The sequence below is a fragment of the Eubalaena glacialis genome, chromosome 4 (assembly GCF_028564815.1).
Source record: "Eubalaena glacialis isolate mEubGla1 chromosome 4, mEubGla1.1.hap2.+ XY, whole genome shotgun sequence".
Classification (NCBI taxonomy): domain Eukaryota; kingdom Metazoa; phylum Chordata; class Mammalia; order Artiodactyla; family Balaenidae; genus Eubalaena; species Eubalaena glacialis.
The window spans coordinates 173,508,213-173,647,263 of NC_083719.1; the positions used below are offsets into that span (position 1 = coordinate 173,508,213).

The window sequence follows — 139,051 nt, forward strand, 5'->3', positions numbered from 1 at the left end:
TTTGAGAAGCGGGGATCCAGAGTTCCACAATCCCCCTGCTGGGGTCCCCAAGATGTGACTAGGAGGCTGAGTCCTAGTTGTCCCCACTACACTTATCACACTTGCCAACATTTTGGGAGGTGGGAGGGTCCCCGTGTGTCCCTCTGCTCTTGGGCATGCCCCTTCCCTCTCTCAGACTCAGTTTCTCCAGCTGTAAAAGGTGTCCACGAAAGCTCCCAACTGGGACCAGCTTCTAAGTTTACTGCTCTGATGTCACAGTCTTAAAGATCTGAATAATTTTTTGACAAGGGGCCCTGCATTTTCCTTCCACGCTGGGTCCTGTAAATCACGCAGGCTACGCTGCTCCCACTGCATCAATCAACAAGCATTTATGCTACGCCAGGTGAATGCAAGCAAAGCCAAGCCATGATTGCCCTCTCTGGAAGTGTGTGGCTGCTACTCTCAGGCCTCCTGGCTAGAATAACACGGAGCAGGATTCGAACCCAGGCCTTTGATTGCAGCCTGGAGGTAGTCTCCCCTGTGTATGCGGTTGGTGTCCAATGTGTGACCCTTTCTCTGTCCCTTAGTGGGCCCCCTCCTCCAATCCAGCCCAGGGCAAAGCAGGCTCCTCTGTGACCTCCCTTGGGGCTACAGGATCCACGTGTTCCGGAAACCAGATGTTTCCATCCTGTTGGAGGCCTGGGATTTCAGTGATAAGACCAGGGGCCAGCATCAAGAGTTTTTGAGAGAGAGAAAGAGGAAGGCCAGACAAAGCAGAAAGAGGGTTACTGAGATAAGCTTTCTCCCGGAAGCCCTGGGAGGGATACGGCTTAGAGCCTGTGACCGTCCCCAAAGATATAATGATAGCGCTAATAACAATGTCATTTGTATATCAAGCACAGAGTAGGATAACCTCTGTTTCGTGATAAACGAAGAGGAAAGTATTAGAATCACCCTCCTCAGTCCATTTGCCATGTGGTGTGCTGGCGAATCTTATCACAACATGTAAAAGCAAATCCTGTCCCTCTCCTGCTCAAAAGCCTCCCATGGCTCCCCAGTTCACATTCTTCACTGGGGCCCAGAAGACCCCTTCTGACCCAGTCTATGAAGCTCTCTGCCCACACGGCCCCCAACTGTGCCCCCCACTCACCCTGCTCCAGCCACACCTGCCTCCTCGATGCCGCTCCAAGGGGCTGAGTGTGTTCCCACCTCAGGGCCTTTGCACATGCTATTCCCCTGAATCACCACCTCCTCAGAGCAGCCTTTGCCAACCACCTGTCTTTGCCTGTTGCTCTGCTTGGTTTTCTTTCCTTCGCATAATGCTGTCAGGAGCCAGCCTACTCTGTCCTCTGTCATCCATTTTGTCCACCAGATAGCTGTGAGCGCCCAGAGGGCAGAGCCTCCCACAGTGCTGGCATGTAGTAGGTACTCAATAAACATGAGTTAACAAATGAAGAGCCCCATCTTAAAGAGGAGGAAACAGGGGATTCCCTGGCAGTCCAGTGGTTAGGACTCCGTGCTCTCGCTGTTGAGGGCCTGGGTTCAATCCCTGGTTGCAGAATGAAGATCCCACAAGCCGCGCGGCACGACAAAAAACAAAAAAAGAGGAGGAAACAGAGGCCTCCCGTGCATCCATGGAGATGGGCCGTTGGAACATTTGAGTCTGAGCCCAGATTGTATCAAATCTACCTGCAGGGAAGTGAATGCCCCCCCACCCCCTCCAATGGGTAAATAAGGCTCCAAAGGCTGCACAGAGCAGGGCCTGGCCTGTCAGATCCAGGTTCGAGGCCAAGCTTTTCCACTTGGCCATTTTTTAATTTGGGGAAGTGGCCTAATTCTCCTGAGCCTCAGTTTCCTCTTCTATAAAAATGAAGTCAGAGGTCAGATCAAGGAGGCAGCCTGTGGGGTCCTGCCATGGGCTGCCATAGCAGGCATCTCCCTCCCTCTTTGTGCCCTCCCACACTGCACGACGATGGGGCCCCTGAGAGGCCTTTGCCCAAGTCAGGACTCTGAGGAACTCCCAGTCTGGGGTGGTGGCAGAGCCAGACAGAGATACCCCCTCATCATATAGGGTCAGGGTTGGGGTAGTGGAAGGAGCCTGGGAAGGCTTCCTGGAAGAGGAAGTGTTGGAGCTGGCATTCCAGGCCATAGGTGGGGTCAAGTGCAAAGGTTCAGAAATGAGGCCGAATGCATAGGTTCAGAAATGGGGTTCAGCAGCTTGGCTGATGGAAATGAGGCTCTTGATTCTCCCTCTGAAACCTAACAAGAGAGCCATAGAAGGTGCTGGAGTAGGAAAGTGAGCAATGCCACCAGTTAAGGGGTCCCGGGGGTGGGGATGCTGGTTTAGGGGCCGGCCAGAGGGGTGAATCCTGACTCTAGCCTGTGCCTGGGGACCAGCAACAACCTCCCCTGGCAGACTGAGGGAGGAGGATGCAGCATCTGAGTCACCCGGTTCCTGCAAGAACATTCGGCACCCAGCGGCCCCACGTGGGCTGTCACGAAGCAGGAACACTGCCCCCAGAGCCCCTCCATGCAGACTTCCCCGAGGCCTCCTGCTCTCTGTTCCCACAGCTGTTCCTTCAAGGCCACAGAAGGAGAGTAGGAGGAGAGGGCAGGTGAAGGGGAGGCCATGTAGGCTGCTTGGCCAGAATTTGGGGGCTTGGGGGAAGGGAAGATTCCCTGGCTGAGGGTCCTGAGTGTCCAGGGGCTGCCAAAGCCTCTGGATTCTGTCTGGGATTGGGAAACTGAGGCTCAGAGAAAGTCAAGGTCTGCCCCTATTCTGCGCAGTGTATAGATACCTCGTTCTCTCCTAAGAGTTGAAACCCTGGGGAATTCCATGGCGGTCCAGTGGTTAGGATGCCCCGCTCTCAATGTTGAGGGCCTGGGTTCAATCCCTGCTCAGGAAACTAAGATCCCACAAGCCGCACAGCGCCGCTGCCCCCCCGCCAAAAAAAAAGAGTTGAAACCTTGTCTGGAGCCTGCAGTGTAAATCTGATCACATCCCTCCCTCTCTGGCTCCAAACTCTCCCATGGCTCCCCGGTACCCTCAATACCTCACTGCCATCCACGAGCTCCCACCTGGCTCCCTTAGCCCTCAGCATCCCCTTAGTCTCCTCCCACTCACTCTGTTCTGACCACCCTGGCCTCCCTGCTGTTCCTCCAACACACCTAGCCCATCCCCACCTTGGGGCCTTTGCACATGCTGTGCCTCTGCCCAGAGCACTCTTTGTGACTTATTATCCCCATCTGATCCCTCAGCAAAGGTGCAGAGAGAGGGGATCATGTGCCCAGGGACACACATCAAGTTGATGTGAGTCAGGACTTACACCCAGGCCTGACTTACTACCCCCCAATCCAAGCCCTCTCCCACAGATGGTGTCACGTTCAAAACAGGCCTCCAGACCAGTCCACCATGGAGATGAATGATTCTCAGCCTCTCCAGGTTTTGCCACCCGAGGTGAGTGCCAGAGACTCTCAGTCCTTAGGCCCAAACCCGCTGCTCAGGGAGTTCCTGGGCCAACTTGACTCGCAAGTCTCCCACTGTCCCTCCTGATGTGGCCGTGATTTTTCTGCCCCACTTTCTGCCCTTCACATGAGTAGATGGTGGAGCCTTCAAGGACAACACAGCCAAAAATAATCAGGCCCTGACCTACCTCCCAAAAGTGGGGCAGCCCCGCCCAGCCACCTGGTACCGCTGAGGTAATTAGTACATGTGGCAAATGAGTGTAATTAGGTCTGTGGGAACTGAACCACGGATCCAGGTTTGGAGTTTGGAGGGGGCTCAAGGGCCGCTTCCCTCAACCCCCAACCTGCCCTGGTCCTGAGAGGTTGAGTCCATAGCCCAGTGCCAGACCCCCTGCACCAGCCCCTTCATGTCTGGGCCTGAGGGGGTCTGGTTCCATTACTTCCTGAGGGCTGTTTGTTTAATTAATTAACCTTGACCTTGGCAGAAATTGAATTGGATCTGAATTTTAGGTGGGGTCACTTTCTAGTGAAGAAAAATCACCCGTATTGAATCATCAAACTCTCCTCTGCCATGACCCCTATGCGTCCACCCCATGCTGGGAGATGCCAAGCCCAAGAGAGGCCTCAGCCCAGCCCTTGAGATACCCTCAGGCTGGGGGAATCAGCGCTGGACACAGACACCCCCTGGGGTCAGGGTTGGGCTACAAGGAGGGAGGATGTTGGGAAAGGTTCAGCAGAAGAGGAAAGAGGGCTTCTTAGAGAAGAGGGCATTGGGGGTGGGGGTTTGAGGAATGAATAGGAGTTTGCCAGGAGGATAAGGTCTAGTGGCTGGCCCAACTAGCCAGCCTGGGGCAATAGGGAGTAGGAGAAGGAGAATGGTTAGAGAGGCACATACAGGGCCCAGAGCTAAAGATTTAGAGGATATCATGCCAGGTTGGACCCATTTCTGTTCTCAAGAGCTCACGCCTGGTTGGGACCCTTCAAACCCTAAAAGAAAAAATCTTAAGAACTTGGCTCAGGGTCGAAACCACATGCCAAGAATAACTATAATGTTTATAACAGCAAGCATTTATTAAATTCCTAGGGTCATGCCCTCTTCACGCCAGGACATGTTGGAACCTTACAGGAAACCTCAGAAGTTAGCACCATTCTTATGCACATTTTATAGATGGAGAAACTAAAGTGCAGGCAAGGAAAGTGACTTCTTTAAGGTCACCCTGCTGGTAGGAGGCAGGGCTGGGATTCACTCCCTGGCTCATGTGACTCTGGAGGCCACCAAGGACCAAGGCGGGGCCTTGGGACCCCTTCCTTCTGGAAACATTTACAGAGTTCCTGCTGCAAGTCAGGCCTTGCTCTAGAGACAGAGCCATGGAAGAAGTAGACAGTAACCAAATCATGACATAAACAGATCTAAGTGGCCACTGTGACTCATGCCATGAGGTTGGGCATGTGGCTTTGGGGAAGTGTGACAGACCTCCCCTGCTCTGGTGGGACAGGAACCCTCCAGGGAGGAGAAACAATATAACTTCAGCCCAAAGCTTGGGTCAGATTTAACTAGACAGAGGCCAGATCCTGACCTCTAAGAGCCACTCTGTAAATGCGGCTGCCCTAGAGCCGAACAAGCTGTTCTATTTCCTGCTTGGTTCCTCCTGTGACAGGAAGCTCATTCCCTCATGTCCTTCCTCAGCCCCAAGAGAAAGCTGTTGTTACTAGTCAGCCACCTTGGGTTGGTGGCCTCTGTTCGCCCCTCAAGGACATTCCCAGTAAGAGAGGCCCAAGAACCAGGCAGAAGAGGGCTCAGGCTGGGGTGGTAGTGGCAGCTCAGGGCAGCCCCCTACCCATCTATACCCAGGGGACAGTGAGAAGCTGCTGGTGTTGCCTGGATCCTTCCTGCCTCCTCCCCCCACCCACAGCCCTGTAAGCATCAGCCCATTCTCCAGGCAAGAAAACTGAGGTCTACACTGACAAAATCACTCCCTCAGTTTGAACTTGATTAAAAGACAACTTCAGGTCAGGGCTGCTCAAGGCCAGCTGCATCCCTGTCCTTCCTGGAGACCTGAGAGGGGACCCCATTCTCCCTCATGCTGTTGCCTCCTGCCCTCATAAGGGGTAAAGTCTGCCCAGGCTCCTCGCCCAGCCGCCCCCACAGAACAGCCACAAGGCCCCAGCTCTACAGCCAGCCAGCACTCAGCACACACCGAGCAGCTTCCAGAAGCCTTGGCTCTGCCGGCACCTTTCCAGTTACTTTTTTTTTAATTTTAATTTTTAAATTTTCTTTTTTTTTTTCGTTAATAAGGAAAAGTCATTCTTTGCACAGAACAGACGGTATTTTCTTTGTTCCCTACAGTGTTCAAGCGTTTTGTGGCTTCGGGCCTGAGAGCGAGGCCAAATCCTTTGCTTATGCAGATGCCGTGTGAAGTTAAAGGCAACTGGGGAAACTGAGTCTGCAGCTCTGTTTTCCTAGCTGGAGTGATAGTACCTCTCATGCTGAGTGAGGCTGGGGCTCCAGGATGGGCCAGCTCTGGCCACAGTCGAACAAATAAATAGATCAGGGATCCCACAGAAAGGGATGGGGTGGTGGAACAGGGGCGGGTGATATCCCTTCCAAACCCAGGATAGTTAGAGAAGCTTCCAGGAGGCAAGGGGGCAGTGGAGCTGAGCCTGGAAGGACGAAACAGAATATATGCCTTTGGGAAGGGCATTCTAGGTAGAAGAAACAGCTTGGGCAAAGGCCTGGAGAGAGAAAAACTCAGATCTTGGCCTGGGAGTAAGTCTCCGGAAATGACATGATCTGGGATTCACCTAAAGGTAATTTGAAGGAAGCTACCAGCTCAGATATGCGATTCTTGTTGGCGGAAACAGACAGACAAGAACAGGGAAAGGAGGTAGAGGAGAGGAAAAGCAAAAACCTGGCATGTGAGTCAGAGCTTCAGGGAAGTGCAGGGCTTGGTTCTGAGGAGCCCCGGTGCCTCTGTCCATGAACCCGATGGCACTCTGTGACTTTGGAGACACTGTGTGTCTCCAGAGAAAGGGCAGATACAGGACTGAAAAGTGGGCTCCACAGGCAGGCTCAGACCAGGAGATCCTGGCTCGGCTCTAAAAGGACCCTCTCCCAGCAAGTGTAGGAAGGGGTGGACTCCCTCTGACCAGAGGTGGCAAACCTGCGCCTGTGGACCTCCAGGCAATCCACCCATTTGGTGGCAAGTGGACACTGACATTCCCTCCACCTGGATTTGGGGACCCTATAACACAGCAACGATAATCCTAATCCAGCCTCATCGGCATTGTTACAGTTGTTTTAGGGGACACAGAAGCCCCGAGGTTGACAGAAGACCCAACCTGGGGATCAGGGTGAGGTGGGAGAGCAGGCAGGAAGGATTCTGAGCAGGGGACCTGGGATTAAGCCCCATTAAGTGCCTACTGTTTGCCTCTCTCTCATCTTCCAGCCCCCTCTCTGCTGAGGTCTCTTTCATTTTCTGGATACAGCCACTGAGAGCTACTGTGTGCAGGCGCCTGAGCCCACCAAGGCAGCAGATGTGCCCTGCCCCTGGACTCCCATCGGGTGAAGAGGAACCTGATTCCCCATCACGGGCAAAAGCAGCAGAGGCCCCGAGGGTCAGGGCCCCCGTTGAAGAGAGGATGAGGCCACATTCTCCTCTGTCCACCTAGGTCTGTCTGTCTGTCTGTCTCCTGTGTCTCTGCCTCTCTCCTCCATCTCTCTGTCTCTAGGTCTGGGTCTCTGTCTCCACCCCATTCCCTGTCCCCTTCCGCACCCTTCTTAACCTCTCGTCCCCAATCCTCCCCCCTTCCTCCCTGCTCGCTCCCCTCCTTCTCCCTCTCCCCCCACCTTCGGCCGGTAGGGGGCGCTGCGGGGCGGCCTCGGCGGCCCGGGGAGGCGGGGCGGGCGGCGGCCGCGTCGGGACTCGCCGCGATGGGACCGGAGACGGCGCGGGCGGCGGCGGCGGCGGCGCAGACAAAGGCGCGGGCGGTGCGGAGGGCGGCGCGGAGGGCGCGGGCCCCGGAGCCAGCGAGCGAGCGGGGCGCCCGTCTGCGGGGAGTCGGCACCGCGGGGCCGCACCCGCTTAGCGCCCGGACACTTGCGGGGCGCCGAGCCGGCAGGGTGAGCCCGGCCAGCTGAGCCAGCGCTGGGGGCGCGGGGGGCCCCGAAGTTCCAGGGCCGGGGAGAGGGCGCTGGGGGTCCCGAAGTTCCGGATACGGAGGCTGGGGGCAGCTGGGGGAGCCCCGAAGTTCCAGGGCTTGAGAGGGCGCGGGGACCCCGAAGTTCCGGAGTCGGGGTCGGGGAGGGGACAGTGCGAGCGGTTCCCGAAGTTCCGGACCCGTCATTGGAGGAGGCTGTGAAGATGTCTCCGACGTTTCGGACCTGGGGTGGAGGGGCGACGCGAGGGAACCCCGAAATTCAGGACCCGGGGATGGAAGGGTGGCAGGGGGTTCCCCGAAGTTCAGGAGTCAGGGACAGCGCGCAGGATACTCTAAGCTCTGGACCTGCGGTTGCAGGAGGTAGATAACGTGTCCCCGAAGTTCTGGACCCGGAGTGGGGGGGGCGTCGCAGGGATCCTGGAAGTTCCAGGGTCGGGGGCGGCACTTCCCGAAGTTGGGGCGCGCATAGGGCACCCTGGTCCTGACCCTGGGAACTCGATCCTGACTGAATATCAGATCCCCTGGACTGGGGCTCCTGGGGTGGGGCTTCGCCCCCGCACGCAATTGTGGATCCCGGACACCGGGCGGAGTCGGGCTCCCCTTTGGAGCCCCGCGGTCGGCAGCGTCCGAGGCGCATGACTAGTTGGTGAGTAACTTTTCCCAATGCCGCAAGTCGCTGCAGGAACGTCCGCTGCAGGAACGTCCGGCCAGGAGGGGCCTGAGTTTCTAGGACCCCTGCGCCCCGGAACCCTGGCTCGACCCAGGACCCACCCCCAACCCCGGCCAAAGTCTCTGCCCCTCCCCCACCCAGGGGCTCCGGTTTCAGACCCTGTGACCGGGACAGCAGCTGCCCAGGACAGAGTGGGGCGCCATTCCCCCCTCTGACCACGGAGGCTACCGAGTCCGGGCCTCCCTTCCCTTAGTTTGCCTCCCCCCCTCCCCCAGGTCCCTCGTGGACCTGGATCCCGCCCAGCCCCATGATACTGGGATTGAGTGGTGATGGGTGGGCACCACGGTAGACCTGTTCAGCCACATCTTGTCTTTTTAACTAGGCTGGAGGCTCCCTGGGGATTTGGACTTTGACTCCAAGGTGTGCCTCTGCCCTACAGTGGAAGCTGAGGGGTCTCTTTGTGGGTCCAGTGGGGGACTGGTCTCCCAGTAGGCACCTGTCAATGCCCCACTTTTTGATGGAGGCCCTGCTTTGAGGAGTGATGGACGAAAGTGTCAGGAAGTACTGAACAGGAGTTGGCCACCTTGGCCTCCTCCACCGAGCCCAGAGATTGAGAAGACTTCACTGGGGGTCCAGTAACCAGGAAGATGTGAGGTTTATGCTGGGCTGTTAGATGCCACCTGGCTCCTATCAGAGGCCGTCTCCTGCCCAGGGTGTTGCAAGAGCTTCCTCCCAATGGAGAGAGTTGGGGTCTTTTTGCTGAGTGGTTCCCTCACTTTTGGATTGAAGTTCTATGAATGGTGTACTTGGAAGTGGGTCCTGGGGCTGGACATGCTTGGCCTCCCTCAGCCTGGTCTGCGGGGACACTCACAAACCTCCTGTCCCCCCAGAGGCCAAGCCAGCAGTTCCTACCATCCCCCTGGCTGTCCCTTGGAGCCCACCCAGACAAGCCTGACCAATGTCCACAGCCAGGTGAGCCCCTGCTTCTACCAAAGCTTGGCCTTGAGTCCCCTGGGGGGCCGGTGCCTGGCCCCCGCTGAACACCCTCTCCCCATGCAGGGAGCAGCCCATCTTCAGCACACGGGCACACGTGTTCCAGATCGACCCAGCCACCAAGCGGAACTGGATCCCCGCGGGCAAACACGCACTCACTGTCTCCTACTTTTACGATGCCACCCGCAATGTCTACCGAATCATCAGCCTTGGGGGTGCCAAGGTCCTGGTGGGGCTTGGGTGGGGTGGCAGATGCCAAGGATCCCAGGGACAAGCCTGGTTCAGTCGCTTCCTTGCTGTGTGCCTTGGGGGCCGGGGGAGTACCCTGAGTCTTTCTGGGTCTCAATCTTCCTCCTGAAATGGCTCAGACCAAGGACCTCTGAGGTGCTGATACAAACTATACCCCTGGGGGTTTCACATTCATTATTACCAGTCCCATCACCCGGGAACTTTTCTCCCCACCACCTTCCCCAGGCCATCATCAACAGCACTGTCACCCCCAACATGACATTTACCAAAACCTCCCAGAAGTTCGGGCAGTGGGCAGACAGTCGCGCCAACACCGTCTATGGCCTTGGCTTTGCTTCTGAGCAGCATCTGACTCAGGTGGGCCTGCAGGGATACATGGTGGGAGGAATGGGGCTGGGGCTGGGTCTTCTCTTGGGGGTGCACTGTGGGACCCTGGACAGATGCTGGGCCTCCATCTTCCCAGCTGCAGAATGGGCCTACAGAATTGGACAAGCCAGTAGCTCCTTCCCACTTCCCTGGTTCTGTTGGCCACCTGCTCTGATTTCGGACACACCCTGCCCCTCTCTGGGTGCCTAGGATGGGCTGGGTGCTTCCCCGCACCCCTGGCATTACCTTCTTTATCGCCTCCCTCCACCCTCTGCTGTTTCTAGAGTTCAGTATTGTCTTATCCATTGTTTCCCTGTATGGTTCGTGCTCTCTGAATCCTGTTGAGTTCATGATGCTTTTCTTCGCTTTTCTTCTAGAAGCATTAGTTTTCCTTTCAAATTTAGATCTTTGAATTAATTTCTACCGGAGGTTTAAAGTAGGAGTATTTTTTTCCCACATGAGTATTCAGTTGCTCTTGGGCCATTTTTTGAAAAAACCATCTACCACCCCCCGCAACTCCCAATGAATTGCACTGGCCCCTTTGCACAAATCAAGTGGCTGTATGTCTGTAAATATGTTTCTTTAAAAAATTACTTTCAAGCTAAGGAAATTTAGTTTAAAATGAAAAAAAAAAGTGTATCCTACCCTAGCTGGAAATGAAAGACAGATTAGCACCCACCTGAGGCTCTCCTTGCTGAAATAAGCCTGATTGAGAGGGAAAGGGGGTCCCTTTCTCAAGGTGGCTCAATGTGATACACCTCCATGAACATCCCACCCACCCCCCATCCTGATACCCACTCTGCTCATTGGGCATCGTTTTCCAAGCCTTCTTCCCACTCTTCCAGTTCATGAGAGGAGGGGATGCACTCAGTTCTAAAGTTCCTTCCAAAGCGACAGAGCTGGAACTGGGTGGAGCTAATGTGGTGGGAACCCGGGGGGAGGGGGCTGGGAGTTTATTGACTGTCTGTTCCTGCCCCCCATTCCTTAGTTTGCTGAGAAGTTCCAGGAAGTGAAGGAAGCAGCGAGGCTGGCACGGGAGAAATCTCAGGATGGGGGAGAGCTCACCAGTCCAGCCCTGGGGCTCACTGCCCACCAGGTCAGCACTCCCTGTCGCATGCGTGCCAGGAGCTCAACTGATATTCGGGGGTCTAGGTGCTGTGCCGGTTCCCAGGACCAAACGCGCACAGATGATGTAAAACTAGATCCATGGCAAGGACCATGGAAGAGGGCTGTGGGTGCTATGGGAGCGTGTCATAGGCTGTCCAAATGTTAGATCAAGGAAGGCCAGAAAACCAACTCACAGGGCAGAGTTGAAATGTGGAAGTTGAAATGGCTAAGTAGCGGGACAGAGTAAAAAACTGTCCCTGGGTGTTTTCCCCCACTAACTTATTCAGTATCATTTATTTATTTATTTTTAATATTTATTATTTATTTTATTGATTTATTTTGGCTGCACCGAGTCTTAGTTGCGGCTCGTGGGATCTTCGTTGCGGCATGCGGGCTTCTTAGTTGCAGCATGCAGACTTTTAGTTGTGGCATGCATGCAGGATCTATTCCTGACCAGGGATCAAACCCGGGCCCGCTGCATTGGGAGCACGGAGTCCCACCCGCTGGACCACCAGGGAAGTCCCTCAGCATCATTTATTGACCACATACTGTGTGCCAGGCCCAGGGCTGGGCACAGGGATTAAGGAGAAGAAAAAGTAGGTTGGTCCAGGCAGCAGGTGGATTCATAATGAATTTAGCCTGATGGAGTGGGTTTCCTGTAGGAATTTTAAATGGATGTTGAAATTTGGCCCCAGGGAAGGTCATTGCTCTGAGGGAACAGCATGGAGGTTTCAGATTGCTCCCCGCTTTGCAGATTATGAGTATCTCCCGGGGTTTAGGCTAGCCTGCATCAGGTTTGCTCCTGGGGGTTGGTGAGAGCCCAGCAGGCAAGGTGGGGGGCAGGGCCCAGAAAGGGGCCATCGGGAGCCCTGGGTGGTGGGTGAGGAGGGGAAAGGAGCAATCAGATCCCAGAGCTGGGAAGGACCTCCTGCCCTCAGTCACGACCCAAGTAGCATCAGCCCTTACTGTGCCCTCACTTTTGCCCATGCTCTTAGGTGCCCCCGAGCCCCCTCGTCAGCTCCAACGGCCCCGGCGACGAGAAGCTATTCCGCAGCCAGAGCGCGGACGCTCCCGGCCCCGCTGAGCGCGAACGGCTCAGAAAGATGCTGTCCGAGGGGTGAGGGGGTAGGGCGGGGCACAGGGGCGTGGCAGGACGAAGGGCGGGGGAAGAGGGGAGAGGAAGTTCTCAGAAACTGTGGGGACTTGTTCAAGCGGCGGGATCTGACACTGAACCCAAGGCCTGTGGTAGGAGAGGAGACACTCAGATTATGCCCCTTCCAGAGCCGACCCCGCTCCTGCCTCATCCATTCCTCGGGGCTAACCCCGGCCTGTCCACATCTCCCGCGGCTAATTCTACACCCACGGGTGCCTCCCCACCCACTTTGTTCTGTCCACATCCCCTGGGCTGATCCTGCTTGGCCTTCCGACTGTGTCCCACTGAACTGACACCAAAGCGCCTACTTTGACCCCACCCCCGGCAAGACTCCGCCTCCCCGGGAAGTCCCCACCCCCTGGCCCCGGGGTATCTTGACCCCGCCCATAACCCCGCCCCCAGCCCAGCACCTACCTCACCCTGCCTCAGGCCCAGTGAGGCCCCGCCCTGCCCTTTGCCGACTCCAGCGTCCCCGCAGCTCGGTGGGCGAGGTGCAGTGGGAGGCCGAGTTCTTCGCGCTGCAGGACAGTAACAACAAGTTGGCGAGCGCCCTGCGAGAGGCCAACGCCGCCGCCGCCCAGTGGAGGCAGCAGCTGGAGGCCCAGCGCGCAGAGGCCGAGAGGCTGCGACAGCGGGTGAGGAAGCCCCTCCCTCCCAGAGACCCCACCTGGCCCGGACCACTGTGAAGCCCCTGCCTCCTATCTGTCCTGGGTTCCCTGGCTGGCTGTGTGATCTCGGCAAATCACTTCCCTGAGCCTTAGTTTCTTGTTCTGTAGTATGGGTCTGAAATAATGTCAGCCTCAGAGGGTTGTCAGACCCAAAAGACCTACCTGCCAGAGGCGGGGTGGTAGCCCCAACCAGAAGGGGTTAGTGCCCAGTCATGGGCTTGGCTGGTCAGGCATATTCCCCAGGGATCAGGAGAGTACAGGCTGGGGCATCAGGGGCTGACCTTCCTGTCTGCACAGGTGGCTGAGCTGGAGGCCCAGGCTGCCACCGCCGAGCCACCCGCAGTCAGTGAGAAGGAGGGACCGGGCCAGTCGCTGGAGCAGCTGGAGGCACTAGTGCAAACTAAGGACCAGGTGTGTGAGCGTGTCTGTATGCGTTTGTGTTTCCTCGGGCCCTGCCTTCCCTGATCTCCCATGGGGGAGCCAGGACTCTCAGAACAGATTCTGGGAACTTCTCCATTAGGAGATCCAGACGCTGAAGAGCCAGACTGGTGGTCCCCGTGAGGCCCCAGACACCGCCGAGCGTGAGGAGACGCAGCAGAAGGTGCAGGTGTGTGCGGTTGCTGTGAGGCGGGGTGGGGTGACCACCCATGGCAGCCAGCCTCTGATACAGGACAGACCTGGCATCTTCCCTGCCTAGTGGGTTCTGGGCAGCTATGTGCCTCCCTGGGCTTCAGTTTCTTCACCTATAAATGGAGTCAGGAAGACATCTAAGGTTGTGAAGGATTTGGATGACCAGGTGCATGGAAGGACTGAATCACAGTGGGTGGTTTATAAAAGATGGTTATTAGTACAATGTTTCATCTCCTTCCATTCATTCAACAAGCAGTTTTTGAGTCTCTGTTGAATCTTCATTCTTGACCCCATCAAATCCTCACACATTCCCAGCCTGAGGTCAGGAGCTTGCATTTGTACCCAGTTGTGGGCTGGCCTGGCCCTCACTGAAGACTTTATCTGAGAAACCTTCAAGCATGTCCTGTGAGTCCGGCAGGAGGGAGAAGTTAAAGGAGCTGGTGCCCCCAGAGAGAAGTTGGGGGAATGCTCCCTGTTGTTTCCTGGGCAGAGTGCACAGCATATGTAAAGGTCCTGAGGTGGGGAGAAAGTATGTTCAAGGAACCACAAGGAAGCCAGCAAGCCTGGGTTGGAATGAGCGAGGAGGGGTATGGATTTCATTCCCAGCATGATGGGTGACGAGGGTCTTGAGCAGAAGAGGAATGTGGTCATTTCAATGATGTTCCAATCAGGGCACCAGGGAGTGTCTTGGGTAGAGGTGGCAGGGAGGAGGCCAGGAGACAGAGAGGACTTGGCCCAGAGTGGAGGCCGTGGGGATAGCATTCAGATGCTGGACCCTTGAGACTTGCTGGGGCCCCCAACCCTGCTTGCCCTCTCCCTGCAGGAACTGGAGACCCGAAACGCGGAGCTGGAGCACCAGCTGCGGGCAACGGAGCGCAGCCTGGAGGAGGCACGGGTAGAGCGGGAGCGGGCACGGGCCGAGGTGGGCCGGGCCGCGCAGCTGCTGGACGTCAGGCTGTTTGAGCTGAGCGAGCTGCGGGAGGGCCTGGCCCGCCTGGCCGAGGGCGCGCCCTGAGTCCGGCCTCTGGGTCTACGTGGGAGCAGGGGCCTGCGGGAGCTAGTTTTACATGAACGATTCCCGCCTGGGGCACGGGCCAGGCCGCAGGCGGCACGGTGGGCCATTCCCCCTGGCAGGGACTGGGGCCCGACTCAGCCTGGGGAGGGCCTGTCCACAGTACTTCAGCCGGCCCTGGCTGTTCACAGCTCACGGGCTGTTTTTGAGCTCATCGTGTAGAATTTCTAGACTCCCCCAGGGCACGTGCTGGTGCCCAAATTACATTTCTAAGCGTGGCTGTGTGTGTGGTGTGTGAGTACCTAAGTACCTAGTCGCCGTCACTGGACCCTCTGCCCTCAGTCTGTGTAGGGTTTGGTAAGCCACTCAGAGATGAGGGAGGCTCAGAAAGCCTCAGGGGCATGCCCAGGCCACATGGCTCTGCTGCCCCATCTTCCTGGGCTCTGCCCATGTTGTCTGGACCAGTTTGGACTAAGGTGGACCCTGCTTAAGGACACCCCCGCCCCACTTCGCTCTGGCCACAAACCCCAAATGCAAGCAGGTGGGCAGGAGGGGAAGGTCCTAGCACATGGCTGTGTTCACTGGGCATGGGAGGGATCTCACCAAAACATCTGCATTTGCAGAGTAGAGCAGTTGCTATGCCCATTTTCCAGATGAAGAAACCAAGGCCCATATAAGGGGCTTCACCAACCAAAGGTCACTCAGCTGGAATGGTCAGCACTGCAGTTCAAAGCTTTGGGCCTGGCCCGACAGGAAAGGAGACCTGGGGGGTGGGGGGCTGGTAAGTGGTGTTCTGGGAGACTTGAGAAGTACAGGCAGTCATACCCTCCTCCCTCTGCCCCTGCTCCCCGAGAGTCAGACTGGGGAAGTCAAAAGACTCATTTATTGAGCATCTCCTGCAAGCGACACACCTTCGCTCTGGGGCCCCACAGCACCCCCAGGGTGACCCTGGGCTGGGGTCACTGTACGTGGACTTGGGCCCAACCTCATAGCGTTCTTTCCTCCTCTGCAGCCTGCCTCTTGGCCAAGGTTCTGAGGAGGGGCCACCAGGGGCTGCAGGGTGGGGTGGAGGGCTGCGCACTGCACGTGGGTGTCCGTGGGCTCCGCTGAGGGGGACTGGGCAGACTGGGAGGAGGGATTATCCTGAGGGGAGGACCCTCCACCCTTCAGAGGGATGAAGGCGTCCCAGGCTGGGCAGACGGGGGCCGTGTGGAGCTCAGGCCACGCCCTGAGCGGGTGCTGGGGACAAGCAGGCCTCAGGCTGGGCCCTGGATGGACACCCCCTGCGGCCAGCCCCGCTGGCCTTCTGCCGCTGCAGTGCCTGCTCCACTTTCTCCTTGAAGCGCCGGTTCTTCTGCTTGATTTTGGCCAGCTCGGCCTTGCGCTTGGCCTCCAGGTCGGGATCCTGGCATGGGGAGGACCGGAAGGTGGCTAAGCTGATCATCTGCGGGGAAGCTTGTGCCCCACGCCCACTCCACCACCGGCTCAGCCCTCACCTTCCCCTCCAGGATCATCTGCTTCCGCTTATTAATCTCTTTCTTTTCATCAAAGTTGGCTGCCTCCAGTTTCTGGGGGGGGAGAGGGAGAGGCCGTCTTGGGGGTCACCATCTTGCAGGAAGCACCCTGGGCCCCGAGGACCAGCCCCTTCCCCGACACTCACAATCTCACACTCCCTCCGCACCACGTTGACCTGTGTGAGGATCTGTAGCACCTCAGCTTCCTCCACCGAGAACTCCTCCAGCTTCTTCTCTGTGGGGACAGCAGGGTCACAGGGGGGCAGGCACGACATGGAGAGGGATTTCAACCATGTAGCGAGTTCCCTGTGTAGTAGGGCATGCAAGGCCATCCAGGGCCATAGCAGATAAGGATTAGGTGGGCAAGATCTAAGATTTCAGACCCAAGGAAGGTATAGACTGCTCTTTTTTTTGTTGTTAGCAATACTATGAATTTGACTAGGGATTTTTTTTTTTTTTCCTGGAAACAGTGTTCTTTAAAGTCAAGACATTTCTGAATCTTAGGACAGTCTTTGCAGTGACTGGAGGTGCCCCAGAGGTTCTCGGTCTTGGCTACACATTAAACCACCCAAGGGGGTTTTTCAAACATGCCCAGGCCCCAGCCCTGGGGCTTCTGACTCATCCACAGGGACCACCCACACACTCTGGTCTGAGAAACCAAAGTCCCTTCCCACTAGATGTGGCTTTCAGCTGCTGAAGGCCATTGCAGAGCTTCTGTTTCAACAACTGGGCAAAGAAACTTCTTTGAGGGTTGCATAAGAAGGAAAGCGCAGTTTAAGCCTGCCCATGTGAGCAGGCTAGCGGGTGTCTGATAGGGCTGAGCGGCATCTCACCCAGAAGCACCCGCCTCCCCTCCCCTCCCCTCCTCTGCCCCTCCACTCACTGATCTGCTCCTCGATGGCGTGTACCAGGTGAATGTCATACTGCGTCACCAGCGTGATGGCCTGTCCCTGCCGCCCTGTGGGGACACACCCAGGCTGTGAGCTGGAGACCAGGACAAAGGGCCAGTAGAAGCAGGTCCTGACCAGCAGGCGGCTCAGGGCTTCTCTCAATCAAGGGGAACAGTACAGGAGCTCGGTGGGTGAGTGAGTGAGAGGAAATGAACAAAGCTCAGGGCGTCAGGGCTCAACCCCCTGCCTGACCTCTGCGTAGTAGGCAGGTCTGTCCCAGGGGAGCTGCAGGACTCCAGGGAGAGGCGGCTGTCCTGCCAGCTTGGCCTTATACAGGTGATGTGGCTGATTTCCCATTTCAGTGTGGCCGCCAGGGAGCCCAGGCCAAGTTCTATCAGCAATAAGCCGAGACAGGCTTCAGCTCAGATCTCTGCACACCACTTTCTCCATTCGCCGTTTCTGTGACAGTGACTAGTGCTGGAACAGCACTGGCAGCTGACCAGGCCCATGACCCTCGGAGCAGCCCCAAACAGGTGTCACCTTCTTATTACCCATTGTTGCATGAGGCAGCGGGGGCCCAGAGAGCTGATGTGACCTTCCTGAGGCCACAGGGCAGGAGAGAAGGGCCAGGCCCAGTCTGGCCCCAGAAACCATATCTCTGCCCACTCCAGGTGTGAGAAAATCTCCTGGACTCCGTGCCCCTCCGGGGTGGGGCTGGGGAGCAGACACAAGGATGCCTCCTTGGCTCCTAGCCAGAGTCACAGCGAGGGGTTGAACTTGGACGCCAAATCCCACAGGGCAGCGTCATACCCACCAGGACTCGTACATCTATTTGCTGCTGGGCATGGATTGGCAGCCCTGACAGGTAAAGGGGCCTGGGGTGAGGCAACAGGGAGTGGTGGGGATGCAGCCAGTGTGTGCCGTGTCCCCAGGGGACAGCACGTGTCGCTGTTAGTGCTGCCGGGGGTGAGAAGACAGAGCATCCCCACCTACGGTTTTGAAAGGGCGAGTCCCGCAACTTGCAAGTGCTGCCTCTAGTGTCTTTCACCTGTGGCCTGTAGCCCTCCCGTGTCCCACCACCTTGTGACTCTGACTCCTCATGGTGTGGGCAGGCAGGAGGGGTGAGTGCCCAAAGGCTGCCCTGCCCTGTCTGCTCACCTGCACGGGCTGTCCGGCCGACTCGGTGGATGTAGATCTTCGGGAGCCCGGGGGTGTTGTGGTTGATGACCACCTGCACCGTGGGAATGTCCAGGCCCCTGGAGAGAGAGGTCAGTCAGCACCTCTGTCCATGTGGGGAAACTGAGGTTGGGACTCACCCACGGTCGCTCAGCAGTGAAGCTGAGGCTGTCTGACCCATGCCTGAAGCCAGTCTCTCCCTATGGCCCTTTTGTGGGGGGCGTCATGGGGAAGGGAGTACCCTGGAGCTGCTCACCGGGAGGCCACATCTGTAGCAATCAGGATCCGGTAGATGCTGGACTTGAACTTGGCCAGGGCGGCAAAGCGTTCTTTCTGTGCCGGATTGGGGAGAGAATTGGGGGTGGGGGGGTGTGTGAGGTAGCATCTCAACAAACGTTTGAGCGCTTACTGTGTGAGGCCTGGGGACAGGGCAGAGGCCAGGACAGTCTCCGCCCTCAAGTGGCTCACAGTTCAGTGAGGGAGATGAGCTGGAGGAGGCCAGACTGGGGCAGACAGGTGGCAGGAAGAGTGTTCCAGGCAGAGGAAAGGGCCTGGGCAAAAGCCCTGAGGCTGGGAGAAGTCCCCAGGGCAAGGCTGGCAGGTGAGGGGATCTGTGGGGCCGCCCAGCGCCTCACCTGTTTCATCATGGAATGCAAAGCCACGGTGGGGAAGTTGAATTTGCGCAGCATCATGCACAGAATCTGGCAGGTCCTGGCAGGAAGGATGTGCTGTCAGCCCGTCTAGTGCTAGGGTCCTGGAAAGGCGCTCCTGGCCCTCCCACCCGCCGAGACCCCAAGTAGGTGGCCCTGCACAGCTGGGGAAGGAGAAGCCGGGGTGCAGTGTCCTGCCCACTGACCCCTCCCCTGGCCTAAGCCAACAAGAGTGGGCCCTACATCCAGACTTTTCTCTTCTGGTGGCCAAGAAATTCTTGGGGGGCAGCAGTCAGGAGGTCTCCTCCACATGCTGTGGACTGCCCTTCTACACTGGCTCAGGCTAGGCTACCCTACAGCTCCTTGATGCTCTCCCTAAACGCCTCAAAGGATTTTGAAATCCCTGGGTCTGCGGAGAGGACAGCCCCAGGTGTTGGTGCTGATGTGCTGGGCCTCACTGACATCCTGAGACCACAGCGAATAGGCTGCTCCAGGGCCTTCTCAGCTGCTGCAGGGGTCTCCTGGGGAGAGCCTGAGGCCCTCAACCCTTCCGGTTAAAGGCAGGTCTGAGGAACCCCAAATCCTGGCTCTGCCTTCAGGAGGGGTGACGTTGGCAAACCCATTCCTGAGGCCACAGGGCAGGAGAGAACCTCTCCTGTGAGGTTGCTTGACCTCTCTGAGCCCCCTTGAGTGCATCCTCCGAAACTGCCGGCCTGAGCAGAGGCCCCAGAGTGCCGGGACCGGCTGTGTGCCCCATACCTCCAACCTCGGGCCACCTCTCGGGCCTCCGTGAAGGGCTGTGGGAGGGGCGCCCGGGGGACGGGAGAGGCAGGCCTGCCCACGCTCACTTGCATGTGTTGGTGAAGATGATGATGGACCAGTCCTCGTGCTCGTCCTGGAAGTTCTGGATCAGGTGGACCAGGTAGGCATCCTTGACCTTCTCAGGCACTAGCAGGTAGCGCTGGTCCAGCTGTTCTACTGTGCGCACACTGGGGACAGGCGGGCCTGTTTCCCCTTCTGTTGAATGAGGCCAATAGCCCACCCTGCCCATGGGCAATAACCTCTGTTGGGTGTGACCCCCACTTGGCCCCCCGCCTGCCCTGCTCCCCCAGGAACGTGGCTATGGACTCACGGGGCCTGAGCCTCCCAGAAGAAGGGCTGATTGGTGGCCAGGCCCTGCAGCTCCCTCAGCGTGTCGGTCAGCGTGGCACTGAAGAGCAGCGTCTGCCTGCGGGCCGGCACAGCCGCCAGGATGGTCTCCAGGTCCACGGTGAAGTCAGTGCAGCCCTGTTCCAACAGCCGGTCCGCCTCATCCATCACCTGTAGTGCCAGCAGCAGGGGGTAGGGATCTGGGGTGAGGGCGCTGTCCGAGTCCTGACTACATGCCTGGGCTCGACCCACCTTCCCCATGTGCCTCCTTCCTGGTCTTAGACCTGGGCCCTAGAGCACTCTCCCTCTAAGTCTTGGAGGCCTGCTCCCTCACCCATCTCAGCTCCAATGTCACCTCCTCAGAGAGGCCCAGCCCCCAACTGTCTTTACTAATACAGGCCCCCTTTTGTTGGTTCCCAAGCTGTTCTTGTCACCATTCCCAACGCGGTACTGGATGGCCTGTGGGACACAAATTTCCCACATGGATGTATCAGGGCCCCAGGCTGAGTTACCAGGAAGCGAATCTTCTTTATGCTAAAGGTATTGGAGCTGCGGAGGTGGTCAGCCAGGCGCCCTGGTGTGGCGATGACCACATGTGGTTTCCGGGAGAGCTCCAAGGCCTGGGCCACCATGTCTGTGGGTGGAGGGTGAGAGGTGGGGCTGGGTGGATGGTCTGAGGCTGCAGAGGGTCCATGCCCAGAGCCTCCCTGGGCCCCCCATACCCATGCCGCCGACAATGATGCAGTCTTTCAAGCCCAGAGGCTTCCCCAGGACCCGGAACTGCTCTGCGATCTGGTAGGCCAGCTCCCTGTGGGCATGAAGGGGCCAGCCTGGGTCAGATAACAGTTTTGTGCTTGCCTCTCATTCCCATCTCCACCCTACGGCCTCCTGCCTGGACCTCTCCTGTTCACACACCCTCCGAGGCTCCCAGTCCCCTTTGGACAAAGGTTCTGATACTGAGTGTTGGAGGCCCCTTGTGGCCCCTGCCCTCTCACTAGGCTGGGTCCCCAAACAGCCCATGGCTTGTCCCCTGCCAGTCCCACCCACACTGGCCTTTCTTCTTCCCACGTCCTCAGCAATGGCCTCAACACCACAGTCATCAAAGCCTGAGACCCAAGTGTCAATCCCCCCTCCCCCAGGGCTGGTCAGTGTCCAAGTCCTCTCCTCTCTGCCCCGAGCCCCAGCTCCGCCCAGGCCTTTTCTCTGCCTGTGTCCCTACTTCCTGGCCTTCCTGCTTGCCCTGAGTCAAGCCCTGTGCTCAGAACTTTTCACTCACTGTCTTGTTAATTCTTCAGCACTTCTAAGAGGTGGGCATAATTTCTGTCCCCATCTTGCACACATGGAAAGTGCGCTCAGAGAGGTAAAGGCGCTTGCCCAAGAGAACACAGCTGGTTAACTCACCACGAGGCCTTTGGGGGGCTCACCTGGTGGGTGTCAGGACGAGGCAGAAGATGCCATAGGGATCCTCAGACAGCTTCTGCAAGATGGGCAGGACAAACGCTGCCGTCTTGCCACTGCCTGTCTTGGCACAGCCCAGGCAGTCCCGACCTGGGCAGAGGGCAAAGCAGTGTCACAGGTGTAGACAGGTGTTGTATCGGGCACAGTTTACAGCAGCTAACATTTAATGAGCAATTACTGTGTGCTCAGTACTGGCCTGTGCCCTTTCTGTTCCAGGCATTCTGACAACTTTCCATTTAGAGCAACTGACACATTTTAGAAGGGCGAGGCCATTATCATCCCCATTTAACAGAAGGGGAAACAGAGTCTCAAAGATTTGCCCAGGATACACAGACAGTGAGTATCAGGCTGGAATGGAACCCACATCCATCTGACCTGAGATGCCTGCTACTAACCACGACCTCGTTTTGACTCCTTCCGGGGTATCAGGGCTTGGGAAACCCAGAATGCCCTCCCCACAATCTGCATCCTATGCTCCCTACTGACTCCTTCATCCTTGTTTATTTAATGCCTCAATTTGTCACATCCTAGGCTTCCTGAAGGCGTCTCTTTAATGGCAAAACTTGGTTGGACCAGAGGAGTGGGGAGAAGAGCAGTCTAGGGACCAGAGCCGTGGATTTACCAGTAATCTTGACAACCTCAGTTTCCATTTCTAAAATGGAGATAGTAATCCAAGCTCTACCGAATTTTCCCAGTACTATCTATTAGTTATTCATCAAACCCTCCCAGTGCTCTGAGGCTATAAAAGTTTCAGAGATTACATCACTTGGGTGCGGACACACGGCGAGTCAGCCGTACACCCTAAACGCCAACACTGCCTAGTCTGCCTCCGGAACCCAGGATCGCCCGTAAGTCCCAAGACTGCCCTTCGCCTCACGGGGCCGGCGTGGGCAAAAGCTGCGAGAAGGCAAAGTGAGGCGACAGGAGCGGGGACGCCTCCTGGAGAAGAGGCCTAGCCACACTCACCTTCCAGGATGGCGGGAATGCAGCCGAGCTGCACGGGCGTGGGCTGCTTCAAACCCAGCTGCCGACATTGTTCCACGAGCCAGGATGACAGCCCAAGCTCCGCGAAGCCAGCCATCCTCGCAGTCAGCCCCGTGTAAGCACCCGTGTGAGCCGTGCTTCCGGCGCGTGTTGATGACGTCAGGAAAGCCTTCCAGTTTATTGGATCTGCCTCCTGCCTGGTCCCACCCTCTGCAAGCTCACTGCCATTCCTAGCCTCTACCACAGCCTTACCACTCTTCCCCGAATCCCGTTGGCTCTCAGGATCGAATCGAATTACAGATGCCCTGAGAGACGCACTTGCGTCTCCCGCCCCTTTGACTCCCGTTTAAGAGTCTCCCATTGGCTCATCTCTAGGGAGGAACGAGTAAACTACATTTCCCGGCGTGCCCCGCGGTGGCTCCCTCTTTCCGGCCGACGTGGCTCTCAGTGGGAGTAGCGGGTGAGGGAACAGCGACATGGCGCCTCCGGCTCCTTGCTCAGCCTCTGGAGGCTCCGGGGAGGTGGACGAGCTGTTCGACGTGAAGAATGCCTTCTACATTGGCAGCTACCAGCAGTGCATCAACGAGGCGCAGCGGGTGAAGGTGCGGCGGCTGCGGGGCTGGGGGACCCTGGGGGCGGAGGCGGAAGACGCTTCCTGGTGGCTGCGGGTCGCGCTCTGATTTTAAAAACTCTCCATTTTCACCTCGCGCCGTTTCATCCCCCCCTCACCCGCCCCCCCGCCACATCTCTTCAGAGCGCGGTGAAGAATTATCCTTGTTCTTTGACCAAACTCAAAGCAGTAACACTTTAACGATACTTCTTACTCTGAGCGCTCACTCAGACTGAGCCTTGGGAGGCATTTGAGTAAGAGAGGGGTTCATACCGCTATAGTAATAATAACAATGGTAATGATACTACGCTACAGTAGTAATAATAAAGACAGCAACAACAATAATAGTTTCCATCTGTTGAGCACCCACACTGTGCCGCCATGCCCTCAATACCCGTGAAGTAGGGACTGTTGTTTATCCTCATTTTACAGGTGAGAAAAGGGAGGCTCAAGAGAGAAATGGCTTCTCGCTCGTTACCCTGCCCCACTAACCAGGTTATTTCTCACCAGACTTGCTCATTCATTCATTCATTCACCCATTCCTCATTGAGCATCTGTATGGGCCAGGCACGATATTCGTGCTGGGCTCAAAGCAGTGACAAAATAGACAAAACTCCCAGCTCTCTTGGAAGCCTCAGCTCCCAAGGGAGGCAGACAGTAAACAAGTAAATAAACAAGATGTCAGGAGGTGGTGCGATGGAGAGTGGTGGGAGTGAGCCTGGCTGTTTGAGAGCTAGAAAATATAGCCCTTCAAAGCAGGACCCAGGCAGCCAGGCGTTGAGTGGGTGACAGGAGAGGGGGCAGCAGGGGCCAGTAGCAGCACCATTTGGGGAGGCACATGGAGGTACTGTCACTTTGAGAGTGAGCCATTGGAGAATTTTTAAGAGCAGTGACTATGATAGGGTCTTTGCCTGCCCTCATGGTCTAGTGTCCTGAAGAGAGTAAACAAGTAAGGAATCAAGTGAATACATAGTTTCAGCTTGAGTCCGCTAAGGGAGAGGGGAGATAAAAAAGTGCTGATCAGAAATGGGGGCGGGGGCTGCTTCACGTGGGAGTGGTCAGATCAGGCCTCTCTGACTGCCATTTTAACCTGTGACCAAGCCTTGAGAAGGCTCTAGCCCCATAAGTTGCTGCAAAGGTGCTGAGGCAGCGGTGAGCTCCATGTAGTCAAGGCATACGAGGGTGGTGTGGCAGGAGTGGGGCGAGCACAGTGGGGGAGATGAAGAATGAGGTGGGCAGAGTGAGGGGCAGGGCCTGAAGGGCCTCAGCAGGGGTTTGGATTTTATTCCGAAGGTGTGGGAGGCCATCGGAGCGCCACACAACACAAGGGAGTGGCAGACATCTTCCCAGAGGCAGCCAGAGGGTTGGGAGGAATTTGGATTCTGAAGTAGAGAAGGCTTGCTTTCCCTTCTGGCCTTTGGCAGTGAACCCCATGTCCCTGAGTGTCATCTGCGTAATGGGGGGTAAAACCTCAAACAGACTTCAGTAAGAGGTTAGGAATCGTTGAAATAACATTTGCATGACTGTATTAGTTTTCCATCGCCACTGTGACAAATTACCAAACAACAACTTAAGGCAGCACACGTTTATTATCTCGCAGCTTCTGTAGGTAGAAGTCCAACACCGCTCTCACCAGGCTAAAATCAGGGTGTTGGCCCAGCTGTGTCCTTTTTTGGAGGTTCTGGGGAAGAAGCACCTTCCTAACTTGTTCAAGTTGCTGCTTCTTGGCCAGGGGCCGCCCTTAGCTCCTGGAGGCTTCTGGATGCTTCTCTCCAGTCCTCAACCTCGCATATCACCCTTCCATCTCAGAACCAGCCACAGGGTTCTCACTTGGAGTCTCTCGAATTTCCCCTTCTCCTTCATTTCTTTTGTGTAAAAGTCTTCTGCTTTTAAGGGTTTCCGTGATTCGACTGGATCCTCCCAGATAGCCCAGCATAGGGTCTCCATTTTTAGGGTCCATAATCTTAATCACACCTGTGAAGTCCCTTTTGTGATGTAACGTAAGCTGTTCACAGGTCCCGGGGACTGGTATGGACATCTCTGGGGGACCTTATCTGTTCAGCGCCATGGTTGTTACATGCCTCCTTGCTGGGGTAGTGTAGACCACGAGAAGATTGAGACAGACCTGGGCTCAGATTCTGTCTCTTCTGTGTTCTCTCTGCAGCCAGGTCTGAGTCACTGTACCTCTCTGAGCCTCACTTTCCCCTCCTGTCAAATGGGAACGATGACATTCATCTCAGTAGGGTCCCTGTGAGGTTCAGCGTTACACTCATGATCCGCCGTCTGTCTTCTGTTGTGTGTCTGTTCTGCTTACGTTACAGCAATGTGTTCTTTCAGTCTTATTGTGTCATAATATGCAAATTTTACCTCCCTCCTGAAAGAATCAGCGTGACCTGCTATATGTAGAGAGTAATGGAAAACAAAGGAAACCAGATCAGCAGTCACTCTTTTTTTATTAATTAATTAATTAACTTATTTTTTGGCTGTGTTGGGTCTTCGTTGCAGTGCGCAGGCTTCTCATTGTGGTGGCTTCTCTTGTTGCAGAGCACGGGCTCTAGGCGTGCAGGCTTCAGTAGTTGTGGCACGCGGACTTAGCTGCTCCGTGGCATGTGGGATCTTCCCGGACCAGGGAGCGAACCCTGTGTCCTCTGCATTGGCAGGTGGATTTTTAACCACCAGGGAAGTCCCAACAGTCACTCCTTTTTTTTTTTTTTTTAAATTTATTTATTTTTATTTATATTCATCTTTGGCTGCGTTGGGTCTTCGTTGCTGCACGTAGGCTTTCTCTAGTTGCGGCGAGAGGGGGCTACTCTTCGTTGTGGTGCACGGGCTTCTCATTGCAGTGGCTTCTCTTGTTGAGGAGCATGGGCTCTAGGCACGCGGGCTTCAGTAGTTGTAGCTTGTGGGCTCAGTAGTTGTGGCTCGCGGCCTCTAGAGTGCAGGCTCAGTAGTTGTGGTGCACGGGCTTAGTTGCTCCACGGCATGTGGTGTCTTCCCGGACCAGGGGTCGAACCCATGTCCCCTGCATTGGCAGGCAGATTCTTGACCACTGCGCCACCAGGGAAGCCTGCAGCAGTCACTCTTGCTGGAGGTACACTGCAGCCCAACCTCTGAGCTGGGGGATATACACCCTCTTTAGCAACGTGGTAAAGATGCACCAGCACCAAACCAAGAGATTCTACCTGACGCATCCAGAAGAGTGGGAGTCCTATCCCTGCTGAGCCATTTGACGTGATTTAATTCTGGTCCACAGGCCACCTAAACCTTCTTAGGCAGCCTGTACTGGGTTGAATGGTGTCCCTGAAAAGATATGTCCACCCGGGACCTGTGAATGTGACTTATTTGGAAAAGAGTCTTTGCAGCTGTAATTCAGTGAAGGATCTCTAGACAAGATCAGCTGGGATAGGCCCTAAATCCAATGACTGGTGTCCTTCTAAGAGAGAGGCTTGAGGCAGACAGAAAAGATGGAGGCAGAGATGGGGGTGAGGCAGCCACAAGCCAAGGACTACCTGGAGCCACCAGAAGCCGGATGAGGCGAAGAAGGATCCTCCCAGGGAGCCTATGGAAGGCGCACGGCTCTGCCGACACCCTGATCTCGGACCTCTGGCCTCCAGAACCATGAGAGAATAAGTTTCTGTTTCTTTAAGCACACCCCCCAGCCCAGCTGGTGGTTAGTTATAGCAGCCCCAGCAACCTCAGGCACCACCAGAGGTGGCCCCAGGTAGAACACCTGGTGTGTCTCAGTGCTGGCACCGTGATGATGTTTGTTTCCCCACCTGTCAGACATTTCGCAAGTGCCCACAAGATGGCAGGCACCACACAGGTGTTAGGGACGAAGCAGCTAAGAAAGCCTCCAGGAGCTCACCGTCTAGTGTGGTCAGGGGACAGTGATGGCCAGTAAGGGGAGGGGACGTGATCCTCCTTCCCAAACCCATCACCGACTTCCCTTTACAGTACCCCTTGCTCTCAGGTCTGGCTGCACCTCTGAGCTATTTGAAGGCAGTTTGAGGCCACCCCGGGGTTGGACATCGTTGGTGGACGTAAGCCTCCTGGCTTTTCTGGTTTCTGAGCTCCCAGGTGATTCTGATGAGCTGTCAGGACTGGGGACCAGACCACTCACCTGGTGGCATGCATCACAGTCCCTGGCGTTCCCTGATCTGTACACCTGTCCTTGTTCTTACACCTCCCAGACGCTCTCCTCTCTTTGGCTGATTGAGAGGGTCCTGAGCGTCTGTGTGTGGGGTCTCGGTGACCCCCCTTGGCAGTCCTGCAGGGTCAGTGGTGGTGCCTGTTTTACAAAGGGGGCAGCTGAGGCTCAGAGTTGCCTCTGGGACCCTGGTCCCCCACAAGGCATCCCACTGTGTCCCTGCTTCAAAGATACCGACAGCCAACATTTGTCTCTTTTTTTACTGAGGGTGGTGTGGGAACCCCAGGTGGGTTGTCCTCACCAGTGTCCGCCTCTGAGGGTCATTTCAGAGTCACTTATCTGGAGGACACCGTGTTCCAAATCATGGCCGGATCCCCAGCCTGGCCACCAAGGCCAGAGCAAGCTGCTGGGACCCCGAGGCAAAGTTGGCCTGAGTCTGGCTGGGGCCAGGAGCCAGGCTTCTTGTTCGCAGTCTCCCTTGGCCTGGGAGGGGGACACGTTCAGCGCCCTCACCCCCTCAGGCTGGGAAGAAGGCCTGGGGACTAGGAGTCTGGTTCTCAGCCTCGGGGGAGAGCAGTCCTGGCGTGCTCCCACCGGCAGGGCTCCAGAACATTTGTCCCTGTGCTCTGGCAGCTGGACAGGCTGTTCATTCTCTCTGTGCTTTTCCCCAGGCCCTGTGGTTTAGAGGTTGTTGGAGTAGTGACTCCAAGGTGGCCGGGCCCCCTTCCCCAATGTCACTTTCCTCTCCCAGCCCCCAGGTGGCCTGTCCCAGCACCCGCATGCCCTCTGGGCTGAGTTGCTCTGTGCCACCCCAGGTGCCACAGGGCCTACAGGAAGTCAGCCAGCACCCTGGGGCGTGGTCCAAAGCTGTTCTCCCGAGGAAGGGTCCCTCGCCTGCCCGTAGCCTCGTGGGGGCCTCCCTCGCAGTCCCACAGTGAACCCTGTATGAGGTCACCTCACACCTGCTTCTGGGTTCTGCGTGGTGGCTGGGCTGAGGGAGTGTGGCCCGTGGGCCTCGTCCCCGAGTATAGGGCGGTCCCCAAGGTCTCACCCAGCCTGGCTAGACCCAGACATCGCTATGCTGGGGCAGCCAAGCTGAGCTCTCCCAGAAAGGTCCTCCGAGTGAGGCAGACCTTCATCTCTCCTGTTTGTCACGTTTAAAGAACGTTTTGAAACAAAAGCAGGACAGGAACAAGAGGCATGGAAGTATTCGTTACAGAAAGTAAGTCCCTTTCGCATATCTCCCGCTGGGTCCCATCCCTTCTCCAGTATCCACCATTCATGTCCGGATAGGAATCCTCCCAGGCCTGTTTGCTCGGCTTGTACAAACTTGGGCGGCTCCGCCCGAACTCCCATACCCACCCCTTGCTGTCCTCGGACCACCCATACTGTTGAGCAGCTTCTGTTTTGATCCACTGCACCCTGGGGTCCTTCCCCATTGACACAAGCAGCCACGTGTCCAGTGGTCAGAAGCGTGGGCTCTGCCCTGGGCCCCTGCCGTGTGGCTGGAGCAGTTTCAGCACTTTTGGTGCCCCCATCCCTCACCTGGATGGATGGGGGTGACGGTCGAGCCTCCTTTCCCAGGGAGATGTCAGGGTGGCCCAGAATGAGGTGCCCAGCACACCGCGTGCCCTCAGTGGAGGCTGCTCTCCTGCTGCCTAAGGTCATAGGCAGCTGAGAGCCAGGGCCGGGACTAGGACCCAGACTCCACTGGGAAAGCTGCCCACTTATGGCCTCTGAGGGCCTGTTGGGCACGTAGCCCCCAAGAGTTCTGACCCGCTTTTCCACAGCCGTCAAGCCTGGAGAGAGATGTGGAAAGGGATGTCTTCCTGTACAGAGCGTACCTGGCACAGGTGAGTGTGGGCCCTTGACCGTGACTGCCAACACCCTGGGGAAGGAGAGTAAGGAACAGAGTGTCGGCAGGGGCGGGGACCACGAGCAGCTGGTGTGGCCCCCACAAGAAGGTGGCCACGTCACTGAGGCCCTGGAGCACCAGGCCAGAGGGCCAATGTTGGGATTTCTTGCTTTTCTTTATATACTTAATCGATAGATTTCACTTGTTCAGTACAGTTCTGGGTTTACAGAATAACTGAGCAGATGGCAAAGAGAATTCCAAATGCCCATCCCCCCACACAGGCATTTTCTCTTATTAACATTTTGGATTGGCACGGTGCTTTTGTTACAATCATGCAGTGATATTGATACTGTTATTAGCCAAAGCCCACAGTTTAGACACTAGTTTTTTTTTGTTTTTTTTATTTGGGGTATAATTGATTTACAATGTTGTGTTTCAGGTGTACAGCAAAGTGAATATGTTATACAAATACATACATCCACTTTTTTTTTTTGATTCTTTTCCCATATAGGCCATTAAAGAGTATTGAGTAGAGTTCCCTGTGCTGTACAGTAGGTCCTTATTAGTTATCTATTTTGTATATAGTAGCGTGTATGTGTCAATCCCAATCTTCCAATTTATCCCTCCCCCCGGACCCCTTACCCCACCCTGGTAACCATAAGTTTATTTTCTACATTTGTAATTCTACTGCAGTTTTGTAGGTTAGTTCATTTGTAGTCTTTTTTTAGATTCCACATATAAGCACTATCTTACGATGTTTGTCTTTTTCTTTCTGACTTACTTCACTCAGTTTGAGAATCTCTAGGTCCATTCACGTTGCTGCAGATGGCATTATTTTGTTCTTTTTTATGGCTGAGTAATATTCCATTGTATATATGTACCATGTCTTCTTTATCCATTCCTTTGTTGACGGACACTTAGGTTGCTTCCACAGACACTAGGGTTTTTAAAAAGCAGCATTACCCTGATAATACAGTAAGACTGCATTCTTCTGTTCTAAAAACAATCTGGACTCTGCAGACAGGATTGAATTGTGCCCCGCCCTGTTCCCACCCCAGGCCCACCAGCCTCCCACTAACCTTGTCCCACAGCCACAGCTGTAGACTGCTCTGTTGTGGGTACATGGCTCCACAGATGCCCCCACCTCACATCAGGCCTCGGGTGGCTTCCCAGGTCTGTTTGCATCTTTCCCTCTATGGAGCGTTCTGGAGCCTGATGGAACTTCCCCCTTGTGGACCAAGCCCCCCTCACCACCCTCCCCCCACCAACCTCCAGGGTGAAGCTGGGGCCCAGACAGTGTGTGTGGTCCCCAGCAGAGTAGGGTGCCCTGGCGCGCCCCAGAATCTCCTTGGATGTGTTCATATATTCGTGTGTGTATATATATCTTTAAAAGATGAATACATGTCGGTGGCAGCGAAAATACTGAAACTACCTAGAAGGAAAGACAGTGAAAAATGGGTCCCTGATTCCAGTTCCCCTCCCTGCAGTGACCTCCCTGCTGGGTGTCTGTCGGTGGGGTGCATGTTCTGCTCAATAGAAGCCAATGCCCAGACCCCCTGCCCCTGATGACACCACCGAACCCCACTGAGCTGGCGGGGCCCTCACCCCGTCACCTCACCACCGGGGGCTGGACGGTGACCTGCCAGGGTCTCCAGCTAGAGCAGTGGGCAGTGTGGCACGACAGCTAACGGGTGATGCTGTGCTGGCTTCCACAGCGCTCTCCAGTGGGGATGGCACCCATGGGCTGAGGGGGTCCCTGGGAGCGGTGGGCACCAGCCCCTGGTATTGGGGCTCCACCAGGGCAGTGCTGGAGCCAAGAAGCCCTTGTATGTCCTGGGGTCTGAGAACATATAAACCCCACGGGGAGTTCGGGCGGAGCTGACAGCCTGCTTGTCTTGCCCACAGAGGAAGTACGGCGTGGTCCTGGATGAGATCAAGCCCTCCTCGGCCCCAGAGCTCCAGGCCGTGCGCATGTTTGCTGAGTACCTGGCTAGCGACAGCCGGCGGTGAGGTTGGGTGGGGGGCGGGCCTGGGGCACGGTGGATGGGCCCGGGTGGGCAGAGGATGTCTAGTTGGCATCCCTTCTCTGCCCTTTCACCTCTCTGAGCTTCAGTTTCCCTCACTTGCACAGTGGGAGGCAGTGATGGACCCTGCTTCAAAGGGGGCGTGGGGCTGGGGATCAGAGATGAGGCCTTGTGTACAGATACGTAGGGACTGTGAGGGCCTCATGCCAGGAGGGCCTCCCCTGGTACATAAGTGTGGGGACCCTGCAGTCAGTCTTCCAGCCATTGCTGCTCACCCACTGTGCGGGGGAGGGAATGGCAGCCACACCACGCGTCGTTCATCTCTGCCCAGATGGAGGGTGGGAGGGGACAGCAAGTCTTCGCCCTGAGCTGGGTGTGTCCACCTGTGCCACAGACCAGCAGTCATCAAACTCCCTCAGGCGATGGCCAGGAGAGGCGGGGTGGTCCGGGCTGTGGGGACCTGGAAGTGCTGAGCATCCCAGGACCAGGCCCGCCTGTTACCTGCTGCTCCGTCGGGGTCTGAGACAGCTCACGGTCCGGCCCTGCTGGCCTCAGGTGGTTCCTGCACAGGCAGGCACGTGGGCTGCTCCTTGCTGGCTGGGATGCTCGCCCAGGTGCACATGAACTCGGCCTCTGCAGGTGGGGGCCGTGTGGCCCTGCCTCACCTGTGCGTGGAGCACCAGCCTGACGCAGCAGGCCCTGTGGCCCCTCTGCACCTCGGTTTCCCCCGGCCCTCTGAATGGGCTGGTCGTGAGGCCCTCTGGGATTTCGGAGGTAAAACACTCCCCAGAGGGCGGCTGGGATGGAAGGCTGGGGCAGCACAGCCCACAACAGGGAGCCACTCTGTTCTGTGAGCCGATTCCTGCCTACCTGTCCCAGCCCCAGGGCCCTTCCACCACCCAGGCCACCCCTCACAGCACTGTGACGCCTCACAGAGGGGCCCTCCCCCTGATCTCTGCCCTGTGGAACTTCTTAGACCAGGATGTGGTCATGACCTTGTTGACACTACGCTTTCCTCGGAGGCTGCTACAGCCATGTGTGAGTCCCAAGTGTGGGTACGACTATCTGCTGTGACCCCCACCTCTGCTTCTTCCTCATGGAGGGCAGCGCCCTGTGCTCCACCTTCTGTGATCAGGCTCCTTCGTCCACAGACACTTGAAGGATTTACTCAAAGAGGCTTAAGCAGTGGCAGCTGAATGGGGACTCCCAAAAGACATGTCCATGTCCTGACCCCCAGAACCTGTGAACCTGACCTCATTGGAAATGGGGGTCTTTGCAGATGTAAGTGGTTAAGGATCTTGAGATCATCTTGTATGTAAGGTGGGCCCTAAATCCAGTGACTGGTATCTTCATAAGAGATGGAAGAGAAGACACAGACGCAGAGGCCACATGAAGATGGAGGCAGCGATTGGGGTGAAAGAGACACAAGCCAAGGACTGCCGCAGCCCCAGGAGAAAGGACCAGGACAGATCTTCCCTCGGAGGAAGGAACCAATCCTGCCAGCACTTTGATTTCAGACTGCTGGCCTCCAGAACTGGGAGAGAATAAACCCGTTGTTTTGATCCTCTCCCTGGTTCTTGGGCTTTCTGACAGCAACCCCGGGACACTAAGACAGGCAGCCTCCTGAGGCCATCACTTCACCCTCTCTGTGCACTTCTCTAGCTGGGGTGACAAACCCCATTCTCCTTTCGGAAGGGGAAGGAGCCCCAGGGCTGCTGTGAGCACTACAGAAAAGAACCCGCAGGAAGCCCACGGCGTGGAACAGGTGCTCGGGAAAGCAGAGCGGCTCTCGGTGCATCCATCCTGGCAGTACAAACCACCACCCCATGCAAACTGCCCAGCGAGCAGGTGGTGGAGAAAGTGCTGGAGCCCGTAAGGATAACCACAACGTGTTCCAGTAACAACGTACAACACTAACGTTACACGCACAAGAGCAGGCACCGTGTTCACAGCCTGTGTGCCAGGAACCAGGCAGGAAGCTTTGTGAGGTGGCCTTGGGGCTCCTCACGCCAACCCTGTGTGACCCCTGTACACAGTCCTTCTGTGCAGAGCAGGGAAGAGACTCAGATTTGAAGTCATTTGTCCATCAGGCACCTCTTTGGTGGGCGCAGAGGGAGTAATAGGCACATCCCTGCCCTCCAGGGGCCCTCAGGTACACAGGCACTTGGCCACCAGCCCCCAGCAACCCGCATGAAACGTATGCACTTGTTGAGACTGTGTGTCCCAAGCCACAGCATTTGTCCAGCGGTGACACAGGGCTGGGCCCTTGCCTCCCTTCTCTCATTAACCGCTCAGCAGCCCTTTGAAACAAGGAGTTGCAGCTCCTCGTTTCAGTTAAGCAGACCAAGGCTCTGGTGTCCTGTGGCGGGTGAGGGCGTCCGGCTGGTCCTCGGGCAAGCCTGAACTCCAGCCTGCTGCCGGCTCCCAGCCCCCAGTCCCGCACGACATCCACTTGCCGGGAGCAGCCTGCACTCCAAGCTCGGGAACCGGGGACAGCCACCCTGTCAGTGGGGTGTCGTCCTGCACAGCCGCCCTCAGGACCCAGGCCCGATGCTGACTGAGGTAGATCAGGACCCTCTGCTGAGACCACTGGCCTCCTTGGGAAGTTGGTGACGTCGCCAGTGTGAGGTTCACCTGTGTGGCCTCGTGTCCCTGTGGAGGTGTCCCCGTTGAGCTAGCCTGTCACTGTGCCTGCGGGGCGGCGTGGACACCTCAGCCCCTGAGCACTGAGGGCCAGGGGAGCTCGAGACCTGGATGGTCATTTGTGCTGCTTCGTGGGCAGAGCCAGGCGTAGCCCTTCCTGCCCGACACTCCCCATAGGGCCTGGAGCGCCCAACCCCGCTTCTCCTGGCCTTGGTTTCCCTGTTTATGTGAGGGCTGAGGAGTACCTGGTGGGGAGGTGGCGAGACCGGCACCTAGTGGGGCTTGGCAGAGACAGCTGGGCCTATCCTGCCCACGCTGCTTTGTGTCCCGGGGGGCTTGACTCGCCCTCTCTGGGCCTGTCTGTTCCCACGGGGGAGAGGCCGCCTCCCGCCCCTGCCTCGGGCTCTGAGCAGCTGTGTCTCGCAGGGATGGGATCGTGGCCGAGCTGGACCGGGAGATGAGCCGGAGCGTGGACGTGACCAACACCACCTTCCTGCTCATGGCTGCCTCCATCTACTTCCACAACCAGAACCCGGACGCAGCCCTGCGCACCCTGCACCAAGGGGACAGCCTGGAGTGGTGAGTGGTTGTCCTGCACTGGGGGAACGGCCAGCGTGAGTGGCTCCTCTGGTGTCCGGGCAGCTCAGGGCCTCGTCAGCCATCGTCATAGGAACAGCAAGGGGGGCTGCTCTGAAAGAGAGGGACTGGGGTGGGGCATGGGCCTCCCATTTAGGCTGCAGCTCTTGTTCTCCATCCAGGAGACACACTTTTCCGCATGGCTGGGCCGTTGCTCTGAGGACACAGCACCCGGGGCTGAAAACCCTCTGTTCCCAGCAGCAGAGCAGAAAGCACCTTTGTCTCTGCCTGAGAATTTCTGTACCCTCCCTTCTCCCATGAAGCCTTGTGTTTCTCTGCCCTGGGCCCTGGACTTTCCATGTCCTCCCTGGGCCCCACGGACCCTCCCCTGAGGCCGGCCTTCAGGGCACTCCAGGCCTGGGCACTGGAGCCCCGTGCAGCCTGCTGTCGGCTCCACCCCCACCCCAGGAGGTGGCTCTGGGCTGTGCTGTGTCCAGCTCCCTGCGGCCAGGGCTCCAGCCCTGCAGGGTGCAGCCATTCTCCCCCATGAGCACTCTGGTTTCTGCCTTCCCTTGGTTAGTTGGTCACCACGTATTCCTTCATATCCATTTATGTCCCACTGTGATCCAGAGGGGGCTTTGCAATAGGCATGTTACACGGCTGGTGAGGCAGTGCACCCCACGAATGTTTCTCATGCTTCTCCTTGGGCTGGTCTGGGTGCTGGGTCACGTTCTGGTGGGAGAACTCGGGAACAAGTGGCCACATCAGTGATCGGTGGTCACAGCTGTCTGGGCCCGAGGCGGGGGTGCAGTGGGTGTGGGCCCTGAAGGCAGGGAGCAGGTGCTCCCCTGCAGCACTTCATCTGGGACTCTGGAAAGGAGAGGGGGGTACAGATGGGATGGCCAGCCACGGGGCGGGCAGGGAGCGGGCCACAGGCCTGGGGACCCCATGGGAGCTCCCGGCCCAAGCACGCTCAGCAGAGACAGGCGGGAGTGCAGGGCCTGGGAAGCGACGGGGTGCTCAGCCCAGCGAGCAGCGCCCAGGTCTGAGTTCGGCCCTGCTGGGCTGACATTCAGCCTCAGTGTTCCCCTCTGTAAGGCGGGGCTGGTGGCCTGAGCACTCAAGGGGAGGTTTCTGGAAGGTGGTGCTTACACAGAGTGAGCTCCTGGTGGAAGATAAAGTGGGGTGGGAGTTCACTGACTGCCCGCCCTTCCCACAGCATGGCCATGACGGTGCAGATCCTGCTGAAGCTAGACCGCCTGGACCTCGCCCGGTAAGCCCCTCCCCCCCGGGGCTGCTGGGCTGTGGCCTGTGCATCGGGGGGTATCTTAGCAACGGCCAGGCCATGTTGGGACCCTGTGTTCTCCAGCATCCAGGCCTCTGTCTTCAAGGGCGCACGCGGCATGGGGACCACCCAGAGCCCTCCCTCTGGCTCTGATTATCAGTGACACGAGTGTTTCTCCATTTATTTTATTCTAATCTATTGGGGTGACTGCATCATTGTTTACCTGCCCTTCTCTGCAGGGTGTTGCCTGGGACAAGGGGCGTCACTGTCTGTGCCTCAGTTTCCTTCTGTGAGGCAGGCAGCGGGGCCCATCTTGCAGGGTTGGGGTGGGCTTTGCAAGCACGCAGAGGCGTGTGCAGCCGTGGATGGGGGGTGGCCGGGCCGGGGCCTGAGGTCCTGGGGCCTCGTGAGCGAGGAACTCGGGCGGGGGTGGGGCACAGTGACTGGCCACTCAGCCACCGGGCACCTTCCCGCCTCTCTCCTCTGCCCCCAGGAAGGAGCTGAAGAAAATGCAGGACCAGGACGAGGACGCCACCCTCACCCAGCTGGCCACCGCCTGGGTCAGCCTGGCTGTGGTGAGCACCCAGCTTGTGTGCGGGCATGAGAGACAGGAGTATCCGGGAGCCAGGAGGTGGCGGCGACCCCCTGTGCGCAGCGCTGGCTGCTTCTGTGGGGAGGGTGCAGGTGGGGTTCCACAGACGCACTGGACCTCCTGCTTTCTTGGGGGCAAGTCCCCTGGAGGAGCCCCAGCACGTTTTCCCCCTCTCTCGGGCTTGACCCCTTCTGGCTCCTTGCAGCCGAGTGGCTTGGCCAGAGCCAGAGTGAACAAACTGGGGGTTTATGGAACCGGACTCGGCGTACCTCTGCCTGCACGCACCCCCCCCCCGCCCCCCAGCCCGGGTGCACGGAGCCAGCCAGCTGGCAGCGCACCCTCCTCTGGGGTCTGGCCCTGGTCTTGGCTGCTGCTCAGCTTGCTCTCCGGGCTCCCGGCACAGGGTTGGTGCCCGTATCCCCCTTGTGCTTTCCCCCCTCGGGCCCAGCCCCCCGCCCCCACGTGCCTGGGCGCCCCTCTCCTGGCAGCAGCCGCATTTCTGGATTTGGACGTTTGGCTTCCTTTCTCTGAGTCACTCTTTCGTACGGGCCTTTTAAATTGTGCTCCTCGTCTGTGTGCATCTGCACATCCTTTTGCAGGGCTGAGGCCTCACCCCACGGTATCCATTCAGTTTAGTGGGACAAACCCGAACAGCTCTCTCCCATAGCCTAGCAGTCTTTCACAAACACATCTTGGTCTCAGGTTCCCCTGCAAGTGTGGCGCTGTGTCTTTACCAGGCGGACAGAACCTTCTATTCAGAATTCGGGCGGTCGGGGTCACGGCTGCTGGAGCAGAGGCCGCCCCGATGGGCCATGTGTCCCAGTGGTCCCAGCTCAGACCTTGACCCAGCTGCCCGTGCACTGATTCTCCCTCTCGAAGCCGAGGCTTTCGAGTCTGTAAACGTAGGGCTTGGGGAGCCGGGTTTGAGGGGGTCTGCGTGCCGCTTCAGCCCCTTCACAGCACTGGCTGCACAGGGGTCTCTTAGGGGAAGGGGGCGGTGTCCAAAGAGTGCCTGCCGTGGGCCGGCTGCACTGGGATTGTCTCCACAAAGTGCTGGGATCCCTCCAGGAGGGAGCAGGCGGGGTAGGGCCGGGCAGCAGGGTGACAAAGCGGTGACGTCAACTGTCCCCGCAGGGCGGTGAGAAGCTGCAGGACGCCTACTACATCTTCCAGGAGATGGCCGACAAGTGTTCGTCCACCCTGCTGCTGCTCAACGGGCAGGCAGCCTGCCACATGGCCCAGGGCCGGTGGGAGGCCGCGGAGGGCGTGCTGCAGGAGGCGCTGGACAAGGTATGGGCAGGCGCAGCCCCACCCCAGAAACAGGTGTGCCAGAGACCCCGGGGCCTGCCTGTGGCCATGTGGGGATTTTAATGCTGTATCAGTTAAAACTCGGGATTGCAAGCGACAATCCTGATTCTAACTTCTCTTGGGAAGGCGAGGATTCCGTCAGCCTGGGCCCCTATCTCTTCACTGACGCCTTGGCTTCCTGGCCCGGGGCCTTTCGCGGTGATCCCTCACCTGGGTGTGTGCTTGGGAGAGACAGCTCCCGTTTGCTGCCGAGGGGAGAGCAGGCTGCTGACGGGAGGGTGTCGCCTCTGCCCATCCTTATTGAGCAGAGGGCCTGGAGCGCTGCCCTCAGGGCTGCCGCAGTTGTCTTCTCAGTTGGCTGCCATCTGAAACGTTGTTTGATATAATGAGACCCTGACACCAATGGGAAGCTTTCTCCGTGCTCGTCTCTGCGAGGGGCCGAGCTATCGTCAGAAGGTTGTTGGCTGAGTGGGGACAGGCTGAGGGGAGTCAGTCGGGTGCTCCTGCTGGCTGGCGGCGTCAGGCTGCCCGTGTGGAGCTGCCTCGCCTGCCAGAGCGCCCCGTGCTGGTGGGGAGAATGCGGGTCTCTGCAAAGAAGGGCAGCACGGGGTGGAGCCAGATCTGTGCAGGAGGCCCGGGTCCCTGCAGCCCCTCAAGCCTGTGGCGCCCTGCATCCTGAGCGGCATGTCCCTGCCTCGCCCCAACCACGGGCTCTGGCTGGGGTTCCTGGCCAAGGCAGCGGCCGAGCTGATTCCCAGAGCTCCCTGTGCCTCAGAGCCCAATATGGGCGGGTAGGGTGAGGTCACCCACCCCCTTGGAGTTTCTGGTAATTTCCCGCAGCTTCCTGCCAATGCCCCTGGGGAGCAGGCAGGGCGGGAGGGGTCTGTCCCACGGTCTCAGGCCTCATCGTTGCAGCAGGAGGAGCAGCTAGCTGGGCTGTGATAGGTTGAGGCCGCCTTGGTCTGGACTCCATTACTTTGAGATTTGTGATAAAAACGCCCCTCCCAAATTGCGACAAGCAAGGGGGCTCTGTGTCAGCCTGGTCTGCACATGAAGCAACACGCTCACTGGGAAAGCAGCCGGTGTGGGGAGGCAGAAGGGAGGGCCCTGAGGTCACTGCCTTGTGGAGCGGCCAGTGGTGGGGGCATGCTGGGTCTTGCAATCCCAGCCCTGCTTGAGATGGCATGGAGGAGCTGACCCTGCCTGTCTGGTGTCCACTTGTGTTGCCAGGACAGCGGCCACCCTGAGACGCTGATCAACCTCATCGTCCTGTCCCAGCACCTGGGCAAGCCTCCCGAGGTAGGACCCTCCCCACCCTCAGCCAGGTGCAGGAGGGTTTTCCAGCCCTCATGGTGCCAGCCTGGGGTGGGCAGGGGTCTCTGGTGTGGCCCTGGCTCTAGAGGGAGCTTGGGGCCTCAGGGTCTGAACTTTAAGGTTGGCCTGGCCTTGGGGCAAAAACCTGTTCCCCACGAGTGGGTGCAGCTGAGATCGGCCCCGGGAAGCTGGCATTGCAGGTACTCCCCCAGGGTCCCCACCCTGGTCGGGGCTGCAGGTCAGCTGCTCTGTGGGTCCTATGGACAAGTGGGCTGAGGCTCAGGGCTCCCAGGCTGGGACTCGGCCTGTGCCACCTCAGGATTGGGGGCGGACACCAGGACAGAGAAACAGGGCTCGGGAGCAATCCTGCTGAGCCCACCTTGTCTGAGGGCGCGGAGGAGCACGCTGGGGCACTGCCCCATTTAGGTGCCTTGCCCAGCCGGCCAGGGGCCCGCCTCAGGGCTTCATGATGGTCTGTCAGCAGTTCCTCGAAGAAGAGCCTCAGGGCTGGGGTGGTGCCGGACAGATAGGACGACTCTCCCACTCACCACAGAGACATCCCCAGACTATCAGTTTTGGAGAAACAGAGCCAGACAGACACCCCTAGCCCCACATGGTCAGGGCCGAGCCTGGCGGGTAGGGCAAGGCTGGGCGCGAGGGCTCCAATCCCCAAGCCTCTGAGGTGTCTCCATACGACGTGCCCAGAACAAATCCATCTCCTTTCCCAACCCCGTCCCCCCCTGACCTGCCTTCCACTCCTGGCCCCCTGCCTCTCCCAGGGCCTGGGTCCCTGCCCAGCCCACATCCCTGAACCTGGTGCATGCTTCACCCATGTGCCAAGTGCAGGCTCTGTGCCAGGTGGTACTCCCCACCCGCCAGGGTCCTCTCTAATTCAGCATGGTTCTGGGGCGGCAGGGTGTGATGGAGAAAATGGGGGGAAACCAGGGCTCTTGCCTGGGTCTGGCCAGGTGGCCCTTGTTTCACCCCACTCCCTACCCTGCAGGTCAGAGCCACCATGGGGTCCCCATATTTAGCTAACCTTGCCTCCCCCACAGGTGACAAACCGCTACCTGTCCCAGCTGAAGGACGCCCACAGGTCCCACCCCTTCATCAAGGAGTACCAGGCCAAGGTGAGCCCGTGCAGGCGGCCCGTCTCTTGAGCCCTAGACCCCCCAGGCTCTGCCAGGCAAAGCGCAGAGCTCGGGGCCTGGTTCACAAGTTCTCCCCTTTCTCTCTCTTCCCATCCCCATTCCCCTTCCCCGCCCCCAATTCACGTTGAAGGAAAACGACTTTGACCGGCTGGTGCTGCACTACGCCCCCAGCGCCTGAGACCGGCCCCAGATGCGTTTCCGGAGCTGTGGGGATACAAGGCCAGGGCTGTGCTGCCCTCTCGACCGGGCACTTGCCGTTTGGCCAGAAGCAGAGGCTGGAAGCCCAGCCCAGCCCCCTTTTGTCAATAAATGTCTCTACTCCAGGTATCCCCACCGGATCCATGTTTGCTCTAGCCATTTTGAGGGGAGCATGTGGGAACCAAGGCTCAGATGGGAGGGGCCTGGGCACCATCACCCAGGACTGTTGCTGGGAGGGGGCCCTGGTGACCAGGGTCTGTGAGCAGCAGCTGTACAGACTCCCCTGCCCTCAAACAGCCACCTCATGTTACTGAGCTGCAGGTGGCACAGCCATGTCCCCCAAGTCCAGTTGGCATCCAGGGAAACTGCGGCACAGAGAAGTCACAGCCATCACAAGGGGCACCAGGATTTAAACGCAGGACCCCTGGGTAGTCTGCAGGTGGTGAGGGTGCCAGAAGCACTCAGGCTCAGCCAAGTGGGGAGGGTGTGTACCGGGTCCTCACAGGAGTAAACATCAGCCCCCCAGACCCCTGCTCCTTGCTGCCCTGTAGTAAGTCATGAGCCAAGACAGACCCACTGTGGTCGGGGCTGTGGGTGCCGGAATGCTGCTGTGGCCAAAGCACCGAGCTCCCTGCCCAGAGAGAGAAATGCATAGTGAGCGCCCCTCGATAAGAAGCTAAGGGCTTCCCTGGTGGCGCAGTGGTTAAGAATCCACCTGCCAATGCAGGGGACATGGGTTCGAGCCCTGGTCTGGGAGGATCCCACACGCCGCGGAGCAACTAAGCCCGTGCGCCACGACTGAGCCTGCGCTCTAGAGCCCGCGAGCCACAACTGCTGAGCCCATGTGCTGCAACTCCTTGAACCCTGCGTGCCTAGAGCCCGTGCTCTGCAACAACAGAAGCCACCGCAATGAGAAGCCAGTGCACCGCAAAGAAGAGTAGCCCCCGCTCACCGCAACTAGAGAAAGCCCGCGCGCAACAACGAAGACCCACGCAGCCAATCAATCAATTTATTTATTAAAAAAAAAAAAGCTAAACAACAGAGGGAGGGAGGGGAGTGGCCGGGGCCTCTTGGATGAGGTCACCATTGAGCTGTGTCCACCAAAACAAGAAGGATCTGCCAGGACAGGTTCTGGGGCGACGAGCATCCTGGGCAGTAGGAACAGCCTGTGCAAAGACCTTGAGGCCACACTGGACTCAGTGAGCTGGACAGGGCTCTGTCTCGGCCAGTGTCTGGGTAGGGAAAGAAAGATACTTGGGCTCCGAGAGCCTGGCCTCACTTGCCTCAGAGGTGGCCTTGGGAAGCCCTGTCCTTGATTGCCAAGACAAGACATAGAGCAAGGGACTCCCAGCATCAGGACCTGCCCCCAGCTCCTCCCTGCCTGGTGCGGATGCCCCAGGGTAGGGGCATCAGTCAGGGGCGGTGGTGTGTAGGGGGAGTGAGGGCTGAGATGAGCTGCCTGGGGAAGAGGAGGCCTGCCCTTTCAGATGGGGCAGGGTATGGGTGCCATCCTTGGGACCTCGGCAGCCCCTCACTGAGCCCCTGGTGCCTGGGAGCTCTGTTTCCCAGCTGCCAGCGCCGGGAGCCACTTTCTGTTTCCGCTCTGCACCCACACATTGGCAGCCTCCTATCTGGACCCTGCCAAAATGAAACTCGAGGCTGGGCTGGGGCTGGCGGGTGGGGGCACCTCTCCCATTACTGATGGGTGCCATAGTGACCAGATAGTGCCTGGTGGAAGGGCAGAGGTGGGTGGTTGGGACGGTACAGGGATGCCCCACAGGCCCGACTGGACCTATGAGGGCATGTCCAGCAGCCCGGGACCCCTTAGCCCCCGTCTGCTTGCCACTCTGGCTGTGGCATTAGTTATCTTGACAGATGAACCCCTGCCCACATGGAGTGCACATTCAAAAATAATGAGTAGGGCTTCCCTGGTGGCGCAGTGGTTGAGAATCTGCCTGCCAGTGCAGGGGACACGGGTTCGAGCCCTGGTCTGGGAAGATCCCACATACCGCGGAGCAACTAGGCCCGTGAGCCACAATTGCTGAGCCTGAGCGTCTGGAGCCTGTGCTCCGCAACAAGAGAGGCCGCGATAGTGAGAGGCCCGCGCACTGCGATGAAGAGTGGCCCCCGCTTGCCACAACTAGAGAAAGCCCTCGCACAGAAACGAAGACCCAACACAGCCATAAATAAATAAATAAGCCCAAAAGTTTAAAAAATAATAATAATAATGAGTAGGAGGTACAGCAGGACAGATGGTGACAAGTGCCAAGGAGAAGAGTGATGGGGGGATCAGGGAGGTGTAACAAGCAGGTGACATTTGTAGGTAAAGCCTGAAGTTGGTGAAGGAGGAGCCCTGCCAATACTGGGGGAACAGCATTCTAGGCAGAGGGAACAGCCAGTGAAAGACCCTGAGGTAGGACTGCTTGGGGTGTTGGAGAGCCACCTCCAGCTATGAGGCCAATGTGGCTGGAACGGAAGGAGAAAGATGGAGAGAGAAGGGCATGAGGATAGGTTGCGAGTCACAGTGAGGAGATGGGCTTTCACTCTGCGTGATGGGAGCCATGGAGGGCTGTGAGCAGAGGAGGGACAGGTAGGTTTCCTCTGGCCTCTGAGCGGGGTAAGGAGGAGGCCGAGACACTAGGAAGGAGGCACAAGGGTGGCTGAGGGTCGCATAAGGCTGTACAGGTGCAGAGAAGTGGCTGGATTCTGGGAACATTTGAAGGTGGAGAGAACTGGATTGCTGCAGGACAGGGGGTGAGGGAAAGGAGGCGGGATGAGGGCCCCTTTGACCCCCCCTCCCTGTTTTCACCTGTGCACCTGAAGGTCAGGTCAGGCTGGTGGCCATATGGGACCCAGCCTGGCTCCTGCAGGGCCCACACTGATTCCTGCACGCTGCACCTCGGAAGGCTGTGGGAGGACTCCTAGTTGGGGAGAAGGGAGGGGCACAGGCGTGCGGGAGTCCCGGGGGCTGGGATGAGGGCTACCAGTGGCAGGCGAGATGATGTCCCCAAGAGGTGACCAGTGCCTTCAGTGATGGCCATTGGGGGCTTTGGACACTGGGCCTGGTCGGTGTATAGTGGAAGATCATGGGGGGTGGTCCCAATGAAGTGGTGGTCTTGATCCAGCCTGAGCTCCCCCACGTGGGCACCCACTCCCTTGGCCTCCCTGAAGGCCTGTGCTAACCCGCTTCAGGGAGGCCTGCCAGGTCCTCAGGGTCACAGAGAGCAGCAGGTGGCCCTCAGGCGGGGGGGGGGATGGTGAGGGCTGAGTGTGGGACGGGGCAAGAGAAGCATGCTGGAGGGCCTGGGAAAGAGAGAATCGCTGGTCCTGGGCACGGCCTGCTGGTGCTCACCTTGCCCCATGTTGCGGACACAGCCTGGTGGGGTGAAAGAGCCCAGGATGGGCAAGGGCATCCAAGCGGGGACGAGGGATGGGGACACGGGGCCGCTCCGGCCCTACTCGGGTTCAGGTCAGGCGGGCGCCAGGCAGATACCCCCTCCACCCCCCGGTCGCCCCCTCCCCCCTCCCCCGCGCCTGGGTTTCCTCCACTGGAAAATGAGCCAGATCGCTGGCCCGCCTCCAGGACGCGGCGCGACAACGCCAGGACTTGTACGCGCGAGGTCGCCGCTGCTGCCTCCGGGGTACCCAGCTGCGCGCCCCGGCACCGCGTCCCTGAGGGGCGGAGCTAGCGCTGGCCCCGCCCCTCCGTTCCACGGGCTACGGCCAGCGCGCCCCCGGCCCAACTGCGGCGCGTGACGCGGGGCGCGCGGCTCCGGCGGCCACCGTGGGCGGGCGCAGACTGCCGGGACGGCCGGGAGCGGGCGGCATGGCGGCTGTGGGGACCGCGGCGGGGCCGGCGGGGCCTGAGCCCATGCCTAGCTACGCGCAGCTGGTGCAGCGCGGCTGGGGCAGTGCGCTGGCGGCGGCGCGGGGCTGCGCGGACTGCGGCTGGGGGTTGGCGCGCCGCGGCCTGGCCGAGCACGCGCACCTAGCGCCTCCCGAGCTGCTGCTGCTGGCGCTCTGCGCACTCGGCTGGACCGCGCTGCGCTCGGCGGCCACTTCGCGCCTCTTTCGGGTCAGTGCTGCTGGGGGTTGGGACGTGGGGGTCCCGGGCTGGGGGGCCGGGATGTTAGGGAGTCCAGGGCGGGGACCCAGGGCCGCCGCGCGCCCCTTTCTGTCTCCGCGGACCAGGGTGACTGGAACGTGGCGGGCCTCAGGCTGGAGGAGCTCGGCACGCGGAATCTTGGGCCGCCGCGTGCCCCTCTGGGTCAGGGCGGGGTGGGGTTGCGAGTGGATGTGGGGGTGTGGCCGGGCTGGGGGAAGCCTGGGACATGGGGACCCTGACAAGGGTAGGATGCTCAAGATGTGGGGGAACCGGTCCGGTCAGTGCGGGACAAGGGGGCCCCGGGCGGTGTGAGGGCCTTGGCTGCTGCGCACTCTTTCGGACCTAGCGGAGCTGGGGACAGAGGAGCGGAGGACACGGGCAGGGAAGGCTCGGCGCACAGGGGCTGCGTGTGCCTTGCGCCTCCGGGTCATGCGGGGCGCGCTCGGAACCGGATCGGTGTCCGGGGTCGGTGCGGCGGCGGGACTGGCTCGTCCGCTGCGACCGGGAAGAGGCAGGAGCTGCCCAGTCGCTGCCGCTCGTCTGTCTGGAGTCAGCGCCACCCTCCGATCAAGGGATGCAAAGGCCTGGGCTCCCTGGCCACGCCGTGTTCGCAGCCTTTGGGGGAGGTGGCACGGCCTGGGTCTGCGAAGCTGGACTGTGCGGACTCCAAGGGGTCGCCACCGAATTGCTCAGTTTCCGGCGAGCCTGGGAAGGCCACCTCCCCAGCTGGAGAGTGACTGTGGGGGTGACATTGGCGCCTGGCCTCCCTCCCATCCTTGGGGAGGGGTCGCTGCTATGGGAGCTTGTTAGAAGGCGTTTGGGCTCCAAGCTTGGCTGTGACTTCCCTGAGGACCAGCTGGGGTCACTCCGCCCGTCTGACTGGAGGTGGCAGGGGGTGCAGGGACAGAGTGCCTGGAGCCAACAAAGGGGCCTTTCTCTGCTGGCTGGGCAGAGGCTGGCCCTTGTTAAGTCAGGGATGGGGTGTTGTCTGGCTGCCATTGTCCCCACTCCCACCCCCATATGACCCACATGGGGGTTAGAGACCCCAGCCACCACGCTGCTCCATGGAGGGGGAGGCAGGCATGACTAGGGCCCCTCCGTAGGTGAGCCCTGGTCCCAATCTGGCTTTGTTGCTTCCCCCACCTTTCCAGTTTCCAGCTGGGCAGTGGGAGGTCCAGGAGGACGAGGGCCAGAGCCCAGGAGGGGGATATGGTTGCTCTGGGACTACCAGGGTGGAGCAGGCTTCCTCCCCACGTTCCTGAGGGAGCTGGGTGGGGGACAGCAAGGTCACGGGTCCCTCACTTTTAGAATCCCCGGACGTCGGGCACTCACTCCAGTTCGTGGCTCGCCCTTCCCAAGAAACGGGCGGAGGGGCTGCCTCGTCCTCCAAAGCTCATCTTCTTGGCAGTCGTGTGGTTGCCAGGGGTTACCGGAGCTGGCTCTGGCTGTCTCCATGGCGACTGTTGGTGCTCCGGCCCCCTCAGCCTCGCCTAGGGGAGGGGGGCGGGGCTTGGCCGGCAGCTCTGGAGCCCCGCCCCCAGGGAGATTGCAGCTCTGCCCGCAGGACTCCAGGGGCGCTAGGCCCCTGAAATTCCTCCATGCCTCACCGTTGCATGCTCCCACTTCTCTTGTCCCCTCCCTGCTGTCCCCTCAGGTCCCCCCATCTGCGATGTCCTTTCCTTGACCCTTTTTCTTCCTCTGCCCCATCCTCTCTTCCTTTTCTCCCCTGAGTTTCCATGTCCTCCCCCACCTACCCACCCCATCTTCCCCAGCCCCCGTTCCTCTCTGGTCTCCCCAATTCCTCCTCTGAGGCACCCCCTTCCCTCAAGTTCCTCCCCCATGGGGATTGCTAGGGTTCCAGCCCCCCATGTTCCCCCGGATGCCCCCATATTCCCCTCCATGTTCTTTTTACAGGTTCACCCCCACAGCCCCTTCCAAGTCTTCTCTTTAATTCTTCTTCCTCTCTGTCATACCTCTAGCTCCCCCTGAGACCCCCCAAGCCCCCCAGTCCCCTGGACTGACCCCACTGGTCTCCCTTGCTTTACACCCACGTGTCCCCCTCCTCCCCTCACAGCCTCCCCTCACGTTTCCTCCCAGGTCTCCCCCCATCACTCCCCTCCCCTTGCGGCTGCAGCTGGACAGCTGGGCACTAAGTTTAGCCCTTGGCAGGTACACGTGGGCTCTGGTTACATTCCAGGAGGCTGTGGGTACCGGGCCCGGCACTGCCTGGCCTGGGGAGTCCCTGGGCCTTGGTTTCCCTACCCTGGAGGAGCGGACCTTGGCTCCCAGTGCTGATGGCCGCCCGCCTTCTCACCCGTAGCCCCTAGCCAAGCGGTGCCGCCTCCAGCCTAGAGATGCCGCCAAGATGCCTGAGAGCGCCTGGAAGTTTCTCTTCTACCTGGGCGCCTGGAGCTACAGCACCTATCTGCTCTTCGGCACTGACTACCCCTTCTTTCACGACCCACCCTCCGTCTTCTATGGTAGGGGACCTGCCGGGATGGGGCAGGTTGGGGGAGGGCCCTGTTCTGAACTCAGAGAAGGGTACATGCGAGAGCTGGACACTCATCAGACATCCCATGCTGGATGTCTGCTCTGAGACAAGGGTGATGAAGGGCCCCTGGGGCCAGAAGAGGGGGCACCTGTCCCTGTCAGGACTCAGGGAAACATCCTAGAGGAGGGGACCCCTTGTGTGGGTCCAGGCAAGCAGTCCAACACGTGCAAAGGCCCTGGGGCTTGCATGAGCTTGATATGTGGGGACGAGAGGAGGATGGCAGGAGCTTGAGTTTCATCCTAAATGGGATGGGTTTGTGGATTATAAAAAACCTTCTGGCTGCCATGTGGAGACAGATGAATCTTGGGTAAGGAGGGGAGCTGGGCCCAGGGGTTAGGCAAGGGACCAATGTGGCTTGGACCGGCTTGGCAAGGAGATAAAGGTGGTGAGAAGTGGCTGCATCCATTGATTGGATTCGATGTGGGTGTCATCAAGGCCTGAGCTCTGGGTGGGATGGGCAGGAATTTGACTGCAGTGTCCTCTGTTACCAACCGGCAGGCCGATGTAGAAAACTAAGTCTGCGATGAGGGGTCAGGCTTCTCTACTCTTGTGCTGACCACCCAGACCATGTATCAGGGACACACATGGACGTGTTTCCTGCCGTGTGATATAAACATCCTGAGAGGGCTCCTGGTGGCACCGGGGAGCTGGGCATGGAACCCCTGCGCTGCACCTGTCTATCTTGTGGGACCATGCTGCCCACATGGCCACTTTTCCCGTGTAACACACGCACATTTCCCGTGTCATAAATCCCTAGAGGGGAGGTTTGAGCTGTCATTCAATTTTCCTTTATGAGAATGAACTGTAATTGAACTCTGTCTCTGTAATTGAAGTTTCGAGCATGGAGTTGCCTCTGGTTCCTGCTTATAAATTACGCTGTGATAGCACACTTGCAAGTTAGCTGCTTCTTTGCAGGCACGCTTATTGAGTACCTACTGTGTGCTGGGTGCTGTGCTGACACAACTGTAAGTAGGTCAGAGAAAGCCCCCACCCCTCTGTTTTGGGGTGACAGATCTGTTAACGTGAAATAGGAAATCTGTTAACTGTAATAAGTGCAGATGAGAAAACTTGAGTGAGGAGAGGAGAAGGGGATGTGGGGTGTCTGGGAGGTGGGGAGGAGGGCATTTTCTACAGGGATGGGGATGGTCCCACCAAAGGTGACTTTTGAGTGGGGACTGGGAGGAGCCTGGGGCAGATGGGAAATGCAAAGGCCACTGTCGGACAGACATGCTACTGGCTGATCAGAAGCAGCAAGGAGCCCAGTCAGGTGGGGTGGGAGCAGTGGGGGTCTTTACCATAGGGCCACGAGCAGAGGGGGGACGTTGACAGGACGACCTAAGGGTGGGGCTGAGGGCAGGAGCCGGTGTGCTCTGCCCAGGACAGGGCTGCAGCGGGGAGAGAAGTGGCTGATTTAAGAAATGTTTTGAAAGCAGAATTGGTAGGATTCACTGCCAAACCAGAGGTGGGTGTGAGAGAGAAGGAGGATGGAGCTGACGCCAGGGTCTAGGGGGCTGAGGGTGGGGCAGGTTTGGGGGAGACCAGGAGCTGGGTGTGGGATGCCCAGGTGGCTGATCCTGGAGGTCGGGGAGGGGGATGAGGCAGGAGCGACATGGAGAGGCCAGAGCAGCAGGCGGGGTGTGCGTGGAGAGGAGGTTGGAGGTCCACAGACAGAGCCCGGCCCACCTCACCCCACAACGTGCAAGGAGGTGCAGACGCAGCCCAGATGGGGAATTGTCTGCTCCCCTCTTCCCTCTGCCCCAGATCTGGGGCCCAAAGCTGGAGAGGGGTTGCTCCCCACTGTAGCAGTCTTGCCAGTGTGATAGGTGGAAAAGAGGGTGTCCCGTTTCCACAGAGGGTGCCTCTGCGCCCCTTCCTTCTCAAGAGGGACAGAGACACTTGGCAGGTGTGGGGAGGCCCCCCTCTGCTGACTACAGCACTGCCATGAGGCTGTGCACGGAACGTGGGGGGTGACCCAGCCAGGAGTGTGAGTTTTGCTACTGAGCCTTGGGGAGCCCTGGACGTGTTCAAGTGGAGGATGAGTGATCTGTCAGGTGTCTTTCGTTTTTTTAAATTAGGTAAAATTTAATAACATAGAATTAACCATTCTATTTTATTTATTTATTTTTGGCCGCACCGCACGGCTCGCTGGATCTTAGCTCCCCGACCAGGGATCGAACCCATGCCCCCTGCAGTGGAAGCACGGAGTCCTAGCCACTGGATCGCCAAGGAATTCCCAGAATTAACCATTTTAGCCAGTCACAGAAAGACAAATATTGTGTGATTCTACTTATGTGAGGCACCTAGGGTCGTCAAATCCATAGAGACAGAAAGTAGGTTGGTGGGTGTCAGGGGCTGGGGAAGGGGGAACAGAGAGGGAGTGTCTAATGGGAACAGAGTTTCAGTTTTACAACATGGAAAAAGTTTTAGAGATTGGTTGCACAACAGTGTGAATATACCTAGTGCTACTAAACTTAAAAATGGTTAAGATGGTAAATTTTATGTTATATATATTTTTACCACAACTTTTAAAAATTCACCATTTTAAAGTGAGCAATTCAGTGACATTTAGCACGGTCACGGTGTTGCGCAAGCACCGTGTCTATCTAGTTCCGGAACATTTCCATCATCCCCAAAAGGAGACCCGTCCCCATTAGCAGCTTGCCATCCCCCCTCTCCCAGCCCCTGGCAACCATTAATCCACTTTCTATCTCTATGGATTTGCCTGTTCTGGACATTTCATATACATAGAATCATTGGTATGTGATTGTATGTGCCCATTTGTGCCTGGCTTCTTTCACTCAGCATAATGTTTTTGAGGTTTATCCACATTGTAGTGTGTGCCAATGCTTCTTTCCTTTTTAGAGCTGCATAATATTCCACATTATGTGGACACACGAAACGTGGATTTACCACATTTTGTGTACCCAGTCACCTGCTGATGGACATTTGGGCTGTTCCCCTTTTGATGATTGTGACTAGTGCTGCTGTGGACATGAGTATACAGGGATCTCTTGAGTCCCTGTTTTCAGTTTCCTTGGGCACAGGCCAAGAGTGGACTTGCCAGATCATGGGGTCTGTGTATTCACAGCCATCGAGGCTGCTGTGGGGAGAATGGACAGTCGGGAATAGGCTCTGGAGGCCGGGAGAAGCTGGGGCAGCGCTGGGAGGAGATGGCGGTGCCTGGACCAGGGTGGGGGCACTGGGGGCAGGGCAAGTGAGTGGAGATAGGGACCGAAGAGGGACCCCAAGATAGAGGTCCAAGTGGATCTCTGTTGCAGGCAGGACCAGGGTACAGATGAAGGGCTGTCACTGAGGTGGCAGCATAGGAGGCATCTAGGGGATAGCTGGCCTCCAGGGGGACTTGAGGGTCTAGCTCCAGATCACTGAGGCTTGGAGGGGGAGGGACAGGAGACCGGGGATGGAGCCCAGGGAGGCCATTACGGGGGGTGGACAAAGAAGGAGCCGCAGACAGCAGGGCACAGTCTGGAGTTCTAGGTCGATTCGGGCAGAGTCCTTGGTGATGGACTGAGGAGGGGAGGCGGAGGTGGTGGGGGTAGCGATGTCCCCTGGGAAGGCACGAGGCCTGAGTGCGGGTGGGCGCATGTGGAGGGGCGGGGGTGGGGGCAGGAGGTGGCCGCAGGAGGAGGGGAGGCGGAGCCGGGCCCGCTCTGCGGGAGAGCCCGCACTCATGGGCATTGGAAAGTGTGTGATTTCTGCCTCAGCTGCTTGGCTGGCACAGCAAGGCAGGTGGCAGCCTCCATCGGTTTGGGGATTTGCTGGGAGGGGGGCACCCAGGACCGGGTGTCTTGAGCGCGCCTGGTAAGAGAAGACGGGAGGGGGGCCTGGGGCACAGTTGGAAATTCTGCAAAGGACCAATTTCAGGGTAGGAGCACCTTTTCCTGTAGATCTAGAACTGTTCTAAAAAGTAATGCCTATTCATAAACAATGATGGGTGGAGAATGGGTAACAGAAAACCAGTGACCAGAGCAGCTGCAGAGACGCGTGGCACGCCCAGCAAGCAGAGGACCCATGCCCGGCTTGAGGGAGTGCTCGGGGTCGCCTGTGGGTTCCGGAGGCCCTGCAGGTCCCTGACGGCACGGTCTGGCCCTCCCCAGACTGGAAGACGGGCATGGCGGTACCACGGGACATCGCAGTTGCCTACCTACTACAGGGAAGCTTCTACGGCCATTCCATCTATGCCACGCTGTACCTGGATGCCTGGCGCAAGGACTCAGTGGTCATGCTAATCCACCATGTGGTCACCTTGGTCCTCATTATCTCGTCCTACGCCTTCCGGTGAGTCCAGGAGGGGACAGGAGGGTGGAGGGCACTGGCGTGAGCAGTGGCAAGAGGCTGGCACAGGGCAGAGGCTAATGTCTGGGTGGGGGGTATGGGGGTGTCCGTGGGAGAGGTTTCTGAAGAGAGATTCTGAAGTGATGGGGCAAAACAGGTGCAGAGAGGCACCACCCTGCCCCCACCCCATCTGTCCCCCTCCAGCTCCTCCTGGATGGCAACCTTGGCCGGGTCACAAAGCAAGTGTTTACTGAACACCTGCCATGTGGCAGGTGCTGCTGGGGGCACAGCCGTGAACACAGTAGACAAAACGTGATGTTCCAGAGCCCACTGTGGCCACCACACGTGGTCATAGTGCTTCAAGGCAGAGCCTGTCCAAACCACAGCGTGCTGTATGTGTAAAAGCCACCCTGATTTCAAGGGTAAAGGAGAGTGAAAATATCTTGCAGTCCCTTTGTTATATCATTTACATGTTGAATGACGACATTTCGGATATACTGAGTCAATTGGAATATATTATTAAAATTAATTTTACCTTTTCCTATTTACTTTTTTTTTTAAACGTTGCTGATAGAAAATTTAAAACAAAATTGTGATTAGCAGATGCAAACTATTATATATAGGATGGATAAACAACAGGGTCCTACTGTATAGCACAGGGAACTATATTCAATATCCTGTGATAAACCATAATGGAAAAGAATATGAAAAAGAATATATATATATGTATAACTGAATCACTTTGCTGTACAGCAGAAACTAACACAACATTGTAAAGCAATTATACTCCAATAAAGATATTTAAAAAAATAAAAATTGAACATGGAAACTCAAAAAAAAAAGTAAAAAAAAAAGAAAATTTAAAACGACATATACAGCTCATATTCTATTCTTTCTTTTTTTAATTTATTTTTATTTATTTTATTTATTTATTTTGGCTGTGTTGGGTCTTCGTTGCTGCGCACAGGCTTTCTCTAATTGTGGCAAGTGGGGGCTACTCTTCATTGCGGTGCACAGGCTTCTCATTGCGGTGGCTTCTCTTGCTGCAGAGCACGGGCTCTAGGCGCGTGGGCTTCAGTAGCTGCAGCATGTGGGCTCAGTAGTTGTGGCTCACGGGCTCTAGAGCACAGGCTCAGTAGTTGTGGTGCACGGGCTTGGTTGCTCTGCGGCATGTGGGATCTTCCCGGACCAGGGATCGAACCCGTGTTCCCTGCACTGGCAGGCGGATTCTCAACCACTGCGCCACCAGGGAAGCCCCTCAAATTCTATTCTTGTTGGACTAGCTGTGCCCTCCAGCACAGTAGCTGCTGGCCACAGGTGGCCATGTCAACTTCAATTAAATAAATTCACACATTCTGTACCTCAGCCCAGTATGTGGCTGGTGACTCCTGTATTGGACAATGCAGATTTAGAACATTACTATCATTCTTGAAAATTCTATTAGACAGACCTGCTGTAGAGGGTAGAATAAGATAGACAACCCCCCCCCCAAAAAAAAACCATGAAAGAAAAGAACTAACAGTTTGTTTGAAGGTGATCACTATGGAAAATTCAAGTTGGAAGATAAGGACTGCAGAGGTGGTGAGGTTAGGTGGGGTGGTCAGGGGTGACAGGTGAGCCGAGACTGAAAGTCGGTGAAGGAAGGCTCCGGGAACACCAGGGATGTTAGGGGATGCGAACAGCCTGTGGCTCTCAGGAGCCTGAGCCGTCAGGAGGGCAGAGTGGGGACGAAGACGGTGACAGAGGTGCACAGCCACATCCAGGCTGAACTCAGGCACCAAGCAGCTGTGAGGCGGAAGGGTGGATAGGGACGGGGCTCCAGCCTTCTTCAGATCCTGGTGGGGGTGCGGCCTTTTCCAGGCAAGTCTGCAGTTTGCAGCAGTGTTCAGGTTAAATGTACAAACCTGGGAGCATCAGTGAGGCAGTCATGTTTAAAGTGTGGGGTATCTGGACACAGAATGACCCAGGCCTGTGAGGGTCAGGGGTCATGGAGGGTCAGAGGTCACAGAGATGAGGAAGGATCAGAGAGGGCACTTCCAGGGAGGTTCCTGAGCCTGGGTGTGGCTGCCACAGGACGGATGCAGCCTGGGTGTTACTGCTGACCTAGCCCTGTGAGGGGGGGATGGGCAGGGCAGATGGGCCAGGGAGGACAGCTCTGAACAGACCCACGGGAAGCCTGGAGGGGTGGCCAAGGGGGCCTGTGCTTGGGAGCCTCGGTGCGGGTAGGGGTCCCAGGGTAACCAGCCCTCTCTCCTCTCCCGATTTCCTCCTCAGGTACCACAAGGTGGGCATCCTTGTGCTCTTCCTGCATGACATCAGTGACGTACAGCTGGAGTTCACCAAGCTCAATGTCTACTTCAAGTCCCGCGGAGGATCCCACCACCGGCTTCACGCCCTGGCTGCAGACCTGGGCTGCCTCAGCTTCAGCCTCAGCTGGTGAGCTGGCAGGGGAGGAGGCGGGCCTAGTGGAAGAGGAGGGGACCTGGTGGAGGTAGGCGGGGCCAGGCTGGGAAGGAAGTGGGGCTTGTGAGAATGGGTGGAGCCAAGCAGGAAGGAAGTGGGTCCTAGAGAGGCAGGTGGGCAGGGAAGGGGTGGGTCCTGGTGAGGTGGGTGGGGGGGTTGGTGAGGCGGGAGGGGCCAGACAGGGCCAGGGTGACGTGGGCGGGGCCTGGTGGGACAGCAGAGGCCGCGAGTTGGGAATAAGCAAGCTGGGCAGGAAAGGACAGAACAGGAATGGAGACAGCTGGGCAGGAATGAACAAAGGTGAGGCGGATTTAGAACATTCCTATCATGTTGGACCCTGGATGACAGGAGACATGGATGGGTGGGGATGTGCAGGGGTAGATGGATGAGTCCAGACGGGACAGGACAGGGACTGGGGGGAAGGGAGGGGGCTCCCCTTCCCCTCTCCCCCACAGCCTCCTCGACCCGCCCCTCCCTCCTGCAGGTTCTGGTTCCGCCTCTACTGGTTCCCGCTCAAGGTCCTGTATGCCACGAGCCACTGCAGCCTGCGGTCGGTGCCTGACATCCCCTTCTACTTCTTCTTCAACGCACTCCTGCTCTTGCTCACCCTCATGAACCTCTACTGGTTCCTGGTGAGTTGGCGCTCACAACTCCTCGCCACCCCCTTCTTCTGAGATGCCAGTCCTGTCCTGGTCCCCGTCCCCAAGGAGCGCTCCAGGTGCACGCCCTTCTCACGCACTCCCAGGGAGGAGGGGCATGTTAGGTGACGTGCAGAGGGCCGGTGGCAGGAGCACCCAGCCATCAGGAGGGCAGCGACGTCGGGGACGACGGGACTCTCTTCTCACCTGTGCCTTCCCCTCCCACAGTACATCGTGGCTTTTGCTGCCAAGGTGCTGACGGGCCAGGTGCGCGAGCTGAAGGACGTGCGGGAATATGACACAGCAGAGGCCCTGAGCCCCAAGCCCAGCAAAGCTGAGTGAGTGTGGAGGGGCCCCCAGCCCTAGTTCATTCCTTAACCACGTCTGTCTGATCGAGCGCGCTCTGTGGGTAGGCCCTGGAGACACGGCAGCGGATGAGGCTGATGCCGACGCTGCCCCCCCCCCCCCGCCGGAGCCTGCATCCAAGAGAGAGACTGCAATAAAGGCATGGACGATGTAGCGACAGAGTTAGATGCTGTCAGGACAGACAGCGAGGAAGGTGGAGGTAGAGAGCTGAGGGGTGAGAATCAGGGTCTCAGTGGTGAGAGCCGTGAGGGCCAAGCCCAGTGCTGAGGAGCAGCTGTTTTCCAGGCCTGACGGCAACCTCTAAGCAGGTGGCAGTGGAAGGGGGCGGTGAGGGGGTGCCATGGGCGGCCCAGGGAGCCTGTGCTCTGTTCGGGCTAATACTCCCCGGTCCAGCGGAGCAACCACTGGTCAGCCAAGCAGGAGATGGGGCCGGGGGTTCGGGCCCAGGTGGGAGTTGTAGGGATGACGAGCAAAAGGGGCCTCTTCGACCGTCCTGGAGGTAGGGGCCTCGGGACTGCCAGCCCTGGGATGTGAGCCAGATGGCGCCCAAAGCCCCCTGGCCTGGAGGGGCCCCAGGAGTGAATGGAGGCAGGTTAGGATGACCAGCAGGGTCCAAGGTGTGCAGCGCCCCACAGTCAATGTGAGGAGTGGTTGAGCAGCAGTGAGATGGGGGCTGCTGAAGGCTCGCAGGGCGCTCCCCAGCAGATCTCTGATTTGGCCCCTGGGAGGTCATCAGTGACCAACCTGGGAAAGATGGTTTCGGGGAAGCAGTGGGTTCATAGTGCAATGAGGTGTGGGTCAGAATGGGCAGGGAGGAGGATGAGAGCAGAGATTTTTTAAAAATCTCCTTGAAAGACATGAGAAGGGGAGCAGAGAACTGGGGGAATTGCCAGAGCGGCCAAAAAGCCAGCGCCCAGGTTAGAGAGGAGTCAGGCAGGTGAGCAGGGATTGTGGACACACGAGGGCTGGGCAGCAGGTGAGGTCACCCCAGTGGTCAGATCCCAACTCTGTTGTAGAACTAACCAGACTTGCTTTGGATGTAGGTGAAACAGAAATAAAAAAATCAAAGATGACCTAAGACCTCTGGCTTGAGCTGCCATTTACCAAGACGGGACTCAGGGCAGGGCCATGTGCACCGGTGGGGGTACGGGGTTGGGAGTCTAGTTTTGAGGGTGTCGGATTGTCGACGTCCAGCGAACATGAGTTGGGAATTGCGCGTAGAGATCGGTGAGGTCTCACCAAGGAGTCTGACCAACCCTCAGAGGCTTCCAGAAGAAGCAGTGATTAAAGAGGACTCCAGGGGTGAGGTTGGGGAGGCACCTGCTTGGCTAAATCTAAAACTGAAAGACCTTTCTGCTGTAAAACAGTGAACTCCTAGAGATGTCCTTGTAAATGCCGAGCCCAAGGCAAAGAGCAAGCCAGACCCCCTAGCTCCACCCTGCTCCCTGCTCTGTCTCCCCCAGGAATGTCCAGCCAGAATGTGAGTTGGGAGGCTGGCGCCTCCAGCCCCAAATGACAGCATTCCCACTAGGATGGCAAAGAACAAACTCCATACAGAAATGACAGGGGACTGGGGACACGCTGCCATGGTTGGCCCCATGGGCACCACCCGCAGAACCTGATCTCTAAGGATGGCTAGAGTTAGCACAGTTGGGTATAAAACAAGATGGGATAAAAAGCAATGAAAGTGTGGAATGTGCCACAAAAGAGCTGGTCAGGACACCTCAAAATCATCAGGTCATGGAAAACAAGAGACTGAGGAACCGTCTCAGCTCAGATTGACTGAATGCAATGTGGGATCCTGGACCAGAAAAGGGACATCTGTGGAAAAACTGGTGCAATTCAAATAAAGTCTATGGTTTAGCTCATAGCAATGTTCTAGCGTTGGTTTCTTAGTTGTGATAAATGCACTGTGGAGATATAAAATGTTAACGTTCAGGGAGACTTGGGCGAGGGCTACCCTGGAGCTCTTTATGCTATCTCTGCAAATCTAAAATTATTCTAAAATGAAAAGTTTATTAAAAATGTAAAAGGCATGAGAGACCATCAAAAACAGCATTGGATGTTAAATATATTTCTTTCCTAGGGCTGCCGTAACAAAGTACCACAAACTAGGGGGCTTAAAACAACAGAGGTTTATTCTCTCACAGTTCTAGAGACCAGAAGTCTGAACTGAAGGTGTCAGCAGAGCCATGCTTGCTCTGAAGGTCAGGGGAGGAGACTTCCTTGCCTCTTCCAGTTTCTGGGGGTTCCAGATGTTTTTTGGCTTGTGGCTGCATCACTCCAATCTCCATTTCCTGTCTTCACATGGTCTCTTCTCTCCGGCTCTTTTCTCTTATAAGGACATTTGTCATTGGATTTAGACCACTATGATCTCATCCCAAATTCCTTCACTTAATTACATCTACAAAGACTCTTTTTCCAAATAGAGTCACATTCACAGTTCTAGAGATTAGGATGTGGACATATCCTTTTAGGGACCACCATTCAACCTATTATAGATGTTAAGTCTCCAACGATTAGATACAGCTGAAAAGAGAATCAGTGAATTGAAAGCTGCGGAGAAATTACCTAGGATGCAGCCTAAACAAATGGAAAATATGACAGCTAGAATGGTAAGAATTATGTGGCTGAGTCCTAATAGGAGATAGATAGGGAGAGACAACATGAGAAGACATAATGCTGAGAATTTTTCCAGAAAGTGACAAGACATAAATCATAAGCAGGATGAATACAAAGGCATCCGGGCCCCAAACACATCATAGTGAAATGTGAAACATCCACAGAAAAGAAGAGATGACCTACGAAACAGTGACAGACTAACAGCAACAAGGGAAGCTGGAAGACTGGAGTCAGCTATCAACCAAATGCTGAAAGGAAGTAACAAGAAACCGGGACTCTTATACACAACTTTAAAAACAGTTACTCAAGAGAAAGGATACCCGTTGGCTTGCATGAGATCCTGGGTTTGGTCCCCAGCATCCCCACCAAAAAAAAAAAAAAAGGATATCCACAGGAACAAAAACTAAGAAGGCTTACCATTCACAGATCTTCTCTAGGAGAATATTTCAGAAAACTACCCCAAGAGATAGATCAGCAGAGAAATTGATACATGTCTGGGTAAAAAATTTTTTAAACGCCTAATTTGAGAGATTTTAAAAAATTAGAGCTGAAATATTTAATATTATTGAAACAGGATTGGTGGCTTTGCATTTTGCAGGAGGGTAGGGCATTACCTTTGGGCTATATTGAGTATTTATGTTAACACTATTAGGGTGTAGAGGGGAGAATGGAACCAAAAACAGGTACAACAAAGTAAATGCAGGAAAGGAAAGCTAGAAAAAGCAGGGTAAGTAATGCAGAATGAGGGTAGAATCTCAAATATTGGGCATGCAAATAAACACACATGGAATAATCATGACAATTACGAGACTGGGCTTTTAAATAAATCCACCTCTGACCTGGTTAAAAGACTTTAACTCCAGGATAAATAAAAGTTGTAAGTAAAAAGACAGGAGGAGAAAGTCAGGTGTAATTTTTGATGTGAAAGGATCCGCATGATGCAGCCCTAAACCGTGGCGAGATGGGACCACAGGAGGTAAAGTCCGTGCTCCTCATCAGGCAGCTCCGAAGCAAGAACAGATGTTCTTTTTAAGCACAGGAACACTTCTCAAAATTGAAAAAAACCAGGGGCAACTTCAGTTGCTCAGGACCAGGATCGTGCAGACCATGTATGATGAAAATGCAGTTAGATTTGAAAACAGTAAGAAAACAATGACTGAGAACCACTTTGAAGGACCCCGGAGTGGAGAACAAATCACGTGGCAAAGCAGCACTGAGGCCTTCTTTGCTCCTGCTGGTTCTCTCTTCTGAACCCCCCTCCATGGGGCCCCTCCTGGACCTCTGTCTTTGGCCCCCTGCAGTGGCCCCTGCACCCTGGTCACGACCTCGGTCTGAAGCCCCCATCGTTCTCTTGGGCTGCTGGGACCGCCATCCATCGGGGGCCCTCACCCCGCTCTGGGTCTGCTGACCTGCCCGAGGCTACCCCACCCCTCCGTACGCCGGCTTTCTCCTCCGTGACACTTTCAGCTGCCCCCGCTGTATCTGAAGAGCCATGACCCGCACATCTGGTCCTCGTTGCAGCACTAACGGGGGCCAGGGGTCCTCAGCGATGCCTGGGCAGTGCCTGATCTCCTGAGACTCTTCCTTCTCCTCGGCCACCAACTGTCCTCACCACTGTCCCCTCACCCGATGACTTGGCCTCCGTGTCCCCAGGAAAGCAGGGGTAGCCGGATGAGGACATCCACCCTCTAGTGCTGGCTGGCTGCTTTGGTAGATGGTCCGTCTCCCTCTGAGGCCACCGTCCCAGGCCACCGACGTCCACCCCCTTGCCTGCTCAGGGACATTCTGATCAAGAAGAGAAACCTTCTCTCTCCACCTCACTTACAGCACAGCACCCCCTTCCCCTCCCTTCTCGAACCCAGCTCCCTCTGGGGTCTTCCCCCCACCACCCTGAGACCACTCCTGTCCGCTCCACTGATGCTAAACAAATCTGGTGGTCACTCCCCCCCGCCTTTTTTTGAACAGTTTTATTGAGATGGAATTCACACACCATGCAGTTTGCCCATTTGCCGTGTAGAAGTCAATGTTTTTAGTCCATTCACAGAGTTGTGTAACCATCACTGCGGTTTTAGAACATTTTTGTCACCCCAGCAAAAGAAACCCCATACCCAACCCAACCCCTCCTTTTGCAATCGGCAGTCTGCCTCTGCTCCCTGCTTCACTTTCTTTCTTTTTTTTTTTAAACATTTATTTATTTACTTGGTTGCACTGGGTCTTAGTTGCGGCTCTCAGTCTCCTTAGTTGCGGCACGTGGGCTCCTGCTTCACTTTTTAGTGCCTTCCTGCTCCGCGTCTGGCCTCCCCCTCTCCCAGGGCCCTTTCACTTAATCCACCCCGACTTCCAAGTTTCTCTCCCAGCTCACAGTGCTCCTCTGAGTGCCATTCTCTGTGTCAGTGTCTGCTTGACATTCCAAGCACCTTCTAAAATATCCAGAATCAACCCCCATTCCCACCGCAAACTACCTCTCGTGAACATTTGTCCATCGCAGTTGATGGCAACTCAGGGTGAAAACCTTGCAAAACCCTAAGGAGCCCCCCTTCTCTCCCTCTCCTCCTTATCCTCAAGGAAACATCCAGAATCCACCTGAGTCTCTGCCTGCCCACATCTCCCTCCAGCTTCCACCCTCGTCCTGATTTTCTCTTTCCCGCTGTGGTGCACTGAGACGAAAAAGTGTAAATCTGATTCTGCAGAGAGGCCATCTCGCCCTAGTTGGGTACTCCCCTCCCCCGCAAATACACTGTTTTTGAGGAGGGAGGGGGCACTTGGAAGCTTGTGCAGTAAAACAAACCAGAATCACCACAGGAAAGCTCTGATAAAGAGGCACAGGGTGGGGGTACGGATCCTTGGAGGTATTAAACCTTCTATAGAAGTATAGGAATTAAAACAGGGGAGACAGAGCTGAGCCCATCAAACTTTAACAAAGAAGGATCCCGGGAGGGAAGGAAGAACTTCCTTCAATGGGACGCTTGCTTGGTAACCATCTTTACCTCGCATGAGCCCCCAGTGCAAACTCCCAAAGCATCAAAGATGTTGATGCAGAAATGGAAGCTGTGAAATCAAACAAGAGTCGAAATGAGAGACTGTGCCATCCAGCAATTGAACTATGAGAAGACTCAAGAAGCTGGGAACCCCACCTCTGCTCTGTCTAAAAGACCAACAGGCAAAGCTGAAGATATAGGACAGATGGGAGGTCCACGGGGGGCTTATCTCTGATCTCCCAGATAAAGGGCTCCCGCGGTGGCAGCGAGAGAAAGCAGCAGCCCACGGAGAAGTGGGCCGACGGGGGGAGGTGTGCTCCCAGGAAGCGGCATCCAGTGGCTCCAGCCCCAGGGAAGAGCGAACTAAAGTGACTGAGACCATCTTCTCCAGGAAAGTCTTTACGTTCTCATATGGAACGGTCTCTGAGCTAGAGTGCTCCACAAACCAAAGGGCTGCAGGGTGCAGTAATGCACATATGCTAGTATCTGAGGATACACAGAAGTCAAACGGTGGTAGATCCCTAGGAGCCGCTCGGTTGAACTGTGAGTTTTCTATGCTTTCTGAGGTCTAGATCGTGAGAATATATTACTGGCTCAGAAAACAATACAGTTGTACATAAACTAGACTGTAGAATTCACTTCAGCAGAGACTGATGGACCATGTGCAAAGGCACAAGGAGTTCTCATACGTGGGAATAGGAATGGTCAATGGCCGTGACCATAAGACTGCGGGGAGATGCTGTCTTGGCATCAGCAGGCTGGCCAGTTAAACAGGACACAACACCGAGCAAGTGATGGCAGTAGCGGTGAGGAGCAGGGTTAGACCTGTTGAGTCCAGTAAGGTGGGCCTGGGCAGATCCCCAGGGCGCAGGTCCCCTCCCAGTCGGAACCCCAGAGACCTGCCACTAACACAGGCAGGGAAGATGGAATTAAGGAGAGCAGCAGTGCACATGGGAGCGATCTCGGTGGCACATTTTTGGAAAATTGAGGTGCAGGAGAAGACATCTTTATAGACAATTTGAAATATGCAAACCATGAACGTTGTTTAGACGTTAGGGGTCTTTCTCTGGGCTCTTACAGTACTGATTCGTTTTAAAACACTACATAACTTGTTTTAAGGACATGGAAGCAAAGTAGGGGCTGCGGCAGGTGTAGACAGAGGGCAGTGGATGGAGAATCATGGGCTGGGAAGCCTTTCCTGGTAGGGCCATTGTAGTTGGGGAGGAGCCTGCCCGGTGGGATCGTCGGGGGCTCTGGCCAGTTCTGCCTCCCTGGGAGAGGAGGAGGATAAAGTGCTGGTCCAGGTCCAGGTGATGGGCTTAAATCAGGCAGAGGTTGGTAGGTGACTTTTGCCCTCCAGCAGCCGCGGGTGGCCCAGGGGGGAGGGGAGAGGAGGGTTTAATTGTGGGAAGGAGCAGGGACCACTTGCCCAGCAGGCAGATGGCAGGGTCTTTTGGCCTTGTGGGCTGGGAGGAAGAATGGGGCGGGTCTGGGAAAAGGAGGGCAAGGAGGGCGGGACGGTGGTGGGAGGTGCTACGTGGTGGCATGGGGTCCCTAGGCTAACCTGGGCCGGTTCTGGCTCGCAGGAAGCCGCTGAGGAATGGACTGGTTAAGGACAAGCGCTTCTGAACCCCTCGACCCCGGCCCCGCCGCCCAGGACCCAGCCCCACCCAACCTCGCCCTCGGGGACCAGCCACGTGGCTCCCCCATTCGCCCCCTGTACCCTGGCCCTATCAGGCTCCGCCCCCGCCGCAACCCACCCCGCCCTGGCCACTCCCGGGACCCCTGTCCCGCCCCCTCGAGACCCCGCCCCCGTGATTGGTCCCTATTCGACTTCAGGATCGCGGCCACGCCCCCCGAGACCCTGACCTGGCCCAGGTCTCTCCAGGGACCCCAGTCCCGCCCCCAGCCCGCAGGTCCCGGAGCCCAGCAGCCCCTGAGCACTCGCCCGGCCGCCGCCTGTGACGAAGATGCCACCGCTGTGCCGGCGTCCGGGCCGCCGCGTCCTTCTTCTCCTACTGGCCATGCTGCTGCCCTCGTCACCCCCGGCCCGCGCCCCCGCGCCCCCGGGCCCCGCCGCCGCCCTACTCCAGGCTCTCGGGTTTCCCGACGTGCCCCGGGGCGCCCCCAAGTCCCGGCCCGTACCCCCTGTCATGTGGCGCCTGTTCCGCCGCCGGGACCACCAGGAGGCCAGGGCGGGCCCTCGGAGGACGCCCCTGGGGGCTACCCTGCGGCCGTGCCACGTGGAGGAGCTGGGGGTCGCCGGAAACATCGTGCGCCACGTCCCGGACCGCGGTGAGTGGGGTCTGCGCTGGGGGCGTGGGTCTGGGAGGCCGATACCCCGCTGGGCGTCCCGAGCCCGCCACGAGCCTCCAGCGGCGCGTGAGGAAGGCCGGAGAGCCCTGAGGGTCCCCACCCGCCCCGTCCAGCCCGCAAGCAACCTGGGCCTCTGAACTCCCTCAGCTCCTCCGCGTGGACACCTGCCGGGACAGGGGATGGGGTGGGGGAGTGGTCCGAAGGCCAGGCTCCCTTGCACCGAGCAGGGCCCCTTACTTGCAGCTGAAGCCCTGCCCCCACTCCATCCCACCCCCTCTGCCGCTTCACACCACTTGATGCCTTCCTGCAGATGCCACCCGCCCTAGCATCGCTTCCCCACTGGCCCCATGCGTTCGCTCATTTCCCCCCCCCCCCCACCTCCCCACCCCCGCCTATGTCCCCAACGGCGGGCTGGCCGCCCTACACTGGTCGGGGCCTCTTCCTTGCAAGTGATGCCCTGCCCCCACTCCATCTCCCTCACCCACCGCCGCTTCACACCATTTGACGCCTTCTAACAGATGGTGCGCCCCCCAGCTCCGGTCGCTCACCTTCCCCCGCTGTCCCCAACCGAGACCCCTTCGCGGGCCGGTCGGCACCGAGTGGGGACCCAGCGCCAGCCGAGCCCTCTCCCTTCCTCCCCAGGCGCAGCCGCCCGGCCCCCGGAGCCCCCCTCAGCTGCGGGACTGTGCCCTGAGTGGACCGTCGTCTTCGACCTGTCGGCCGTGGAGCCAGCCGAGCGCCCGAGCCAGGCCCGCCTGGAGCTGCGCTTCGCGGCTGCAGAGGCGACGGCGGGGACGGCGGGCGGCTGGGAGCTGAGCGTGGCGCCGGTGGGCGCGGGCCCCGGGCAGGTGGTACTCCGCCAGGCGGTGCCCGCCCTGGGAATGCCGGTGCGCGCCGAGCTGCTGGGCGCCGCCTGGGCCCGCAACGCCTCGGCGCCGCGCAGCCTCCGCCTGACGCTGGCGCTGCGTTCCCGGGCCCCCGCCGCCTGCGCGAGCCTGGCCGAGGCCTCGCTGCTGCTGGTGACCCTCGACCCGCGCCTGTGCCACCCCCTGGCCCGGCCGCGGCGCGAGGCCGAGCCCGCAGTGGGCGGCGGCCCCGGGGGCGCGTGTCGCGCGCGGCGGCTCTACGTGAGCTTCCGCGAGGTGGGCTGGCACCGCTGGGTCATCGCGCCACGCGGCTTCCTGGCCAACTACTGCCAGGGCAAGTGCGGGCTGCCCGCCGCGCTGTCCGAACCCGGCGGGACGCCCGCGCTCAACCACGCGGTGCTGCGCGCGCTCATGCACGCGGCCGCCCCTAGCGCCGCCGCCGGCCTGCCCTGCTGCGTGCCCGCGCGCCTGTCGCCCATCTCCGTGCTCTTCTTCGACAACAGCGACAACGTGGTACTGCGGCACTACGAAGACATGGTGGTGGATGAGTGCGGCTGCCGCTGACCGGGGGCTGGCGGGAGGGGGCAACAATAAACACTGCGTGGTCTGCTCTGCTGTCTTCTCGGGTCTTGTCACCTGGGAGTGGGGAGGGAAGCAGCTATGTCCATCACCATCAACCACCAGGATGGTGGTTGGGGGGGGGTCCTACAGTGACGCCGCCGGCCCAGCCTTCCCAGAACCCATCTCTAGGGTGCCTAACATCTAATGCACACGGGCCCCAGGAACTGACCCTGCGTAGGCCCATCTTCCCCCATTCCGGTCCCTGGCTGCACAGGTTTGGCCCGTCTCAGCTTTGCCGTTGAGGTGGCCCCGAATCCCCCACCCCCAACCAGGCAGAACCCCAAACCAAGTGCTCTGCCACCCCCTGTAGTTATCCAGCCCCACTGTGAATGCAGAGCTGTTTATTAAGATTTTATTGGTGACAAAAGAAGTTAAAACAAATTGACCGAAAATCAAAAAGTTACATTGCCTTGGTACAGATGCTTCTTGATTTGGGGGACTCATAGCAACTGTTGCTAAGGTGGAGAAAAAAGCAAACAGCACAAAGCAGAGGCAAAGCATTCCAAGGAACAGAACAGGGTGGGTGGGTGTATCACCCATGGGGACGGTGCACAAGCGGTCATAGCAAAAACCTATCCAAACTCTATGCAGCTACCAAAAGAAGTGGGAACCGAAAGCACTACAGCAATGGTAATAAATAAGAGGCCTTGCCAGAAGGAAGGTGGCCTGTGTGTCCCCCATCTCTCCCATGTACCAGCTGGAATCTGGAGGCTTTGGGATAAGGCACATGGGGAGGGGGATGCTGGGGGTCAGGGTCATCAGGGCCTGGATAGGCAGGGTTAGGGTTAGACAGTCCCCAACTAGGTCCCGCCAGGGAGGCTAATCCCTATCACAGTGTGCGAAGAGCTGGGGGTGACTCCACCAGCAACAATAACTGCAAGTTGCAACTCAGACCCAGGCAGAGGCCCCCTTGTACCACGTGATGTGACAACTCCTTCAAGCCCTTCGGCACAGAACCAACTTATTTCAGAAACGTATTCCCTTTCCCCGCCAAAGTTAAAATGACCCCACCTCATCAAAACTGTGCCCGCAGGTAGAAGGGCTCCAAACTAGTCAGGTAGGGTGGGGAACAAGAGGGGACGGGGCATTCAGTGAGCCTAACTGGCCACAGGGACGGTGGGAGTCTCCCTGGGGACGGGGACAGATCCTCCTGGCTGGTGCTTTCCACCAAATCCTCAGGAAGGACCCTGGGGAAGGAGCCACTGGCCAGGGAACAGCCACCTTCCCGCCCTCTGGCCTCACGGCCAGTCCTGCCGAGGCCCCTCCTGCGGGGCCGAGTCCACGGCACACGGGAAGCGCTTTGCTTCTCGGAGTCCAGCAGAGACCACGGAGTCACCTGCCCGGCCCGGGACCGTGCTCCCTCACCGCCCTGACGTACAGGGAGAAGCTGCTGGAAGCTAAAACTGAAAAAAAAAAAAAATCCTCCTCCCGTCACAGGTGTTGATCCTAATCTTGAGTTGTTTTGGCATGTTTAAACTTCGTTTCTGGAAGCTTCTCGCATCTCCCAGGTCCACCACTAAGATTTGAGAGACAAATTCAGGAAAGCATATTTTTCAGTACTCCTTTGAAAGAATCTTTAAAAAACAAACAGAAAAACACAAACCACCATATTTTCTTTAAATGAAAACCCTCCTAGAACACAGGCAGCGTGAGTGCGGCGATATCAGAGCCGGCGTGGACAGAACCCACACTCTGAGGGGCTCTCCCGGCACGGCCGCCATCGCAAGGAGCCTGCTCGGCACAGAAACGCGTAGTTTTTCCGGCTAAAACGTAGTCCCCTTTCAATAAAAGAGAAAAAGAAAGAAAAGAACAGAGGAAAGGGCTACTCTGAGATGAGGGTCTTCCTCCCTCCGCCCTGGTCGCAGACCCAGGTGTGGACGCAGCGGGCGAGCGCTGGGCTCCTCGGCGAGCGGGGCTGGCGGGGCTCGCTGGCGGGCGGTCCTCCGTGGCCGCCCCACCTCCCGCTCTCCCTTCTCCGTCTCCTCGCCGCCACGTGCCAGCAGTGGGCGCTCGCTCTGTCTCGGGCTCCTCTCCCTCGGGTACTCCTCTCCCTCTCCTGTTGCTCACAGTGGTGCTTCAGTTTTAGCAGTGGAAAACAGGTATCCATTTATTTTTATTTTTTATTACCCAGAATAAGATGCTGATGGACTAAGCCACGTAGCTTAGCTCTTCCGCTGCCACCTGTTGGGGAGGGAGGGAGGGCAAGAGGCTTCAGAGAAAGTGGGAGCCGGGGCAGCTCCCGGGCCTGGCCCGGAAGGCACGGACGGGGCTTTCTCCCCGACTCCACTTGGCACCTGCGTCCTCATGTGTTAAACGTGACCTCAGAGGCCGGCCGGGTACCCAGACCAATGACTTCCCACCCGGAGAGAAGGCAGCCGAGAGTTAAGGCTGCTGAGCCTGTGTTGTTCAACAGCGGTGCACCCCTTCTCCCAGCATCACTGCATCCCACTTTCCCTGCACACAGTCAGGAAGGGGCAGAGGGGCAAGCCCCAGGCCTATGCTTGCCCTGCTCGGCCTCGTTACAGATGGAGAACCATGAGGCAGGGCCCTCGTGGGCACCTAGAAGCAGCCCCAGAGGCACCCGTGCACCTAGGAGCTGGGGCCCTCGCCAACCTCATGACCTGCCTTGTCAGGGTGAGGGGTGCGTCCACTTCCTGGCTGCCCACCAGGAGCAGCTCTAAGACTCTCTCTGGAGAGGACCGTGGCACAGACGGTGTGCATGAAGTTCACAACCCCCAGACACTAAGCAGAGGTGCAGGGACCCAGAGTGACAGGTGACAGGATGCGCTGGCCACTCAACGACTTGAGACTCCCACATTTCCCAAATTTTCCTACAAGTCCAGATCCCAGCGAAGACCTCCTCCAGAGGCCAGCTTGCCTTCTAATACTGGGACAGCCCCGTCACTCCGCCGTGCTGGTACGCCCGCTCCCCCTGGTACGTGGAGTCTTGCGACAGCGCCACATCAATCTGTGACTTAAACTCATCTCCAAGGTAACTGTCCTGGAAGACAAGGTTGGAGAGATGAGCACCCAGTCGAAGGATGCGCACTCACCCTCCCAGCCTTGAGAACCTGCTCTGTGTCCAGCCCATCACCAGCCGCAGGGAATAATCTGGAAACTTATCCTCAAGCCTAAGTGGCAGGAAACCCACACTGGTTACCTCACCATTGGAGACACGCTACCCAGGACAGTATTGTGGATGGAATGTTCTAGACCTACAGTCCCCCTGCTAAGGTCTTTAAGGGTGAGTGTCATGAGGTCTGCATGTGTGAAGAGGGCTCCCTGGGCTGGTCTGACTTTTCTGTGGGTGGGAGATGTCTCAAGTTAAAGTGGCAGAGGGCTCACCTGGGACAGCTCAGGCTGGGAGAGGCCGGGCTGGCTCATCTGGGAGGGCTGGCTCATGGAGATGTAGCCCTGGGTCAGCGCGCCCTGTGAGAAGGGCTGTGACGCCACATCCTGGCTGGCCTGGCTATTGGGGAGATTCGTCTGGCTGGGCCCAGGAAGCCCAAAGCGGTTCTTCTGGCGTCCCCCACGACCAGTCTTGCCTTTTGGGGTGCCCCGGCCTGAAAGACAGCCATCCAGGGTTCCTTGAAGGAGGTTCTGAGCCTCACAGACAAGCACTCCTGCTCAAAGCCTGGATGTGAACAAACTCCAAGGCCAAACTGCTTTTCCCCATGGGATGCCACTCGGTGCTCACCTGCGGCTGGCCCGTTAGCTTGTCCAAAATACCCCGGTGGCGGCATGGGCGGCATGACCAGGTTGAAGGGGATGGGAATGTTCATGGCAGCCACGTGGCTGGGGCCAGCACTGATCATGCCAATCTGGTCATGGGTCTGGAAGTACATGTTCGAGGGCCGGCCTACAAGACACAAGGTGAACGGCAGGCATCACACTGCATCCAGATGAGTCTGGTGCCTGCCCACAGCTGAAGTGTGTTTGGTCCTGTCACTGCTTTGTCTGCCCCAGCGTTTCTTGCTGCGTCCCTAACAGCAAAGTCACCTGATGCAGAATCTCACAACTCAACCCCCTCCCCCTCCCTGCGCCCAACAGCCTCCTTGAGGCTGGTGCCTGGGAAGGCACCTTTTCTCTCAGGGGATTCTGAGAATCACTGGCCCATGGGGATCTGAAAAAGTGAAACCGCACTGCATTTCTAATTTCTTAAAAAAGCCCCTTTTATGGCAAATGCTATATTCATATTACATGCTACCACTGCCACCTTGCCACTCCCCAATCAAAAGAAAAAGCCCAAGCTTGATAGACCAGCAGATCTCACTGAAAGCAAAAGCCCCCAGGGCAACCTTGGGTGTAGCCAGACCCACGGTGGCATCAGGGATGAAGTTTGGACCCAGGAAACCCCCAGCCACACGGGGACTCGTCAGATATGGCGATAAGAGATCTGTTGTTCTTCAAGAACACAATCCCTGGGACTTCCCTGGTGGTACAGTGGTTAAGACTCTGCGCTCCCAGCGCAGGGGGCCTGGGTTTGATCCCAGGTCAGGGAACTAGATCCCACATGCATGCTGCAACTAAGAGCTCGCGTGCTGCAACTAAGGAGCCCGCTTGCCGCAACCAAGACCCAGAGCAACCAAATAAAAGTAAATAAACAAATAAGTATTTAAACGGACAAAAACAAACAAAAAAACACAATCCCCTGTCTGAGCCCAGGGACAGGGAGAACACTGGGGCAGGGAAAGGGGCCTTGCCAATTTAATGTGGAAAAGGAGCAGCTGGGGTGCGCCTGCCCTCAGGGTGAATGGCAAGCACATGAGAGGTTTAAGGTCAATGTTAAACTCGGGCAGGTGGCACAGAGTCATGGGTGAGGCAGTCACCCTCCATGGGGGCTGGTGCAGGGAAGGGTCCCAGGAGGCAGGGATCTGGGGGATGAATGGGAACCGTCTACAGACTGGCTCAGGCAAGAGGAGTCGTCCCAGGCAGCAGGATAAGGCTCAGCCTCAGTACATACAGAAGCCTCACACAGGAAAAGAGGGCACACGCAACCCTGAGGTCTGACAGATGGAGCTGAAGCTTGGGGAAGCTGCGAAACCTGAAATGAGGCGGTGGGTGTGACACCCCCACTGAGAAGGCGAGCGAAGGGCAGGCAGGGTAGGGTGCGAGCACAGGGGCAAACTGGCTGAGCTGCGGTATTTGTTGAGAAACCGCTGTCCATTGAGCTATGTTATTTTAAAAACATGTTTTTTAGAAATGGCCAAAGACCAGTTATTTGATTTCTGACAAGGGAAGCTGAGAAAACTCTGTCAGGCAGGCTTCTGTGGACCAAGGCTTGGGAGGCCACCCCAGGAGTAACAGGGCTGGAAGCTGTGGGCGTGGGAACGGTCAACAACTGTGGGGCCCAGCCGGTCCCCTGCAGAGACTCACCCTGGCTGCTCCGGTCATAGACCGATCCTGGGATGATGGCCTCCCGGGCATCATACATGGCAGTTGTCATGAAGCGGGCTCCCTGCAAAGGGTTTAGATGAGTGAGGAATTTATCATGTTGACACAAGGAAGAACTTCCAAAGATCTGGTGGCCTGGGAGGTGGCCAGGCAGCACCGAGGACTACCCCGAGGCTTGCCGGCTTTGGGCCTTGTGTGCTTTGGGCCTTGCCTGCCCCTCCTCGCCTGACCTGGTCTTTGTTGCCAAACATTTCCGTCTCTGGGCTTCAGCTCAAGCAGCATCCACTCCCTAGGCCCCCAGAGCACCTTGGGTTTGCCAAGTTCCCTAACTGCTTGGGTCTGACCCCTAGGTGCCACCCGTGACGTAGCATCCCATGAGGTCCAAGGCCAGAAAGGCCTCAGAACAGCGGGGAAACCTGGCGTGGGGGGCTCCGTGGGGACAGACCGGCACGCACGGCTCCTGTTCACACACTGACACTCTCGGCGCACCCTCAGCTCGCACTCGTCACGAGTCACACCTGCCATCGCTCACTGCCACGTGCCCAGAACACCGGCTTGGGGAGGACGGAGTTCCCAGCAGTCTCCTCCACCCCCCCCCCACCGCCCCCTGCCCGCGGCCGGCACTCACCGGGTTGATGGTGTTGACCAGCTTCCTGGGCTTGCTGAACTGCATGAGGCTCTCCCGCAGGTTGTTCAGCGGCCCCTCCACCAGCACCTTCTGCTCCTTGTAGTAGTTCAGCAGGTGGTTCCAGAGCGGCTGCTTGGACAGGGCCTTCGGGTTGCCCACAATAATGACCCCATATCTGCAAGACGTGGGCACAGAGCGCCGTGCTCAGGGCTACAGTGAGCAGAGCACTACGCAGATCGGTCCAAGGCAAGAGCAAACAAACTCGAAACCCAAGTCCAGAGTAAAAGGTGCCCAGGCAGCTCTCCTGGCACCCCGCCCACCACGCACCCCTCCTCTTGCCACACAGGAGCCTTGGGGGCCACCCTCGACCTCCCTGCCCAGACACCTGCCCTGCCTGTGCCAGTGCCCGCCGTGAAGGCTGGGGACAGGTGGGTAACTGCGAGCCGAGGTGACTTTCACTGGAGCCCACCCTGTAAGCTGCCGAGCCTACACTCGGGTTTATTTGAGGGCACATTTCTGTGGAGCCCAGATGTCAGAACACCTCTGTGGGCCGATGAGCTCAGAGATGAGTCTCCTTGTTTGCAACCATGAGTTAGCCTCCTGGGCACTATGTCATAAGTGGCCCAGGCAGGCTCCACAGCGGCTTCAGGACCCCTGATGGGCCGGGCATGTAACTCTCGAGGCCCAAGCTGAGCTGCTAATGGATGCTCACACTCATCAAGCTGTGTTGGGACCACCCCCGCCCCCGCCAACGCTGGCCACCAAACAAATGGGGTAACAAACGAAAACCAAGGTGCCCTCAGTGGGGAAGGAACCAACATGCGAACGTGAGCCCAGCTTGGGGCTGGTACGATGGTGGCTGTTGTCTGGTGCTACGTGGGGGTAACACAGGGTCCACCTTGCCCTCTGGGTCCCGCACCATTTCAGAAAAGTTATATTCCAGAACTGAACAAGGCAAATAGGACTAAAACATTAGACTCATGGATTAAACAACTTGACAGGGACACTCCGCTGTTGGGATGGAATTTCCTTCGAGACTGAGGCCGTAGAAAGCCACCAGAACACAGAAACAAAGACAACTCATGAGTGAGACGTTCTTTCCGAATTGCTGCTGGGAGCCCTCTGACTGCTAGCACTGGCGAAGCCCCTCTACCATGCCCTGTGCCGCAGCCCAGGGTGCAGCTGGGGTACGAGAATTCATAGGAAGAGAACCAGGCATTGAGCAGCCTCTTGGGCCAACACCTCCCAGCGCCTCAGAAGGACTCCTATGCAAGAAGAGCCACCAGCAAGGCCCAACAGGACTCAGTCCTCCGTACCGTGCTCTGGTCAAGGCCACATTAAGCCTTCTGGGGTCGTTTAAAAAGCCAATGCCTTGGTGCTCATTCGCCCGCACACAGGAGAGGATGATGAAGTCCTTCTCGCGGCCCTGGAACGCATCCACGCTGGCGATCTCCACCTCCTGCAGGGGCAACAGTCATGGTCAGCCAATAGGCTTCCTTCAAGGACCCCTCAGCCTGGTGTTAAGATGCACCATCAAATCCCAGCGATGAGCCTGGGACCTGAAGCCTGCAGAGCCCCTAGGTGCTGGCCACCGGCTCACTGCGCCTCTGCTACAAGGTGGTCAAAGGTCAGTGCCTGGGGTAGGAGCCAGCAGACCGGACTGGGCGCGCGCACCTGGTAGAGCTTGGTGTGCAGGGAGCCACTGAACTGCATGTACTGCACCAGGTAGGAGCGCTGGCCCTCGTAGGGCGTGATGATGCCGATCTGATCTGGCTTGGCGCCCGCCTTCAGCAGCTTCGTGGTGATCTTCTCCACATTTGCAGCCTCCGTCCTAAGAAAATCAGGTTTTCACTTCCCAGGCTCCATCTGTGGGCTCCTGAGACCCCCCACCAAGGCTGGAGGCTGTGGGAGGCTCAGGGGCAGTTCCGCCTCCAGCACAACCCTGTGAAGGCCCTGCCCAGTGCGGCCACGGCTGGGCTGCCCATCCTTTACCAAGGGAGTCATGAGGGATAGAAAGGCTCACACGTGGGCTTATGAAGGATCTGCTCAACATAAAAACATACGCTGAAAAGATGAGCTTGGAAATAGGCTGCTGGTTTAAGTGTCTGAACAGAATAAGGATGAGGGGGACAAGGAAAAGTTTCACCACCACATTAAACAAAACCACAGGTTAGCAGTCACTGGACAAGCCATCACTGAAGCCAGGAGACGCCACAGATGAGTCTCTGCCTACCTGTTTAGGTAGGAGGTGCCTGAGCTGGCAATCTCCTCTTGGCCCTGGGTCACGTAGAAGAACATCGGTTTATCCGGTTGGGGCCACTGGAAGTCAAATCCCTTCTTCACACGATCCGCTGTCATCGTAGAGGAGAAAAAAAGAGAATATCCTATCAGAGAAGAAAGTGTAGGCAGTCTGGACTGAGCTAAGGTGGAGAGCTGAGTGGAGGCCATGCCATCCTGGGCAGGCACATGGCAGGGCAGGAAACCGCAGGCTCCAGGCAAAAGACCCAGGTCTGCGGGCCCGGGGCAGGCCACCGAGTACGTCCTCTGACCGAAACTCCCAGGAACACCTGGCACCGTGTCTGGGACGAAGCCGGCTCACTGGCTGAACAGATCTCACTGGTTAGTGCTTTCTGCAGTCTGTTTAAGAAACCTGTGTCTGCCCCAGGGTAACAAAGATATTCTATTTCCTTCCAGAAGCTTTATGATGTACCTTAAGGGACTCATATGCCCCTACAACTGGCTTTTAAGAATGACACTGTTGGGACTTCCCTGGTGGTCCAGTGGTTAAGACTCCGCACTTCCACAATGCAGGGGGTGCAGGTTTGATCCCTGGTTGGGGAACTAAGATCCCACATGCCGCGTGGTGCGGTAAAAAAAAAAAAAAGAATTACACTGTTGAGCTGACCCCATCTTGTCACACACCAGGGCTTGTCGACAGATGGGTCTGCCTCTGGACTCTATCCTGGGCACTGTGCCCAGTGTCTCTGCGACTACAGCTTTACAGTAACTCCTGACATCTTCTAGTACAAGCTGCCACCTTTGTCAGGCTCTTCATGTTCGTCTTGGGTGCTTGGTCCTTACAATTTTAAAAAATCAGCTTGTCAAATCACACATCCCACCCACACCTTTGGGAATTCTGACTGGAGTTGTACCTAATCAGATTAGTGTTAAGAAAACTGGTATTTTTGCATGAAAATAGCCTAACACTGATGAAGGAAGCTTGACCCATGAGAACACGTTGTATGATCCCTTTCATGTCAAGCTAAAAATGAGGCAAAGCCTCAACATTTCAAGCAAGGGCAGTGGCTGGCAAGCTTGGTGACCCGCTCGCTGCTGGCAAACGTTTAACCACCTGCTGGGGGTAAGGTGAGGGCTAATCTACAATGCTGGGCAATTTCTGTGGTGTAAACACTCCCGCCACCACTGATGTCAGGCTACCCTGAGCCCGTGGGTCTGGGCGGGCACCCGTACTGCCCTGGACAGGGGTCACTTCAAGGCTGCAAGGAGTTGGTCAGGTTGTGCTTTTAGATGCAGGTGCTAGTTACACAGGTGTGTTCACTTAGAGAAAACGCACTAAGCTGAACACTTAGGATCTGGGCACTTTTTTACACTTCAGTAGAGAGTTTAAAAAAATATACTCATGGGGTGCTATATCCCGGGCACTGATGGTTCAGCAGTGAACCACCACCACCAACCCCTGCCCTATGGAGCCGACGCCATGGAGGAAGGTGGAGCAAGGTGGGCGAGGGTGTGAATCAGGGTTACGCGGTGGCTTTCCCAACAAGTGTCAACCGCGTCAGAGAATCACAAACAAGCTTCTCATGTCCTGGCCTTTTCTAGCCCCACCACCCAACAGACCAGCAGCATTCTAAGTGTCAAGACTGCACTGCACAGCAGCCGTGTGGCCCTGCCCAGGCACGCACACTTTCGGCCTCAGTCTCCTCACCTATAACGTGGGCTAAACAAGGCTGACGTGGTAGGCTGTTGGCATTAACGAGATACTAAGTGGTTCTTGAATGAATGCTGCTCTCAGAACCCCTTTACACTCTGAAAAGTTGAGGAGTTCAAACAGCTATTGTTTTTGTGGATTACATCTATTGATATTTATTGTATTTTAAAACCCAGAAATCTAAAATATTTTAAAATTCATTTAAAGATAAACATATTAACTTACAAATTTTTTTTAATGAAAAATAACTGTATTTTCCACTAAAATATATATTTAGTGAATTTTCGCAACTCACTTCACTATCCAGCTTACTCTACTCCTGTTCCCAGTCTCCCATGAGCCCTTGCAGCATGTGAGGATGGTCACAGATGCACGTGGTTGGAAAAGGGAAGCGTGTTTTATGACCTTTCCTACTACTGTGCAATTCTGTCCCTGATTCTACAGGAAAGCTGGACGGGAGGTCACCCTGCAGGGTCAGTGACGATGGCCTTTCTACTCTGCCCTGCACCTGCATGGCTTTTGACCCCCCAGTGACTTGGGAGCACCCTTGCTGGCCACTGGAATGGCAAGTGCCTGCTCACCCCGTCAGGCAGAGCTTCCAAAGGCTGACGCACCTGACATCTGTCACCACCAAAGATCTCATCAGAAAATCCACTCAGCACTGGGAAGACTTGATCAGCTCATGATAGGGGACATGGGTTTTCCAAAATTCTAATTTTGGTGTGAATTCTCAGATTTTATCACTGATGATGAATATTCTCAGTTATTTTCCTTGAAGCCACAGGCTCGCTTTGGTCACTTTTGGGAAAACGCCTGCTAAATACCCCAGTCTGTATAACCAGTGTGTGAGTCCTTCCTTCAAGCACCTCACACCCCTGCCAAGTTTCTCAGGAGAACGTCCTCTCCCATCACACACAGAATCACAAGACCGTGCACTCAGGGATTAGTAAACTGCGTACTCTTCGCTTGTGCACCCAGGATGGTGCCTGCCACAGGTGTGCGGTGGTGACGACACACAGCAGCCTGGTCGCACCGCTGACTCATGCTACGGCTTCTGCGCCATTAGCGCAAGTGTCAGCACAGCCAAAAAGCGCACGATGTCCCAGTGTTACTACAGAAGTAGTCTGGCCTTGGTCGTGCAGAGGTCTTTGAGACCCCCAGGGCCCCGACTTTGAGAACCACCGATAAGAGGAAGGAGCGGGACGGGCAGTCAGCTCTGCCACCCCCTCTTCTGTGTGTTGTGTGTGACGCGCCAATGGTGGGGATTCTCACATAGTGACTCTGAATTTTACGAGGACGCGGGCTCCCCCTTGCCCACACCCCGAGAATGTCCCAGAGTGCACTCCAGAGCGCACGTTCTGTCCCACTGACCACTGCATCTCTCTGAGGCGTCCCCTACCCACAAGCAGTCACCATGTAAGGCCACTTAAGAAGGAAGTGACAGGAGGTATTGTCTCCCCAGGCCCCCCACTCTGGGCCGAGTATTACCTGCAGTGACACCATTCTGAAGAGAGCCCTCATAGAAGATGTTGGATGGGAAGGCACTGAGCGCAGGATGCATCCGATACTGGACCTGGAGGCGGATGGGACGGATGCCCAGCACCACCAGGCGCTCAAAGAGCGACTGGGACAGCCCGGCCTTGGCCGCCTTCTTGCACATCACCACGGGGCCCAGCTGGCAGTGGTCACCCACGAGGATCAGCTGTGGTGAAAGGCCCACACAGGTAAGAAGCTCAAGCATGGAATAGCCTAGACGCCCACTCAGGGGACTAAGAGGGCCAGGGTCCACACAACCACCCGGCTATGTGAATTCAAGTGGCAAGATATGGACTGGGGGTGGGAAAACTGCCCACCACATACATGAAACACGCAAACTTGCACTCAGAACCCACACAAAGGCACTCTGTGCCAAGTCCACCCTTCGAAGACCCCCTCAAAGGGCCTGCTGTGCATCCCTCTGTGCTCTGCCAGGGCATCAAACAGCACCACAGGACACTTAAAAACAAACCCCCAGCACTAAGAATTACACAGAACTGGAACAGGAGAGAATGCACACCAATTTTCAAACAAGACTATAATGGATGGGCTGTGGCCCACCTGCTTGGCTCCAAGGACCACAGGGACCATGCACTCTGGCTCGGTGGCCTGGGTGCTCTCGTCGATTAAAATGGATCGGAACTGCATCTTGGCGAGCCTCGGGTCCCCGGCGCCCACACACGTGCAGCAGATGACATCTGCATTCTGGGGAAGAGAGTGCGCCAGGCATCAGGGCACCTGCACAGTCAATGTTCCCAGATCCCACAAGCAGGCAGGACGGGGCACACACACCGTTCCGGTCCACGCCCTCCTCAGCAACTATGGAAATAAGTGGTCCCTCCCTGACAACATCTGTCCAGGGTGCAATGACCCTAACTTTCGAGATCCTAAGTGGTTGGGCTTCATGCCTAAGAAAGAGCTTGGTGCCTTGAGACAGCCTCTGAGGGGCAGCGCTAAGCCAGGGACACCATGCTCAGGCTGAGATCCACTTTCGGTTGGTTCATCAGCAAAGAGCAGGAGACGGCGCTCCAGACCTGCCCCCTGCCCCACCCCGGGTACGGACCAGGTTCTCAAGATCCCAGCAGCAGGGAGGCTGTCGGGGAGTGGAATCTACCTCAACAAGATGTCTCTGTGTGATCTCAGAGAAAGCATATGGAGGAGGGTATCAGAGTTCTCTCCTCAAATGCAAAACAGCAAACTAACTAAAGGTGCCATCGTGGACTTAACGTGTCCAAACAGGTCCTTTGGCCCAAGTGAACAAGACAAACGCCCAAAGGCCCAGGCCAGTCCCCCCGGCAGCAGGGCGGGAGAGTTCACCATGAGCAGCTCTCTCTCGGCAGTGCGCTTCAGGGCCCGGTACCGCTTTTCGTCCGCAGACGACAGCTCGCCGGTCTCATCCTTGAGCTGCTGCAGCTTCTGGAGCTCCGGCATGCTGCAGACACAGGGGCGCGTGAGAGGGAGGCGTGTGCCGCCAGGGCCTGCCCAGGGGAGACACACCTCGCTTACGGCCGGCTACCCGACACCCACCTGTCCATGTTCCTGATCTGGTTGTGCAGGGCCAAGAACGACACCGGGGAGTCGATGGCCTCTCGGCTCTTGGCACAGAGCCGCACGACTTTCAGCCCAGTCTGGTGGATCTTCTCAGTCAGCTGATCCACGGCTATGTTGCTTGGGGCACAGACAAGCACGGGCCTTCAACACAATGTGAGCAAATGTCAGTGCTCGTCCAGAGAAAGTCTAATTAGCCAAGACTGTTGTTTTGAATCATAGGCAGTGGAGCTAGCTCAAGCTCTAAGACTAAAGCCAGGAGTGACACGATGCTGAAGGAGCTAAGAGCCAGATGGTCTGGAGCTTCCTGATCTTCACGCCACTCATGCAACCCACTGCTAACACCCGAGTCCAACATCCTCACCTCCTGTTTGCACTGTAAAGACTTTCAAAGCTCCAAGGTGCACGCAGGCACAACACAATCCAGGATGAACCTACCCACTACGGCCTTTACAAGAATGGCAGGTTTGCTTGTTAAAAGCAACCACAAAGGCCAGATCTAATATAAACGGCATAGAATGCAGCATGCCAGACACCCCAGGCCCCAAAGCCTCCTGGAAGACAGGCCTCCCTCTCTCCCCGACTTGGGCTGTGCAGAGCCCTACCCATTGCCTTGCCGAGCCAGGTGGTAGACAATGGTGGCTGAGGTCACCGTCTTTCCTGTGCCCGGCGGGCCCTGGATCAGACTCAGTGGTCTCTGCAGCACAGTCTTCACGGCGTAAACCTTCAGATACAAGTGGCCGTTAGGGGTGTAGACACGGCGGAGGGCCGCTCACCAGGCAGGCTCTGCAGTCCGGGACCCTCCTGCCCCCGGGGCGGGTGAGAACCTGAGAGTGGTTGAGGTCAGGGAGCCCCTGCGCCGTGAAGCGCTTGGGCAGCTGGCACTTGATGATCACATCCTCCACCTCGTGGCCGAGCAGTTTGTGGTAGATGTAGCCCGATACGGAGGTCTCGTCCACAGCAAAGGTTTTCAACGCACTCTGCATCCTGAAAGGAAAGCTCCAGGTCAGTGGCACGCACCACCGTGGAGCTGCTGTGCAGACCTGCCCCTCTGTGACGAGGAGAAGAAGCACGGAGACGCCGGAGGCAGCAGCCACGCCAAGGGCAGGTGACCGCAAAGTAGATGCAGGGAAGTAGAGGCTGGGAAGGAGGCAGACATACCTGTCGAATGAGGTTGACTTCCACACGAAATCCACCTGGAAGTTATGAGTCACCTCCACGGGTGCACCCACACTGCTCCGAAGCTCAATAGCGATCTCGTCGCCATAATCTATGCCGCCGAGTTAAGTCTCATCCTTGTCAAAAGCCTTTCTGAGGAGTCCTCACTCTGTTACTGAAGAGACAGACCCTCCTCTGCACCAAAGACAGAAAACGCAGCCAGAGCCCCATGTTCTCAGTGACAGATTCTGCCCACCGTGTCCGGGGCCAGTGCAGCGAGCACCCAGCATGGAGCAGCCAAGGCCAGGGCCCAGGTTCCAGGCCCTGAGTGTGGATTTCCGCAGAGCCCTCAGGCACATAGCTCGGAGCACCCTGGCTTCTGCCTAAGCAGCTCTCTTCATCAGTTTTATATAAATGGTGCCCCCTCAGAGGACACCTGAAGAAAGCGCGTTCCAGCCGCGGCTGTACACACCCTTCCCTCCACCTGAGGCCCCGAGGCTGCTCTCAGCGGTGACCCCCACGCAGGTCTCCTGTGCTCAGGACAAGCTCGTCAGAGACTTGGGCAGACAGTGCCTGTGCCAGCCCTTTTTTACACAAAGGATACTATCAGGGACCTTGATGACGTGGCCGATCCCTTTCCATAGGGGCGCCAGGTCCCCTTTGTACCGCAGGCATATCTCATCCCCTTGCATGAGCCTCATGTCTTACAGGGAAAAGACAGCAAGAAAGTTAAGAGTTTTCACATGCGCCACAGACGCTACCATGAAGAGTTCAAATTAAGGGACACTTTACAAGGGTGAAACTAGGAATTTTATGCTACTTATGGTCACAAATATTTTAAAACTTAAAATCACCTCTTAACCAAATTATGACTAAATCCTCATTACCAGAGTCAGTCTTGGGCAAAGTGAAGTAGGCGATTCTCTTCTTGTTAAGGCCCAGGTCCCACCTGACCGTGATGTTATCTTGAGTCTGAGCACATAAAAAATAAGAGCCCTGTTAGCCTGCAACACAGACACAGGCCTGGACTCCTTGTGTCTGGGTTTCCACAGGTGCGTGCCCTATGGTGAGCAGCACCGGACAGCCTGAAACACCAACAAGGGCACATCCAAGAGAGAAGTCATTAGGACCCCGAAACCTGCACAGGACGACCAGGAGACCCCCACATGACGTCTGTTCTTGAAGGCGGCTTCTCTGTGGGCTGCGGAGGGAGAGAAGGAAGCCGATGGCTGAGGACACATCTCGTGAGCCTCAGGGCTCCTGCTTCCTATGCACAGTCTCCGAGGGACGGGCACAAGGAGTGTCCTCAGTGTGCTGTGGGCTCCTGAGGTCTGACTCTCATGGCTGTGGCAAAGGCTACAAACCCAACTGTAAGGAATTTTTGTTGGATTTAAAATCAGAAAACACCCAGGCGGGTGTCTGGCTTTGAGTGATGGGGCGTCTGCCCACAGGCCTGTCCTCAATCCACGGTTCCGTCTCTCAGGGGCTGGGCCTCGGCCCACGTCAGCATTTGCAGTCTGCAGAGAAAACCACCCTCCCCAGACCTTAGGAGAGATGCTTTGTTAAAATGACCAAACCCTCCTGCACACACCACATCACCTGCGACTCTTTCAGTTTCTTATCGTAGTCAGCCTCCAGCTTGACCAGAGGACCGAATATGTTCTGGTACTGGTAGGCATCCTCATACCGCAGGAGGACATGCTGCGGCTCCTCATCCACTCCCGGCTTCTCGAGGTCCTCCAAGGTGGCAGAAGGATTTTCCTAGAGGACAAGAACGGTACCACGTTCTTCCCTGTTCTCACCTCTAAAATGAACTATATGCGAGCGCCCCAGTCAACAGAGGCACAGTCACACCCACCATTTCTCAGAACGAGCTGATGTTGGGCTGATGCAGAGAAGGGCACCCGGTGGTCGGTGGTGTCCACCCCGTAAGGAGAGCCCTCATATCAGGAAGTCCACGTGGCACACAGAGGTGGACACCCCAGGTACACAGCCCTGACACACTTATACCATCAGATGGCTGCATTCTCCAACAAAGGCCTAGCCCCTGACCTGGGAGAGATTACACTTCTTCCTGGCTGCCAGAAAGATTACTGGCTTCCCTGGCTGTGTAAACAGAAAGGAAGGCCCACCTCCCCATTTCCTCCTGATCCTATGCTGCACCAACAGGAGAAACGCACACTCTCTTGGCAGGGACAAAACAGTATGTGGGCTGTTTGGATACAAACAGGAACAGTGAAACAATTGTGGCAACTTGAAAATCAAGGTGGAAAGGTTCCTTGCTGGACTGTCCTTTAAAAATATTTTGACTTGCACTTGAAGTGAAGATAAATTCACATCTTTGATTATATGGGTGCCTAATTAAAATTTCTAGCCTAGTTACTAAAACTTTATCAAAAAATATAAACAGCCAGAACCAGAGATGGGCTTCCCTGGAGAAACAGTCTGTGGGCAGGGCAGGAATCCCGCGCGCCCCCAGCCTGGTGTCGCCCTGGCTCCGATGCGTCACAGGCCCGACCAGGTTTTATAGAGTGCACCCGCAGTCCTGTCTGTCTACTCAGGCCCGGCTCCTCCTGACATGTCCACACACAGTCACCAATGGCCAGTTCCCATCCACTTCCTTCCCACCACCTACCCTTGCCCTCAGCAAGAAGAGAAAAATTCCAACAGCCGGAGCTTTCCTTTCCCAGAGGCCTGGCGGGAGGTACCCGTGGCGCCCTCGGTCCCACTTCCAGAAGGAGCTCGAAGGGCCACTCCAGGTAGAGGCTGCAGAGTCCCCCTCGAGCTCCTTCCGGAATCTCCTGTTTCTGAGACACCACCCCCAGCTCCCCTCTCCACCCACCCCCCAACACTTGGTGCCGAGATGGATGTGCACTCCCAGCAGGCCCTCACCTTCCAGAGCTCCTCCAGCTTGTTGATCTGCTGGGCGGTGATCTGCCGCGCCCGCAGCTGCTCCTGCTCAGAAGGGATCTTGACCAGCCAGGACAGGAAGCAACGGTCCTGGATCAGGGGCTGCCACTGCGAGCTGTCCCAGTTAATGTCCTTGAGGCTGCTCTGACTGGCACAGGGCTGCCTGCAGAAGCCCCGAGGGCGGGGAGAGCCCAGGTGAGGATGACCTCCAGCCCCCCAAAGGCTTACTGCCTTTAACCTCAAAGGGGCGTTCCCTACATTTTACTGTATGATCACATTACCTTTAAATTGTTAGCAATAAATTGCGTCTCCCCACACACTTGAGCTCTGAACTCTTAAAGCTCAGAACAGACTTTGCTTTTACAGAATTGTTTTCATGATTTAACCAGAACACACCCCAAAAGGGTTACTTGACATTCCTAGCTCTCTAACAAGCCCCAACCCCCCGAACCTCCTTACACCTCGTCAGTCGGCAGAAACTATTTTAAAGCTCCATGGAGTCAGAGCCATGGAGTGGCTGAGTCTTTGGGGAAGACGACTGGGGCTGAAAGGCAGTCCCCCAGGGAAATCGCGGCCCCGCCCTCACCTGCATAGCAGCACCACAACCGAGTCAGCCTTGGCGGGGATGAAGCCGAGGAGGAAGACATTGCGGCAGCCGCAGTTATAACACTCCAGAACCGTCTCCCCCAGGGGCCCATCCTTGTGCAGAGTCACCTCTTTGCATTTTGCCCTCACGAGGTGATTTACAATGTGGCTGAAACCAGGAAATGATAAATAGTTAACACCCAAAGTTTGGCTTTTCACCACTTCCAATTTTCGAGCTCCGTTAAAAGTTCCGGTACCGTTCACGGTCCATTAGCAGGACTGGTCACACCTCATCCATCTGGCATCCCGGGGGACCAGCCCGCCCCTGAACTGGCTCCCCACTGAGCACAAAAATCAATCCGACTTGAACCATTTTTAAGGAAAACTTTCCTAACATGTTTCACACAGTTCCTGCTTTTTTCTCTCCCCCCCAGTTCCTGCTTTCTTAAATCCAACTTATTGGACCTAAGTGAATCTAAGGCTGGGGCCAAGGCTGCTGTCCTGGAGAGGCAGGAGGCTCGCCCCTTTCACTGCTCCTCTGCTCATTGTAGTTTCTCTCCTGCTCCTTTCAAAGTCACTTCTCACGGCCCCTGTGCCTGCTTCCAGGAGCAACAACCCTCCTCATCTGCTGCAGGCCAGGAAACCTGATAACCAAATGTATTAGAAACCTGAGGACAGTAAAAAAATACCGAGTAGTGGGGCTCAGGGCTACTCTCCGGAAGCACAGGGCCAGCCAGCCCTGAACGATCTGAAAGCCCCGCCGCCTCAGCTCTTTCCTTGCTGCGCGTGGCCAGGGCTCTGACGCCTTTCTCATTTCCGGGACACGGCTCACCTAAACCAGGGCCTGAGTGCCCCAGCCACCAAACTCTACCCTCCGCCACGCCAGCCTCACTCAGGGCCCACGGGTGGTGCACGGCTCTGCCTCAAGCCCTCCCAGCCCCACCAGCGATCTGCAGCCTGGCTGCAGGTTTGTCACACGCTGAGCATGCCTGCCAAGCCTCCAGCCTTCCCTGCTGCCGCCCTCACATCACCTTGGGAAACCCCTCCTGTTGCAAGCTTCGGCTCAGATGCCAACATCCGAATCCTCTCTGGCCCCACGAAGACTGTCAGATTACCTAACTAATCATCACTGCTCTCCGTACCTCCAAAGCCACCCCTCCCCCCACCCCGTCACCCCTGGGCCTTCTACCAGGATCAGTGATTTCCTCTTGTCTTTTCTAGGCCCACCTCACCCCATTACACTGGCAGCTTCCTGAAGGCGAGTGGCTGTCCCATCACCTTCACAGTCTGACCCTGCACAGAACACACAATCTGGCTGGCCGAGTCTGTTTTCTCTTAGAGGCCCTCCACTCACTTCCCTGATCTTGGCTCTGCTGACCAGAAGCTGGGGTTGCCAGCCAAGGCAAGTTTTATTTAACTGCTTTTCCTGCAGGAGAGGAACTAATGCGAACACGGTTAACACTTATAATTACCCAGAACGTTCGGAAAATGGTATACCAGTCTCTTCTGGGTACCCTGAAGATGCTTTTCCCTTCAAATCTCTAAAAAACACCAGCTCCCTTTCTTGCCTCACTCAGAACCCCACAATTCGCATTACTAACTCCAAGGTGACACGAGATCTGACCATTCTGTGTCCTCAGCCACGGCTGCCAAAGGCACAGGAAGGGTACGGGCTCTGTACAAATAAAGCTGCCTACGGAATTTTGTCACTTTATTTCTATAAAACATGAACCTCAGAGGAAGATGCCGCTTTCTTGCAGGCGACCTGGATCCCTGTCCCACGGAGACTCTGCTCTGCTTCCCTGTGGTAATGGAGTGAGTCGCTGCACATCACGGCAGCCTTGGAGGAGCCACCAGGACCAGACCCCTGCCAGTGGTGGAGGCTGAGGAGTCTCACCACTCGAGCTTAGCCAAACGGACTCTCCCCTGGAATCCAAGCACCCTCACAATGCGGGTCTCACCCCAAACACAAAACAAGGGACCTAGTCACAGCTGCTGCTGATCAACAGCAGGAAGGGAAGCCCAGAGCCGACGGTCAAGTGAACTTAATTTAATCTGATGATTCAGGATCTGGCCCATATTAGCCTCAGGACTGCTCTGATGAGCTAAGGCCAGAGGGAGCCTTCTCAGGAAGGGGCTCCCATGGATGCCCATTACTGTCTTGGGAACATCCTCCCCAGGCACCCAGTAATGAAGATGAACGGGCGTGCCAGGAGCTCATCTTGCAGAAAAATATAAATAAAAACTGGGAAAGAGAATTAAGCCAACCCTACTTGCATAATAAAAAGAACCACAGAGAATAAATCAAGGGTAAATACATTAAGGCATTCACACACCACCATCTGTTTCAAGTTAAACCAGTCACAGAGGAGGGAAAAAACCAGGTTTGTTAGCGTGATTTTATATTGTGCTTCGCTTCAACATTTCCATAATTTACACACAAATCTGAGCACAGCACTGATTAAAGACACATGCGCGGTTTGATTATCTACCTGCCAGAAGTATTTCCACGTCCATTACAGAACCACTTCTTGCTGGTATTACAGTAAACCACGCAAGCAGGATCGTGTATTCCGCAGTAACTAAAAAAGTCAAAACATCAACAGTTAAAGCTAGAAGACCACTCTCTGGTTTTAATTTGGCAGGATGTAAAATTCTTTCCTCTTACAACATTTTTAAGTTTTTCATTAAACACATACTCAAACCCAACGATCCCACTAACAAAATCCAATCAGTTAACTGCAGAGGCTTCCTGACCCTGTGAACGCAGGGAAGGGTTTAGGGGTGCTGTGGAGACTCCTCAGACAGCAGCAAAGCCCCTTCCAGGGTGAGGTGGGGGGGTGAGAGCAGTGCAAGGTGCCAGGTGAGCCCAACAACGGAGTCCTAAAACCCCCCAGGTGACCTAGTCACTCCCCTTGGCCTGAAGTTTCAGGAACTGTGACTTATAAGCAGGGAAATCAGCATCCCTAGCTCTGGGCACACAGAAGGTAAGCTGAGACCACGCTGCGTTCACAGTGCCTCCCATGCTCCAGCAGAGGGCGCCGTGCTCCTGGGAACTCTCAGCTCAACCCAGCAGCGGAGGGTCCTGGGGTACAGACTGAGCTCAGCTCGCAAGGAGCACCTAGGGAGAGCCCCCTGGCCTCCCTTTTCTGAAAATCAACACACCAAAAACAAAAATATTGGCTCTCCACAGAGTTCTGTACGTGGATGAAGCCAAGACTCAAGTCTCAAACGAGAATGTCCTCTGGCCAAGAACCTTCCCTGCAACACCTCACGCCAGGGGGCTCTCCCTACTCCACTCCCCGGGGACGGCAGGAGTGCGAGGGGGTGTGCAGACTTTAACGACCTGCAGCTTCACCAGGACCACTTCACAGGCATATCTGGTACATAACAGGAACGCGAATACATATGTAAAAATGTACTGTAAATGAGAGTGAACAAAGAGCCAACAAAGTAAAAAAGTGTGCCCACCAAGCAGGGAAAAGAGCGGCCCTCTGTCCCGTGATGGGTGCAGACCTCAGAGGGGCAGCGTGCCCAAGGGGCAGGCAGAGCTGAGTAGAGGCCCAGGCCCACTGCCCTGCCTGGCGGGGTGCCCTAAGCAAGATCATTTCACCTCTTTTGGTCTCAATTTCCTCATGTGCGTGTAACAAAAAAGCAAGAGTAAGTCCAAACACAAGGGGTGGGTCCTCCTCTAGATGAGAATTCCAAATTTGGTCAACACGCAGGTCTATCCACTGACTACTCACTTCCAATTTTTCAGGAATCTTCAACGCAACAAGGAGGCAGATGTTTTAAAGAAGCCTACAGTAATCTCTTTGTAAGAGAAATCTTAGCTGCTCTATTCACCCTCCAAATGCTCACCCGATGTGATGAGTTCTTTCTGATAAGTGAGTGGGGCAGGTACCGGGTAACAACCCAAGGGCCTGAGGAAGGCAGAGAAGGGGAACCTTTCCCCCTCCAGCTGGGAGAATGAGGGATGACAGAGGGTGCTGATCCCATTCGCCTGACCAGTAATAGGGACTTATGTGTGTACAAAGGCTTGAGCAACCTCCTTATTCCCAAGGACAGAGTTTCCAAGTGTCACAGTCCATGGTCTTAGAGGGGCCCCTGTAAAGTTAGCAAATGCATATAGAATGTGGATGCTCTGGGAGGCGAGTCCTCTCCTCCGCTGAAGGTGCTCACCTGCAGGCATGTATGGGGAGATCCTTCGTGTAATAGGTATCTTCCTCATCTTCTTCAAAGTTCAACTCGGCCAACAACTGGCTAGTCTTGGCCACGCTGTCATCCACAGCCCCGTTCTGCAGGATGCCCTCAGGTCCACCGACCTATGGCAGAAGGCAGCGTCACCATGAAAGACTGCAGCTTCCGGGCCTCAGCCCAGGCACGTGGCTTCTCCCCATATGAGCAGTCATGGCAACCTTCCCGTGAAGCACTGGCCTGCTCTCTACTGTGCGACAGTTCAGCGTCTTCTGATTTGACTTTTCATACTCTCCTCTTCCCTATCAAACCTACCTGGCCAAAAACAGGGCACAGGTGGCTGAGGTCATCCGCCCTGCCACCTGCACACCCAGGCCCAACCCCATCTAGCCACAGCGCCATGACTACAAGCAGGAAGCTGAGGGCCACAAGAAGCAAGATGACTTTTTACAAACCAGGTATGGTCCCCCCCTGCGGACAGCTGCACAAGGGTCCTCCTCCTTTAAAGCCTAAGCACCAGAAGTAAAGGTTGTGACCCCTGCAGATGTGGGAATGCAGTTCTCTCGTTAGTCCACATACTTCCTTCACTGGCAGTTCCCCTCTCCAGAAGGCAGCCCTTCTTAATTATGAATTAGAAATTGAATGTTAGGATAATCTTCCAGTTTCAGGACACAATCTTATTAAATGTACCCTTTATATGTCATAACAGCAAAAACATACAAATAGGCAACTTTAAATAACTAAGCGATGAATTTCACAAGCACCTCTGCTGAGCTCACACATCCATTCACGGGTGCACAGATTCACCTTGTCCGAGGGAGACAGGCGCTCCTAATGCTGCCCCCCCAGGAACTGCCTCCTCAGACAGCAGCCAGCAGTCCCCATTGTGGTCCCCACGGGCCACAGCCCACACAAGGCTGGGTCAAGCAGTGGAAGCATCATGCGATGAAAGACGGGAAGGAGTGACGAGCCCCAGGGCAGGCACCAGGTTTCTCTGAGTTGTGAGACGGGATCAGACACTGGCCTGCCACGCAGAGCTGGGAAACCAAAACCCACACCCACGCCATGCGGGGTCGGCTCAGGCCACTCCCTGTCCACTGCTCCAGTCACCTATACGGGCCTAAGGACAATGGGTCTCCTGGGGGGGGGGGGGCATCCCAGAAACTCCAAAGGTGCATTCGGGTTGTCAAGGAAGCCAAGAACCCATTACAGGAACACGTGTCTCTGTAACGGTCTCAGCCAGATCAGAACCCCATTTCACTGTGTCTGCCACCACTTTAATATACTATCTTTTTTTCTTAAGATTTTTTTGATGTGGACCATTTTTAAAGTCTTTATTGAATTTGTTACAATATTGCTTCGTTTTATGTTTTGGTTTTTTGGCCACCAGGCATGTGGGATCTTAGCTCCCCAACAAGGGATCGAGCCCACACCCTCTGCAATGAAGGCGAAGTCTTAACCACTGGACCACCAGGGAAGTCCCAACATTTTTTCAGAAGGCAACAATCAGGTTAAATGCAAGAAGACTGTATGCTTTGTTTGGGGGAAATTTTTTTTTTTTCAAAAATGAAAAATCAGTATCAACTTTTGGATTTTAATGTAATGAAGATAGTATTATTAACATCATCACAAGCACCTCTTTGTAAATCCCTGATCCCCTTTTTAAAAAAATTGTAAGTGGTTCCGTGGCATTAAGTACATTCACATGGTTGCGCAACCACCACCACCATCCATCTCCAGAACTTTCTCATCTTCTCAAACTGAAACTGTCCATTCCCCCTCCCTCAGCCCCTGGCAACCTCCATTCTACTTTCTGTTTCTATGAATTTGACTACATAGGGACCTCACATAAGTGGAATCATACGGTATTTGCCCTTTTGTGACTGACTTATTTCACTTAGCATAATGTGCTCAAGGTTCATCTATGTCCTAACTGTGTCAGAATTTCCTCCCTTTTTAAGGCTGAATAATATTCTATTGTATGGACACACAACATTTTGTTTATCCATTCATCAGTCAGTGGATACTTGGGTTGCTTCCACCTTCTGGCTGCTGTGAATGATGTTGCTATGAACATGGAGTACGAGTATCTCTTCAAGTCCCTGTTTTCAATTCGTTGGGGTATATACCCAGAAGTGACGTTGCTGAATCATATAATTATTCTATGTTTAACTTTTTGTTTTCCACAGCAGCTACACTATTTTATATTCCCACCCACCAGTAGTGCACAAGGGTCCTAATTTCTCCACATCCTTGCCAACACTTGTGATTTTTCTGTTGGTTGTTGATAGTAGCCATCCTAATGGGTGTGAGGTGGTATCTCATTGTGGTTTTGATTGGCATAACCTGGATTATAATGATGCTAAATATCTTTTCCTATGCCTGTTGGCCATTTGTATATCTTCTTTGGAGAAAGGTCTAGTCAAGTACTTTGCCAATTTTTAAGCAGGTTGTTAAATTTCTTGTTGTGCTTTGTTAGAAAAAATTTTTAAACATTTATTTATTTATTTATTTAGGCTGCACTGGGTCTTAGTTGCGGCACGTGGGCATGTGGGATCCTTAGCTGCGGCAACCAGGCTTCTTAGCTACAGCATGCGGACTTCTTAGTTGCGGCATGCGGATGGACTTAGTTCCCTGACCAGGGATTGAACCTGGGCCCCCTGCATTGGGAGCATGGAGTCTTACCCACTGGACCACCAGGGAAGTCCCCTTTGTTTGAAATTTTGATAGCAAGTTACTACTTCAAAAAGTCACCTCTCCTTTTGGCAACACTTCTCCTGACACATGCAGCGGCAATACTGGGATAAGGCTGCCGACAAGGAACCAAGACACCTCTCAGTGTGACTGCCTCAGCACACATGTGTTTGTTTTCTGAAAGTGTGTGGCCAGATCATGGTACCTGGATTTCACTTCATGGCAGTGAAAGAGCCACATATATCATGCTACAGGGGAGGGCTGAGAGGGTGTGGGCCACAATCTCAAGCTCAGATGGTATTTACATTTTTAAATGGTTGGATTAAATACCTAATAGTAGGTATTTGCTTCTTGTCCCACAAAGCCTAGAACGTTTACTACCTAGCACTTTAAGGAAATGCTTGCTGACACTTCTCCAAAGAAGACATACAGATGGTCAACAGGTACATGACAAAATGCTCAATATTGCTAATTATTAGAGAAATGCAAACCACAACTATGAGGTATCACCTCACACCAGTCAGAATGGCCATGATTAAAAAGTCTACAAACAATAAATGCTGGAGAGGGTGTGGAGAAAAAGGAACTCTCCTTTGCTGTTGGTGGGAATGTAAGTTGATGCAGCCACTATGGAGAAAAGTATGGAGGTTCCTCAAGAAACTAAAAATAGAACTACCATATGACCCAGCAATCCCACTCCTGGGCATATATCCGGAGAAAACTCTAATTCGAAATGTACATGCACCCCAATGTTCACAGCAGCACTATTTACAACAGCCAAGACATGGAAGGAGCCTAAATGTCCATCGACAGAGGAACGGATAAGAAGATGTGGTACATATACATAAAATGGAATATGACTCAGCCATAAAAAAGAATGAAATAATGTCATTTGCAGCAACATGGATGGACATATCATATTATCATATTAAGTGAAGTCACTTATCATATTAAGTGAAGCCAGACAGAGAAAGACAAATATCATATGATATCACTTGCATGTGAAATCTAAAGAAATGAAACAAATGAACTTATTTACAAAACAGAAATGGACTCACAACCATAAAAAACAAACTTATGGTTACCAAAGGGGCTGATGGGGGGGGCTGTTAATTAGGAGTTTGAAATTGACATATACACCCTGCTACTATAAAATAGATAAACAACAGGGACCTACAGTATAGGGTACTACATTCACTATCTTGTAATAACCTATAATGGAAAAGAATCTGAAAAAGAATATATATATAACTGAATCATTTTGCTGTATACCTGAAACTAACACAATATTGTAAATTAACTATACTTCAATTTAAAAAATGGTTGGGGGACTTCCCTGGTGGTCCAATGGTTAAGACTCCACGATCCCAATGCAGGGGGCCCAGGTTCGATCCCTGGTCAGGGAACTAAGATCCCATATACCACAACTAAGACAGCACGCCTTAGAGAAGCCCGTGCGTCGCAACGAAGACCCAGCGCAGCCAAAATAAATAAATAAATAGATAAATAAATAAATTTTAAAAATAAAATTAAAAATGGTTAATTAAAAAAAAAAAGAAAAAAGAGAATGCTTGCCAACTCCTAGTCTAGAAGAACTCCTAAAATGTCTCACCAGGTTGTATAAACTTTTATGTGTAAAGAAATATCCTTAGTGATATGTGAATCTTTCCTGAAACATCAAAATTAGTATGCGGAGTAATACGGACACCTGTGTGACACCAGGTGCCTTCATTCCACCCACTCCTGCTTCATCCAGGCCTCAGATCCCACACTTCATCTCCCCTCACAGAGGGAAGAGTGAACCAGCAGAGGGCACATCAGGAATGTGTGAGGCTCTTAACAGAGCCTGACCAACCATGTGACGACCCTTTCTCTGCATCACTCATACCCCTTCAGGCTTAATAAGGAGCAGGAAATCCAAGTCCGCTCTAGGACCTGCTCTAGGAACTCTCAAGAGACATTACAATACCGCCACAACACAAGATCAGATGGATTCTCCCTCACCCCCACTGAAGGCAGGGAGACTAGAGAGAGAGGAGTCCAGATTCCCCAGTAGGCCCTGTAGCTGTGTGGCTGGGGGGTGTGGGTGTGTCCCTCCTCACAAGTACTTATGCACACCTACACACCACATGCACTTGTCCAACCCCTGCCCAGCCCCACTCCTGCCCAGCTGTGGCCTGACCACAACACAGACTTCTATAACTGGCTTGTTAGTTTCTCCCTCTACTTTCTGGAAAGTTTTAAGATAAACATTAACTTCAAAAATACATTTGACCTTAGCAACTATAATTAAACGAGTTAAAGCACTAAAGAGTGCCTGGCACAGAGAACACCCACAATCCAAGCCAAGCGACATAATGGAAGAAGGGAGGGGAGTGTCCTTGTCTGGCACAGGACTGAGGTTATCAACCCATCACCTCCAGCCAGGACCCCTGGGTCCTGCTGGGCTCAAGAAGGGAAAGTCCTCCCTGCACCCCAAGCCCATCCCCAGGCACCATGTCACTGGGTCCAGAAAGCGAAGGAAACAGTTCCCTCTCCACCCCTGCTCTGGACACTCATTATCGAAGTCCATCTATGAGCTGCTGAGCTGATCAAGGCCTTGCAGAGGTTTTCTGCCCAGAGAGTTTCTTACGACCCACTGCAGAACTCAGCGCACCTCAGAGCAGCAGGAAGAGAGGTCACTTCATTCCCACAAAGGAAAAGCACATCAATTCAAAAATTACCACTAACTGTGCTGGTAAGAACTTTTAGACCATAAATTTTTACCCCAAACCTCATAAGCGTCATACCACTCAGCATGAAATGGACATTTCTGTCCATCAATCCCCGACTATGCCAATGTCCCAGGGCCTTTGCACTCACTATCCCCCTGGCTTCTACACAGATGGCTCCTGGTCCTTCAGTCTCGGTCCACAGGGCACCTCCTAGGGAGGCCTCCCCTGACCCCATCTGAGGGGCGCCAGTGGGGCCAGCTCTGCCGGTCCTGCTCCCTGCTGTGACCCCCGCACCTAGAACTGAGCCCACACCCCAGGAGGCTCTCACAGTGTTAGCTAAACGAATGTATCTTCTCATCCAAAATATAAGGGTTGAAATGTAAAATGACTCATCATTTATTCTTTTCTTCCACAACTTAAATAAAAAAGAGCGAGTGGGAAATCGCCTTTCCCTCAGGTGACCTGAGGCAGAGAGGAACTACCAGGTCTCTGAGCCCTGCCTCAGGAAAAGGCTAACAGAAGATCCACTCTCCCTCAGCTTTTGAAAAAGTTTCAAAACTACAGAGAATGAATGACCCACACACCCACCATCTGGATCCACCAGCCACTCACATTTTGCCACACTTGCTCTCTCCCTCTCTTGCTCTGCACACGTATGCACACATGCGTTCACACACACACATACTTTTCTGTTCCTGATCCATTTCAGAATCATAGGTCCCAGGACAAGGGCTTTCTCCACACAACCACAATATAAACATCACACTCAGGAATAATGCTGATATAATACTGCTATCTAATACACATAAACACATTTTCCCAATGTTCTAATAATGTCCTTTACAGTTTTTTAAATCCAAGATCCAGTTAACAATTACACATTATTTGTGATGTAATCTCTTAGCCTTCTTTAATCCATTAGTTTTAACCGCAAGAAATTGTTGAGATTTGACCATTTTTGACCTACAATGAAGGGAACTTCACATGGTCCCAACCCAACACAGCAGTCCCTGAGCTTTGGGTTAAAGGAGTTCTACGTGCCTCCCTCTTTTCAGTAGACGCTTGTTTTGATCAAATGCTAAGTCCACCCCTGCAGTTCATTTCAAAGCTCAAGAATATCCTTGACCTGTCTGGGGTGTCTGCAGCTCACCTTGTGCTGCCCCTGCCTGCCCAGCTCTGGGGTCAGCCACTCTCAGAGGAGCTCACAGACTGAGATGGAATCCACCCACACCTGCAGGGAGAAGCCAGGCTGTGAGGAGAGGTTCAGTCCAGAAGGCAGGACACCTCACAGGACAATGACCTGGACCGGATCCTGGCTCAGTGGCATGAAAAGAAGAAGAGGGAGGGGCTGCCCAGAAGAGCAGGGCTGGAGACATGACAATCAATCACATTAACAACTAGACCTCACAGGGATCCGAACCAGGTAAATAATCTGACTGTGGAGAAAGGGAAGCCCCATGTATTCAATATTAGATGATCCTGAAAAACTATTGTTGGTGCTGTTCGTCTGACCACAGCAGTATGGCTATGAAGGAAAGATGCCCTTTTCATGTTTTTAGAAATGTATTCTAAATAACATAGGTCTAAATGGTTGAGTATCACTAACTCATATGGCTCAACCTCAGAAGAGTGAAATGACAAGTTGGATTTGCTTTAAAACACTTCAGCAAAGAAAAAGAAAAAAGAGAAAAGAAAATCTTCACAACCATCAAATCAAGAAAACAGATGGGCAGGATTTGCTTTATCCACTTATACATGAGAGAATTCCTAATAAACATTTCTACTCAATACAGGTGGACAAGGTGGCTGCCTGGAATCTGCGTTAGCTCTGCAGAGCCATGCACTTGAAAGGAGTGATAGAAGACGAGCACAGCTTGTACCAAATGGCTTCTGCCCCGGGATGAGGCAAGCAACCCCTCCAGGTTCACTGGCAGCCCTGGCAGCTGAGCTATGCGAAGAGCTAGAGTAGATAAGAAGGTGCTATCCTCAGTCATGACAAAGGGCTACTCACAGCTCAGCAGGCAGCCTAAATCAACTGTACTGTCTAGAAGCCGTCCTGGCAACAGTCCGCAGGGATCCTGAGAAGCCCGGCTCAGTTGTCCAACTCGCAAGCTGCTAGTGGACCAACACACATAAAAAGGCACAAGGACCCTATTCCAGCCATGGGATCCCAGGACCCGGCATTCCTGTTGTTTATCAGAGGAAGTAGGATTTTACCCCCAAGGAAAGCTCTTCCGGCAAGAAGAGTTCAAAGCCCCCCAAGACTGGGGCCCCATAAGACTTGGAAAAGGGAGCACTGGAGACCCGGTCCGACTCACCGTCCCCTCTGCACCTCCCAGGCCACATTCTGCTCTGGGTCCCACTGAACACAATGGTCATCTTGGCCCTTCTCTGTGAGCTGGACTGTCCTATACCACCGAAAGACCACCCCTACCACACTAACCACCACAACTGCCCCTCAGTTGAGAGCCACTGCCCACAATCTGCCCCTCCAGCCCCTGCACACAGCACTCTGGTGGGGCCTCTCCCTCCTGCAAGGCCTCTCACCCAGGTCTCAGGGCAGCACCTCCAAAGGTCTGTTGACCCCTACTCACACCTCCCATCCAAGGGGATCCCTGCCTCAGCCCAGGGGGATCCCGGGCCCTGATGAAAACCATCAGACGAGAACTCACGCCTGCTCTAGAGGAGTTATGAGGACTCGGGGACAACGGGTGCTCAGAGCAGTGACAAGCATGTGCCTGAGGAGGAGTGGCCACTGTGGCCACCTGGTACTGTGGTAGTTCACACATGCGCTCACCTGAAGGCACACATCTGACCCCAGCGCTCTCTGCCTGAGCTCCCCTTCTAGCCTCAGCCAAACTCTGCCAGGTCTCCCCGCCACCTAAGGGCCCCTCCTCTCAAGGGAGGTCATGGCACCCCTCAGCAGCAACACAAGGCTCCAGGATCCAGCCCGAGCCCCTCGTCGTGGACAACAGCCCTTTCCCTCCATGCCAAGCCCTGTGCCCAAGTTGTTCAGGGTGCACTTCCTGAACAACTCAAGGACCACCACTCACAAAGGCTTTTTTCCCTTTCCCTCCTCTGGGCCCTCACTGTCCCCAGGGTCAACTGCAGACTGGGCAGCACCTGCCATTTCTAACAAAGCAGCTACAGTTGGCAAAGGGCTCACTTTGACTCCCAGTGGGAGTCAGCCCTCCCCAGGCACAGCAAGACAGGGAAACAGAAGTACTGAGAGGGGCTTCCCTGGTGGCGCAGTGGTTGAGAGTCTGCCTGCCAATGCAGGGGACACGGGTTCGAGCCCTGGTCTGGGAAGATCCCACATGCCGTGGAGCAACGAAGCCCGTGAGCCACAACTACTGAGCCTGCGCGTCTGGAGCCTGTGCTCTGCAACGGGAGAAGCCGTGACAGTGAGAGGCCCGCGCACCGCGATGAAGAGTGGCCCCCGCTTGCCGCAACTGGAGAAAGCCCACACACAGAAACGAAGACCCAACACAGCCAAAAATAAATAAATAAACAAATTAATTAAAAAAAAAATGCCTTAGCATTATTAAAAAAAAAAAAAAAAAAAAAAAAAAGAAGTACTGAGAGGACGGGAGTCGAGAACCAGGCTGAGGAGGTCAGCCTGAGAGTCTGTGCAGAGGGAACAAAACAAAACGTGAACAGACACATGAGGGCTCCCAGGCTCACCACATGAGCAGTGTGGCCAGGCCTCAGCTCCTACCTCTGAACTCCAGCACAGAACCTACCTAGCACACGAGGCACCACATCTCCCCAATGTGTGACCTGGCGTGGGAAGCGCGGGGTCACCCGATCTCCCTACCTTAGAGCTTTAACAAGAAACTACCAAGATTAGAAGGAGCAAAAATAGAAGAGGAAAGGAAAGGTGGCATGAAAGAGAACTCAGAACAGTGAGTGACTGTTGTAATGGCTACACAGCCCAGTAAATTTACTAAAAAAAAACAAACAAAAAAAAACACATAACACTGAATTGAACACTTAAAAACAAGAGGACTCGGGAACTGCCTGGCGGTCTAGTGGTTAGGACTCCGCGCTTCCAATGCCAGGGGCCCGGGTTCAATCCCTGGTCGGGGAACTAAGATCCCGCAAGCCACTTGGCAAAGCCAAAAAAAAAAAAAAAAAAAAGTATGTCTTACCTGCTTATATCCATGACCCAGATCAAGGTGTGTGAAATTGTAAAAATTATAAAAAAACAAACAAACAAGAGGACTCTGGTATATGACCATACCTCAGTAAAGCTATTATTTATTTATTTTATTATTACTTTTTTTTTTTTTTGGCTGCGTTGGGTCTTCATTGCTCCGCGCGGGCTTTCTCTAGTTGCGGTGACCGGGGGCTACTCTTCATTGTGGTGCACGGGCTTCTCACTGCGGTGGCTTCTCTCGTTGCGGAGCACGGGCTCTAGGCACGCGGGCTCAGCAGTTGTGGCGCATGGGCTTAGTTGCTTCGCGGCATGTGGGATCATCCCGGACCAGGGCTCGAACCCGTGTCCCCTGCATTGGCAGGTGGATTCTTAAACACTGCGCCACCAGGGAAGCCCAGTAAAGCTATTAGAAAGATGCCTCTCTTTTTTGGTTGTGGGAGCTAGATTGATAGAGAACTTTGTTCTGCTGTTAATATTGGTATTGTATTAGTGTTAACTTTTCCCCCAATCATGCTGAATCTGGGTAATGAAATTAATTGGGTAAACAGAGTTAGAAGTTATTTTGCTTATTAAGCAGTAACTGACACGTAAGCCCTCCCTTTTGGGGGTTTGGAACTAAATGCCAGAAATCCACTAAGAGAAAAGTACAGGTAGAACACATGCCAGAGCTCCTGCGAGGTTAGCAGCATCTCATCTCCAATTTTCTCAAGGCGTACTTATGTCACAGCTGTACTGAGTGTTCACGGAACAAAAAAAGGCCAACTCAAATTTTAAACTCACCACTTTTAGGAACCCCGGAACTATATGGAATTCACTCCTCATCATAAGCTGAGGGCCAGGAAGCAGAAGATGATCTGTTTACCTGGACAATCAAGGATATGCTGGAACAGCCTTCCTTGACTTCTGAAGGCAGCAGGTTTTGAAGAGTAGGTAGCAGCTCTTTATAATTTTATAAACTGACACACATCAACGTACGTAAACACCAGTGAATCCATCAATAAAGTTAACAAACACATCCATCACCCCAGTCTCCTCATGCCTTTGCCATCCCTCTGTCCTTTCCTCCCCTCCCCACAACCACTGATCTGCCTTCTGTCACTGTAGGTTACCTAGCACTTTCTAGAGTTTTATATGAACAGAATCAAAGAGTATATACTCTTTTTTAAGTGCATCTTTCACTCACCGTAATTATTTTAAGATGCATCCATGTTGCTGGCTGTATCAATGGTTCATTTCCTTTTTTTTGTTTGGCAGTGTTCCCAACTCTTAAGATTTTCACCATAATTCCAATGTTTGGAGGAAACACGATAGTAGCAACAGTCATGGGGAAATATTCCAACTAGGCAGACCAGAAGGTCTGTAATACCAGCTATTATGCAAAGGACTTCCAAAATTACCTTTCCCTGCCCTTTGAGGGGTAGGGGAAGGGGCCAGGAAAGGGTCAAATACTCACAAGAAAACTGTCCCTTTATCTTAAGGACACTTGGCAGGGCTTTAATAAATATCAGTTTCAAATCATAAACAAGAAAACAAGTGTTACTGGAACCAACTCAAAGCTCAGCAGGAGTCACCTCTGCCTGCCATTCTCCCACCCTGGCCAAGACACACATGTGTTACCTCAACAAACTTTCAGATAAAACCAACTGTGCAAAACTGGCAGTCAAGACTGGTATCAAAAGTGGCTACACACCGGAAAACAGTCTGGCAGCACCCGAAAAAGCAACGGGCAGTTGTTACCATACCACCCACCAATTTCACTGAAGGCTTACATCCACACAGAAACTTGTACACAGACGTTCACAGCAGCATTTTCCATAACAGCTAAAAACAAAAACAACCCAAATGTCCACCGACAGGTAAGTGGATAAACAAAATGTGGTCTGTCTGTGTTGTGGAATATCATTCAGTCATAAAATGGAATGAAGCAGATACATGCTACAACATGGATGAAACTTGAAAACATGCTCAGTAAAAGAACAAAAGACCACATACTATATGTCTATTTATATGAAATGTCCAGAGTACCTAAATCCAGAGATAGAAAGATTAGTGGCTGCCTGGGGTTAGAGAAGGGAGGACAGACAGGCTAAGCGGTGCAGGGCTTCTTTTTATGGTGATGAAAATGTCCTAAAATCGACTGTGGTGGTGGCTGCACAACTCTGAATGTACTGAAGTCACTGAATTGCACACTTTGAATGGGTGAAGTGTATGGTATGTGAATTCTACCTCGGTAAAGCTGTGAAACAAAAGTGGTTGCCCAGCACTTGACAATCCACAGCCACTCATCCTATAAGATAAAATCAAAAGGCACTCAGAATAGAAGCCCAGGGACTTCTCTGGTGGCGCAGTGGTTAAGAATCCTCCTGCCAATGCAGGGGACACGGGTTCGAGCCCTGGTCCGGGAAGATCCCACGTGCCGCGGAGCAGCTAAGCCTGTGCGCCACAACTACTGAGCCTGCGCTCTAGAGCCCGTGAGCCACAACTACTGAGCCCACGCGCCTAGGGCCCGTGCTCTGATACAAGAGAAGCCACCGCAATGAGTAGCCCCCACTCACCACAACTAGAGAAAGCCCGCACACAGCAACGAAGACCCAACACAGCCAAAAATAAATAAATAAATAAGTAAATAAATTTATTTATTAATTAAAAAAAAAAAAAAAAAGAACCCAACTAGAACTCAGAGTTGCCCCAGGCTTGCTGTTTTATAGTCTACAGTTTAAACAGGATTTGCAATAAAACGATTACCTCTCACAACCCTGAGCTGCCACGGGTCATGGCACACTGCTCAACCGAGAGATTTTTATCCTCAGCCTTCCGGACACGCTGGACACAAATTACAGACAGCACTACCTGGTCTATCCATTCATACATGAGTACAGATTTCACGTATGTTTAAAAGTAACAAAAATATAGCTGTTATCCCCATTTTACAGCTGTGGAAACAGGTCTACAGAGTATGAAACTACAGGCGTTATCATGAGCCTCCAGCGGCTCATTCATTTCTCCATGCAAACTCTCCCCTCTCTCCTACCTTCCCCCACCATATGTAAACAAAACCGAAAAAACATACATATGGTGCACACCTGTTCTCCCTGATGCCCCATCCATCAAGCTTCTATTTTTAAGGAATCTGGGGTTAGCATGAGTCAAATGTTTTCTGCTTCTATTAGGGGCTAAAAGAAAGTCCAAGTGGGTGGTCTACCCACGGGAATGACTCATCCAACTAGAATGTAAGCCCCCTCCTCCAGGACAGGGTTTGAGCTCACTCTGGCTGAGGATGTGTTAGCTCCCCGCACCCTGGCAGTGGATCCTCTTGCTAAGGGACACCTATGACAAGGTGAACCCTATAGCTCCTCCCTGGCTGAGAATTCAGGAAAATAAACCTGAGGGAGGTGCCAGGCACAGGAATGGAATCTGAGATCCACAGGAAGATGGCTACATTCCTGGGGAGCCCAGCCCAAGGCCACTGCCAGCCCCTTCTCCCACCCCGGGGGCAGGGACCCAGGTCCAGGAAGTGTATGCACAACACACTCTCGTAACACAAACCCAAATTTAAAATAACTGAGCAGCCTTCCCTAAATGTTCACATCATTAAGAACAAAACTTTCTGACGTGGCAGAGCCATTTATATGAAACCCACTACCACTGCCCCATTGGAGGAACAAACTCAAAACCAACTTTTCCAAGGCAGGGCTGTGGAGTTACGTAACAGGTCGATTTCAGCAACAGGCAATGTAAGAAGGAAAAACAAAACGCAAACTGCTTCATGAATAATCTTAAAAGTCAGGGAGTGTGGGGTTCTCGATTGGATGCAAAAATTCCGTTTCTGCTGGGGAAGCCTCGACCCTCCTCTCGCCAGCATCCCAGGGCCCGGTGAAATTTGAACCCGCCGCACAGTGGGCATGAATGGGGGCGGGGGTGCCCTGATGGCTGCGACCACAGGTAACGGAGTGGGGCAGGACGGTCGCATCAGCCAGAGGGGGAACCGGAGCAGATCACCCCGGAGCTGGTTTGAGCAGGGCACTGACCCAGCTGGAGGAGAACTCGGGGACAAGTCGCCCCCGACCTGGCCAGAGACGGACCTAGGGCCGCTCACCTCGGACAAGCCCGGAAGAGGACTTGGGACAGATCACCTAAGACCCGGCTTGAGCTAAGTCCTGAGATCACTCGTACGCAACCAGAGCGGAACTTGAAGGAGATCTACCCGGGTCCGGCTGGAGAGCGGAAACTGGGGCAGGTTACTCCGGGCACGTCCTGAGCGGGAGATCCCCGGCCAGGTTACTCCGGACCCGGCCGGACTGTGGGACCCGAGCAGATCAGCCCGGGCCCGGCTGGAGGGGAAACCGGGGCAGGTCCCCGACCGCCGAGGCCCGGCCCCGGCTTCCGGCGTCGCCATGTGCCGCTCACCTGCGCGTCGAGCTGTCCGGCCGCCGCGCCCGGGCCCGCGCAGACCGGGGCCCCGGCGCCGCCACCTCCGGGGCCGCCGGGGGGCGTCTGCGTCTGGCTGGGGAGAGTGAAGTCGGTAAACTCGAACTCGGAGCCCTGGGTGTCGGCGCCGAGCAGCTCGGCCTCCTCGGTGTCCAGGAAGGTGAGCGTCTGCGAGCTGGGCCCGTACGCCTCCACGCTCATGGTGCCGCCGCGTAGAGCTCTCAGGCCGGCTCCGCACCGCACTCGAGCCCGCCGCCGCGCTGAGGCCTAGGCCGCAGGCCTCGGGCTGCCGCCGCCGCCGCTGCGCCCCCGCCCGTGGACCGGATCAAAACGCCCGCCGCAGAGCGAGCAGGGTCGAGAGTCACGCGCGCCAAACCGCCGCCGCTGCCGCCGAGCCTCTCAGCTTCGCCGCTTCCTTCGGAGCCGCCCGCCCTCGCAGCCCTCGGCAGGAACCGCCGCCACCGCTGCCGTCGCCGTCGTGCGCGTGCGCGAGCCCGACGCCGGCGCAGGTGCGCGTGCGCGAGCCCGCCGCCGGCGCAGGCGCGCGCACTCCTTGAGGACGCCTCTAACCGCGCCCGGACTCCCGGAGCCTAGGGGGCCGACGGGACGCGCAGCGTGCACGCGTGGGGGCGGGGCTTCCAACCGCCGTCTCGGCAGACGCTCCAGTACGTGGTCCCGCCCCAACCGCTGCTCTGTGGCGCTGGGGCAGCGGTTGGTTGCGGACGTGGTCGTCTGTGTCGTTAGAGGCGGCGACAGTGTCTTGGGTTAACTGAGCGCCAACTGAATGCCTTACATAGGTGGAACACCCAGCTGGGGAGGCTTGGCGAGGACGGTGCGGTGCGTCCCCATCTCTCGAAGAAGCTCCCTGGACTTGTTAACCCATCTTTAAAATGGGGGCGCCTGGCACAAAGTAGCTGCTCAGTGTGCATTGGTTGAATAAATGAATGGGGACAGTCCTTACCACAGAGCCTAGCACGCGGAAATGGTGATTGCTGCTGCTCTGGACAATAATATTATTCAGAGGCAGTATATAACAAAGCGATTGGGAGTACTTGCTCTCAGTTGAAATCCAGACCTGACCACCTACTGGCTGTGTGGCTTTGTACAAGTGATTTCACCTCTCTGAGCCTAGGGTTTCCTCATCTGGGAAAGGGAAATAATAGCCATAAGATGGGATGAGGAATAAATGAGCTACTATTTACTCCCTTAAGAAGTATTTATAAAGGAAAGTGCCATGTGGACGGGCTGACCATGTGATCATAGTCTTCCCCATGGGGAGAATAATGCCAACACACAGGAGGTGCTCAGTAAAAGTTCAGTTACTAGTTTATGAGCATTAATCTCCTAACTCCTAGTCTCAGTTTCCTTTTTTGTAAAGTGTCTTCGAGAACCTGCCACTTCCCAGGATTCTGGGACTAAATAGTTGAAGTCAGCTCACAGGACTCCTGGTTTGCATGGCTACACTAAAAGTTCCTGATGCTGCATGGTTCCTCATTTTCCAATATTCCTGTCACGACATGATAAGAGTTTCCTTTTTCCTTCTTCACATCTTTTTTGGCTTCCTGTGCACTAAAATGTGGGAATATAAAAAATGAATAACTAGGTCCCCCTCTCCAGGGAGACAGTTTAAGGGAGAATCCCAACAAGCCAACAGATGCTTTCAATAAAATGCAAAGCCCTCTATGGAAAATATCCAATTGAATTGGTAGAAGCATTTAAGACCAATGTGGTAAAACTTATCAGAGTTTTATTTATTTATTTATTTTTATTAATTAATTTTATTTATTTATTTTTGGCTGCGTTGGGTCTTCGTTGCTGTGCACGGGCTTTCTCTTGTTGCGGTGAGCGGGGGCTACTCTTCGTTGCAGTGCACGGGCTTCTCATTGCAGTGGCTTCTCTTGTTGCGGAGCACAGGCTCTAGGCGCGTGGGCTTCAGTAGTTGTGACACTCTGGCTCAGTAGTTGTGGCTCTCGGGGTCTAGAGCTCAGGCTCAGTAGCTGTGGCGCACGGGCTTAGTTGCTCCGTGGCATGTGAGATCTTCCCAGAGCAGGGCTCGAACCCATGTCCCCTGCATTGGCAGGCAGATTCTTAACCACTGTGCCACCAGGGAAGTCCCCCTTATCAGAGTTTTAAATGCATGCCCTGCCCTGCATTTGACCTAGCAATTCCACTTCTAAGGATCTCCTCTTATGTCCTACATACACTCACATTTGCAAAACGTTTTAGTGTATTTGATGATATGCTAAAACATATCTATTTAACACAAAAGTCGGTAATGGAGGAATTGAAAAAAAAAAGACATGACGTATAGAAAGCAAATAGCATATGGCAGAAATAAGTCTTTATGTGTAATTACACTAAAGGTAAATGGATTAAACTCTCCACTTAAAAGACAGAGATTGTCAGAACTGATTTTTTTTTTTAAAATCATGGTTCAACTATGCTGTCTATAAAAGACTCACTTTAGATTCAAAGACAAAATTGAAAGTAAATGGAGAGAAAAAGACACTCCATGCAAATAGTAACCAAAAGAGAGCTGGACTGACTATACTAATCTCAGATGTTAAGACAAAAATTGTTACTTGAGACAAAGAACGTTATATAGTGATAAAAGTTTCAGTCTACCAGGAAGAAATAACAATTATACACATGAAAGCACCTAACAGTAGAGACCCAAAATACATGAAGCAAAATGTGATAAATTGAAAGGAGAAATAAACAATTCAACGGTAACTATGGTTTACTCTTGAGGAAAGGAGTCTAAGGCCTAGGGAGATGAAAATGTAGAGTGGATTTGTCATTTAAGACCTACTCACCCATCCTGGGAGGTCCCAAGGATACAACTTTCACCATGATTGTGAGAAATAAATTTGTGAGGGGAACCCCAGCATCCTGGAGGAGCTCTATGACCTCTCTTCTCTGTAACTCAGAACTTATAGCAGTAACTGCTGCCACTGAATTGAGAAACCTAAATGCAATGAGAGTAAATGAATCCCGGGTTGGCACAAGCCAAGTGGTGGCACTCAAACACCAAAGGCAAGGTGGGTGTCATTACCATAATGGACGTCAGAGTCAAAGCAGCAATCAGGAAAAAAAAAAAAAAGCAGCAATCAGAATAGTCTGACTCACAGAGACCTATGGCATTGGCTAGCTGATCATGGTGTTCCTAGAAGTGAAATAGATGGGAAGCCTACTAAGTTCTTATTTGATCTGTTTAAGCAGAAAAGTTCTAGGTCAAGTGAACAAAAGTCTAACTTGAATCATAAAAATGAGAGTCACGGCCCCTCAGTCAATCCTCAGACTTGATCCAGTTCACAAACCCAGAACATCTTTAATGAAGATGAGGCTGAGTGCCCTTGAGGAAGGACCCTGGTACACTACCAAAAATTTGTATGTTAACATTTCTCCCAGTCTTCTCCAATGAAACCTATGGCCCTTTACCAGGGTGACTGTGCACTGGGGAAAAGGAAATAATTAGGCCTTTCAGGAATTACTGGACACTGGCTCTGAACCAACACTAATTCTGGGAGACCCAAGACATCACTGTGGTCTATCAATCAGAATAGGGGCTTATGGGGACTTCCCTGGTGGTCCAGTGGTTAAGAATCCACCTTCCAATGCAGGGGACGCGGGTTCCATCCCTGGTCAGGGAACTAAGATCCCACATACCGCAGGGCAACTAAGCCCGCGCACCACAACTATTGAGCATGCATGCAAGCCACAACTAGAGAGAAGCCCAGCGCGCCTCAACGAAAGATCCTGCATGCCACAACTTAGACCCAACGCAGCCAAAAAATAAATAAATAACTAAATATAAAAAAAAATAACTTAAAACTTAAAAAAAAAAGAATAGGGGCTTATGGAAGTCAAGTTATCAATGGAGTTTTAGCTGGTCCATTTCACAATGGGTCCAGTGGATCCCTGAACCCATCCTGTGGTATTTCCCCAGTTCTGGAATACATAATTAGAATAGATACACTTAACAGCTGGCAGAATCCTCACATTTGTTCCCTGACCTATGGAGTGAGGGCTATTATGGTGGGAAAGGTCAAGTGAAAGCCACTAGAACTGTCTCTAGCTAAGAAAGTGGTAAACCAAAAATAATACTGCATTCCTGGAGGGATGGCATAGATTAGTGCCAACATCAAGGACTTGAAAGATGCGACTGAATGCACATCCCCATTCAACTCTGCTATTTGGCCTGTACTGAGGACAGATGGAGCTTGGAGAATGACAGTGGGTTATCACAAGCTTAAGCAGGTGGTTGACTCCAGTTGCAGCTGCCCTACCAGATGTGGTTTCATTCCTTGAGCAAATAAACACATTCTCGGTACCTGGTATGCAGCTATATAGGTGGCAAATGCCTTTTTCTCCATCCTTGTCCAAGACCAGAAGTAGTTTGCTTTCAGCTGAAGAGGCCAGCAATACACCTTCACTGGCCTACCTCAGGGGTACATCAACTCTCCAGCCCTATGTCATAATTTAGTTCACAGGAATCTTGATCACCTTTCCCTTTCACAAGATGTCACACTGGTCCATTATAATGATGACATTATGCTGATTGGACCTAGTGAACAAGAAGTAGCAACCATTCTGGACTTACTGGTAAGATATTTGCATGTCAGAGGGCAGGAAATAAATCCAACAAAAATTCAGGGGCCTTCTAGCTCAGTGTAATTTTTAGGGGTCCAGAGGTGTGGGGAGTGTCGAGGTATCCCTTCTGAGGTGGCTAAGTTGTTGCATCTGGCCCCATCTGTCACCAAGAAAGGGACACAAAGCCTAGTGGGCCTCTTTGGATTGTGGAGGCAACATGTTCCTCATTTGGGTGTGTTACTCTGGCCCACTTACCAAGTGACCTGAAAAACTGCTGGTGTTGAGTGAGACCCAGAACAAGAGAAGGCTCTGCAACAGGTCCAGGCTGCTGTGCAAACTGTTCTGCCACTTGGACTGTAAGACCCAGCAGATCCAATGGTGTCAGTGGCAGATAGCGATGCTCTTTGGAGCCTTTGGCAGCCCATGTAGGTGAAATGCAGCATAAGCCCTTAGGATTTTGGAGCAAAGCCCTGCCATCCTCTGCAGGTAAATACTTTCCTTTTGGGAAACAGCTTTACGCCTGCTACCGGGCCTTAGTAGAGACTGAACCCTTCACCATGAGCCACCAAGTTACTATGGGATCTGAGCTGCCATCATGAACTGAGCACTGTCTGATCCATCATCCCATAAAACGGGATGTGCACAGCAGCCCATCATCAAATGGAAGGGGTATGTATATAAGATCAGGCCTGGGCTTCCCTGGTGGCACAGTGGTTAAGAATTCGGCTGACAATGCAGGGGACACGGGTTCGAGCCCTGGTCTGGGAAGATCCCACATACGTGGAGCAACTAAGCCCGTGCGCCACAACTACTGAGCCTGCAAGCCACAACTACTGAAGCCCACGCACCTAGAGTTCTGCAACAAGAGAAGCCACCACAATGAGAAACCCGCGCACCGGAACGAAGAGTAGCCCCCGCTCACCGCAACTAGAGAAAGCCCATGCGCAGCAACGAAGACCCAATGCAGCCAAAAATTAATCAATTAATTAATTTAAAATATATATATATCAGGCCCAAACAGACCCTGAAGGCAGAAGTAAGTTACCTGAAAAAATGGGCCAAATGCCCATGGTCCCCACTTCGGTTACACTGCCTTCTCTCTCCCAGCCTGCACCTATGGCCTTATGCAGAGTTTCCTGTGATCAGTTGACAGAGGAAGAGAAATCTTGGGCCTGGATTACAGATGGTGCTGTGCAATATGCAGGCACCACCAAAAGTGGACAGCTGTAAAACTACAGCCCCTCTGTGACAGCCCTGAGGGACAGCCATGAAGGGAAGTCCTCCCAGTGGGCAGAATTTCAACCAGTGCACTTAGCTGTTCATTTTGCTTGGAGGGAGAAATGGCCAAATGTATGATTATGCACCGATTCATAGGCTGCAGCCAGTGGTTTGTTTGGATGGTCAGGGACTTGGAAAGAACATGATTGGAAAATTGGGAACAAGAAAGTCTGGGGAAGACTATGTAGATAGATGTCCTTGAATGGCGGGGGGAGGAATATGAAGATATTTGTGTCCCATGTGAATGCTCACCAAAGGGTGAACTCAACAGAGGAGTATTTTAATAATCGAATGGACAGGATGACCCATTCTGTGAACACCAGTCAGCTTCTTTCCCCGGCCACTCCTGTCACCACCCAATGGACCATGCATGAACAAGTGGCCATGGTGGCAGGAATGGAAGTTATGCATGGGCTCAGCCACCTGGACTTCCATTCACTAAGGCCAGTCCAGCTATGGCCACTGCCGAGTGCCCAATCTGCCGACAACAGAGAACAACACTGAGCCCCCAGTACGGCACCATTCCCTGGCCAGCTAGCCAATGGCAGGTTGATCACTTTGGACCACTTCCATCATGGAAGAAGCAGCATTTTGTTTACTGGAATAGACACTTACTCTGGATGTGCCTTCTCTGCATGTAATGCTTCTACCAAAACTACCATCTGTGGACTTACAGAATGCCTTGTCCGCCATCATGGTGCTCCACACAGCATTCTTTTGATCAAGAAACTCACTGCACAGCAAATGAAGTGCGGCGATGAATTCACTGGTCTTACCATGTTCCCCATCATCCTGAAGCAGCTAGTTTGATAGAGCAATAGAATGGCCATTTGAAGACTCAGTTACAGTGCCAGCAAGATGGCAGTACCTTGCAGGGCTGAGGCAGCCTCTCCAGGAGGCTGCATGTGGTCTGAATCTGATAGCCAGGATTCACGGATCCAGGAATCAAGGTGTGGATGTGGGAGTGGCACCTTTCACTATTACCACTAGCGACCCCTTAGCAAAACTTTTGCTTCCTGTCCCCGTGACCTTATGCTCTACTGGCCTAGAGGTCTTCATTTCAAGGGGAGGAATGATTAGACCAGGAGAAACAACAATGATTTCATTGAACTGGAAGTTAAGACAGCCACCTGGCCACTTTGGGTTCCTCATGCCTCTGAATCAACAGGCAAGGAAGGGGGTTACTGTGCTGGCTGAGGTGATGGATCGTGATGTCCAAGGGGGAAATTAGCCTTCTACTCCACAATGGAGGTAAGGAAGAGCATGTCTGGACCACAGGAGATCCCTGAAGGCATATCTTAGTATTACCATGGTCCTGTGATGAAGGTCAATGGAAAACTACAACAACTCAGTTCAGTTCGGACTGCTAATGGCCCAGACCCTTCAGGAATGAAGTTTTGGGTCACCCTACGAGGTAAAGGACGATGACCACTCAGGTGCTTGCTGAGGGCAAAGGGAATATGGAACAGGTAGTAGAAGAAAGTAGTTAATACCAGCTATGACCACATGACCAGTTACAGAAGTGAGGACTGAAATTGTCATGAGTATTTCTTCTTTTTTTTGTTATGTATGTGTGTGTAATATCTATATATTCTTCCTTCTCTTATCCTCTTATCATGGAACATGAGACATATTGACTTTATAGTACAGTATTTAAGTATTGTTAGCTTTACATTGTAGTATTTAACTTAAAGGTTATCAAGAACAAAAGTAAACATCGCCCAAGGACTTTGCATTCTCCTTTAGAGAAAGGGTTAGTGCATTTTCATTGTATACAGGAAAGTTGTATTGTGTTAGGCAAAATTATGACCTGGTTATAATTTTGCCTAACACAATAAGTAACTGCATGACACTTTATTTGAAAATTAAGTATGGTTTAAGGAGATGCGTATGATTGCAAAGTTGACAAGGGGTGGACTTATGATGGTTAATTTTGGGTGTCAACTTCACTAGGCCATGGTATCCAGATATTTGGTTAAATATTATTCTAGATCTCTAGGTATTTTTTAGATGAAATTAACACTGAAATGAGCCAGGCCAAGAAGGACAAATACTGTATGATTCCATTCCTACGAGGTACTGAGAGTAGGCAAATTCATAAAGATAGGAAGTGGAATGGTGCTTGACAGGATATGGGGGAGGGGGAATTGCAACAGGTATGGGGTTTCTTTGGGGGGTGATGGAAATGTTCTGGAATGAGATAATGGTGATAACATTGTGAATATACTAAAAAATCAATGAATTGTCTACTTTTTTTTTCTTTGGCGGCGCCACTCGGCTTGTTGGATCTTAGTTCCCTGACCAGGGATTGAACCTGCACCCTTGGCAGTGAAACCATGGAGTCCTAACCACTGGACCGTGAGGGAATTCCCTGAATTGTCTACTTTAAAATTATGAATTTTATGTTATGGGATTTTATCTCAATTTAAAAGTCGCTCCCTCATCAACATTTTGGAAGTTTAAAATATGTCCTCAAATCCTTTGACACTTTTTTCGATTGCCCTCCCTTTGAGTGTAACTGGACTTAGTGACTTGCAGCTAATGAATAGAAGGCAAAACAGAAGGTGACAGAAGAAACTGCATGATATTGGAGGAATTGAGGTTTCGCCTTGCCCTCTCCTGGTCACTCACTCAAGGGGACACAAGCTACCACATCATGAGGACACTCAAGCATTGCTGTGGAGAAGCCTCCAGGGAGAAGAACTAAGACCTCTCACCATCAGCCAGCACCTGCTGACACCCATCTGTGGCAATGGATCCTACAGCCCCAGGCGAGTTTCCTCTGGCTCCAGCTCTAGCCAATATCTTGACCACAAGCTCCTAAGAGACTCTGAGCCAGATCCACCAGGGCAAGCCACTCCCAAATTCCTGACCTACGGAAACTATGAGATAACAAGGTTTATCTTTTTAAACTACTAACTTTGGGTATAACTTGTTACACAGCAATGGATAACTGATACAGACATACAAGATATTTAACTGCAGGTTAGTTGGTAAAAGCAAAAGATTCCAAACAACTTAGGTGTCCATCACTAGTAACAAATGACTTGTCCCAACCTCAGATTGGGTTGTCACACCCCTAAGGGCAGGACAGCCTCAGCTGTCATGGACTGGGTGATATCCTGGCTGAGGGGCCTCAGGAGGGGAGCCAGCCCTAGAATGTGGTCTGGAGCAACTGAGCCCCAAGCCCTTCCACTGCACTTTAGTTCTCCAGCAATGCTGGAGACATGGTAGCCAGAATTCCAGACCCATGCCTTATCCCTCCTTTCCCTGTCACCCCAAGACTTTCCTTTCCCTTCCTCTGATGGAGCCCTTTTCACAGCCAGCATTTGTAACTGAACAGGACCCTGTGGGGCCATCCCAGGACAGACCCCACCTCCCATGTCTTCCGCCTGCCTCTTGTCTGAAGAAAAAACTTTAGCCTCCTAGGCCTTTCCCAATTTCCAAAGAATAAATTTAATCAGAGAAGTGGGAAAATTCAGCTAGAAAGGAAAACAGTCAAGCAAGACAAAATAATTTCAGTTTAGTCACTAAACAAAGTCAAGGACTTTTAGTTCCTTCTCAAGGGCTATAGATAATATTCTGAGCCATGTCCTTTGAGTTATTTTGCAGATACTGAAACTCTTACCAGGTAGAAGTTAACTGCATGCTGCCCACAAGCACATAGACCCCCAGATCAGCTGGAACCAGAAGGTTGATGACATTGACTCCCAATTACCTCACCACCAGCCGATCAGAAGAATGTCCATAAGCTGATCACACACCCCACAACCCCCCTCCCTCACTGTCTTTAAAAACCTTTCCCTGAAAACCATCAGGGAGAGCCTTTTGAGGGAAAGCCTTTTGAGGGAGAGCCTCTAGCTGCCTGTACTCCTTGCTTGGTGCCCTGCAATAAACGCTGCACTTTCCTTCACCACAACCTGGTGTCAGTAGATTGGCTTTACTACGAGTGGGCAAGTGGACCCAAGTTTGGTTTGGTAACACATTGATCATAATTTTGATTAAATTATTGTCGGTGTGATTCTTTGTCGAATGTACATTATTTTTTTGGAGAGGATGCTGCACGTGTCCCACCCAGATCTCCTTTACTGGCTGGTGCACCCTTACCCCAGCTGCTGTAAATATTGTCTGCTAACAGCTCACAGCCACCCATTGTGAATTGCCATCACCCGAACTGCCTCACCAGGGAGGTTATGCCCCCCAAAACACACATCCCCTAGGGAAGCCCACACCAAGGACCAACTGGCATGGGGAACCAGAGGCCAGATCCCTTGCATCAAAATAAGACCAACTTGGTGCTTGTCATGCTCTAGGGTCCCCCCTAGATCAGTGGAGGCTTGACACCAGTTGAGCCCACTTCCTTGCCTGCTCCTTCCCTAAATTGTCCTGCATCCTTCACTCCCTCACAAGTTTCCCCCAAACTCATACAACCTTGAATCTCCATCTCAGGCTCAGCTTCTAGAGAACCCAACCCAAGTTGGGGCAGAAATCAGTTCTCTGAAGGCAGGAACTGTGTCAGTCTCATTCACTGCTGTATGCCCAGGGCCGAACACAGGCTTAGCACACAGTAGGTGCTCAGTAAATGTTTCAGTGGCCAAGTCACAAGCCCATATTACTGCTTGGGGAGAACATGGAGGAGTCCTATTACCTATGTTTATAGGTTGAAAGGATGACTAAAAGGATCGTCACACTTTTTCAAAATCTTCCATTCTCAGTCATCTCTGGCATGTTTCTCCTGCAAACTCAAGATCCATCAACACCTTCATGTGCTTTGAGCATACAGAGGCCAAGGGCTCCTCAAAAAAAAGGCACATTGATCTACTTGTTTCTTTTGTTGGTTGTGCTTTGGGTGTCATTTTCAAGAAACCATTGCTAATCCAAGGTCATGGAGATTAACCCCCTATGTTTTCTTCTAAGAGTAGTATGATTTTAGCTCTTACATTTAGGTCTTTGATTCATTTTGAGTTAATTTTGTGTATGGTGTGAGGTAGGGGTCCAACTTCATTTTTTTGTACGTAGATATCCAGTTTTTCTAGTACCTTTTGCCGAAGAGATTATTCCTTCCCCACTGAATGGTCTTGGCACCTGTTATAAACTGAATGTTTGTGTCCCCCCTAAATTCATATACTGAAGCACTAACCTCCAATGTGATGGTATTAGGAAGTAGGGTCTTTGGGAGGTAATTAGGGCTTGATGAGATCATGAGGGTAGGACCTTAATAATGGGAATTAGTACCCTCATAAGAAGAGACACCAGATCTCTCCCTCCCTCCCTCTCTCTCTCTCTCTCTCTCTCTCTCTACCAGGTGAGGACACAGCAAGCAGGTGGCCCTCTACAAGCCAGGAAGAGAGCTCTCACCAGGAACTGAATTGGCTAGCATCTTGATTTTGGACTTATAGCCTCAGAATTGTGAGAAATAAATGTCTGTTTAAGCCATCCAGTCGGTGGTATTTTGTTATAGCAGCCCAAACAGCCTAAGAAAACATCCTTGTTAAAAATCAATTGATGATGAATGTAAGGCTTTATTTCTGGATTCCCAATTCTATCTTATTGATATATTTGTTTATCCTTATGCTAGTACCATGCTGTCATGATTACTATGGCTTTGGAGTAATTTTCAAAATCAGGAAGCGTGGTTTTCAAATTTTGCTCTTCTTTCTCAAGGTTGTTGTTTGGGGGGAGAAATGTCTATTCAAGTCCTTTGCCCTTTGTAAATTGTTATTTATATTTTTACTATTGAGGTGTAAGAGTTCTTTTTGGATACTGGATACAAGTCCCTTGTCAGGTATATGATTTGCGTGTGTTTTCTCCCATTCTGTGGGTTGCCTTTTTCATTTTCTTGATGGTATCATTTGTGGCACAAAAGTTTTAAATTATGATGAAATCTAAATTATCTATTTTTCCTTTTGTTGCTTTTGTGCTTTTTCCATCATAGCTAAGTAACTGTTGCTTATTCTAAGGTCACAGATATTTATTCCTATATATGATAGAGGTCCAACTTTATTCTTTCACATGTAGATATACAATTGTCCCAACACCACTTGTTGAAAAGACTGTTCATTTCCCATTGAATTGTCTTGGCACCCTTGTCAAATGCCTTTTTAGTATAAGTGTGTGCCATGGGACAAACATAGGCTAAAAAATTTTTCTATGTTTATCTGAAATTCAAATTTACCTAGGTATCCTGCATTTGTATTTGCTGAATCTGGCAACTCTATACTGGCATCTAGTGGGTAGAGGCCAGGGATGCTGCTAAACATCCTACAACGCTCAGGACAGCCCTCCACGAAAAATGAAATCTTATCCAAAATGTCTATGGTGCTGAGGTTGAGAAACCCTGGTGTGAAACAAATACAGGGATAGCATCGCTTGACAACCAGCACCCCAGCAACTCTGAGAGTAGGTGGGATCTGCCCATTTTCCAGGAGTGGAAACTGAGGCTCAGAGCAGGTGAAGCAAGCATGGAAGGTCGTGGGCAGAGGGGATTCACCTGGATTCTCTTTAAAAATCGTCCAGGAGAATCTGTCCCAGAAGAGACAAAGAGGCTCTTCAAAGGGGCCTGGGCTACCCCCTATGGATGCAGGCACCACAGATCAATCTCCAAGGATCCCCCCCCACCCCCCCACCCCTGCCAGACAGCCTGAGAAGATCTTGGGCACGCCCGGGCATTTGCATCTTAACACTACCCCAGGAACTCCACTCAATATTCTGTAATAACCTATATGGGAAAAGAATCTAAAAAATAATGGATATATGTATATGTATAAATGGATCACTTTGCTGTATACCTGAAACTAACAAAACATTGTAAATCAACTCTACTCTAATATAAAATAAAATTTCAAAAAACACATACTAACCCAGAGCGCTTCTTTAGGATGTCATATGGAGAGGATGAAAAATAAAATAATGGTTGGTCTAGCCACATTCTCATCACTGGAGGGTCCAGGGCCACTTTTCGTTTACTTGGTTAGTAGTCATTTTTAAAAACCTACAAATGGGGAATTCCCTGGCAGTCCAGTGGTTAGCACTCTGTGCTTTCACTGCCAGGGCCACGTTCAATTTCTGGTCGGGGAACTAAGATCCCACAAGCCGCACAGTGTAGCCAAAAAAAAAAGCTTTTTTAAAAAAATTACAAATAAAATAAAATAAAAACCTACCAGTCATTAATATTTGCCCCCTCTAGCAGATTGAATGGTGTCCTTCCAAAAATATGTCCAAGTCTTAACCTCTAGAACCTATGAATGTGATCTCATTTGGAAAAAAGGGTCCTTGCAGATGTAATTAAATGAAAGATCTCAAGATGACATCACCATGGATTTAGAGTGAGCCCCAAATCCAAGGACAAGTGAGAGACCTTATGAGAGACAGACAAGGAGAAACATAGAGGAGAAGACCGTGTGATGACAGAGGCAGAAGCTGGAGTGCTGCAGCGACAGGCTAAGAAATGCCTGGAGCCCTCAGAAGCTGGAAGAGGAAAAGAAAGATCCTTCCTTAGAGCCTCCGGAGGGAGCACGGCCCTGCCAACACCTTGATCCTGGACTTCTGGCCTCCAGAACCGTGAGAGAATAAATTCCTGTTGTTTTAAGCCACCCAGTCTGTGGTAGCTTGTTACAGCAGCCCCAGGACACTAACACCCCCACCAGATGACTCTCATCTCAAACACCCCCATCCAACCCTTGTACTATATTTTTCATACCTCTATTAATTATTAAAAATACATATACATTTTTATTTATATTGCTTTTAACTGTATAAAATGGCATCAAGCTGCCTGTGATCTTGGGGTCATTTACTCTTTTTCGCATGGTGATTCTATTTCTGAGCTGTGGCCATATTGTTACTCATCCCTCTGGGCATACTTTTTGACGGCTGTATAATATTCCACCACCTCCATTCAGCATTTAGGCAGATTCCAGGCGTGGACACCTCCAACAAGTCTAGCAATTTCTCTCGAGCATGTTGCAAGGCATGTGAATATTCCACTTGAGGAGGAAGAAACAGCATGGCCACCACAACACGCCTGCCCCCCAGCTTTCTATGAGTTCCCCAGGAACCCCATTCCCACCATGCTAGGTATCATCTCACTGGGTAATTTTTGCCAACCAGCTGGATGCAAAGTGGTATCTCATTGAGGCACTCAGGTTATTCTAATTTTATAATGCAATTCACACAACGTAAAATTCACCACTTTGGCTATTCTAAAGTGACATTTAGTACTCTCACAATGCTGTGTGAACATCAGCTCTAGTTCCAGAACATTTTCATCACCTCATAAAGGAAACCCTGCACCTTTAATACAACTTTTGAGCAAAACTAAGCAGCTGTTTAACTGGTATTTAATTCTTGTTTGTTTTTCCTATTCGGGGAAAAAACACAATGTTTGTGTGTATGGGGTGGAGGATCCCTGACTGTAAAAGTAACACATTCTTGATGCTGGAAAAGAAAAAATCAGACAAAACAGAAAAGTAGAAAGAATATAAAACCACCTGGAATCTCACAACTCAGAACACAGTGTGCGCCATGATCCCCACCCCCAGATGACTAACGTGAAGAAGATTGACACCAGCAAGTGTTGACAAGGATGGGGAGGAACTGAAACTCCTGTCCAGGCCGCTGGAAATGCAAACTGCTGCAGCCACTTGGAAAGGCAGTTTGGCGGTTTCTTCAAAAGTTAACATAAGTCAGCCCTTCCCCTCCTCAGTATTTAGCCTAGAGAAATGAAAGCAGGTGTTCATAGAAGACCTGGTACGTGAATGCTCCCAGCAGCTTTATTTATTAGTAATCGTCCCAAACTGGAAATAACCCAAATGTCCACCATCAAGGGAATGGATGAACACACAGTGGAATACTTCTCAGTAATAAAAAGGTGTGAACTGTTGACACTCCAGCAACAGGGATGCACCTCCAGCGCATTATGCTGAGTGAAAGAATCCAGACGCAAAAGGCTACATACTGCACGATTCCTTTTATATGCCATTCTAGAAAGTGCAAACTAATGTAAACTGACAGAAAACAGGTCAGAGGTTCCAAGGGGAGGGGTGGGAGGAAACACTTAGGGTGATGGTTATGTTCACTATCTTGATGTGGTGACAGTTTCACAGGTGTAGACATATATCAAATGCATCAAATTGTACACATTAAAAATGTGCAGGTTTTGGTATGTCAATTATAACTGAATACTGCTGTTTTAAAAAGCAATGACAATGACAGTATTATAAGAAAAATGTGTGTGTGTGTGTGTTGTAAGAAAAAAAAAACATAAGAAAAGAACTCAAAGTTGGGATTCACAGATACTTGTATGGGTATGTTCATAGCAGCCCTATTTACAATACCCAAAAGGCAGAAATAACCCAAATGTCCATTAGTGGGTGAGTGGATAAACAAAATGTGGTCCATCCAATCAAGGGAATATTACTCAGCCATATAAAGGAATGAAGCACTGATTCATGCTACAACACAGATAAAGCTTTTTTTTTTTTTTTTGGCTGCACTGCACAGCATGTGGGATCTTAGTTCCCTGACCAGGGATCAAACACACGGTCCCTGTAGTGGAAGCATGGGGTCTTAACCAATGGACTGCCAGAGAAGTCCCAACACGGATAGACCTTGAAAACATTATGCTGAATAAAAGAAGCCAGACCCTAAATGCCGCATGTTGCATGATTCTATTTCTATGAAAAGTCCAGAACAAGCAAATCCACAGAGACAGAAAGCAGATATTAGAGATTAACTAGGGGTTAAGGGAGGGGGAGATGGGAGTTATTGCTTAATTGGCACTGGGATTCTATTTTGGGAGATGAAAAATTTTGGAAGTAAATAATGGTGATGGTTGCACAACACTTCGTGAATGTACTTAATGCCACTCAATTGTACAGTAAAATGGCGAATTTCATGTTAGGTATATTTTTCCACAAAAAAAGTCTAAAACGATAAAATTCAATTAAAAAGAAAAATACAACACATGGTTGTGTTGATGGGTTTGGGTTAACTAAAGCAGGTCTGGATTTATATCCCTGCCCTGCTATCGGCTTGCTGTGTGACCTCTCTCAAATGTCTTGGCCTCTCTGTGCCTCACCTGTAAAATGGGATTCTAGTGGCCCCAACACCCCACAGTGTGTTGAAGGGCATAGGGCAGTATCTGGACAGCAGCCATCAAGCACCAGTTCTCAGTGTCCTTTACTTTGTCTACCTTTTCACAATTCATCATTGAAAATTAAAAAAAAAAATTATTTCAAACCACACCAAAGTCCCCTCGGGCCTCCACCACAGCCCAGGCTGGGTCCCAAGTAGATCTCGGCCAATCCCGGGCCTGTCCCACTCAGTGACTTAACCCAGCATGGGTCGCACTCCGGAATTCACCCGCCAGTCCTGAATTCACAGCTCTGCCCCACGTCCTGGTCCAGTCCCTCCTCAAGTTCCATGCCAGCCTCCAAGTCCAGGGAAATGACATTCTTCTCTTGTACCAAGAGAGGTCCCTCGAGGGTAAGCAGCGGCCATGGCTGCTTCAGGGAAATTCCATGACTTTGGAAAAAAGGACATTTAGGATCTTAGCTTTCCCCCAGACTAGCTTCTTTGAAACCCCGTCTGTTGGGCTCCTGGGTCCCACAGAAGTGGCCCTCGCCAGCCACGCCTTGCTGAGATGTGGGCAGCCCAGGCTGACCGTGGACCCCATTTGGGGCTCTCCCCAGGAACAGTGGGCACTTGTGGGTTTCTGTGGGCCCCCCTCGCGGCCCCATTCTTGCTTCAAAGGAGGCTCTTGTGGGACACGGATATGTGGCCAAAGCCCCAGCGATGCTGGTGGGGAAAGAAAAATAGGCATGTGTGTATATTTTATAGCCTTCCTCTGCTCTGTGAACAGCCTCTTTGAAGGTGACGATGGGTCACAGCAGGCCTTGGGTGGGGAGGACAGTGGGTGGTCACCTTGATTCTAATTCAACCACAGGCTGCTTTTTTGGGGGATATGCTGGGGTGTCGGGAGAGGTGGGTTTTGGCCTGGCCTCAAAGCTCCGGTTCCCAAAGAGACTCAAGGCTGCCATTGTGGGTGGCAAGGCTCCAGGAAAGAAGTCAGCCCCCAGGGACCCTCTTCTATTCCCATACGAGGCTGCACGCTGGGATATATTTGGGGTGGAATTCACCATGGATGTTTTAGAAGGCGTTGGGCTGGGAAACTAAATAACACCTCCCAGTGGGCCCGACCCAGGTCATTCTCCCCAGTTCACAGATAGCTGTGTGGCCTCGCAGAGCAGGGAGATGGATGATAAGCAGAAGTCATCAGAAATCAGTAACTGGTGTAGTGTGTGAGAAGGGGACAAAAGGATAGGAAGGAAAACGGACCACGCCACACCCACTAGGAGGGCCACAATCCAAAACGGAAAATAACAAGTGTTGTCAAGGATGTGGAGGAATCGCAACACTTACGCGCTGCAACTTGTAAAAACGTGATATGGTGCAGTCGCTGTGGAAAAGTTTGGCAGTTCCTCAAAAAGTTAAACATTGAAATGCTGTGTGATCCAGAAATTTCACTTCTGGGTATATGTGCAAAAGCATTGAAAGCAGGGTCTCAAAGAGGTGTTTGTACACACGTGTTCACAGCAGCGCTAGTCACAATCGCCAAGAGGTGGAAACAATCCAAGTGTCTGATGAATGGATAAACAGAAGGTGGTGCCTCCGTACGGTGGAATATTACTCAGCCATAAAAAGGAATGAAGTTCTGACACACGCTACAATGTGAAGAACCTCGAAAACGTTATGCCAAGTGAAAGAAGCCAGACACGAAAGGACACACAGTATATGATTCCATTTGTACAAAATGTCTGAACAGGCAAATCCATAGACAGAAAGCAGATTAATGGTTGCCAGGGGCTGGGGGAGGGGGATGGGGAGTGACTGCTTAGTGGGTACAGGGTTTCCTTTTGAGGTGTTGTGAATGTTCTGGAACGAGAAAGAGGTGATGGTTGCACACATAGTTAATGTACTAAGTGGCAGTTTAAAGGGGTAAATTTTTTGTTATATATTTTACTGCCAGAAAAAGAGAGAAAGGAAGGAAGGAAGGAAGGAAGGAGGGGGAAAGGGAAAGGGAAAGGAAAGGGAAGGAAAAAAGAAGAGAAGAGAGAAGTAAATAGTTCCTTGAGGGGTCAATGGACACCTGGGTGCAGGGCCACTTGCAGGGTCAAATGTGTGACTGCAAATCACTGCCCAGATGTGCCCAGAAGATGGGCACAGTATAAAACCCACCAGACCAACTGAAACAGAATCATCACAGATGAGTTAGAGGACACTGCATGAGGTTCCTGCAGCTGCTGTAACAAAGTATCACAAACTAGGGGGTTTAAAACAACAGAAATTTATTCTCTTGCAGTTCTGGAGGCCAGAAGTCCTAAATCAAAGTTTCAGCACAGTCACACTCTATTTGAGGTCTCTAGGGGAGGATCCTTCCTTGTCAATTCCAGCTGCTGGGGCTCCAGGCGTCCTTGGCTTGTGGCCGCATCATTCTAGTCTCTGTCTTTACATCACCTCCTCCTCTTCTTCTGTCTCTTATAAGGACACTTGTCATTGGATTTAAGGGCCACCCAGATAATCCAGGATGATCTCATCTTGAGATCTTCAACTTAATGACACCTCCAAAGACCCTTATTCCAAATAAGTTCACGTTCGCAGGTTCCGAGAAGACATATCTTTGGGGCACCACCATTCTACCCACTAAACTATCGCTTACACTTGCAGAGGGGTATCCAAGACTCCGAGGAGCGAAGCCACTTCCTCAGGGCCCCTCTGGCAGCTTCTCACTCAGCCCTGGGCAACATTGAAGTCCCCAGGAGGTGAATTCAAGGCCCAGTGACATTCACAAGGCCAGCATGGCCCACTAGGCTTGCACACCGAGGCTTGAGGCCCAGGAGATCAGAGGGGTTTGTGGACACCAGCAGCCCAGCATCCCCGAGTGAAGGGGTGCAGACTGCCTGGCATCGGCTGCCCAGTGCGTGTTCGCTGAGCACCTCTGTGTGCTGGGTGCCCTCACCCCAGGCTGGGTAGAGTCTGTGCACAGAATGCTCAGATGGGCCTGGGGCAGCAGCACTGTGGGTGGTTTAAGGTTGGGGTTTCTGGGTTTGAGTCCTGACCCAGCCTCTTCCTGATTTAGGAGGCTGTCTGCACTCTTTCCTCACCCATCAAATGGGGCAAAATCAAATCCTTCATGTATGAGTCAAGATTCCCTAGAGAGGGCTTCCCTGGTGGTGCAGTGGTTGAGAATCTGCCTGCCAATGCAGGGGACATGGGTTCGAGCCCTGGTCTGGGAAGATCCCACATGCCGCGGAACAACTAGGCCCGTGAGCCACAACTACTGAGCCTGCGCGTCTGGAGCCTGTGCTCCGCAACAAGAGAGGCCGCGATAGTGAGAGGCCCGCGCACCGCGATGAAGAGTGGCCCCCGCTCGCCGCAACTAGAGAAAGCCCTCGCACAGAAACGAAGGCCCAACACAGCCAAACATAAATAAATAAATAAATTTAAATTATAAAAAAAAAAAAAATTCCCCAGAGAAACAGAACCAGTCGGTTACATATAGATGTATAGAAAGAGACTTATCATGAGGCTTACGTGATTATGGAAACTAAGAAGTCCCACAATCTTCCATGGGCAAGCTGGAGCCCAGGAAAGCGAGTGGTGTAGTTCAGTCCAAACCCAGAGACCAGGGGAGCTGATGGTAGAAGTTCCAGCTGAGTCCCAAAGCTTGAAAACCAAGGTGTTGATGTCTGGGGGCAGGAGAAGATAGAGAGCCCAGCTTAACAGAGAGAGAGCAAATTCACCCTTGCTCCAAGATTTTGCTTTATTCAGGTCCTTACTGGAGTGGGTGATGCCCACCCATACTGGTGAGGGTAAACTGCCTTACTCAGTCCTCTGATTCAAATGCTAAGCTCTTTGGAAATGCCCTCACAGATGCAGCTAGAAATAATGTTTTCCCACCTCTCTAGGAACCCCTTAGCCCAGCCAGATTGACACTTGAAATTAACCATCAAGAGCTAAAGGAGAGGGCTTCCCTGGTGGCACAGTGGTTAAGAATCCGCCTGCCATGCAGGGGACACGGGTTCGAGCTCTGGTCCGGGAAGATCCCACCTGCCGTGGAGCGACTAAGCCCATGTGCCACAACTACTGAGCCCACGTGCCACAACTACTGAAGCCTGCATGCCTAGAGCCCGTGCTCCACAACAAGAGAAGCCACCACAATGAGAAGCCCATGCACTGCAACCAAGAGTAGTCCCCGCTCGCCGCAACTAGAAAAAGCCCGTGCACAGACACGAAGACACAGTGCAGCCAAAAATAAACAAATTAAATAAATAAATTAAAAAAAAAAAAAGAGCTAAAGGAGAGGGACTTTCCTAGTGGTGCAGTGGTTAAGAATCCACCTACTAATGCAGGGGCCACGGGTTTGATCCCTGGTCCAGGAAGATCCCACATGCTGCAGAGCAACTAAACCCGTGCACCACAACTACTGAGCCTGCGCTCTAGAGTCCGCGAGCCACAACTACTGAGCCCGCACGTCTAGAGCCCGTGCTCTGCAACAAGAGAAGCCACCACAATGAGAAGCCCACGCACTGCAGTGAAGAGTAGCCTCTGCTCACCGCAACTAAAGAAAGCCCGCGTGCAGGAAAGAAGACCCAATGCAGCCAAAAATAAATAAATAAATTTATTTTTTTAAAAAAAGAAAAAATTTTCAGCTCATAAAAACTAATAAAAAAAAAAAAAAACATGGATATCTGTGGAAGAAGTGTACTCCAGGTGCACCTAGGAGGGGTTAGATGTGCTAGAGCAGTGGTCCCCAACCTTTTTGGCACCAGGGACCAGTTTTGTGGAAGACAATTTTTCCACAGAAGGCAGGGGGATGGTTCAGGCCGTAATGCGAGCGATGCGGAGCGGCTGTAAATACAGATGAAGCTTCGCTCGCTCGCCTGCCGCTCACCTCCCGCTGTGCAGCCCGGTTCCTAACAGGCTGTGGACTGGTATCAGCCCACAGCCCAGGGGTTGGGGGCTCCTGTGCTGGAGGTTTATTTTGGAGCTAGTGGAGGCCAGCAGGGCCATCCAGACAATGCAGGTGTCACTCTGAGAAGAAGAGAGGGAAGGAAGGAGGATGCGGAGAGGCTCAGGTGGAAGCAAGGAGAAGATTCCTGCCAGGTCAAAGGACTCTTCCTGATTAGGTCCTGCCTGATGTCAGCATTGGTCTCTGTTGCTGATAAGCTGGACCATTCCAGAAGTAGTGGTAGCTGAATCATCATGGTAAATGGGGGTTCCTACTGATGGCCTACATGTCACCCTTTCTCTGCCCCGTGGCCCCTCTGTTCACATGCCCATCACGTGACAAATGACAAATGTGGCCGACATCGCTTGGCTGAGTCATGTGGTCTCTGTGGTTGTTTCAAGCCTTTGTGGTGGATGATTTCTGGAGGATGTTGATGCTGATACAGAAATCCTCATGTTTCAGTCCACTACTGATTGTCCATTGATGCCTCTACCCCAGACCTCCTTGTCTTTGATCTTCCAGATCTTTTCTTAAAAATTAATTAATTAATTAATTAGTTTATTTATTTATTTATTTTTGGCTGCATTGGGTCTTTGTTGCTGCACACGGCTTTCTCTAGTTGCGGCGAGAGGAGACTATTCTTCGTTGCAGTGCGTGGGCTTCTCATTGTTGCGGAGCACGGGCTCTAGGCACGCGGGCTTCAGTAGTTGTGGCACATGGGCTCAGTAGTCGTGGCACACGGACTTAGTTGCTCTGCGGCATGTGGGATCTTCCCGGACCAGGGCTCGAACCCATGTCCCCTGCACTGGCAGGTGGATTCTTAACCACTCCGCTACCAGGGAAGTCCTCATTGTGGTTTTAATTTGCATTTCTTCATGTTGAGCAGCAAATAAATTTTTTTTTTAATAAATTTATTTTATTTATTTATTTATTTATTTTTGGCTGTGTTGGGTCTTCGTTTCTGTGCGAGGGCTTTCTCTAGTTGCGGCAAGCGGGGGCCACTCTTCATCGCGGTGCACGGGCCTCTCACTATCGCGGCCTCTCTTGTTGCGGAGCACAGGCTCCAGACGCGCAGGCTCAGTAGTTGTGGCTCACGGGCCTAGTTGTTCCGCGGCATGTGGGATCTTCCCAGACCAGGGCTCGAACCCGCGTCCCCTGCATTAGCAGGCAGATTCTCAACCACTGCGCCACCAGGGAAGTGCCGCAAATAAATTTTTAGGATAAGTATTTTCCATGTAATATTTGGGACATACTTATCCTAAAAAATTATTCATTGTTGATCTGAATTCAAATTCAAAGGTGCATCCTATATTTTTGTTTGTTTGTTTTAAATAAATTTATTTATTTTATTTATTTATTTTTGGCTGTGTTGGGTCCTCGTTGCTGTGCACAGGCTTTCTCTAGTTGTGGCGAGCAGGGACTACTCTTCTCGGGGTGCACGGGCTTTTCACTGCGGTGGCTTCTCTTGTTGTGGAGCACAGGCTCTAGGCGTGTGGGCTCAGTAATTGTGGCTCGTGGGCTCTAGACCACAGGCTCAGTAGTTGTGGCGCACGGGCTTAGTTGCTCCGCAGCATGTGGGATCTTCCTGGACCAGAGCTTGAACCCATGTCCCCTGCATTGGCAGGTGGATTCTTAACCACTGTGCCACCCGGGAAGTCCTGTTTATTTTTTAATTGCAGTAAAATATACATAAAGTTACCATTTCAACCACTTTTAAGTGTGCAAATTCATTGCCATTTAGTACATTCACCATGTTGTGTAACCACCATCACTATTTAGTTCCAGAACTTTTTCATCACCTCCCCAAACAGAATGGGCATCTGTAGCTTTTCGGGCAATCCTAGCCCTGGGGCAAAACTGTAAATGCATATCCTGTCTATCTTGTGGGAATGTGAACTGTTTCTGGTCCTTCTTTCTAATCAGAACAGAAAAGAATGCATCCACCAAACCAGTGGCCACAGGCGACATAGCTGAAGCCTCAGGAATAAGCTCTGTCAGGGCCACCCCCTCTACACAGCAGCTGGATGGGGCACCCACTTGGTCAGGCCTGAGGAAGTCCATGGTCATTCTCCAGGGCCCATCTGGTATCCTCAGAGGCTGACCGGAGAATTTGACTGGAGAATTAAACAGAGATGTGATAGGGACCCTGCCCTGTGTCCTTTGATGGTGGCGGATCTCTATGGATGTGATATTGTTTGTGTTTTACTACTTGGCTGCAGGTGGGGACAGATTTAGAGGTTTCTTGTGGCCTTCCCCACTCTTATCCTTCAGGCCTCAGCAGTGAGAGGAAGTTCCTCCAACTTCCAAGTATATCTGTTCTCATCAGCTCTACTTATACACTCAGGGACCGCTGAGTTGGTCCACCATGAGCTAGACTTTCTCCAGGACTTGGTTCATTACCTGGCCCCCCAGCCCTCTGTCTGTGGGCGGCCATGGTGACTCACTGGTTTCTGAGTATCAGTGTCAGCTCAGACCCTGTGTCTGATAGTCCTCAAAATGTCTGGGCATCCAGGTTCTGCAGTGGACGGCCACTTGAGTACAGGACCACAGGTCGCTGTGAGAAAGGACTGAGGATTTGTCAAGGAACAAACTTCCCAGAGTCCTCCCTCCTCGCACCCGACCAGCTCTTCAGGCCAGCTCGGGTCTGGGAACTGGGCAAAGGGATTGAGACTCAGCAAAGGGATTGAGACTCAGCATCCCGCTTTAGTAACCATAAGTTTGTCCTGACCACTTTAACTAGGGTCTGGCTTTGTTCTTGTGTTTTCAGATCGTGGTTGTTAATTATGCGGTATCCTTGGTAGCTGCCCATCCATCTCACCCCAGGGATATTCTATTAGCCTTATTAATCATCTCCACAGCTCGCTGGGGTCAAGCCCCCTTCCACCTTGCCTGTCTGTATCAGCCAGTTTCTCCCAGAGATGGAGCTATTAGGACATGTACACATCAAAAGACTTATTGCGAGACAAGAGAGGCCGCGATAGTGAGAGGCCCGCGCACCGCGATGAAGAGTGGCCCCCGCTTGCCGCAACTGGAGAAAGCCCTCGCACAGAAACGAAGACCCAACACAGCCATAAATATAAAAATAAATAAATAAATAAAAATTAAAAAAAAAAAAAAAAGACTTATTGCGAGGAATTGGCTTATGCAATCACGGGGGCTGGTGAGTTTGAAATCCAGACTGGCAGACTGGGGATTCAGGCAGGAGCCCACAAATTGGTCTCCTTGACCAAACTCAAGCCAAACTCCTCTGAGCCCTCTTCTCAACTAGGCTCCAATCTTGGCCGATAAAGACTTGAACGAAAAATTAACATGGTATCCAATGGCTCAAGGTCGCTTCCCTAGAATGACCCTAGTCCCTCGTTTTTGTTTTTTTTTTCCTTTTTTTTAATATTTATTTATTTATTTGGCTGTGCCGGGTCTTAGTTGCCATGTGCAGGATCTTTAGTTGCGGCATGTGGACTCTTTGTTTCCCGACCAGGGATCGAACCCAGGCCCCCTGCATTGGGAGCACAGAGTCTTAACCACTGGAAGTTCCGACCCCAGCCCCTCTTAAAGTGCCTGCCTGAGAAAACTCAGGGCTGCCAAAAGAGTTGACCGTTTGTTCCAGTCAGCTCTTGGAGACGGCACCCTGGTCTCTCGGCCTCGGTGGGAGGGTGGAGGCCAAACTTTGAGAAACACCGGTTGGCAAACCTAGATGGGTCTCACGTGGAACAACCCTTCCTTCCTGCTTTTTGTCATTTTCACTTCCCTGCCTCTACAGAGCCCCCCTTCACCCCTCACTTCCATTCCCTCATTCTCCCTTTAAAAAGCCAAATCAAAGTTGAGTTCGCGCCACATTGAACCTTTTTCCTTACGGCAATAGTATGTTATGGATTAAAATCTCCCCTGACCGCTTTATTTTATTTATTTTTTTATTGAAGTATAGTCGGTTTACAATGTCATGTTAGTTTCAGGCATACAGCATAGTGATTCAGGGTGTTTTGTTGGCTTTTATTTTTTTGCAAATTATATTACATTACAGGTTATTGCAAGATATTGGGTGTAATTTCCTGTGACATCCAGTACATCCTGCTGCTTATCTATTTTATGTATAGTAGTTAGTATCTGTTAACCTCATACCCCTAATTTGCCCTCCGCCCTGCACCTTTGGTAACCATAAGTTTGTCCTGACCACTTTAACTAGGGTCTGGCTTTGTTTATCTTGGACAAAGTGGAGTTTCTCTGTCCTTGGGGAAACCTTAGTTTTGCTCCTAAATCATCTCAGCTGACTGGATAAGACCCACCCTGATTACTTAGGGTCAACTGGATATGGAAGTGAACCACATCTACGAAATACTCCACTGCAACCCCTAGACTGGGGCTTAAGGGATGACTGGGCACAGTTTAGCCAAGCTGACATGTAAAACTAAACAAGCTGACATGTAAAACCATGGTACTGTCTTAGAATAATTGCGGGTTCTGGCTCTTGGCGGTGAAGTGCCCACCCAACCTCGTACTTGGAGCATCATGCCCACGGCTCTGTGACCACCTGCAGAAGACACCACTACCCAGCTCCCTCTTGGCGCTGGCATCTCTCTCTGACAGCCTTGGGAGACGGCGTGCCCTCTGGGCCCTCCCACGGGACACCATCCTCTGGGATGCTTCCACATATGCTTCCATTGCCCTCAGCTGCTGCCAGGGCAGCTCACCCAGGTAATTCCACTCCTCTCAGCCTGGGCCAGCACTTTCTCCAGGCTTCTAAGAGCCAATTCAGCAACCCAGCTGGCCCGTCATCCTCTGAGTCCTTGCCAGGATGTTAAATCCCGTGTCCCAAGAAGGTGCCCCCAAGTCAGTGCACTCTCGTTCTTCTGGGCTTACATTCTGGCTCCCGGACAAAACACCTTCAACAAGAAGTGAAAGCAGGGACTTGAACGGATGCTTGCACACCTGTGCTCACCGCAACAACATTCACAGAAGGCAAAAGGTAGAAACAACCCAAATGTCCATCGACAGATGACTGGATAAGCAAAATGTGGTGTATCCACACAATGGAATATTATTTAACCTTAAAAAGAAGGAAATTCTGACACCTGCTACAATGTGGTTGAACCTTGAGGACATAATGGCGAGTGAAATAAGCCAGTCATAAAAGGACAATACTGTATGATTCCACTTATATGAGGTCCCTAGAGCAGTCAGATCCATAGAGAAAGAAAGCAGAATTATGGTTTTCAGGGGGCGGTGGGGGGGGGGGAGGGGAAATGGGAAGTTAGTGTTTAATGGGGACAGAGTTTCAGTTTTGCAAGATGAAAAAATTTCTGTGGGAAGATGGTGATGATGGTAGCACCACATGTGAATGTACTTACTACCACAGAAATGGACGCTTAGAAATGGTTAAGATGGGGACTTCCCTGGCGGTCCAGTGGTTAGGACTCCACGCTTCCACTGCAGGGGGCCCAGGTTCAATATCTGATTGGGGAACTAAGATCCTGCAAGCCGCGTGGCACTGCCAAAAAAATTTTAAAAAGAAATGGTTAAGATGTTAAATTTTATGTTATTTTACCACAATTAAAAAAAAAAAGAGAGGGGATAAAAAGCGACTTAAGGGAGACGACAACTAAATACGGCCTTTGTTTGGAACCTGATTCTAATACACCAACTGTAAAAAGTCATCTTTTGAGACAGCTGGGGAAATTGGGAGATGCATGATGCATCGTGGGTGCCTAGGAAAATCCCCATCATTTTTGGAGCCAAGTGGCAGAGAAAGAGAAATGACTCGAGGCCTGGGAGTGCTTTAAAATATTTCAGCAAAATAAAGTAAAAATAAATTGAAAATAGAGTAACCTTGAAAACATCATGCTGAGTGGAGGAAACCAGCCACAAAACCCCTCATAATGTAAGGATCCATTTATATGAAATGTCCACCACAGACAAATCCATAGAGACAGAAAGCAGATTAGTGGTTGCCAGGGGCTGGGAGAGGAGAATGGGAGTGACTGCTCATGGGGACTGGGTTTCCTCTGGGGGTGATGGAAATGTTCTGGGATTAAACAGAGGTGGTGGCTGCATAACACTGTGAATATACTAAAAACCACTGAATTGTGCACTTTAAAAAGGGTGCATTAGGGGCTTCCTTGGTGGCGCAGTGGTTAAGAATCTGCCTGCCAATGCAGGGGACACGGGTTCAAGCTCTGGTCTGGGAGGATCCCACATGCTGTGGAGCAACTAAGCCCATGCGCCACAACTACTGAGCCTGAGCTCTAGAGCCCACGAGCCACAACTACTGAGCCCACGTGCCACAACTACTGAAGCCTGTGCGCCTAGAGCCCGGCTCCGCAACAAGAGAAGCCACCGCAGTGAGAAGCCCACGCACTGCAACCAAGAGTAGCCCCCGCTCGCCACAACTAGAGAAAGCCCGCAAGTAGCAACGAAGACCCAACACAGCTAAAAATAAATAAATAAAATTTATTTTTTTAAAAGGGTGCATTAAATCAAAACTACAATGAGGTAACACCTCACACTGGTCAGGATGGCCATCATTAAAATGTTTACAAATAACAAATGCTGGAGAGGGTGTGGAGAAAAGGGAACCCTCCTACACCACAGGTGGAAAGGTAAGTGGTGCAGCCACTATGGAAAACAGTATGGAGTTTCCTCAGAAAGCTAAAAATAGAGTTGCCATATGATCCTGCAATCCCACTCCTGGGCATATATCCAGACAAAACTCTAATTCAAAAAGATACATACACCCCAATGTTCATTGCAGCACTATTCAAAATAGCCAACACATGGAAGCAATGTAATGTCCATAGACAGATGAATGGATAAAGAAGATGTGGTACACATATACAATGGAATACTACTCAGTCATGAAAAAGAATGAAATAATGCCATTTGCAGCAACATGGATGGACCTAGAGATTATCATACTAAGTGAAGTAAGTCAGACAGAGAAAGACAAATACCATATGATATCACTTATACGTGGAATCTAAAATATGACACAAATGAACTTATTTACGAAACAGAAACGGACTCACAGACATAGAGAAAAGACTTGTGGTTGCCAAGGGGGAGGGGGTGGGGGAGGTGTAGATTGGGAGTTCGGAGTTAGCAGATGCAAACTATTGTATATACAATGACCAGACAACAAGGTCCCACTGTATAGCACAAGGAACTATATTCAATATCCTGTGATAAACCGTAATAAAAAAGAATATATTAAAAAAAGACAGTATATATATATATATATATATATATATATATATATATATATATGTATAACTGCATCACTTTGCTGTACAGCAGAAATTAGCACAACATTGTAAACCAACTATACTTCAATAAAAAAGCGGGGGGCATTGCAGGCTGTGTGAACTCTATCTCAAGAAAGCTGTCTAAAAATAGTGAAGAGAGTCAAGGAAGCCAGTGAGGCCAACGCTTGATAATTTAGAGTCTGAGAAATGGGTCCATGGCAGGCGTAATGTATGATTCTCTCGATTTGGGGGTATGTTTGAACATATTTATAATGAACAATGGGAGTACTTCGTGGAGGAAGATGGGAATTATTAAACCAGAGGTTCGTGCCTGCCCTGCCGGAGCAAGACCCGAGTAGCCGGTGCCCTCCCAGCGAGGTGTCCAGGTGGGAGGTGAACCAAGGGCTCGCTCTCGGCCTCAGGATGGGCTGACTGCAGGCCCCAGGCTGATCGTGCATCCAGCTTTCCCCCCAGCCTTCTGGAGCTGGGATGTAGACTCCAGTCAGTAGGACGGGACGGCAATCACCCAGGCCTGAGAGTTCCCTGTGCCAACGGGGTTTCAGCAGAATGTTTGCTGAGATGTGGAGGGAATTAATGCGGACACATCCCAGGCACGCCGTCCTGGGGCATGTCAGCCAATTTCCTGGACAACTGGTTCTGTGTGGGTCAAGGTGGCTTCTAGGGTCTGGACTGTCCAGAGAAAGGTCCGTGTGCTCCTGGTATACCAAACACAGCACACTGAACCTGGCTTTGCTGCGGAAAACTGGTTTGAGGTTTCTCAAAGAGTTCCATGTGGAATTTCCACATGATCCAGCAATTTCACTCACAGGTGTAGACCCAAGAGAACTGGAAACAGCTGTTCAAACCAAAACTTGTACACGCATGTTCAGAGCAGCACTAGCAATGGAGACTAAACAACATGCTACTAAAAAACCAATGGGTTGGGACTTCCCTGGTGGCGCAGTGGTTAAGAATCCACCTGCCAATGCAGGGGACACGGGTTCGAGCCCTGGTCCGGGAAGATCCCACATGCCGCGGAACAACTAAGCCCGTGCACCACAACTACTGAGCCTGTGCTCTAGAGCCCGTGAGCCACAACTACTGAAGCCCACGTGCTTAGAGCCCGTGCTCCGCCAAGGAGAAGCCCGTGTACCGCAATGAAGAGTAGCCCCCGCTCGCCGCAACTAGAGAAAGCCCACGCGCAGCAACGAAGACCCAATGCGGCCAAAAATAAAATTAATTAATTAATCATTTTTTAAAAAATGTCTAAGGGACATTAAAAAAAAAAACCAATGGGTCAACAATGAAATTAAAGAGGAAATTAAAAATACCTGGAGACAAATGACAATGAAATCACAACCATACAAAATCCACGGGATGAAGCAAAAGCAGTTCTTATAGCAAAGTTCATAGTGGACAGGCCTTCCTCAAAAAACAAGAAAAATCTCAAATAAACAAACTAACCTACCACCTAAAACAATTAGAAAAAGAAGAACAAACAAAACCTAAAGTCAGCAGAAAGAAGGAAATAATGAAGATCAAAGAGGAAATAAATAAAATAGAAATTAAAAAATAGAAGAAAATCGATAAAACCAAGAGCTAGTTCTTTGAAAGGGTAAACAAAATTGACAAACTTCTGGCCAGGCTCACCAAGAAGAAAAGAGAGAGGCCCCAAATAAACCAAATAAGAAATGAAAAAGGAGAAATAACAACCGATACCACAGAAATACAAAAAAAATAAGAGAATACTATGCCAACAAATTCGACAACCTAGAAGAAATGGACAAGTTTCTAGAAACATACAGGCCACCAAAACTGAATCAAGAAGCAACAGATAGGGGTCTTCCCTGGTGGCACAGTGGTTGAGAATCTGCCTGCTAATGCAGGGGACACGGGTTCGAGCCCTGGTCTGGGAAGATCCCACATGCCACGGAGCAACTAAGCCCGTGAGCCACAACTACTGAGCCTGCGCATCTGGAGCCTGTGCTCCGCAACAAGAGAGGCCAAGACAGTGAGAGGCCCGCGCACCGCGATGAAGAGTGGCCCCCGCTTGCCGCAACTAGAGAAAGCCCTTGCACAGAAACGAAGACCCAACACAGCCAAAAATAAATAAATAAATTAATTAATTAATTAAAAAAAAAAAAAAGAAGCAACAGATAATTTGAACAGACCGATCACTAACAGTGAAATAGAATCTGTAATTTGAAAAACTCCCTACAGGGACTTCCCTGGTGGTCCAGTGGTTAAGAATCCATCTTCCAATGCAGGGGACGCAGGTTGCATCCCTGGTCGGGGAACTAAGATTCCACATGCCATGGGGCAACTAAGCCTGCATGTGCTACAACTAGAGAGAAGCCCGCACGCTACAAAAAAGAGATCCTGCGTGCTGCAACTAACACCCAACTCAGCCAAAAATAAATAAATGAATAAAATATCTTTAAATACAAAAAATTTAAAACTCCCTACAAACAAAAGTCCAGGACCAGAGCAACACTAGTCACAGTTGCCAAAAGTGGAAACAACCCAAATGTCCACTAACAAAACATGGTACAACTGTACAGTGGAATATTACACAACTGTAAAAGGGGATGAAGCCCTGACACACCCTACATCGTGTATGAACTTAGAAACCATTATGCTAAGTGAAAGACACCAGACACAAAGGCCACATATTGTATGACCCTATTTACGTGAAATGTCCAAACAGGCAAATCCACAGAGGCAGAAAGCAGATCAGTTGTTGCCAGGGGCTGGAGAGTGGGGTGGGAGTGACTGTCAATGGATAAAGGTTTCTTTCTGGGATGATGAAAAAGTTCTGGAATGAGACAAAGGTGATGGTTGCACAACATTGTGAATGTACTAAATTCCACGGAATTGTTCACTTTAAAATGGTGATTTCTACATTTTGGGAATTTCACCTCAGTTAGACAAAAGAAAGCCGTCTTTGGAACTGCTCTGCCTATGTTGGTCTCTGCCCCTTTGCTTATTCCCTGCAATGTCTGCCACCTTCCCTGCCCTCCTTTATAGACCTGTGACCTGGGGGTACTCTAGTGCCCCTTCCCACCTGATTCTGGTCCCCACCCTAGGGCAGGACAGGTTCCACTTGTTCCTGCTGTGTCCCCAGCACCCGAAGGAGACCACACAGTAGGAGCACAGCAGGCGTTTGTTGAATGAATACATGTTGGAAAATACATTAGCTTCAGGCTTTATCCTGAGCCTCTATTTTGCTGGAGAATTTCTCCCCAGTCCGGGGGAAGGGGGCGAGGGGGACTTTGCTTGGCTAGGAAATCCCTGCAGAACCCAGGCCTCTAAGGAGGGCACAGGAGGCAAGCAGGGTCGAAGCTGCTCTGCAGAAGGAACAGCGTCGTGACGAGGCCTTTCCACTGTGCGGTCAGACTCCCAGCCCCGAGAAGCATGAAACAGCCCTGCTCGGACTGGAAACATTTTCTTTTAATATATTCCTTGAGGCGTTGGCAGGGCCTGTGAGGAAAATTCCAGGGGAATAAGGAGAGAGGTCTTTGGCATCCACCAAGGGCCTGGAAGGGGTAGCCAGGCCTAGGGCCTTGGGGGGACCTTGCTGTTCTTGGGGGAGGCTGAGGGACCCAGGCAGGGCCAGGTGGCTGTCAGCACATTATCTGGGTCTGGGAGGCTCCTGCAGACCGACAGACCTCCCTGAGTCCTGTGGTGACGGATGTGGTGCGTGGCCCCACCAGTCGGAGAGAGTTCTCCACAGGAATTTGTATAAAGCTGCTTCGAGATGTTCCCAGCAAACATGAGCAACCCACAGGGTGCTGACGTCTGAGGAAGGAGGCTCCCGGTGCCCAGCACAGGGCAATGGGGTCCACACACCTCCCACGGCTCCCTATCATCCCAGGATGGAATCCAGACCTCATTGTCTGGCCTGTCTAGTTGTATCGCCCTGTGTCCCCTGCCCCCATGTGAGCCGGGCCCCACCACAGCCAGGTCCAGGAACACTGCCTTGTTCTTGTCCCCTCCGGCCTTTGCCCACACTGGCATGTATTGAGGGTGAAATTCTTGATTATAAATCCTGGGGCATTGCTGGGGGAGGTCAGGGGAACTCAGAGGGGTAGATGTTTCTCAAACCTTGTCATTGGGACTCATATGTCCCTTTGTCCCCTAGAAGACAGGACCCCACCTCCTATGGGCTGGACATGATGGTACATGCTGGGGGTAAAATACAGTTTGTATTTGTATGAACATACACACAAAGAAGATAATTTCAAAGAGTGAAGAGTGTTTGGAAGAAAGTTGAGTGAAGGTATTTTTGCTCAGGGGTTGGGGAGGCCTCCTGAGGTTGGTGATATTTAAGCTGAGATCTGAAGGACAGGAAAGTACTGTGTAAATATGCAGAATGAGAATTTCAGACAGAAAGGATGGCTTGTGCAAAGGCCCTGGGGTGAGAAAGGACGTGGCTGTTGGCAGAACAGTGAGGAAGCCAGTGTGACTGGAGCAGAGTGAGGGAAGGAGGAGACAGGCAGGAGGGATGGGATGAAGTCAGATTGTGTGGGGCCTTGCAGGCCACAGAGAGGAGGTGGAATTTATTCTGAGAGTAATAGGGAGCCATGGAGGGTGTGTGAGCCAGAGAGGAACATGATCTGATTTATGATTTTGAGACATTCCCTGTGGCTACCCTGGGGAATGGGGGGCAGTGTCCAGGCAGGAGTCAGCGGGGTGGAAACCAGGGCTGGGCTGCTGGGAGGGGCAAAGTGTTTGGATTTGTATGTTTTGGAGGCCGAGGGGACAAGAGCTGCTGACAAACTGAACATGGTGACGGGGGGCGGGGGGGGGGGAGGGAGGAGCCTCAGATGCTGCCCAGGTCTCAGGCCCAGCACGGAATGGATGGTGGGACCATTGCCTGAGACAGAAAGCCTTGGAGAGATGACATCAGGGTACCAACGGCTGTGCCTTGGCCGTGCGGTCAAGGTGTCTGGTTGGAACCACATGCCTGGGCCAGGCTGGTCAAGCTCCAGATGGAACTGTGGACCTTGTGGGCGAAGAGTGGCCTTTGACATCCAAGCCTGGACCAGGTCCACCAGGGAGAGGCAGGCAGGGGCGTGGCCCGAGCCCTAAAACCCCAAGCTTTGTGTAAGCAGTCAGGGCCCAAGTTTTTCCCATCCGGGTCCTTTTGTTCCAGCTGGAAACTGGGACCAAGTGGAGAAATCCAGATGTGGAGTTGGATGCAGCCCCGAGACCATGCGGTCTGGGGAGGCCCAGCATCCAGGCATCCAGTGGGTCAGGCCTCCATGTGGCCTCTCTGGCCATGGCCCGGCCAGGTGTCGGGGGCAGGACGGTTTCAGCTTTGTGTCTCTGGCTGCAACTGCAAAGTTTAAAAAAATAATCCCAGCACGGAGGCCTCGCCCTTCCCGGTGTCAACCCAAGCTCCGGGTGGAAAAACAGGCCCCGGGCCCCCCGCCAACCCACAGATCTGAGACCCGCCCAGGGACCTGTTTAGGAGCAGAGGCAGGGGTCAGGAGGGCAAAAGACTGGCTCCCAGAATTTCTCTAGACATGAAAGTTGACTCAGTTTTCCATCTGGAAAAGGGGGCATTGCTCTGGACTCGCATCCACATTCAAGGTCTCCTGAAGCACCAGCTGTGTGCTCAGCCGAGGGCCACGCACTGGAGACCAACCCCTCAGACAAGCCATGGCCAGCCCTGCCCAGCGGGCCTCCCAGTCCAGCGGGACGGGGTGTGGGGTTCGCTAGACTACAGCTGTCACATTCCTGAGCCTCAGTTTTCCATCTCTGCAATGGGGAGAAAAACAGCCCCACCTCAGGGAGTCAACATTATCCCCAAGACAACTTCCTCATTTCGGACCATTCATGACCCAGCTTGGGGCCCCATGGACAAGATCCCAGCGGTCCCAAATCTTCTCGATCAGGGGCACAAGTCAGCTGTTTAAAGTCAGGTGGGGTAGGAACTGGGTTGAATCACTTTCAGGTCTTCTTTTTTTTTTTTTTTTTTTAAGAATCTATATCTTGACACATATGGGGGCCCAAATACTTCCTTTTTTATTTATTTATTTTTATATTTATTTTTGGCTGTGTTGGGTCTTCGCTTCTGTGCGAGGGCTTTCTCTAGTTGCGGCAAGCGGGGGCCACTCTTCATCGCGGTGCGCGGGCCTCTCACTGTCGCGGCCTCTCTTGTTGCGGAGCACAGGCTCCAGACGCGCAGGCTCAGTAGTTGTGGCTCACGGGCCCAGTTGCTCCGCGGCACCTGGGATCTTTCCAGACCAGGGCTCGAACCCGTGTCCCCTGCATTGGCAGGCAGATTCTCAACCACTGCGCCACCAGGGAAGCCCACTTTCAGGTCTTCTGATCCCAGTCACTAAGAGGAAGTGGTTCAAGTGTGGCTTAAGAAGTGGGGACAGGTGGCAGGGGCGGGGAGAGGGCTGGGGTGCTGCCTAATGGGGACAGAGTTGCAGTTTTTAGAGCTGAAAGTGTTCTGGAGATGGATGGTGGGGATGGTTGCCCAACAATGTGGACACACTTCATGCCACCAAACTGTGCACTGATTAAGATGGAAAGTTTTATGTTATGTGTTTTTACCACAATAAAACATAATTTTTAAGAAAGAAAAAAAAAAGATGAAGACAAATCAAATCTGCCTCTCATGTACTGCGTGGCCTGAGCAAATGTTTTGCCCTCTCTGGGCTTCTGTTTGCTCCCTCCCTCTCTTCCAGCTCTGGGTCATATGATTCCCTGTGATTGTGCATCTCCCCCATTTCAACCGTTTGGGGCTTGAAGCAGGGCTGGGGAGCAAGAGAGATGAACGTCAGCTGAGCAGCCTTGAAATGAGTGATGGGGTGAGAAACTAGTGAGTGTGGGCTCCTCTTGCCACCTGCCAGCCATTTGGAAACAACACATTGGCGACAGCAGCCGTCCCGGGCAAAGCCTGTTTCCTTGTGATGCTCAAGGTTGCCTGGTACCCAGGGGAGGTCAAGAGGCCAGCAGACTAAGGAAGGGCCTTGGCTGGGCCTGGAGCTTCCCCCAGCGGCAGCCTTCCAGGGAAAGCCTGGGCCAGAGCTGGGACCACCACCATTCCTGCAGGCAGAAGGTAACAAGAGGGGCCTTGAATGTAGCGTTTGGAGATGGAGGCAGACGATGGAGGCTTGGCATACTGCCAGGGTCACCTCCATTAAAGCAGGTGGTGTCCAACAACCTGTAATCCAGAATGCTCACTAAGGCAGGAGGCAGGTGGCTGATCCAGTCTCCATCATTTGCATCTGGTGGCATCCAGCTGGGGCTTACCCCCTTCCCCACCTCGAGAGGATGACTTAAGCCCCTGGCCTGTCCAATCAAAACCTTCCATCTACAGACCACAGTGACTGGTTCCGGGAAGGGCATGGAACCTGAGCTGGGCCAGTGAGACTCAGCCCTGAGATCTCTACTGGGCCTCGCAGGGGGAAAGGTGCTCTGCTTCCGCTGGACCATGGGGCTGGAGAAATGTAAGCCTGGCCCATCTTTGCCACTCCAAGAAGCAGGAAGAGGGCTGATCAGGGAGATGCAAATCAGAACCACAAAGAGACATCACCTCACACCGACTAGGACAGCCATAATAAAAAAAAATCTAAAAAACGGCGTTGGCAAGGATGCAGAGAAACTGAAACCCTTGTGCATTGCTGCTGGGAGTGTCAAATGTCGCAGCCGCTGTGGAAAACAATGTGGTGGTTCCTCAGAAAGTGAAACATAGTTCAGCATCATATGATCACAAGATCCAGCAATTTCACTCTAGGTATGCACCCAATTGAAAACAGGTGTTCAAACAAAAACTTGTACACACATGTTCATAGGGTTCTTTATTCACAATAGTTAAAAGGTGGAAACAACCCAAATGTCCATCAACTGGTGAATGGATAAACAAAATGATGAACCCTGTAGACATACTGAGTGAGAGAAGCCAGACACAAAAGGACACATGGTGTATGATTCCATTTATATGAAATGTCTAGAACAGGCAAATCCATAGAGACAGAAAGCAGATGAGTGGTTGCCAGGGGCTGGGGGAAGGGGGAACAGGAGTGACTGATAAGGGGAACGGGGTTTCCTTTTGGGAGAAGATGAAAATGTTTTCGAACTAGATAGAGGTGATGATTGCATGACATCACAAATGTACTAAAAACTACTGAATTGTACACTTTAAAATTGTTGAACTTATAAATTTTATATAATGTGTATTTTATCACAATTTTTTTTTAGAAAAGGGAGAAGACAGCTGACAGAGAGACACAGATCCTGAAGGCATCATTTGGGGTTCTGGATCCAGCCATAGCTGAAGGTAACCCTGATGCTAAGGTAGGCAGCAAGGGATGGGCTTTCCCTCCCTGTAACCTGGTATTTCAGAAAATCAGCTGCTTTTGTTCATACCCACGTCCCCATCATGATGAGAACAGCCCTCACTGAAGGTGCTGGGGGCCTCAGGAGGCTGGAATCCCCTCCCTGAGCCTCTGCTTTCCCATCTATAGAATGGGAGGAAGGGAAAGTTCCTCCATGCCAGCAATACGAGGTCCCAGTGTGCACTCATGTTTGATCATGTATGATCATGTTTCGTCCCCATGGCAGCTCTGTGAACAAGGTGTTCTGAGTTCAGCAAAGGGAAGAAATTGCCGAAGCCCACGCTCCTGCCTTCGACGCTGTGTCACATCTGGAAGCAAATAGCTGGGGCCCCAGGAGGAGGGGGGTTAGGGCTCCCAAGAGGAGGCTCAGCTGGGTGGTGACAAGCTCACTCTTAGCATCCAACAGCCCTGAGTTCGAGTCTCAGCTCTGGCCCTCTGTGATCCCGGGCCAGTGGTCTTCACCTCTGGGCCTTGGTTTCCCCTCTCCAAAACAGACTGGTTATTCTGGGCGTCAGGTGCCGGGCCTGCTGGGTGAACAGTTGCTCTCCTGGGAGAGCTCATTAATACACGGATGTGTCTGGTGGAATCCGAGCTGGGCTATGACTCCTGGTGTTGGGCAGAGGCCAGTGCTGGGGGGCAGCTTACCAGTTTACTGCCATCCGGAGGCGACACAGCCAGGATACAGCCTCCCCTCCATGCCGTGTTGCTGTTGGCTTTTAAGAGGATATGGATGTAGAAGGAACTTGTTGATCCTTTTTCCACTTGCTGCTGAGCACTCGGCGTCCCGGCGCGCCTGGCCGGAGGCTGGCACTGTTTCCCGGCACTTGGACAGCCTCGTTTGGCCCTGGCAACAGGGACTTGCTGAGTGTTTGGCGGCTGGCTGGCTCCAGGCATTGGCGATGGCGTGGTCCTTTTCTCCTGTGGCTGCCCCAGAGAGCACCTCAGAGCTCCCGTGGCCTCTGGGAGCCTCCCTGGACAGCCAACAGGTGAGGGTGGAGCAGAGAGGGTGATTCTGATGGGATCACCTCTGAGACTCCATCCTGTGGCATCTCATACGTGGGGCTCACCAGTGTTGTGTCTCAGGCTCCCTGGACTCCTGTGGCTTCCACCATCCCATGGTTCTGTGCTTCTGTTGACTGGTGGCCATATCACCTGCGTCTGTGGTTTTTAGCACTGTGATCCCGTGGCCCTAGGATCCCACAGTGCCATGGCTTTAGCATGTTGTGGTCCCATGTCTCCATCAACCCATAATGCTATGACTCTGTCATTCCTTAGTTCTGTGGCTCCTTGTTCTGTGGTCTTGTGACTCTTGGATTCATTGGAACTTCCTGACTTTACTTTTTTTTAATAAATTTATTTATTTGTTTGTTTGTTTTTATTTTTGGCTGCGTTGGGTCGTCATTGCTGTGCACGGGCTTTCTCTAGTTGCGGCGAGCAGGGGCTACTCTCAGTTGCGGTGCGTGGGCTTCTCATTGCGGTGCCTTCTCTTGTTGCGGAGCACGAGCTCTAGGCGCGCAGGCTTCAGTAGTTGTGGCACGTGGGCTCAGTAGTTGTGGCTCGCGGGCTTAGTTGCTCCACAGCATGTGGGATCTTCCCAGACCAGGGCTCGAACCCGTGTCCCCTGCATTGGCAGGTGGATTCTTAACCACTGCACCACCAGAGAAGCCCCACTTCCTGACTTTAGAAAAGGGTAAATCATCTAACCCAGCGAGAAACAGAGTCAAGAAAACTCATGGGGTGGGTGTTGCAATGACCCCCCCCTCCACCAGCACCATGTGGGCCAGCGGCAACAGTGGCATCATCCCTTTTCCAGAGGGTTCCATGTGGCTGTCATCGTCCCATAGCTCTCTCGCAGACTATCCCAACAGCTGCTGTAGTTTGGCCATTCCTGGGAGGGTTTGAATGAACACCTCAGTCTCCTTCTGTGGGGTGAGAATAGGGACACACAGGCCAGCCAGCCTGGTCCGGCCTGAGGGAGTAAACTTTAAGTTAGGGGAAATAGGGGTCAGCCAGGTAAAGATCAGAAGGAAGAGTGCGCCAGGTGGAGGGCACAGCCTGTGCAAAGGTCCTAGGGTGGGGAGAAGCCTGAGAGTAGGAGGCACAGGGAGAGGCAGCCAGTGTGGCTAGAGTGAGCCAGGACAGTTCACTTTCCTTTGTCTCATGTAAGGTAAGGGAGACAGAGACTGGACAGAGGCACCTGCTATGTGCTTCACCTTCACTGTCTGACTGACTTCTCACAATGACCTTTGAATGGGCTTGTCACATAGCTAGAGAGGCCCCAAGGGGGCGTCCATTCATTCATCCATCCATCCTACCATCTGTCTATGATACATCCATCTACCTATCATCCATCCATCCATCCACCCAGCCACCTATCCACCAACCCATCCATCCATCTCCCCACCCATCTGCCTGTATATCAATCCACTCATTTAGCCATCCCATCTATTCATCCCTCCATCCATCCATCCATCCATCCATCCATCCCCTGATCCAGCCAGCCAGCTATCATCTATCCAACCATCCATTCCTTTGTCCATCCATCCATCTGCCTTCCTTTCTGTGAGTCCGTCCATCCACTCACCCGTTTACCCATCCACCCACCCACCTACCCACTCACTCATCTATCTGTCCATCAATCCACCCATCCATCCATCTACTCACCCATTATCCATCCATCCATCCATCATTCATTTACTCTAACATGTGTATGATGCTGGAGATATGGTAGGACTCAGTGTGATGAAGGATGCAGCCACATAGCCATGTAATCCATCTGTGCCCATTCAGTATGGTCAGAGCTGTGACAGATGATACTCAGGGCACTTTGGAGGCCAGAGGATGCTACTAACCCAGCTGGGACGAGGAGGAGTGAGCGATGTTAAAGG

The 139,051-nt window shown here is 53.3% G+C and overlaps 6 protein-coding genes across 10 annotated transcripts; 4 read left to right on the top strand and 2 right to left on the bottom strand.

The window, feature by feature from the left end:
• Positions 1-7,437: 7,437 nt before the first annotated feature.
• On the top strand, positions 7,438-14,728 carry HOMER3 (homer scaffold protein 3). Of its 2 annotated transcripts, XM_061188613.1 has the most exons (11): positions 7,438-7,564; positions 8,119-8,248; positions 9,163-9,244; positions 9,332-9,488; positions 9,740-9,871; positions 10,869-10,976; positions 11,983-12,104; positions 12,619-12,775; positions 13,106-13,219; positions 13,329-13,415; positions 14,262-14,728. In XM_061188613.1, the coding sequence occupies exons 3-11, from the start codon at positions 9,231-9,233 to the stop codon at positions 14,451-14,453; spliced, it is 1,083 nt and encodes a 360-aa protein (XP_061044596.1). In that variant the 5' UTR covers positions 7,438-7,564; positions 8,119-8,248; positions 9,163-9,230; the 3' UTR covers positions 14,454-14,728. The 2 variants fall into 2 exon arrangements, with proteins under 2 accessions (XP_061044596.1, XP_061044595.1); XM_061188612.1 differs by lacking the exon at positions 8,119-8,248.
• A 586-nt stretch (positions 14,729-15,314) lies between these two features.
• On the bottom strand, positions 15,315-22,406 carry DDX49 (DEAD-box helicase 49). Of its 2 annotated transcripts, none has more exons than XM_061190203.1 (13): positions 22,254-22,406; positions 21,254-21,377; positions 20,552-20,637; positions 20,342-20,463; positions 19,813-20,000; positions 19,529-19,669; positions 18,666-18,741; positions 18,287-18,363; positions 18,013-18,110; positions 16,848-16,922; positions 16,111-16,199; positions 15,947-16,018; positions 15,315-15,855 (listed from the first exon to the last, which is right to left on the bottom strand). In XM_061190203.1, the coding sequence occupies exons 1-13, from the start codon at positions 22,366-22,368 to the stop codon at positions 15,667-15,669; spliced, it is 1,452 nt and encodes a 483-aa protein (XP_061046186.1). In that variant the 5' UTR covers positions 22,369-22,406; the 3' UTR covers positions 15,315-15,666. The 2 variants fall into 2 exon arrangements, with proteins under 2 accessions (XP_061046186.1, XP_061046185.1); XM_061190202.1 differs by having other exon boundaries at positions 19,529-19,723.
• Positions 22,407-22,683: 277 nt separating this feature from the next.
• On the top strand, positions 22,684-40,103 carry COPE (COPI coat complex subunit epsilon). Of its 2 annotated transcripts, XM_061188614.1 has the most exons (10): positions 22,684-22,873; positions 28,819-28,881; positions 30,789-30,889; positions 33,977-34,129; positions 35,346-35,399; positions 35,905-35,986; positions 37,138-37,293; positions 38,542-38,610; positions 39,681-39,755; positions 39,907-40,103. In XM_061188614.1, the coding sequence occupies exons 1-10, from the start codon at positions 22,748-22,750 to the stop codon at positions 39,952-39,954; spliced, it is 927 nt and encodes a 308-aa protein (XP_061044597.1). In that variant the 5' UTR covers positions 22,684-22,747; the 3' UTR covers positions 39,955-40,103. The 2 variants fall into 2 exon arrangements, with proteins under 2 accessions (XP_061044597.1, XP_061044598.1); XM_061188615.1 differs by lacking the exon at positions 35,346-35,399.
• A 3,672-nt stretch (positions 40,104-43,775) lies between these two features.
• On the top strand, positions 43,776-61,919 carry CERS1 (ceramide synthase 1). Its single transcript, XM_061188617.1, has 7 exons — positions 43,776-44,049; positions 46,400-46,559; positions 50,746-50,926; positions 53,198-53,359; positions 53,871-54,018; positions 54,253-54,362; positions 61,577-61,919. The coding sequence occupies exons 1-7, from the start codon at positions 43,801-43,803 to the stop codon at positions 61,617-61,619; spliced, it is 1,053 nt and encodes a 350-aa protein (XP_061044600.1). The 5' UTR covers positions 43,776-43,800; the 3' UTR covers positions 61,620-61,919.
• Positions 61,920-61,938: 19 nt separating this feature from the next.
• GDF1 (growth differentiation factor 1) lies at positions 61,939-63,753 on the top strand. Its single transcript, XM_061188616.1, has 2 exons — positions 61,939-62,285; positions 62,949-63,753. The coding sequence occupies exons 1-2, from the start codon at positions 61,961-61,963 to the stop codon at positions 63,734-63,736; spliced, it is 1,113 nt and encodes a 370-aa protein (XP_061044599.1). The 5' UTR covers positions 61,939-61,960; the 3' UTR covers positions 63,737-63,753.
• Positions 63,754-64,131: 378 nt separating this feature from the next.
• UPF1 (UPF1 RNA helicase and ATPase) lies at positions 64,132-100,176 on the bottom strand. Of its 2 annotated transcripts, none has more exons than XM_061190205.1 (24): positions 99,673-100,176; positions 85,684-85,826; positions 83,994-84,083; positions 81,503-81,670; positions 80,899-81,079; positions 79,606-79,767; positions 78,894-78,978; positions 78,611-78,709; positions 78,010-78,118; positions 77,676-77,835; positions 77,454-77,572; positions 76,828-76,992; positions 76,618-76,732; positions 75,862-76,005; positions 75,253-75,466; positions 72,049-72,166; positions 71,490-71,646; positions 71,132-71,274; positions 69,816-69,990; positions 69,170-69,251; positions 67,491-67,652; positions 67,139-67,356; positions 66,672-66,794; positions 64,132-65,974 (listed from the first exon to the last, which is right to left on the bottom strand). In XM_061190205.1, exons 1-23 carry the CDS (start codon positions 99,892-99,894, stop codon positions 66,675-66,677), a joined length of 3,351 nt encoding a protein of 1,116 aa, XP_061046188.1. In that variant the 5' UTR covers positions 99,895-100,176; the 3' UTR covers positions 64,132-65,974; positions 66,672-66,674. The 2 variants fall into 2 exon arrangements, with proteins under 2 accessions (XP_061046188.1, XP_061046187.1); XM_061190204.1 differs by having other exon boundaries at positions 78,861-78,978.
• Positions 100,177-139,051: the final 38,875 nt, after the last annotated feature.

Coding starts and splice junctions, on each gene's coding strand:
- HOMER3 (XM_061188613.1), top strand. Junction 13,220..13,328: donor TAGTGCAAACTAAGGACCAG/GTGTGTGAGCGT, acceptor CTTCTCCATTAG/GAGATCCAGACGCTGAAGAG. Junction 13,416..14,261: donor AGACGCAGCAGAAGGTGCAG/GTGTGTGCGGTT, acceptor CTCTCCCTGCAG/GAACTGGAGACCCGAAACGC.
- DDX49 (XM_061190202.1), bottom strand. CDS start 22,368: ATGGCTGGCTTCGCGGAGCTTGGGCTGTCATCCTGGCTCGTGGAACAA. Junction 21,378..22,253: donor CATTCCCGCCATCCTGGAAG/GTGAGTGTGGCT, acceptor CCCTCTGCCCAG/GTCGGGACTGCCTGGGCTGT. Junction 15,856..15,946: donor AGATGATCCTGGAGGGGAAG/GTGAGGGCTGAG, acceptor TCCCCATGCCAG/GATCCCGACCTGGAGGCCAA.
- COPE (XM_061188614.1), top strand. CDS start 22,748: ATGGCGCCTCCGGCTCCTTGCTCAGCCTCTGGAGGCTCCGGGGAGGTG. Junction 28,882..30,788: donor ACAGAGCGTACCTGGCACAG/GTGAGTGTGGGC, acceptor TCTTGCCCACAG/AGGAAGTACGGCGTGGTCCT. Junction 35,400..35,904: donor GACCGCCTGGACCTCGCCCG/GTAAGCCCCTCC, acceptor CTCTGCCCCCAG/GAAGGAGCTGAAGAAAATGC.
- CERS1 (XM_061188617.1), top strand. CDS start 43,801: ATGGCGGCTGTGGGGACCGCGGCGGGGCCGGCGGGGCCTGAGCCCATG. Junction 50,927..53,197: donor ATCTCGTCCTACGCCTTCCG/GTGAGTCCAGGA, acceptor TTTCCTCCTCAG/GTACCACAAGGTGGGCATCC. Junction 54,019..54,252: donor TGAACCTCTACTGGTTCCTG/GTGAGTTGGCGC, acceptor CCCCTCCCACAG/TACATCGTGGCTTTTGCTGC.
- GDF1 (XM_061188616.1), top strand. CDS start 61,961: ATGCCACCGCTGTGCCGGCGTCCGGGCCGCCGCGTCCTTCTTCTCCTA. Junction 62,286..62,948: donor GCGCCACGTCCCGGACCGCG/GTGAGTGGGGTC, acceptor CTTCCTCCCCAG/GCGCAGCCGCCCGGCCCCCG.
- UPF1 (XM_061190204.1), bottom strand. CDS start 99,894: ATGAGCGTGGAGGCGTACGGGCCCAGCTCGCAGACGCTCACCTTCCTG. Junction 76,006..76,617: donor CCGAGAGAGAGCTGCTCATG/GTGAACTCTCCC, acceptor TCTCTTCCCCAG/AATGCAGATGTCATCTGCTG. Junction 72,167..75,252: donor TCAGAATGGTGTCACTGCAG/GTAATACTCGGC, acceptor CTACGATGACAG/CGGATCGTGTGAAGAAGGGA.